This window comes from Ambystoma mexicanum, chromosome 13, assembly GCF_040938575.1.
Source record: "Ambystoma mexicanum isolate Mex_15411 chromosome 13, UKY_AmexF1_1, whole genome shotgun sequence".
NCBI lineage: Eukaryota > Metazoa > Chordata > Amphibia > Caudata > Ambystomatidae > Ambystoma > Ambystoma mexicanum.
Genome location: NC_090938.1, coordinates 246,385,946 through 246,530,124, shown reverse-complemented (window position 1 = coordinate 246,530,124; position 144,179 = coordinate 246,385,946). Strand labels below are relative to the sequence as shown.

The 144,179-nt window shown below is 48.1% G+C and overlaps 1 protein-coding gene across 5 annotated transcripts; it reads right to left on the bottom strand.

The window, feature by feature from the left end:
• Positions 1–73,673: 73,673 nt before the first annotated feature.
• Positions 73,674–137,807, bottom strand: LOC138521145 (heterogeneous nuclear ribonucleoprotein C-like). Of its 5 annotated transcripts, none has more exons than XM_069633720.1 (9): positions 137,408–137,807; positions 127,283–127,304; positions 125,303–125,575; positions 104,501–104,579; positions 104,060–104,107; positions 103,450–103,604; positions 91,917–92,030; positions 91,093–91,229; positions 73,674–73,953 (listed from the first exon to the last, which is right to left on the bottom strand). In XM_069633720.1, exons 3-9 carry the CDS (start codon positions 125,541–125,543, stop codon positions 73,882–73,884), a joined length of 846 nt encoding a protein of 281 aa, XP_069489821.1. In that variant the 5' UTR covers positions 125,544–125,575; positions 127,283–127,304; positions 137,408–137,807; the 3' UTR covers positions 73,674–73,881. The 5 variants fall into 5 exon arrangements, with proteins under 5 accessions (XP_069489821.1, XP_069489823.1, XP_069489824.1 ...); XM_069633722.1 differs by having other exon boundaries at positions 126,772–127,771; positions 137,408–137,787; XM_069633723.1 differs by having other exon boundaries at positions 103,456–103,604; positions 137,408–137,653.
• Between the last annotated feature and the right edge of the window lie 6,372 nt (positions 137,808–144,179).

The following is a 144,179-nucleotide window of genomic DNA, read 5'->3' as shown; positions in this document are numbered from 1 at the left end:
GTACTGGCCCCTAGGTTGATTTCCATTATCAGTAAATCGATCCACATATCGGGGCCTATCCTGATTACCATATATCATGGTGCTGGGATCAAATCTGCTCTGTGTCCCCAATGACTGGTAGGGACCATCATTTCTTTGATCTTGATTTTGTCTCTGGTTATTGGTCATACCTGCCATATCAGGCCGGTATCCTACCCGGGGTCTGTCCCCTAAATACCTAGGGCTGATGTAGCTCTCTATATTACTAGGATCATGTGATTGGAACATTGGTCCAGGAAATGGCGATCTTTGTTGATTACCCCTTTGTTCAGGTGTCACATTATTTTTACCTTGGCTTTGAGCAGACTCAAGGGACATTTTGGCTGACCTGATTTCCATTACTGTGGCTGAGGGTTCTTTAGATTTAGGTCTAGTATCTTTCATTTTATCACTTTCTCTTCCCTGACAATAGAGTACCTCATATAGTTTTGTGCTTTGATGTACAATCCATTCAAGGGACTTGTCACGGTCAAATTCATGGACCAATTGGGATATGATGTCTTTCTGTAGCCCATAGAAGAATGCAGTTTTAAACTCATTGGAATTTGAGTCAAAAGATACATCAAAGCGAGAAAATGCTCTTTTTAAGTCTTGTAAAAATTGGCGAGGGGATATATTAGGTCCAGCAGTAATTGTGTAAGCCACTTTCTTTGCCTCCTGCAATGACTGAAAAGGAGAAAAATGACGCCTAATTTCTTTTTCAAACTCCAGCCATGTCATATTCTGCTGTTCATTTAATCCCCTTATGATGCTGGCCGTCGGGGCATCTAAAGTTAAATGAAAATATTGTCTGTACTGTTCCTTAGGTATCTGGAGTGCTTTAAAAATGTCATGCACCGCTTCTAAGTGATCCTCAATGCAGCATTCACCTCCCTTTTTAAATGGTTTGATCAGGGCTTTAATGGATTTCATTATTTTTATGGGGCTACTTGTTGCAATGCATGGAATTGCACTATTTTGTGATTCAATCCTGTTTTCAGGTGTATGAGATTGGTGGCTGCCCCCAATGGGAGTATCAAATCCCCCAAGGGCGCTGCAACCAAGTTCAGTCACCGGCCCAGTCACTGGAGCACTAGCTCTTTGGGCAGAGCTAGAATTCACCTCCACTCCATTGAATGTGGTACCCTGCCGCCTCTCCTGGGACCTGGGAATGCACATTTGCTGTTCTAAGTCCTTACACTTTTTAAGGAGTCTGTTGGCTTCATCTTGCAAATAGTTGTTTTCACCATTCATCTTATTAATCACCTCCTGCATGTCGCACATTTGCATTTGGCATTCATTGAACTCTTTATTTCTCTTGTCTCTTTCTTGAATCATTTTAATCATTTCTTGTTCTGCACTCTGGAGATCACCTTCTTTTTCACAATGTTCTTTTTGTAAAATCTGCATTTCTGAAACAACCTCATCTTTATCCTGCCTAATGTGATCCACTAAGGCTTTTAAGTGTGCCAATTCTTGCTCACTATCTTCAAATTGTTTCTTGCTTTTGGATAACTGAGTATCAAAGTCTCTGCATTTTAATTGCATGTCTTTTTGGCATACATCCAATTCTGCTCTCAACATTTCCTGATTTTTACTTGCCCCCTCTAATTCAGTCTTTAACCTGTTAATTAGCTGAGTATCATTCTCTTGCATTCGCAGGGACTTGTTTAAAATAAACCATATTTTGCTGCATAGCCGTATTAAACAGTCTTTCTCTGCACTTTTATCGGCTGCATTCAATAATCTTGTAAGGCAGACCTGAATTATGCTGCCTTCTGCAAAAATATTGTCTAGTTTTTCTTTCTGCACCTCACCCTGAATGCGGTTACTCCATTCTAACGTGCTATTCGACGACCAATTCCCATGTGCAAACAACTTTGCCTCGAAATATTGCACTAGATCTGAGAATGTGGTTTCCCTTTGTGACATTCTGAAATTCGTTTTTAGTGGCACACTGCTATTATAAAATGGGTTCCCTTTAATGTGCAAATGGCAGTGTGAGACACGCTTGCCACGCCCAGTAGGTACTCTATGATCACTTTCCCGGCCTGCAACGCACCATAAATATGTTGGGTATTTTGTGGAGATTCGGGGCCTGACGGTATTTTATTACCGCCGAAAAATAACTTAGCAATAATCACTCCTTGTATTCAGATTGGGCCATGTGCAACAATAATACAGTGGACATGCATTATTTCAGCACCCAGACGTGCATATTTGGTATGCGTGGTTGGTATGCGTGGTTGGTGGTATTTTGGTGAGCATAATTCCCTTGTTTTATTTGTGGCCCCAATGTCCAGAATCCCTTATCTTTGCTTAGATTTTTCGTGTAATCACTAGAGAGACCTCAGACCTACATTTCAGGAATACCACATTTTCAGTGTTAGTGTGCCACCATGGGCGATCTCACTGACTCATTTACGACAGAGAGCTATATGTGGTAATTTTGTGGTAATTTCCACTACCTTATATACGGTAGGGAACTATGTCCAGAGAGTCCCTCTTCCCGTTGGCTCATGTACCTCCAACGAGCTATGCTACAAACAGTCATTTACAACTGTCCATACTGAATATGGTCATGCACACATCTGTCTTAAAATGACAATTGCACTGTTTAAAAATCTCCCCTCATCATCAGCACTGTATTGGTAAATATAAAATACACCACCCGTCTGCTTTCAAATATTTTTCTGTATTATAAAAGTTGCATTTAAACACGATCTCACTCTTTACAGAAATAAATAAAATAGCACAGTAACAGCATTGTCTGTGATACACTGAAAAGAGAGTGGCGGAGAAAAGAACTCGATTTGCAACATTAACATGTGATTAAGGCACCGGAATCTCCTTTCCTACTCTGACTGAATATTCTCGTACACACTCAGCCCCCACACTTCTGTAATTACCTTATCTGTTCAGCCCGAGTTTTCTTCAGCTGTTCTCTTTCTGAATGTGGCTCCCTTGAAGATTAACCCCAGTGAAAAGGAGCGCCTTTCCTTCTCAAACCAGGGTCATTGCTTGGAACTCTCAGCTTTTTCAGCAGAAATGCTCCAACCAGGAAAAAATCGGGTCCTTCTCCTAGCTCTCCAAATCTCCACTGTCCCGTCTCTCTCCTCAAACTCCCCCCAGCAAAACCCTAATCACTGCTTCTAGCATGATACTTGCTATGACGCTGCTCCAATCAGAATCAATCATGCCATCTCCTCCCTCTCTACACAATGGCTCATTTTTATAGTAATACTTTGTAACCAACTGATTTCCTGTTCTTTCGAGCCCTTTTGCTTCCTGTAGTTATGTGGACAGAGCAGCAGAGAAAACGAGAAAAAAAATGAATGTGCGTTTAAAAGTTCACTTTCAGAGTAGGCCTATTTCTGCAGTGGAGACACATTTTTATTAGTGGGTTATGTTAAATTCAATTTTTATTAGTCAGGTTATTTATGAGTAATGTTAGTTATTAATTTTCAAATGTGTCTCTTGCACCATAGGCATTTCAGGTGAAAAATAGTGTGCATTTTTGAATGTGCACGTGTGCTTTTAAGTGTAAAAATAGATTTGCATCTTATATGTTAAAATCGTTTTTGACTGAATAGCCTGTCTTTCCTTGTTAATCTGGTAACACATATAGCAATGCACCGCACCCTTGTGGTGGTGCTGCATAAAAAAATTGCTACCTGTGCAGTAGTGCTGTACTCTGTGCTGTAACACGCCAAATATCCTTACAACACCCATCTTTTGTATTGTGGTCAGAGGAGATGTGCCATGTGGAAGGAGCAGGATGAGGAAGAAGAAAACTGTACAGGCTACGTTGTTGTAGTGTAGTGTTTTTGTTTTTTGTTTTTATGTTTATTTGGTTTTTAGCAGTTTGCCCCTGTTCAGAGTAATAATGAAGGAGTGCGCACCAAACAAAATATATTTCATTCTGAAATGTTTGAAGATGGCTTTAGGGGCAGTCGCAGCACTGCGTCTGGCAACATATGGTATGACGAAATGAGACGGGTGGGGCAAGAGAGGGCCAATGACAGAAGTTATGTGCGATCGCTATTCCACATGTTACAGGGGCACCCACGCACTTCCTCCCTCAAGAAGTGTCAGCAGATTAAGGGGGTGTCTGATGTTCACAAGGCCTTATATGACCGCTTTTTTGTATTATACATATTCCATTGTCTTGCTGTTCTTCCCTTGTTCCCTTCCCTTTGCCTTGTGCGTGCTTTGAAACACAACTTTCTTGATGTATAAGTCTCTTACAAATGTCCAATAAATAAATGAATAAATCTGTCATTGTATAAAACAAGGGGCTTATCTGTTACTATCCAATGTATAGATGAGGGGCATGAGGTATATACTGACAATGATATGCAACTTACAAGAAGGGTGAAAAAATAAGCCACAAAACACATATAAGAAAACATGACAGAAGGGGGTAGCAACTGTTCACAATCCACAGCAGATTAAAGTGTCATAATGAGACAGGGTGCAGTAGTCCATGGTGCCATGCAAGATAATTGATACAAATGGAAGGGGCAGTCTTCCATGATAGGGCATGGGAGGGGGGAATGTTACAATGTAGGGCAGAAGGTCTGGTAGGGTTTGATGAAGATGTAGTAAGCAAAATGAATGCCAGTTGCCTTAAGGTTTGTAATAAGCATGTTCCCTCTAACCTGGATAGAAGAGAAAAAGCAACCTATGCACATAAAGGAACTTGTACGCTTTCCCTTGTGTTTCAGATCCACTGGTTCAGTTTATTTGGGGACCAATAATGGATGCACCAAGGTGATGAGTATCCCGGCACTGAGGACCGGGACTGCAGTCATTATGGATGAATGGCGGGCTTGCGGAAACCAGCCATATGCCCAGCTCCCTCCAGATTGGGAAGGCACTTGTTCCCTCGTCACCCTACACATCCCTTCCCGGGTGGTGCCCCGCTCAGAACTCATTCCATTCAACAATCATCCTGCACCATTGAATAAAGATTTACACATTAATTATTGAGTAGGGGATGCATTCACGACCAGCATGATCTTTGAATTTTAAGAGAATTCATAGGGACAGTAATTATTGTTCCCAAAAGTAATCTGACAGACAGGCTGCCATTCCACATGCGTATTGACCTTTTTCAAAAGCATTAACATTCTTTTAATCCCTATTGCTTCCCGGTGTCGAAACAGCAGCCAACTCAAAGTGGCTGCAAATCACCCGATATGAAGTACTGCAATTGGCTAATTCAATGGAGAAAGGGCTGAACGCTGTGTGGGAAGAACTGAGAGCAGTCAGATTAGTTGCCCTCCCAGAATAGGTACATTTTGGACCTGTTAACAGCAATAGAGGGGGCATCTGCAAGAAGATCAGAAGCAGCTGTTCTACGTTCATACTTGCAAATGATGCAGCAAACAAAGCTATTTTGGAGCTAAATACATTCAACAAAACTATAATGAGGGAAATGAGCACAGTTTCACCAGACAACTTGCTCAACAATCTATTTGCCTGGGATCCAATGTGGCTGGCGAACATTTTCTAAGTAACTGTACCAATACCCGTTCTGCTGCTCATAACCTTTAGTGCATGGGTGCACAACATACGGCCCGCGGGCCAGTTGCGGCCCGCCATGCCGTTTTGTCCGGCCCGTGAGGCACAAAGACTTTCCTAATGGAGGGCGGCCCGCAAGCAGCATCGGCCGCCCTCCATTAGGAAAGTCTTTGTTGTCTTTCGGGCTGGACAACACACTGGCCCTCATTGGTTCAGTGCACACGAACGACGCAGCTCCTACGAGCCACTTAGTGCATGTGTGCTGCACAAATGGAGTGCCAGCACTACGGCTGGCGCGGCCAGTAAGGCTTGATCCCAGAAGGCATTTCAGCCGTAGTGCCAGAAGCCTCGCCAGCATTCCAGCAAGTCTGGGTAAGTACATGGTGGGGGGGGCCTGTATGTTTGTGTGTGTGTATCTGTCTCGGGTCCATCCTGACTGTGTTTTTTGTTTTTGTATGTATGTTGAGATGCGGAGGTGGGGGGGGGTTGTGTCGAGTCTGCTTGAATGTTTGTGTGCAAGTTCAGTGTGTGTTGAGATGCGGAGGGGGGTGTGTGTGTGTGTGTGTGTGTGTGTGTGTGCAAGTTCAGTGTATGTTGAGATGCGGGGGTGGGGTGTGTGTCGGGTCTGCTTGAATGTGTTTGTGTGCAAGTGCAGTGTGTGTTGAGATGCGGAGGGGGTGTGAGGGACGGGTCTGCCTGAATGTTTTTGTGTGCAAGTTCAGTGTATGTTGAGATGCGGAGGGGGTGTGGGGGTCAGGTCTGCCTGAATGTGTTTGTCTGCAAGTGAAGTGTATGTTGAGATGTGGGGGTGGGGTGTGTGTCGGGTCTGCCTGAATGTGTTTGTCTGCAAGTGAAGTGTATGTTGAGATGTGGGGGTGGGGGGTCCGAGTCTGTATGCGTGCATGCTTGTGAGTTTGTTTGGTGAGTTGGGGGGTGGAGGGTTCAGGTCTGTATGGATGCATGGTGTATGCATGTGAGTTTGTATGGTGAGTTGGGGGTTCAGGTCTGTATGGGTGCATGGTGTATGCTTGTGGGTCTGTATGGGTGCATGGTGTATGCTTGTGTGGTTTGTGTGCTGAGTTGGGGGTGGGGGGTTCGGGTATGTATGGGTGCATGGTGTATGCTTGTGGGTTTGTGTGCTGGGGTGGGGGTTCGGGTCTGTATGGGTGCATGGTGTATGCTTGTGGGTTTGTGTGCTGAGTTGGGGGTGGCGGGTTGGGGTCTGTATGGGTACATGGTGTATGCTTGTTAGTTTGTATGCAGGGGCGGGGGGGTTGGGGTCTGTATGAGTATGTATGCATGGTGCATGCTTGGTGGCATGGGGCATAGTGTTTGCTTGAGGGGGGGTGTCCTGGGCATAGTGTTTGCATGAGGGGGAGGGGTGTCATGGGGCATAGTGTTTGCTTGAGGGGGGGGTGTCCTGGGCATAGTGTTTGCATGAGGGGTGGGTGTCTTGGGGCATAGTGTTTGCATGAGGGGTGGGGGCTATGGGGCATAGTGTTTAATAAAAATTAGGGGTTGAAAAAGCCTCCTGCCACGCCACCCGCCCCACATTAGCCATCATGTAGTGTACTTTCGGCCCTCTGTCAAAACAGCTGTGCGCGCGCACACACACACACACACACACATACACACACACACCCCACCCCCCCCCCCCCCCCCCCCCCCCCCCCCCCATAATGGTGGGTTGTTGCATAGAGCAGGCACGGGTGAGGTTGTAAGATGCCCTGGGGTGGTATATATTAGGGGGATTCTTTAGTAAAATGTGAACAGTAGAGAAGCCATTTTTGTTATAAGCCCACGTTAAAGAGGCATTTCTCGCAGACAGCTCATAAAACAAGAGCTGAACGCCTGTGTGTGACAAGCAGAATGTATTTTTCAGAAAATTCAACAGAAACAGTGTGCTCAAATGTTGCATGTATGATTGTTACCAGGAGAATGCAGCCACAGCAAAGTTGTTTAAAAAGATACTTTCGAGGCCAACAAGCTAGGCACCCGAGTGCACGAGGTGAAGTGGCCGAGAACTAGAAACTAAATGTAGTTGATTAAACTCCAGCCACAGAGTGGGCAGACTACACTTGGCAGCAAGGTGTGAGAAGGAAGGTTGGGGGCCAGAGCATTGGGTTTGGGGCTATGGGAAATGGGGCAGGGAGCTAATCAACAGAGAGAGTTTTCGGTGTCCCTATGGTGCAACATTGTACAGTGCCATGGCTGATGTCAGCAGGGCACATTATCGGTCAGACTTGGTGTGAATATCTCATCTCTTGCCATCTCAAACTATTTTGTATATTTGACAGTGACAACCCATGGCAAATTAGTATTTTTCAATTGATCAGCACAATCACGTAATTAAGGGGTGGTGTGGGAAAGGTTGTGATATCACAAAGGGTGTTAGTGTAACGGTGGGCAAAGGTTTTAGCAACCAATTAGCATCATTCAATATATATTTGGATACAGGGGACGGGCGTAATCTTACCAATAAGCTCTTGTGAACAGTCTTAAAAATGTAACCAAAATGTTGTATGATAGTTTTACACATTTTGTATAAATGTATAGCCGTGGGCGGCGTTGATAGCTCATTTCATTCAGCTCAGTTCCACAGGGCTGTCTGAACCGTGCTTCCCTGTTGTTTGGGTCCAATAAATTTGCGTTACTTCTTGCTTGGTGTACGCTTCTTTTTTGGATTACTTTTTCTTTCCTTGGGTTACTTTTGACAAAGGTCCTGTCCCCTGGCACACTGGCCTAATCAATTAGCTGACCTCCTATAATGAAGATAGGCACAATTTTCAAAGCCTTCCATCACATTCATGAGGGCAACATTGACCTCCATCCTGGACAAACAACGCTCGCGCTGTGCCAATGGCTGATGCCTGCTCTGCTACGTTCAGAGCAGAAAAGTAAAACATATATATATATATATATATTCAGTGAAATAATTTTGTTAAAGGGACGTTATGGTTCAGTTGCCCTAATGCAAAACTATGACATTTAGTGCAAAAGCTTTTTTAAAGGAACATTACAGTTACTTTGCACTAATAACAACATATCCATATTATGGTTACTAGTAAAACCGAAAACCCCCAGAAATTCGCCAGTTATGGTAAGCTGAGCAACCATAACTCACACCACCACTGTGCACTGCAGGGACTACCACCCATGACATCAAAGTTGACATCACAAATGTCATTTACAACATCACTGATGACATCACATGTCTGGCTCCCTCTTTTTTTGTTCACTGACATATCTAGGCCAGGTACTTTTTCTTCACTGGCAGTCAGGAATTAAAAAAGTAAAAGGTACTATATTTGTAGACCATACCCTTCTCATATGTTCTTACACTACTTTTCTTAGGGTTCAGTCCAGTCACATCATATGATACATATACATAGGGGAAGAAGGCAGCCTGAAACACAGCAATCATTTCTGTGTATGAAGTTAATTAGTTAGGTTATGAACACTTTCTGGTAATACTGCAGTTTTTTTTGCTTAATTTCATTTCCCTGGATATGCTGGTATTTGTATGCATTGTGGTCTCTTTATGTTTTGTGTGTAGTAGTACAATTATGCAGTAAGTGATGCATGGTAGGTACTTATGTTTCTCAGTACGTAAACTCTGAAACTAAAGCATTCATCATTTTAATATCCAACATGGGAAGATTTTGAATATTGCACCTCTCTGGCGCATGCTGCAGACAATGCCTATGTTTGTACATGAGTTTGTTCATGTACTGGAAATAGCTCAGTAATGCAATGGTGTTTATAGCAATGCATTGCTTAATGAACTATTTGGCATATGATAGTTCTTCCAATGATCTCTGATACTTTTCTTCCAACATTATAATAACAATCCATTGTGGAGGCTGTGAATGAAAACTAAAAGCACATGGGATGTCATGAATGACATTTGTAATGTCAACTTTGATGTCATGGGTTTTAGTCCTTGCAGTGGACAGTGGTGGCGAGAGTTATGGTTGATTAGCTTACCATAATTGGCACATGTCTGGGGTTTTCCGGTTTTACTAGACACCATAATATGGATAGGTTGTTATTAGTGCAAAGTAACTGTAATGTTCCTTTAAAAAAGCTTTTGCACTGAATGTCATAGTTTTGTATTAGGGCAACTGAACCATAACATCCCTTTAACAATGTTTTTTCACTGAATGTGATATGGTTAAGTTCAGCTCCTAAAAACCTAACGTCTCTTTAGCAACATTTTTTTACTGAATTTCATAGGTTTTTACCAGGGTACCCTTAGTGTATATTGATGTACCATACAGCATACTGAACCCACTGGCTCCATGTTAATGGGCACAGTGGTCGCAGAGCATGCGTCTGTTCACGGACATCGGGTAGCATCAAACCTGCTCAGAAAGGCAGGGGTTCTCTTACATAGTGGTACCATGCAGCAGAGTCAACAGACGTGAATAGTTTCTTACCTGTAACTCCATTTCTCCAGCATTGGTATCTTTCATGGATTCACATGCTTAGAATATTCCCCGTCGTCAGACTGGGACCCCTCGGTACACATATATAGCCTTTTCCTATAGGAAAACTTCTGACACTTTTGTGTCCTATCTACGTCCTTTTAGGACCCGCCTACGAATGCTCCGTAGGCCGTCCCAGTATAAGAGGCCCGCCCCCGCGGCTCCCCTTCAGATTTCGGCCCCTCCAAAGTAGGAAGGGTTAAACTTATCAATCAAATACATTGCATTCCGGGGAGGTTGGCGGGCGCATGTGAATCCATGAAAGATACCAATGCTGGAGAAATGGAGTTACAGGTAAGAAACTATTCCCTTCTCCAGCATTGGATCTTTCATGGATTCACATGCTTAGAATTGATTGTATAGCAGTAACACCTGAGACGGCGGTGAGAATGTAATGGAATATACCCTCACCACACTACACAATGCATATGTACAGTAGGAATAAGTTAACTCATATAACCTTACCCACATAAAGTATACTGTCCTCAAAAAGGTAGAAAACAGATTCTCCACAGCGTGGAGCTTACCTTACTGAAACAGATGGCGCAGGACAGCTCTTCCCATCTGCACCTCGTCCGCAAGCTGCCTGGCAAGGCAGTAGTGGCGGGTAAACGTGTGGGGCACTGACCATGCCGCAGCCTGGCATATGTCCGTCAGCGGAATTCCTGCCCATAATGCTGCTGAGGAGGACGTTGATCTTGTAGAATGGGCTCTAGGATGTCCTTGCAGTGGCCTTCCGGCCTTGGAGTGACAAAACGGAATCGTCGATGAGACCCATCGAGCCAATCCCTGTTTAGAGATTGCTTTTCCTCTCGTCGACGGACCATATGCGATGAACAGTTGTCGAGTAGACCTGAGTTCCTGTGTACGATGTAGGTAAAATTTCAGAGCCCTCTTAACGTCCAGGGTATGAAGAGCTTTTTCTGCTGTCGATGATGGTGTCGCGAAGAAAGTAGGGAGAACAATGGACGAGTGTTTGTGATACACTGTCGGAACTTTTGGGACGAACGTAGGATTAGTTGCCAGGACCACTTTGTCCTTAAAGAATCTTAGGTATGGCGGGTCTACGACCAGCGCTTGCAGTTCCGAGATTCTCCTAGCTGATGTGATAGCAATCAAGAATGCCAACTTCCACGATATGAATTTTATGTCGGACGTGGCCATAGGCTCAAAAGGCGGTTTCATTAAGCCTGCCAACACTGTGTTGAGACTCCAAGTTGGAGGGAAACGTTTTACCGGGGGAAAAGTTCGAAATAAACCCCTCATGAAGTGTTTCACAAGTCTGTCGCTAAATAGAGGAGACGACTGCCTCTTCCTCGTGAACCTCGAGATGGCCGCCAGGTGCACCTTTATCGATGTGAAGGATAACCCCCTCTCCGACAAGAGGAGCAGGTAAGGTAGAACTTGTTCCGGCGTCACCAACAACGGTTGTAGGCCTTGTTGTCCTCGACACCATTCACAGAACTTCCGCCACTTATAGCAGTAAGATTTGTTTGTAGAAGGGGCTCGAGCCGCCTGCAGAATTTTTTGACAATCCTCCGAAACGTATAAAGCACCGAACTCCGAAAAGTCAGGAGCCAGGCTGTAAGGTTGAGACTGTCCGGGTCGTAATGCCACACCGTGCCTTTGTCCCGGGATAGTAGGTTCGGGACTCTCGGAAACGCTATAGGATATTCCAGCGACAGGTGAAGCAGGTCGGAGAACCACGGTTGCCTCAGCCAGTATGGTGCCACTAGAATTACCCGGCAATTGTATCTGCGTATCCACTGTATTGCCCTCCGTATGAGGGGGAACGGGGGAAAAGCATAAAGGAACATGTCCGTCCATGGGAAGGAGAATGCCTCCCCCATGGAACCCTCTTGAGGCCATCTGCTTGCGAACTGCTCGCATTTCTTGTTGTCTTTGGTCGCGAAGGCGTCCAGAGGGGGGTGCCCCATTTCTCGAACACTTTCATCAGGTGAACAGTGTCCATTTCCCACTCGTGTATCTGGGCCATGCTTCTGCTGAGGGAGTCTGCTTGCGAGTTCCTCACTCCAGGGAGGTGGTGAGCCACAATGGAAATTTCGTGCTTTAATGCCCAATGCCATGTGTACTGGGCCTCTATGGAAAGAGTTCTTGATCGCGTCCCTCCTTGTTTCCTCAGATAAAACATGGCAGTTGTACTGTCGGTCTCTTTAAAGACTTGTTGAGATCGCGTAAGTCTAAAATGGGACGCCATTTGCCGTTCGGCTTTTTTACGACGAAGTATCTTGAGTAGACTCCTTGACCTCTCTGTGATGTTGGAACTAATTCTATCACGCCCTTTGCTAACATGAGTGTTACCTCTTGTTGCAGTATCCTCAGATGGGAATGAGCGGTGAACGCAGGTGGAATGTGCGGGGGGCTGTGTTTGAATTGTAGAGAGTGTCCGTTTCTTATAGTGTCCAGCACCCATTGATCCGTCGTTATTCGTTCCCATTCGTCGACATATGCTGACACTCTTCCCCCCAGAACGGTGTGCGTTTGGGAAGCACGCCTGTATCCCTGGGAGGGGTAAGCCGACCTGCCGAAAGATCTGTCTCCAGACGCAGAGAATCTGGAATTACCTGAAGCCCCTCTAAAGGGACGAAAAGACTTGTAGCTTCGGCCACTCTGGAGGGCACCCAATGAACATGTTGTATGTCACTGCTGATCTTTATTTTGCTTGTCTCTCGACGACGACGGATAGGATGGTCTTTTCCTGGTCGTGTCCGAGTCCTCTTTCATTCCCTTTAGGGCTTCGTCCACCTTCTCACCGAATAGAAGGTCTCCCTCAAAAGGCATATCTAATACTTTGTATTGTACCTCTGGCCTGAAGTAGGTACACTTAAGCCATGACTGTCGTCGTAAAACGACCCCATTATTGACTTGCTTGAAGCCTGACTCAGCGAGGTCCACCGCGATGTTTATTGCGTGATTTGAGGCTTTCTCACCCTCCCGGACAAGTAACATCGCTGCCTTCCTATGCTCTTCCGGAAGATGATCAAGCAACGGAGCTAGCCTGTGCCACATCTCTCGGTCGTATCTGGCTACGATCGCCAGAGAGTTTGCGGCCTTTACTGTGGTTGCTCCCACGGATAGCACTTTTTTGCCAAAGGCATCCTGGCGTCTCGCTTCGTTTTCAGGCGGAGTCGTGCACTTGTGCTGGGCCTTCGCCTTTCTCGCCGCTGCTGCCGACACCACCGAGTCTGGCGTTGGTTGGGAGGATAAACACTTGGGGGTAGACTCTGGAGCCTTAAACTTTTTCTCGAGGCGTCCTTTCACTGCCGGCTCTGAAAAGGGGTGACGCATTGTCTCCAACCCCTCCTTCCACACGTGGTCTAGTATTGGTATTGAGAACACAGACCTTCTCTTACCCATGTGGTCGAACAAAAAACAATCCTTTTTCTGTTCTTCCTGGGACAAACCGAATTCTTTACACACCTTCTCCATCATAGAATGGAATGATGCAATGTCGTCCGGAGGGGACTGGTGAGCTGGGCTTCTAGGGGTTTCCAACTCCACCTCTGACTCCCAGGTTGGATCCTGGAGGGGGATGATGAGATATCCGACATGGCTCCCCCGTCAGACTCTGAATCTGGCAGCTCACCTTCCTCTTGTGCCAGTGCAGAGATTGGCGTGCGTAGGTGCGTCAGCGGACGGGACAGGCCCGGTTTGTCGACGGGTGACTGTGGCAGGTTTGCCTGAGGTACTCTCTGGTCCAACGACTGTAGCAAGGACTGAAGCGTGGACAGAATTTCCAGCGACAAAACAGATTGAGGATTGAGAAGAGGGGCAGATACCGGTACACCGGATCCCCTCGTCGACGACTTGTCGGCCACTCATAGCCCTAGGTCTGCTGGGCCAGCTATTCTCTCGCTCTCGTCCTCCGAGGACAGAACAGCCTGTTCTTGTAGTAAAGTATCCAGGGGGATCGGATCAAAAACTTCCGGCCTCCAGGCCTCCTGTAGAACCCCCGTCGACGAGGCCATCGTCGCCGCTGCTGTCGGTGAGACGGTGGATGCCACATGCGTCAGATGAAGATGGTTTTTTTTGATGAGGAGTCTCTAGCTGAGCGACTCCCAGATGACTCTTTTTCCGACGGTCGAGATTTCTTCGCCGGTGGTTCTGACGAGGTAGCGCGGCGTGATGTTTTTGCCGATTGTGTGGAGCCTACCTCCGAAGGGGGGTATGCCCCCGCTCCATCATTCAGCCATGCCACCAGCCGTCGACTCCGGTCTTTGAGGGTTTTTTGAGAAAACCCTTTGCATATGTCTCAGTTATCAGCCGAATGATGAGGGTGGAGGCAATATATACAATCCATATGTCCGTCCCCCTCGTAAACTTTTTTCAAGTCGCACGTCGCACACGGACGGAACAGCGCTTTTCCTGACATGGAGGACATTTTCTCTAACTCCAACTCCAGGTATACAACCTTGTACAAAATAGTAAGACAACGCGAGGAGATCCCACTACTTTGGAGACGGTTGAAATCTGAAGGGGAGCCGCGGGGGCGGGCCTCTTATACTGGGACGGCCTACGGAGCATACGTAGGCGGGTCCTAAAAGGACGTAGATAGGACACAAAAGTGTCAGAAGTTTTCCTATAGGAAAAGGCTATATATGTGTACCGAGGGGTCCCAGTCTGACGAGGGGAATATTCTAAGCATGAAAGATCCAATGCTGGAGAAATATACAAACAGCACCATGTACATAAATTGCAAGGGAAAATAGAGTAGGTCTCCCAACTCAGTATTTATAAAAGAAATAGAGCAAAGGCATAGGGTATACACCATAATGGAATGCACCAACAAGAGAAGTAACGTCTGCCTTGAACAATGTTATTGCAGTGCTGCTTTACATAGGAACGAAGAACAAACTGCCAGACTAAGGATTACAAAGTGCTGTGAGCAGAACGTGACTTCAACGTGGTAAGTACAGGGAAGTCGGTCTTATAATTGCACAGTGCTTGCAGTGTACAATAGTGGGAAAGCATGATGTATTTTTTTGTTTTATGCAGCAATTGCAAGCACCCTAGAGAGATGGAAGAGAATTTCCCTCATGACGAAATGAGTAATGACAGTAACACCATTGGTAGTCACTGCAGTGTGGAAAGTAAAACAAATAATATATTTATTTTATTTATTTATTACATTTGTTATACGCCCAGACCCTGAGGTATCACGGCATAGTTACAGTAAAAGTCAAATACAGTATTGGTAACGATCATTACAATGGTGCAATACAGATTTGGTTACATTTCTACATTGTATACATTAGTGTACATTTATATACAGTGAAGATGAGGAGTTGGTCTGGGAAGAAAGGTGTCTGGGATGGACTAAAACTGGTTGAAGAACCATGTTTTGAGTAATTTTTTTAACTGTGGGAAGGACGTTTCATTCTTAATGTTGCTGGGAGGGCGTTCCAGTGCTTCATGTACACCAAACACATTTTTTTTCTTTAACAGAACATACTGCGAAGGAAAGCAATTCACCACAAGAGGCACCTTATTTGCCAGACACAATCCGAGGCCCTCCACATTGGAAAAGTACTGTTTTTTGCAATGTATGGAGTGTAACTATGAAAGTGTTCCCATACAGAGATCCTACATTCTTCCCTTGAACATCTATTTTTTTTTGGGAAAGATTTAGGGCTGTTGCCCGGTTTCAAGTGCTGCAGAGCAGCCCTATAAAAGCGCCTTATTTGCTGGACATGATCCGAGCCCCTGCACATTGGAAAAGTACTTTTTTTTGCAATGTATGGAGTGTAACTATGAAAGTGCACCCGTACAGAGATCCTACACTCTGCCCTTGTACATCTAATTTTTTGGGGAAAGATTTAGGGCCACTGTCCAGTTTCAAGTGCTGCACAGCAGTCCTATAAAAGGCCACACCCCAGAGGTCAAGTTCACTGCATTCTGTGTTTGGCTTGCCAGAGCAGACCAGCGGTGCACATTGCTTCGTGTTCAAATTGCTTTGTGAGCAATTCTGCTCTGCTATATTACCTTTGCAACCACAAGCAAGCATGGCAGCTCCTGTTGCCTCCAACTCAGCAGCGCCCACATCCTCATCCTCATCCTCACCACCACCACCTCCTTCCGAAGGGCCTGGACAAGGGAACAGGTGTGGTAATGTAGATCGAAATCAAGAGGAGAACGAAGATAAAGTAGAGGACTTCCCCATTGCCAACAGCCAGCGTGAGTCGTGGGTGTGGAAACTATTTACCACCGTAGGAGACATGCCCACATCTCATGCAAACTAGGTGAGATGCACTGAGTGCAAGACAGTACTCAGTCACGGAAAACCTGGCTTTTACAGCTACGGCACCACCTCCATGCGACGGCACCTAAAAGCGAACCACAAGGCAGCAGTTTGGAGCATTGTCCCCTTCCAACAAGGCAGTAGGTTAAGTTTCTCTACAACATTCTCTGCATCTGCCCCTGCCACCACTAGGGACACTCCAGTGGGGCGGCGGATCACTATACCAGCCTTGCAGGCCATACGGAATGCAGCAGGCCCATACCTTTCAAAGGTCACTGTATTGTGCATGTACTGCGATGCGGTGCTCTGCAGGGGAGAGCAACTACAAAGTGCTTTCGAGGCTTCAGTCTGGTAGCATGAGAAGGAGTGCCCGCTACCTATGTAATGACCATCCAACATCTTCCTGTCTCTACTTGCCCTTTCTTGTCCCTGTGGTTGGTGCCCTTTCCCTAACCTCCCTTCCCTTTCCTTTCCTTTCCTTTCCTTTCCTTTCCTTTCGTGTTGTGTGTTGGAAGAACAGGATAATTGCAAAACAATGAAAAAGGGAGAAAAAAGGTTCTTTCCGGCGCAACTTTTCACAATTCAAAAATAGAATGCCAATGAAACGATGCATGTCACCACGCACACTATAAGCTCTTCGGGCAGCGTGACAAAATTTGCGAAGCATGGCTCCATCACAAAGATTCCATATATTCCCAAAAGTAAGTGGTGGCTCTTAAAAGAGCCTTTTTGTGCTGTTTGTGGGTGGAAGGTTTAAAGTAGTGAACACACCTACTGGGGAAATGTTTGGTGTACTTCTAAGAAGCACTGTACTGCATTTTGGATGTTACACAGAAATAGCTAGTTGCCAGCATCAGTAAGATGGACTCCATCTGAACGAAAAATGTTAGTACTACAAAACGTAATGTTTTCATTGTGGAATGAGAACATGCCAACGTCGCACAAAAAGGCGCAAATGGCCTTGTTCACATTGCGCCTCGCTTTCTCCATTTGTGGGCCAAATGAGGAAGAACGCAACCACACCTGTCTCTGGGTAATGCGAGAAAAAATTACTTGCTTCTTTGGAAACATTTCCATGACTTGCCTAAGTGTCTCCTTCATTGAAAACTACAGTGAGATGCCGGTGACATGTCCCAAACTATTCCCACTGCAATGAATAATAATGTCTGGATGATTCTGCGTCACCAAACTGACACAAAGAGGAGCCACATGCAGCCACTGCATCCCACGAACTCCGCCAGTGGACATCCACATTATGGAACACAAGGTGTGCAGCCACTCCACAGTGTTCTGCATACACTTTTACCCAATGTATCCATGAGTCGCCCAAAAGCCTATACACTGCCTACTGCACAGCACAGTCGTAACCATATCCATGTGCTCTCCTATTTGCAAACACACCTTCTGGCACAATCTAAACTTGCATGCCACATGCAGGAAACCTTATTGACCAATCCATAAGCCTGCTAAGTCCCATTTCCATGTCAACCAACCGTGAATAGACCCGCATATGGCACAAGCATACCTCCAAATGCTGTGGTGTCCTCGGATATATTGTCATTTGAGCGTGGGTACAGGAACACATGTGAAGCTGGATAGAGGATCCCCTCTTTATTGGTGGCTCTGAAAAAAAATCTTTGTTTTTTTTGTGAAAGTACTTCTAAACAAAACAAATGTTTCTATTTGTTGAGTATTGTTCTCTTCTTCTCCTCCTTACATTGTTACACAATCTTCTACAAAACAGCTTGTAGATTCTGCAACACAACAGCATTTTCCAATGTGGGACAAAAACAAATGAGCTCCACCAAAAAAACTCACATTAAAAGCACTAAGGTTCTCATGGGCAGAAAAGAACATCCCTGCGTCGAACTGAAAAGCTGACATGCCGCCGTTCACAAAACACCTTTCCATCTCTACCTCGGGAGAAAGTACATTCGGATTGTTACACACTGGTCTTGGTGGTATGCATGAGAAAGCAAAGTTGCAGTGGGAAAAAGGCGCATCACTGTTTTCAGCACCTCCCTCAGTTCATTGAGCAAACTTGCAGCCGTGTGAAAAGCCACATGCAGTGCTCCACAATTCAGAAATACTATGTCAACAATACTCTAAGTGGCCACATCTCTGCACTCTGGGTAGAGCCACACTGCGCCACAAAGCGTGCACTCCTTCCACACCAAAATGTACATGAACGCTGCTACCCCGGGTATGCTGCTACCCCGGGTATGTGTACAGGTCACCCACAAACGCATCGCCGCCGATGAGCAATTTCACTCTCTGCATCTCTGCCATGATCACGAGAAACAGCACAAAAACATTTTTTGCCACCACTTTCTAAAGACACCCTCAACAACTGAGTGGATAATCTGCAGTCCCTGCTAGGCCCTGAAGACCCTCCGCATATGGAAACTAAGGCACAATCACCATATACTAGTGATCCGACAGACACAAGGTTCGTTTTCCAAGTACTATGGTTTATTGCAAAAAATATGCTCAGTCGGCTGACTGAGGTCTAAAGTCTCACAGCATGTGTCACCCAGACCTCGTGAGACGCAAGAGAGCGAACATTATACAAACAGTTACATATATAGAAAAAACAAGCCTTCAAGGCACATCAGAACCGCCCATAATGTATCTTCTTCAGCTAGGGTTCAGTGATTGACAATTATGACAAATATGACATATTATGACAAGTTTCTAACTCAATCTATTATACTTAGCAGCAGTTGCAGACATAGTTCTTTGTTATTACAGAACCATAAAGCACTTGTTCGAGGGTATCGTGTTCTCTCGAGAGAGAGAGACATTCCACTGCACGTTATCTACCAGTTTCTATTCGTGAACTAGGGGTCAGCCTGTTCTAAGGAAGATCCGCGAAGGAGGACCGTTAGAAAAGTCTAAATCATGCTTTAACTGCCTGTTTCTTCAGCTGTAGGGAGACAGGCCGGCACCTGGGCCGCTGATTAAATGCCGTTTCTGCTTGCTTTCAAGGACTCAGTGAGGGAGGAAAACAATGTATTTCTGTACTGTTTGGCATTCCTGTCTGGGCTGATCTTTCAACATGCAAGCTGTGACCTCGTACCGTGTATGAGCTTTCAGAATATAATATGTTTTGCAAAGCATTTTAACAGAAAGGAAAAAAGCAAACGGCGGATGTTACACAAGATGGACGCCCTTTGGTTATACTGACGATTCTGTGTTTGCGATGTTGGTCATATGATGCGAATGGTTTTCGGCCAACATAATATACCCTCTACACTTGGTTAGGGTAGTTTCTGGACTTACAAACCCTCCTTTTGGCCGTAAGCCAAGAGCATCATCCATACATCTCATCTGACCATGTATCTAATTCTGAACTATGCATACTACTGTAATCGTCATCTTCAATATTAATTGACATGAATTCTTTCATAGTTTCCATTTCATGATTTATACCCTTATTCGACATGGGAGTCTGTTTTTCTGTCATTGTGTGTACACATTCATTCGTAACTTCAGAATACAAGATTGGCAGGCAGTGTATGCAACAACAGCAGAACATGAGTAATGTTACTAGAATTGCAATCAGTTTCCATCCTCATGAACGCAGCAGTTCCCAAAACCATGTGCTTATTGTCCAGATTCCAACCACCTGTCGGGGCATGAATGTCAGATCTCAGGTTGTGCAATTTCTTGATTGCTTCGAAAATCATAGGGGAGGAGTCATTTGCAAATGAGCAGCATGCTGACCCCACGATTTTACAGACACCCCCACGATAGGCCAAGATTATGTCAAGAGCCATTCTATTCTGAATTGTCATTAATCTCCACGATAGGCCAAGATTATGTCAAGAGCCATTCTATTCTGAATTGTCATTAATGTAACTGCCTTTTCTTCTAATGTCATGTTATATAATATATCGGTTGCTCCATTTATCCCCACCCTGGACAGTTTTCTTATATTCCATGAATGTATTGCTTGCCCCCAGAATGGTATAAATGATTTTGCTATGTCCTCTGCAATTAATCCTGTATCATCCTGCCGTGGCCTAGATCTGGATAATTTGGTTATGTCTGAAGTTTTGGAAAGGAATACACCAGGAAAATGGATCCTTAAGTAACATGTCTCTCTCCAATTTCTAGGTAACCAGGGATAAGCCTGCTCCCACATATAAAATAAACGGGATCATCTACATATATTGGTTCTTCTTTTTCAAGTACTGCAATATTCATGCATCTAGTAAATGTTCCTATCGAATAGGAACCCCTTTTTCGTAAGCAAAATGGGCCAGTACGTGGACTGTAATTGGTAGTATAGGAGGGAGGCAGAACATCCTTATTCCCTACTGGATTCATGTGGAATGTGATTACAGATGATTTATATGGTACACAGAGGCTATCTACTCGTTTTTCCATTGGTTTTATTATTCTTGCCTTGTTAAATATGGAACAACCTACTGGTTCCATTACCACTCTTTCGAACTCATCTAGGTTTGTGCCATCCAGCTGACCCATATCACTCTTATTCCATTTCCCATAAAATAGTGGACTTAATGATGCAGAGCATGCTGTATTAAGTGGTAATGGCTGCACGTACCAACTCATTCCTTTTCCGCCATGCTGGGGTAAATGAGAGCAGACCCAAAAATGTGTTCTATTCAGGATAGTGTGAGTCATATTCATAATCAAAAGCAATGTGTTATTGTCATACCCTTTTCTGTGTGTCTCTTCTAATGGAGGGAGAGCATAGGAGAGCACATGTACCGGACTGTTTGTGGCAGGAGCATTAGTAGCAGGCAGAAATTAGCTTAAAGGAAGCACAGTTTCCAAATACCAAAATATTGGAATCAGTGTAATCAGAATGAAAAGTAATGTCATAATTATTAACATAGGTTTCCAACAGCAAATTCTTCTATGTATTTTTTTAGTCTCTCTCTATATAATATCATCAGCGTTGGTGCAGGAGGAAACAGAAGTATAGGCATTGTCTGCAATCCTTATCTCAGCAATGTTCATGGTGAATAATTTCTTCACAGCAGCACACGTTAAACAGCAAAGCATCCAAAATAGCAGCAAAGAATTCTGACCAGTTCTCGTTAGCCTGCCTGATAAAGGAGTAGCAAGCTTATTGTGACTCTGCACAGTTCTCCAATAACGTTAGAGCAAGCATCAGTTGTGTTGGTACCATATGCCTCCCCGCTTGTCCACACGAGCTCGCATTGGCCATTCTCTTTCCAAATGTAGCACCGGGAAGCCACGTTTAAAAGCTTTCACTTTGATGCAGTTTGATACAGCTCCTACGCTCCACATCCATAGGCCTCCGATTCCCAATTCATCCGTGTTGGGATCAGAGGCAAAACAAACACGCAGGTCAGATCACTTCCGGTTTTGTGAAGCTAGGTTGTGCCTTATTGCTCCAGGTACTGTGTGATCAATGAATAATGAATTTTAATTTCCCGTAACAGGCTTAGTGTCAGCCTGTGATGCAATGAGTGATGATCCAACAGTGGTCAGGCAAGGCTGAGGCACCTTTGGTCCTTTGATCCCCGTTCCAATCTCCCTGGGCCCTTCCTCGGGTTTAGGAAGCACTTCTGGCAGAGAACTGGCAATGGTATCTTTGTAATTGAGTGCAGCTGTTTCTTTCTCTGCGTTTGGATCAGGCAGTTCTTTCAAAGGGAATGGAATTCTTTTTGTGTGCGTCGCATGGATCCATGCCTTGTGACCATCCACTCGGACTGCAGTCTGTGTTGCCAGGAGGACCTGGTAAGGTCCTTCCACCTCGGTACCAGTGCGGACTTCCGCTCGAAATTTTTAGTCAGCACCCAGTCTCTAGGCTGCAGACAATGCCCCGGGCCAGTATTTCTGACAGGAAGAGCCTCCTGCACCTGCTGATGAATCAAACGCAATGTCCCTCATTAGGACTCCGGCGGAAAACCATGGTGCTATTAGCACCATGGTCGATGCCGGAGTCCGCCATGGCGGAATGGGGAATTACCACCCCATTCCAAGGTTGGCGGGCAGTAATTCCCCATGCCACCATGGCCCTTCCTCATTCCCATTTTTGCCCCATAGGGCATAATGGGAATGGGGAAGATGGTAGGTATGGTACCGCAAATTGCGGTACCGTACTTACCTCGAGAGTCCCTTTGCGGGCCCCTACTTTAAAGGCTGGTCTAGACCAGCTGTTAAGGTCGGGTCCCGCAAAGGGACCTCGTTGTAAGGCGTTAAGGGTTTAACGGCGCTGACACCTTTTACAGCGCCATTAACCCCTTAACGCCTGGGTCCTAATGAGGCCCAATTTCTGAGTTAACAGTTTACAATAAGTGCTGAGCAAAAGGTATTCAATTTCATTCAGACGTTTAGGCTGTGGTGCGCTCCAAACATCATTTCTTTAGTGCATATGTGCGTGGGGTTGTGGGCCATAGTGACCATCGCTGTTATATAGGCATTTGGCAACATCCATTTTTTACTCTTTTTGTCCACCCAGCAACCCTCTATGTCTAGTTCTTCTGTACCCTCAGACCAAGCTTTTATTTTGTCTGCAGATGCTTCTGTTTGCATCTCTTTAACTGTGGCAATTCCATTTTCTATCATGCAGGGTACCTCTTTTGACCTCTCAATACACATTTTCGTATGTAAATCAGTGGCAGTTTGTTTCGCAATTTTGTCTGCAAATGCGTTTCCTTTTCCAACGTTACATGTTACCTTTTTATGCGCTTCGCATTTCATTATTGCTAATCGTTTAGGAAGTGCAAGAGCAGACAACAGTCTTACTATCAAAGTGCCATGTTGAATCTTTGTTCCATGTGATGTCAAGAAACCCCTCTCAGCCCATAGTCGACCAAAATCGTGTACCACCCCAAATGCGTACTGACTTTCAGTATATATGTTTACATTTAGGTTTTCAGAAATTTCACATGCTCTGGTTAACGCTTTTATCTCTGCAGCCTGTGCTGAATTGTATGGGATTCTTCTCCTCTCTACAATACTCTTTAGTGCTGTGATGGCATATGCAGCAGTCGATGTACCATCAGGTAATTTGAAACAAGAACCGTTACAAAACAGTTCTCCATCCGGCTCTTTCTGTGGGGTATCTGTTAGATAAATTCTTCCTTTTGTTTCTTGCTCAGTAACCATTAAACAATCATGGGGGAATTCTTTTTCACCCGTTCTTTCATTGGGAAGGGGCATTAACTCAGCCGGATTCAAAGCGCAACATCTCATAATGTGAATCTGCGGTGCAAATAGAACTATTTCATATCTCGTCAGCCTAGCTGGTGTAAGATGTTGCATCTGCGTTCTATTTAAAAGAACATCTACTGCGTGAGGAACCATTATGGTTAAGGCGTGACCCAAAGCCATCCCCTCAGTTTGTTTTACTGACGCAGCAGCAGCAACAGTTCGCATACAGTGCAGCAAAGCGCATGCAACAGGATCCAGCACGGAAGAAAAATAACCACATGGTCCATTTCTCCCTCCTTGTTCCTGTGTCAAGACAGCCAAAGCACAACCATTGTTCTCATGTACAAATAACTTAAAATTCCTTTCATAATTTGGTGTGCCCAAAACTGGAGCTGAGCACAATGCAGAATGCAACTTTGAGCAGATAAAATGCTTCTGGACATTCCATGCTCCATGGCAAAGACAGCACAACATCCTTTTTTGTCAATGCCGCCATTGGTTTCACAATCATGGCGAAGTTCGCAATCCACTGCCTACAATATGAAACCATGCCTATTATAGCTCTGACTTCCTTCTGCGTTTTTGGAATAGACATACCAGAGATACTTTCTATCCTTTCTGGTGTCAGTCTCCTTCCCTCCTTCGAAAGGAGGTAGCCCAAATAGGCCACTTCCTTTCGACAATACTGGAAATTATTTAATGAGGCTTTGTACCCATGTGCTGCTAAATGTGTCAGCAATGTAGCTGTGCCCTCCTTGCAAATGTCTTCTGTGTCTGCTGCAATTAATAAGTCATCAATGTACTGTAATAATACACAACCTTTGGGTAGCTCTAGCATGTCTAGTTGTTCTTTCAATGCTCTACTATAAATACTCAGGCTTTCAGTGTAACCTGGTAGAATTCGTGTAAATGTGAATGAACGTCCTCCTAGAGTAAAAGCTAATAAGTATCTGCTATTTGGATGTAGCGGAATGCTGAAAAATGCATTCTTGAAATCTAAAACACTAACATATGATGCAGATGCTGGAATCATAGTTAAAATGGAAGTCACATCTAGGACCAATGGAAATTGGGGATCAACTACTTTATTCAATCCACGCATATCAATTATGAAATGGTATGGTATATCGTTACCTCCTTTCTAATATACTGGAAGAATTGGACTATTGCAAGTGCTACCTGTTATCTCTTCAATCACGTTTCGTTTAATCAAATCAGAAACAATGCATTTCAATGCTTTCTCTCCTTCCACTGAAATCTTATATTGTGGAATGCATGGCAATGTAATTCCTTCCTTTAAAACAATTTTTACTGGCTCTACCTTCAAACAGCCAACATCATTATCATTTATCACCCATATACAAGTTGGTACTCTACTTAATTCAGTCGGTAATGGTCTAGACAAGAATTGTGATACTGGCGCTTTTTGTGGTGATATTGTCAAATACACTCCATCAGGAGAACAATGAATAACCGCACTCAATTTCTTCAACAAATTTAAACCCAATAAGTTTTCACCGCAATTTCTTGTCAAAAGAAATGGGTAAGACTCAGTGAATGGACCTAGTGTTATAGGTACTGACTGCGACACTGGACTAATTACTGGTGTACCTGCGAACCCTACTGAGACATTATTTTGCCCTGACAGTGGTATATCTGGAACGAGGTGGTCAATTGACCATTTCTGTGAACCTGTGTCCACTAGAAAAGTGTGCTCCCTATTCCCAAGCTTCATTTCTACGTAGGGTCCTTTCTGGTCTACGGGAATAGATACTGGTTCCAACCCCTGTCTTGGGCTGTCCTAATCAAACAATACATCATCAGATGTAACGTCGCCAGAGTAGTATGCATTTGCCCAATTATCGAAAACATTTCCATCTCCCGCACTATTCTGCTGTTGCTGGTTTTGGTTCTGATTCTGGTTTTGGTTCCCCTGATTATTCTGATTTTGTGGCACTCTTGGGTTTCTATTCTGTCCTTGTGCTCCCGGGCGACCTCCATTCTGTCTTCTCAGGAAATTCCCATTCTGATTTTGTATCTGCGGGCACTTTGCTCGCCAATGGCCTTCTTGTCTACAATAGGCACATTGATAAAGTCCAATTGGGCCACCGTGCATGTTTGAAAAATTAGACCTTGTTTTGTGTGTTCCCGCCCCCTTTGTTATTATTTGCTACTTGTTGCATCAATACTCTTGTTTTCAAATTTCCTTTTTCCCTTATTTCTTTCTCCTTCTCGGCATTTACTTTGTTTTCATAATATTTCATATATTTCATAATAGTTTTCATATAATCACTCTGTGATTTTGCTTGCCATGCACTTTCAGATGTCATTATTACATTTTGAATTTTCGGTAACAACCCTCGTACATACCATCAACAAACAACCTCTTCCCTAGTTCAGTACTCAAATCTTGACCACTGAAATCTGCAAATACTTCTTCAAATCGATTAAAATAATCTGTTGCAACCTCATCTTTACCCTGTATGCAAGCTGTTAACAATTCTTTTCTCAGGTATTAAAATTTTCAATTTCTGTACTATTCGCGCTGGTAAGGCTCGCATGACCGGCGGTGGTTTCTCGACAGCTTTCCTGTTTGCATCACTTATAATCAAATGTTGCCATGTATCACCCAAAATATCAATGTCATCTGTATTTCTAATCTGTTTCCATATGTCTGCAGGAAGAATCCCGGGAAATAATAGATCAATATCACTCATTGTAAAAACAGACAAATTCAAAACAGACTCAATTTCCTTATAAAATCACGCCAGATTTTTCCTAAAATCAGGGATTGTTTGCTTAATATGATTTACCTCCTGTCTAGAAAAAGGGACATGCACAAACTGTGCAGTATAATGGGCTTCTATTACCTGCGCTGGATTCCCACCAGCGGCAGCAATCTCTACTTTCGGGACAAACGTGGGGGACACTTCTCTCATAGGCAATTGTAAACTAGGCGTTTCCTCATTTGTTCACTTGCTAAGCAATAAAGCCAAATCGAGAGAGAAAGCAGCCCTTCCAGTTTCAGTCAAAAATGCTCTTTTGTATATGGTCATTAAATCAGGGGGGCAACATGAATTCTTTTTCAAACACTCATCTTGCAAATACTCAACCATTACCTGCAATACCTTCCTCTGCATCTCTAGTGTATACTGATTAAACGTATCATGCACTTCTATTGGGGTAACAGTGGCATCTGTAATCCATCTAAGCGCCTCCCGCGTACACATTTTCATTTCTTCACTAACAGGTTTTAACGGCTGCAAAAATCGCTGCTGAACATATAGCACTACCTGTTTCCCTTTTTTCATCTCTTTAGTCAAATGATCAAGATCACTTTCAAAACACAAATAGCCGGCCTACATGTTCTTGTACTTCCGACGCACCTTCCCGCATACGAGAAAAAACATTTAGATCTCGCAACTCCTGTGGTGCCAATGTACGAGTCAATTTTTTTACATTCCTCCACAAGATACTCCCCCAAGCATTCTAACAATACCTGTTGCTCGCCAAGCTTCTTATAGTCATACATGGAACTCTGCACGGATCCCTCATCATTGCCTTCAATGTACGTTTCTGCCCATTCTTTCAGCTGTTCTTTTCTCTCTTTGCTAACCGTACTACGAGTTACTCTGGTGCTCCCTTTCAGCACAGGCCCCACCTCTGCGGAACTGCCTCCTGCAGCAGCTGCTAACTCCTGCTCTGTCGGCAATGGAAAAAACTGTGGCACATGCACATGGCGAGATGGCACAGATGGAACAACGGGGGGGTGACAGCTGAGGTGGAGGAGCAATGGGAAGAGTGTCAAGACTACTTTGAGGACGTTCATTTCTTCGTTCATTCAAAATTGTGTTTATTAGCTCATCTGATGTATTCAACTCTTGTTGTAACTATAGTTTTTGTACGCCTATTTGAAAGGTCCTGTCCATTCTTCTTAGATCCTGTGTCACTTTAAGCTCATCAGGTTCTAGCGCTTTCTCTGTGTTTGATTTGTGTCTTCATGCATGTTTCTACCTACTTCTCAAACAGAGATTAGCATCCTTCCTCCAGTCTCACACGACATTGAATGCCGCTGGACGTGCCTTCTTTCGTAGCAATACTGACTCTAAGTGCTCTATACGTGCCAATTCAAAAGTCCCATCGTTAGACCACTGCAAGTCTGATACATGTCTGGTCTGCTTATGCCAAATAGCGTTAAACATTTTTGCCCCTATTCCATACTTCACACACGTTTCAAACGCTGGCAACCCTACGGGTGGTGCAACCTGGCCAGTTTCCAGAGATTGTCTACTGCAGTGGGAAAATCCCACTAGACAGGAAGACAATTTCCCAGGCATACTTGATCTTAACTCTTACCTTACCCTGGGCGTTTGATCTTGCAAGAGCAACACTCAATCAATATCACAGCGATTAAGAATCGGGGCACGACTCACCTGATCAATCAGTTCGTCACACAAGACGCAATTCGTCCATGTACAGACGCAACCAAGAACCGTCGTGGCTGTGTATCTGGCTCAATCTGCCTCGTTTCTGGACCCTCACCTCGATGCTCTCTGGCCTTCTAAGTAGAGGCGAGAAACCACGCTCAAACCTTAAAACTTACTGCAGAAAGTAATCCTGGAAGCTCTTGCAGACAGTGCAATGGCCCTGAAATGGAAATTGTTTATATTACTTTTAAATAGAATTAAACCACTTACAAAACTAATTGGTAAACTACAGCCAGTACTATGAAACCAATGCAATGTCAGCGTAGATACCATCGGTGCAGGTGAATGGAGTCACACCATCAGCACAGAGCCATACTTAAATGAAGAACCATACAAACAAGAGCCAACCAACCAAATTGCCATACATAGCAGTGGACAAGGGTATGAAAAGGTACAAAATACCATAATGGAAGCTGCTCTCACAAATATCCCCATCAAACTTAGATGCCACCGTCCATTCCACCAAACCAGTACGCCTCACGTACAAATGGCCTTGCACATCAATGTGTAACATTCGCCAATACTCTATCAAAGCTTTTCAGCAGGTTCTCAATCACTATGTGAAAGCCAACGACAAAGGAAAAATGAAAATACTACAAACTATGCACTCCTGTCCAGTGCGCAAACACACAGGACTACGAGGACTTCCTTAGCCTGTATTTCTGAACCTACTTGCAATTGCACCTTCCACCATATCAAAATGTTAGCAACACACCATTCCACTGTAAGAAATCTCGTTTACAAACTATACTATGCAAAAAGTCTAGCTTCAACACTTCAACCATTAAATAATATTCTCTTGCACGGTACTGCCAAAGACCTGCTCGAGGAAATGGAGCATGTCCAAAGGAAATATTTCGGAACTGAAGAGCACTTACAAACTCCAACACTTTCAGACAACAGTAGTAACAACTTTGTAGATTTCAACTTTCTATGCCACACGTACAAAAAAGAAATACGAAACTTCAATAGCACATCTGCTGAAGTGCCAAACCAAGTATTTGTATGTTGTCGCAGAACTTTCTATGGAAAGAGCACCAAAACAGTAGACATAATGCACAAAATAGAAGACAATGAAGAATACCAATGGTTTCAATTAGCTCTGTACCTTATAGCGGAAAACAAATACAACATTATTAACACCTCCATCCTGTGCACATACTGCACTGCAAAACTTGACAGTAACCAAATGCCTTCACAGGCAATCAGTAATAATTTGGAATTATTTCCGCTGTCAAAGGCACTTCAGCAGCTTAATTTGTATGATAGCATTATAATCCAAACAGTGCACCCATTTCAAGCAATAGTACAAGAACTGCAAAATTGCCTCCCACCGAATTACTAAGAGCCATTCATGGAAAAGTAGTTTATTTACCATTAGATCTGAAACAAAATGTAGACACTCTACGAGTGCAAAGGCCATTAGAACAATCTTTGATTATCCTGGTAAATAGTGTACCTACAAAAGATTTAAAAAAATGGGCAGCAACTAGTGTACTTAAACAAAGTTAGGAAAGCCTTGCAGTACCTTAAAGAAAACAATGAATACTACAAACAAATAAATGTTGATGAAAACCTAAGAGTAATTCAGGACTCCTCTACAACTGGCCAATTTGAACTTCCAGATCCTACTGCAGCCTCCAATATTTTATATCACTACACAATTCACCCACTGCACTCCAAAGACACCGTAGACGATGCACTAGAAACATATTAAATGTGGCAAGCCAAGGGATTGCTAAATATTATATGGAAAAAAGTGTAGCAGCACAAGCCTTCTCTCTACTCTTCCCAACTGGAAAAGGTTGGCGATACGATGAAAGATGCACACAAATAACAGCATCAGAATACTGCTCTTTACAAATGTATTGTGAAGACCCCAGATTTAGACAAAACGTGGAATACATTTTTCACCTCCTTTTTGAAAGTGAACTAGCAATGCTATGTCATGGAGTTGCACACACATTGAAAACCGGTTCCCATTTCAAAACATTTCTGCTACACAGCTACTTGAAAAGGTGCAAGACAAGGACAAAGTTTTACAGTCAAGTATTACAAATCTCTTGGCAAACATGCATGGTACAAAAGAGTACTGGTTCCGACGGCACGCAGATGTACGGTGTATGCTACGCAACCTTGGCCCACCCACATGGTTTGTCACTAAGTTGTGCAGAGTATGCATGGGAAGACTTGAACACTTTCCTACACGTAGAAAACCAAAACAAAACAGGTGTAGACATTAAAACACCAGGAGAACTGCTCTCTGGATTCTGTAAATGTATCAAGGTACTTCCATTATCGCTTCATTGCCATGCTGCACTTCATTTGCAATAAAGCACGTCCTCCCTTCGGAGAAGTGGAACACTTCTTTTGGAGGAAACGAATATCAAGCCAGAGGAGCACCACACAACAACACATAAAACATGCTTTTGTGGATTAAAAATGCTCCTACATTTGATGAGGACAGTGATGCAACTGTTTTGCAGTTCATTCACAAATATGTTACTTGCGAAATCCCTTCAGAAAGTACACATAGTGCCCTACATTCACAAATTTTGCAGTTTCAAAGACACAAGTATGGCAAGTATTGTCGGTGCAAGTACAAGAACCAAGGCAAATACTACACCAAATACTGCTTTGGTTTCCCTAGACCAGTTTCAGCAACAGGGCAAGTGAACAGCTTCATATGTTCGGTTCGGCACAGTGTGAAAGGGAAATCTCCTAAGAACACATGCTGCATAAAAATAACTGAAGCATCAAAGTACATCAACGATTACAATACAATAATTGCCCCCCTTTGGAATGCAAATATAGATGTACAGTAAATTGCAGACAATTCCACTGCAGTTGCACGATATGTCACACCCTACTTAACCAAAGCAGAGAAAACAGAGCTGAAAGACCTCTGGGATGACATATCATCTGACAAAACACTGGCACAGAAATTGTACAGCTTTGGCATAAATGCTGTCCCATAGACAATGTGGCAGCTACGAAGCAGCAGACCGTTTAACCGGCACCACCTTACATGGAAAATCTGAAAACATAGTGTGGCTATGCCTTGGTCCTGCTGCATCCAGAAAAAGAGTTCTGAAATCGTACGAGGATACAGAAAGAATAGCCAAAAACGATTCCAACAGCAAGGACATTGTCAGGGCTGGGGAAGTTGGGGCAGTGGAAAGGGCAGTGGGGCAAGTAACTGTCCCTGTAAGGGCCATTGGGGGAATGGGTGAAGTCTTGAGACACCCAACCAGCTTTCCCAGGCATGTTCTTCACCCCTTTTGCAGGACCAGGGCCCAGGGATGGAGAACCGCCTGGAAACTACACTTCCCAGCAGGCCGTGTGCTACAAGGGCCTGCTGGAAGGGAGAAGACCATGCCCGCACGACAGCGCATGCACGAGCCGCGCCCAGGGATCGCAGCTCGCAATTCGGACTGCCGGAGGGAGAAGACGTGCATTTCGCGAGCTCCAGGAGGCACTCCTACGCGGGGCACTAGCCCGCCTGCATTCTCACCCCAGGCCCTGCGCACAACTACAGATAAGTAGCAGCCCTATTATAATCTTGAACACCTGATTTCCCCGCCACACTGAGGGAAAAGCGCCTTGGGAGAACCCTAAGTACTAACCGCCCAGACCCGCAAACCCCACCAGCAGACACGCTTGAACAACACCTGTTACCTCTGCATGCTATGCATGCCTAACTGCCTTTTGAGTTCTGTTATGTAAACGGTGGTGAAAGTAACCGCACCAGTATTTACTCTTAGAGCGTTCTTAGGAACGAAGCCTACGCACACATGTACTGACTCTGATTTGCTAATTTCAGCATGTTATGAAACTGAGTGACTGCGCATCGGTCCACCAACACGAAAAGGCCAGAAGGACCTTGAATTTGCACAAGAAAACAAAGCTAAGTGTATTTTGCTTTCTGAGTGCATATTGGTGCATATTTTTTCTATCCTCGCTTTGGGTGATGTGGGGAACCCGTTAACTCTGCAACTGCGGGAACCTGCCTACATGATGTAATGTGGGTTACGGGTGTGAACAGCACACAACTGTCATAGTACTTCCTGGTTAGGGACTCCAGTACAAAGGTCCCCAATTATAAAGGGCACAAGGATGATTGCGGAGTGAGTGTGCAAGGGCATAGTCATTATCTACTGGACCCGGAGCAGGAGCCGAGGAGCATGTTTCCCTAAGAACGCCTACCCATCCAATTCATCTCCCTAAACCTGTTTGCGGTTTCCCTGAACTACCCCTACCTATCCACTCAATGGACCCTAACCCTCTTTCCCCGGGGGGTTGCGGTGGCCTGCGGTAACAACTTCCCAGGTGCCAAGACCCGAGGGGGAAGTAGGCGTTTGTGCTGCCTCTGCGCCAGTCAAGAGGACCAAGGACCTGACAGACATTTTGAAAAACAACTCATTAGACACATACTACCCAAACAGGAGTGTTACTTTAGGGCATTTGATAGAGGGCATTTGACAACTTTGATTAAAAAAACTAAAAAACTATGGAGAAATAATACAAACTGGATTCCTTTCAACAAACTAGCACGCTGAGGGCGCAATCCGACAGGTTTTCGTCTTTTTCTTTGAAAAAAGATTATCTATTGAATACAGAAGTTAAAAGAATAGATCGCAATACAGCGCAATTCCATCTTTTCAAAGGCATGCATGTACGCAGAGTACAGTTTTCTCTGTCACTAGGTTATGCAGTGACTATTCATAAATCACAAGGTCTAACAATTGATATTGGCAGCACAGTCTTTAAAGAAGGCATGAGTTACGTAGCACTGTCCCGCCTACGTACACTTGAAGGCCTATATCTAGTCCATTTTGATGCAAGTGCAGTCAGCGCTGACATTCCTTGCATCATAGAGTACAATAGACTGCGTGCAGTGAACACACCCCATCTCAAAATGTACCCTGTTCCTCAACAAAGGAAAGGTTCCAAAAGAAAATTCATGCAATCAGAAGTTCTAAATGATTTGCCAACAGTACCACCAAAGAAATTAAAATCAGCTCATACTGCATCAACTACCAAAAACACACAAAAAAGGACTTACAAGGACAACACATACCCAACTCTGCACACAAAGAAAAGTACCTCTGCAAAGGAAGCATGTGCAAATCCATCTAAGTACTCAGACACAGAACTACCTTGTCCCTTCAAATTTTCCATTACAACTGGTGTAAATTGCTATGCTAATGTAGCAATAAATGTTCTCTTCCAGATGCCACCAAATGTTGAAAACATTTATTTAAATGGCTCTGACCAGCTGTGTTTACAAATGCTAATCCTTCACAGAAATACAGCAAATAATCCTGACAACACACAGTGTCTCAGTAGTAAGGCAGGAATTGGACTACTGTGCTGGAATGGTGAAATTCACGTTAAACAGACAAGACGATCCACAGGAATTTCTAATGTACTTGCTACAAATCCTGGAAAGCAAAAACATACCCATGAATGACATTTTTCAGATTTCATACATGTGGAAATATACATGCACTCTCTGCAACCATGTCATTCAGGATCAAGTCCCCAACGAGTGCATTGTCTATGTATCAATACCAAACTGTGAATCCATTCCATTTCACCAACTGGTGCAAAATGCAAACCATAGCATATTGTGTACTTCTTGCAACTCTGATAGTCGTTCGATGTTACATATACAATCACAGTCAATATGTAATATTAATGCTTTTAAGGTACAAAGCAGATGGAACCAAAAATAACTGCAAACGTACTACCTTCCCACATGGGCAAGTATCACTTGGCAAGAAAAACTTCACAGCAGTAGCTATAATCTACTACAAAGGTGACAACCAGTGCAGACCACTATACTGCATACATTAGGAAGCAATGGTCATGGTAGGAATGCAATGATACTTCCATTATTCCAAAGCAGAGATTATCTGCAAATCTTGCAAATGCCTACTTAATATTCCTAAAGCCAAAATTTATGCATTGATATTCAAAATTGGAATACCCTACTCCCCAACACCCACCAGTACCTACGTAATTGCACAAAAACAGGAATTATCTTCTACACTGTGGAACTAGAACAACTTAGCATACAATAAGTATGCAGCAATTACATGAACATGTCTGTTCAATTATGAACCCAATGATTACACACTTAGAAACAATAAGTGTACAAATACGACACTAATATTGTTTCCTACATGATACGTAAAAGGGAAAACTACTATGTATAAGGGTTCAAAACTATCCTCAGTAACCTCAGAAACCACCAAGTACGCAACTGCATCACCACCTGTCTAACAATGCCCATACAAATTTAATTTTAGATACAAGCATCAGTGCGTAAACCCACAGTGGTGCACCACCACTTCCTAATGTGGAAAGATGTCAAACTACCATCAGGAGTGCACAACCTTCCAAACGTACCCTATACAAACAGGACACTGTAAACAGTTAGAATACGCCAACTGGTATCTAATTGCACCCAGAATACTGCAATATTACTTACAGCACAGGTCAACTCAACCTTCACCAACTACAGTGCTACAAACATATCCTTAAGCACTTTCAAAGTATGAACAGTTACAGTACGGCAACAGGTACGTCACTGCCCTCACAATTCTACAGTAGCACAGTGCAATAGCACAAAACTTGGAAAGCATCAGCAGCAACCAAACACAAAGAACCAGTGCTAACAAAAGGAAGCAGGTAAACAGTTCCAATACACCAACTGCCATACAACTGCAACCATACTAGGAACACCACTGTGATTCCTCATACTACAACAGTGCACCTTAAACAGTCCTATAATGTGTGCAAACGGTACTGTAATGGACTGTGCAAGGTAATAGCAAATACATTTGCTTGTTTTTTTAAAATCCAGCATGGATGTTTTTTTTCCCCACAGACCCAATGATAATGCAAAGATCACAGGAACAGGTCCAAAAAGTCTAAAAATGTCTGCAATGTAATGAACTGCAAAATGATGACATACCTGCTCTAACATGTTATATTCTCTTTTTCTACAGATAATAAAGGAACGATTACTACAACATGTCACATCCCATACATAAAAAACTGCACACACTCCACAATAGAAACTAAGTATGAAATTATAGGTGTCATACCTCTTCATAATCCGCGAAGGGTAATGTGTCCACATATTTCTACAAACCCCATACAAATGCCACAATTTTCAATGTAGAACTACATTGACACTTGTTCTACTGGCCTACACACTTCAGTACACAATGTAAAGTGTAGAGGCTCCAGCCATGCAGTCAACTAGCACTGCACTGTACAACCATGCGTGCAAACATGTATGCACTCACCACAAACCCACCACTTAACACAGCCACCTACTCCTTACCCACTTTAGTTCACATTGTATTTGATTACTTCCACACAATGGACAACCTGTTTCCTGAATATCCTCTTCACCTAAGCCTGTAATAAGTGGACACATTCAATGCAGTATAGTACAGTAACCTACCCAATAATGTGAATATGCACAACAACCCAAACAGAAAAATGCATCCATATGTGTTATGCAACTGTCCCATGTGCTATAAGATTTCCCTCCTCGCATGTCACTAGCATCGTTTACGGCATTAGTTCATCTTTCTTGTCATGCACACCATTTCTCTCGAACGTATAGAACACAGAATACAGTGCAGCACATGGTGCAGAAGGTGTCCGGACATTTCATCGAAAAAAATGTGTCGACAGGACATTTGGTCGACGTAATTTCGCCGAAAACCAAATGGTGGAATTTTTTTTAGGTTGTAGTTTAGGGAAAAAAAGGGTTTTCCCCTCCCCAAAAAAAAGAAAAAGGGGTAAAAATAAAAAAACAAAAAAAATTCGACCATTTGGTTTTCGACCAAATTGGTTCGACCATTTGTCCAGTCGACCAATTTTTTTCGATCAAATGTCTGGTGACCGGTGCAGAACTCGGCAACCATATTGTAAATTGTGCGGTACTCCTCAAAATTTCAAACTTCTGATTCTCTTTTTTAATGTGGATTGGAGACAGAATTTTAAACCCACACCCCCATTACAATGTTTGAAGAAGGTGTTAAATAATTCCTTTTCTTTGATGAACGCGAGGCCCAAATATCTTCATGCAGCAAGACACCAAACTGCGTAAAATGGCCCTCCCACTGGCCTATGTGCACCCATCTCACACACAGGCCCTCATTAGGACCCTGGCGTTAAGGGGTTAAACCAGGCGTTAAAGTAGGGGCCCGCAAAGGGACTCTCGAGGTAAGTACGGTACTGCAATTTGCAGTATCATACTTACCGCCTTCCCCATTCCCATTATGCCCTAATGGGCAAGAATGAGGAAGGGCCATGGTGGCATGGGGAATTACCGCCCCGCCAACCTTGGAATGGGGTCCTAATGAGGGCCACAGTCTGCCATCATACACCATTGCTTCGTAAAACACTACACATATAAATAGTACATAGAGGGGCTCATTACACGGTAGGAGGTAACCATGGTGCTATTAGTGCCATGGCTACCCCCTACCGCCTTCTGGGTCTGGCTAGGCGGTATGGGGAGTTACCGGGTCATTCCGACCCTGGAAGACCCGGTAAATCCCCATGCCAATTACCATTCCCCATTCGAGCCCCCATAGGGCTCAATGGGAATGGGGAAGGAGCTAATAACGGTACCGCTATTACTCGCCCTACTACGAGGACCCGCTGAGGGACCTCGTAGTAGGGCGGTAAGGGATTACCGGCACTGGTGCCCTTAACGGTGCCGGTAATCCCTTACCGCCTTCCGTGTAATGAGGCCCAGGGCCTCTTACTTTACATTTATGTATTTTGTCATCTGTACATTCAGTTCAGTAGGAGTAAAATACCATCATCTCTCCATGTACGTCATACTAACTACAACGTAACCACACTACTACCATTCGGAAAAGCACAGAGAAATCGAAACCTGTTGCCGCCTGATTTTTGTTTTTCTTAGCTGCATGATCTCTGGAAAGCGAAACCTAACAGACCTCTCTATCAACAGGACAAATGCACATTGTAAAACAGCCTTGAGTGGGACACATGGTTTGCTCCAAGGACAGACATTGAAAGAAATGTGAAAGAAAAATCATAGATAACGTACAGTATAGTGGCCGTGCACATGTTCCGCAAATGTACTTTTCAACTGTTGAATACGCCGCACAGAACAACTACCCATCGACAAAGTATAAATATGGAGTTGGCAGAAGTTATGCAAGTACAACTTTACGATACATGTGTTGTGGGATTACAATCTAGTAGGACACAGTTCACTATGCATAATGATGAAGTTACCAGACCGTAGAGTTTGTATGTGTACACTGCACGTGGGTTTGTAAAAGCATTGGTCACGCTGCTTTACAGTGCCATGTCGCCACCATTCTGCGTAAAAGGAAGATATGAATGTTCTTCGTTTACTTGACACAGTTCTCCAGCCCATGCAAAAGTATGATATGAAAGGTTATTTATAACACATTTAATACCCAGAGGTTTCTAAGTGCGTACCCGGGGATCAAACCTGTGTTGCTCCGTGTCATCTTGCTTCCAAGGCAAGCACGTTGCCCCCAAGTTATCCTCCCGATACAAGCATACATGAAATGCTACACTGACAGTGAACGCAACTTGTGCACTGAAACAGCACACTATATCATCAATCCTGTGCTGCTACATTGCTTGTATTGTCCGTACAATCACCTTTCAAACACTTAAGAGTTGTACACTGCTTTATTGTATTGAAATTAATAACCACCAGAGGTCCATATAGCAGACGACCGACACACAAACGTCGACAGGTGATATTGTAGTGTTGCATGTTTTTGCAAAACAGCTCCTGCATAGTGCTACAATCGGGGTGGGCCCCGGTGAAGATTTCTTTTTTTAATGTTTCTTTGGAAACACACAGAGAAAATGTGCTGTGTTTCTGACAACACTCCCTTCCACTGACATTTTTTGCGAAAAGCAAACATATAAAAGGAGCAGGTATTAACAATGCTTGAAAGACGCAGGTGTGTAACCGTACAATAAGAGTGGCACCTACAAAACGGAGAGGAAGGCAGTGGGTGACCATATGACGCTACTCTAATACACACAGTATGCCGCCCAAAGGTCCATGACCCAGCCACCTAGTGGCCATTTACGACCTCCTTCATGCAGAACCTTGTTCTTTACGCTACCACTGAGAATGGCTACTTAAATGTGTTCTTGTACCCGTTTCTTCGCAGATGCATTGCACCTTACTGCCCGTGTCACCCCTTTCACCTCCCAACAGACGGGTGGTGGAGGAAGCATTGCAAGATTACCATAAGCAGTGTGTTTTTGCTCATTGTTATCTGGGACGACCGCAATGGCCCTGTATGTCCATTTGCATTTCCGGCAATTAGAAGCAACCTGCCAACCTTTACGATGTAACGCAAAGAAACAGGTGGTTCCTTTTCTAAATTACATAAAAATTGTATTCTTCCACACGAACCACCAAGAACCACAAAGTAATCCTTTTACTACTTTGCCAGATGACAAAAGAAGTGCAGGAAGACACAGACGGCATTCTACGCTGGAATTTATCCGCAAAATGAAGAAAGCAGTGGTTGCAAGCATCTTACACTTTCTTGTGAACGTTGTATAAAGAATAAAACACCTTCCAACAGTACATAGGTGTGTGTAAATTATTCAAATGTCTCTGACCAACTACTGTATACAAGAACACTGCGACCACATGCTATGTGTGCACATGTCTGCTATAGCTTCTCTTAATGTACCACGTTTTTGGACCTACCTCCTCACATGACAGGTTCAGCAACGCTGGGCATGTACATTATGAAAATACCTGGAGTACATTCTTTCAGCAACTCCTGTCAACAACTAATGTCAGCTACAAAGGTCACTGTGCGGATGTTGTGGCATGCCCACACGTAAAGTTAGTGCAACGCATGCACACATAATAGCACAAAATTGCAGCGACGACCGCGTTCTTTGTGCATCTCAAAAAGTACACAAAATAAAGCCAATATTAACTCATACTTGCCAACACTACCGATTCCTATGGATTTTGCTATCCAAACCTACCCATTTATGGCTGCAGCACAGCTGCCGCCTGAGGCCCAGTGGGAAGGAGCAGCATCCTCCAGTGGACGATGGGCGTGTTAAATGGCCCATTAATTTGAGTGATGAGCCGTTTGCCCTTCCATGACCCAAGAAACTGACACATCGTCTCTGCACTGAGCACAGTGAGGTAAAGTGTGCCTGCGGTTTGCAGAGCTGGGGAAAAGATGTCACTGTAAATCAGTGTTGTAAGTGAGCAGTAGCGGTTGGGAGCGGTGCTCCACTAGTTTTGTAAATTACATTTTACTGTTCCTATACTTTTATTTGAAAAATAAACTTTTCCAGAATGGTTTTGTTTTAACATAAAAGTGTAGGAAGAACTTGAAACATGCACTTTCTGTGCACTGCACTGAACTTTCCCTTAAACAACTGGTGCATGTGTTTTGGGGTTTGTATTGTGTGGGAGAGGGGGTGTGTTGATGTGGTTTGTGGGGAATCGGTGCAGGCCAGCAGGGAACATACTTCCACTGCTTCTTTTTGTGCACTTCGCCCACTGCTTCAAGTGTGCCAGTCTGTAGTCAGTCTGCAAAATGGCATTGCTTTTGCTACTTGCTTACTTACATACAATTAAATGTATGCACAAGTAGATAAACAGCACAGTCTTCAGATCTGTAAGAATGTCAGTGGTGGTTTGAAAGGTACTACGGCCACATGGGGCTACCTGAATAATTATCTTCTTACTCCAAGTAACAAACCTGCATATCTCGTTGTTTGAAGCAATCTTATATTTCAGAATGTAGTCATCTCCGTGAATGCTGGAGCTATGGCAAATGGCATGCCAGCATGTGACCATACTTGCGTTCGATCCACATATTGCTATATGGTGTGTTGTAGTGTTTGTTCACTGTCACTCTCACTATTGTGATGCTTTCTGTGAAACTTTTCCCCATGCACTGTCCTGGTGAGTTGCTCAGCAGGTAAGGGTGTGTACATGAGGGCGACATTACAGTGCACATGTTTGGTTTCCCTTTAAAAAAAACAGACCACAAAAGTAAAATGACAACGGCAAACCAACAAAGGCTTTTTCCAATAGAGTGCAGCATATTCCAGTCCACACATTTCTGGTCACCTCTGGTGCTCTGCGAAGTCTAAAATGTCCTCCACAACCATTCTGTAATAGTGACCACCGATCGGAGAGATGCATATTTGAAAGGGTGTACAAGGGAGCAACATATGCTTATAAGCGCTGACCGAAACCAGCAAAGGAAAGAAAATGCACTCCATAAACCGATTAGTGAAATCCATATATCAGTTTGACAGTGTTGGCATGCATCGTCTTCTTACACCTAAACAAATATATCATATGACCCGTTTTTCACTTCCCACCACCAGATGCCGCAAACCATGCTTTCCAGGACCTTTCGGTTCCGCAGTATCCTCTAATACAACACGGCAACGTTTCCCTAATTTGTGACGCCCATCACACTTCCCTCCAGCCCACAAGCGGCCGCGTCCAATGTTCCCCGACATCACGCCACACACCAGGCCAATGAGACTTTGAACCGCAGAGCGAACAGGGAAATAGGAACGCGGAGCGGAGCCAGATATCACTATTTTTTAGATGCGTACATTTTAGCTGTTTTTTTTTTTAAGTACTGGACGGATTTTCCCCAAATTTACAAAAGCACGCTTTCGGGAACAAGGCACCGCTCCTGCCGCAAATTTGGTGAAAATCCGTCCAGCCGTTTGCCATGTAGGCCTGCGCAGAGTTTTTCTCCTGGAATATATGTTTTGGGACCCCCCACTATAACTTTTCCCCCCTCCACGAAACCTCACCCAACTTTGCAAAAAGGAGGAGTGAAGTTGTAAGGTGGCCAAAAAGTGGTCTTCATATGAGATGAGCAACTTAACCATAACTACACAGCCACTACCGCGGCCCGTGTAATATATATATACACACTAAAAACACAAGCCCTTAAAGAGCAGCATGAGTGATTGAAAGCTCAATGCAATAAAAAGTGAACCATTTGTATGAAAAGTTTTATGAAACTACGAAACACGATTGAACCAAAAATATAATACAAATGTGCACAACTTGTATACAAATCAAATAAACAGTCGCGTTTGTAACATTGCAAAGCATTGCAATGAAACAACCACAGAATTTAGGACAGGGACAAATGGGCCCTCATTCCGTGGGTAGAAGCTTTGCACTTTACTTTACATGGCCCTCTGTTATCTCTGAAGCAGTCTCCTGAAGGCGTGTACCTACTTGTGGCAGTAAATTGTCACCTACACCGCCCGCCTACTGCTTTATCAGTGCTCCAGTTGCCGTGGCCTCAATTCCCGTACCTCACCTACAAGACAAAGGCTAAAGTGAAGACTGGCTGTACAGTAACAGTACCAAATAGGAACAAAAACATAGGGGAACGAATATTGTGTTTCCCAGGGGGATGCCTTACTTACGTTCAGCTCGGTACCCCTTACGCTACCTTTCTGGCTGACCAGACATTCTTCTAGGTGCCCTGCTTCCACCACGACGCGAGCTTCCTCATGAGTTCAGCATTTGAGTTTTGAGCTCCTACAAACATCTTTCGCTTTTCAACCATACGCCCTGAATATATTGCAGTTGAAGACGGGAACTTCTGGTTTTTAGTTCGGCTAGTAGGTGGGAGTGCCACCTATACGCCTAAACTACTGCATAAGAGTACATGCAGGAAGTAACAGAATATGAGGATGGACACAATGCTTGGAGGTGTTTGGTAATTTGTATTATATTGTACTTGCCCTTTTACCATTATTATAGTCCCAATGCGCTGTTAGTGGGAAAGTCCGAAGTCCAGACTGTTGGAGGTCACCCATTGATTGCCATTGGCCATGCCAATCCCCATGGCCATTCCCATTCAGTTCCGGCCCCTCCCTGCCCAAAACACCCCCTCACAGAAACTCTTTCAGCTCACTTTAATCAATCCTTACCATCAAACTTTGCACTCGAAGTGCCTGCCAGTGTTTTTCCAAATCTGTATTCTCAAAATGAATGACTTAATTGGGGTTGTAAGCACGCTACTGGTGTAATAAATATGTCTAAACCTGGTCTGCCTTCAGCCACTCGATTTATAAGCACTATGCATGGCCTTCACTGGAGGCCTGCTAAAAATTAGCATTGAATAAGCCAACTGTTTTGTCTTGTGGATAGGTATTAGGCATTTGCCAGGCACTGCTATTAGATGTCCAGGTATTCACACCATTTTGCACCTGCAACCATCAATGGCCAGTTGATACCACTATGGCAGTGCCCGGCAAATGCCTTTCCCATGCCCACACAAGAGCCCAAACTGTTGGCATTGTCGATGCTTGTTAAGTCATGTGGATGAACTGCACCGTTTGTAAGTCTGTAAGTCTGATTTCGAGCAGCATAATGGAATCACATTGAATGTTGAGCTCTTTGAGAGTTTAGTGGCATACTAGCGCAGTAAGCTGCAGAGGTTCTTGTAATAGTGCCCTGGCTATCGGACACTGTCACCATTGATCCTTTGACATCAACCATGTGAAGCTAATGTGGTTCATATGTATGGGACAGTTTGCCAGCAGGGGTGTCAGAAACGCACCAATACTGCATCATCCAGCGGCAGCTGGTAATCATGTAAACCTCTTCTGCAGTTTTCTTTCTCGTTCCCTTTCCTTTTCTCTTCCTGAACCACCACGTCATCTATCACACCTAGTATTCGGCTTCCGTGCTCCAGGGTGAGAACTCTGGGACATCTTTGGAATAAAGCTTCTGCCGGGGCCACCCCGGTGGAGCTGTAGTTCGATATTTGAGTGGAAGTTGGTAAAGGGCCCTCTTCACACAGCCTTGCCCATGCACTATTCTGAAAACCTTAAGGGTCTGCGTGAACCTTTCACCCTATCCATTATCTCTGGCCCATACTGGGGTAATTCTCCTGTGACGCACTCCTTGGGCATGCACAAATTGACGGATTCCCTCACCCTTACTCTGGAATGGAGGGCCGCTATCAGAGCACACCTCAATGGAAGTCCGTAGGTGGCAAACATCTTCTTCATGACAGGAATAACGTCATAGAGGGCTGTCAGCGTGACCACTTGTCAACCATAACCAGAAAGTGAGTTTCTCCGTTTGTGGTCCCAAAGTCCATGTGTATGCTTTTCCAGGCATTATGACTTCTGACCAATGACTCAATGTGTGGCTTTTTCTGTTTTGGAACTGCTGCCTGGCACCATACACAGACTTTAACAAAGTTATCGACTTGCTCCTCCAGGCGGGGGAACCACAATTTCAATCGCAGTCAAGCTTTTGTCTTAGCCGTTCCTTGGTGGCCATGGTGTGCTAGTTCCAGCACCTTTGGTATCAGTTTGGTGTGGGCCACCATTTTCGATTCTCGCAGCAGTAGGCCATCCTCTGGGAATGTGAGTTCACTCTTGACCTGCCACAATTGCTCCAGTGCCATTTTGATGTCGCTTGTTCTCTTGTCAAGGTTTACTAGGACCCCCTCCACTCGGCGCTGGTCCCTGCTTCTTGCAATATTTGAAAACATTAATTATGGAAGCCTTCCTTAATTCTTCCACAGACATTGAGTCGGGAATCGCGGCCTCCATAACCATTAGAACAAATGCTTCTGTGCTCTCCTCATCACTCAGTGACTTTTCGACACAAGTGGTGGGTTGCCGTGACAGGTAGTCAGTTGCGTTGTCGCTCCCCAGGGGATATGTCACTGATTTATTCCGGAAGAGCCAGCATCTACTTTTCAATGCATGCAGGGGGTTTAGACGATTAGCCCACAAGTATGCGGATTAGAGGCTTGTGGTCCGTGACCACTTGCACTGGTTTGCCATATTTGTATAGGTGAAAAGGCATGCCCACAGCACAGCTAATGCTTTGCGTTCTATTTGTGAGTAGTGTTGTTCAGTCAAAGATAGCGCCCTGCTGGCGTATACCACCGGCCTCACCTCCCACCTGTGATTGCACTGGGGGGGTACTGCACCCATGCCGAACACACTGGCGTCCACAATTATCTGTTTTTTCTAGGATAGAAGAAAGCCATTGTGCAGTCTGCCGTCCTGCCATGAGCACTCTTTCTGGCCTAGACTCTGAAGGGCTTCAGACATGGTCGCAAAGTCCCTGATAAACCTGCCACAGTATGTGACCATACCTAGGAAACTCCTAACTTGAGACACATTGTCTGATGGTTTGGCACTTTGGATGTCCTTCACTTGCGCTCAGTCTGCTGATATACCCCCTTCCTGGAAGATGAGTCCTAAGAACAATTATTTTCCAAAGGAATTCACACTTCTCTTCATGCAGCGTCAGCCCCAGGGACCGAATTCTCTCCAGGACTCTTTCCAGGCAATCCAGATGTTACGTTTCTGAACTGGTGAAACAGCAGGACATTGTCACTGATATTGAGCACACCATGAATACCATCTAACGCCCCTCTAACAGAATTTTTGAACACCTCAGCCTCAGAGGATATTCCAAAGTTTAGTTTTATATCTGTAGAGTCCTTTGTGGGTGGTGAAGGTCGTGATATATCCTGGTGAAGGACCAGCTGTTGATGACCTGCTCGTAGGTCTAATTTTGGAAAATTGCTCCATGAAGATAAGCTACAATGTCATCTATGGTGGGGGTGATGTGCCTCTCCCTCTTTATCGCCTTCTTGCAGAGGCGCATGGCAACGCAGATGCACAGTCGGGCTGTTTGGGCTTACTTGCTATTACAATCGGGGAAAGCCACAGGTGGGGCCTTTGACCGGTTCAATGATGTTGAGTTGAACACGTTTGTCGAGTTCCTGCTCTACTGTGTCTCTTAGGTGGAAAGGTATTTGTCAGTGTTTGAGGGCCACCGGTTGGACAGTGTCATTGATGTGCAGGTGAATTGGCTCGTCTTTCATCTTGCCGATTCCTGAGAACACGTCCTTGAAACTCTCGATCAGTGACTGCACGTTTTTGATGTACACCCCAAATGTGAAGTTGACACTTTCGCAGGCTTCCACCGCTGCAGATACTAGCAGCATTTGCTCACTTGCTTTTGTGTCAAAGAATCTGGTTTTAATTTTTGACCCTTCATGTTGCACTGGTGCAACAAACAAACCCTGAAGAGGCAGAGTTGTCTTCCCTCCAAAGCTGTAGATTCATACATGTGTGCAGTCGAGTGCTGTAGGTTCTCGTTGGACTTTGCTGGGAGTCGGGCATAACTTTAACCAACACGCCTCCATCAATCAGCACTGGGCTGTCTGTGTTGTTGATGCATACAACACATTTAGGTTGACATTTTCTTTTGCCTCTTAACTCCATCACACTCGAGATGCAGAAAACATCTTCCACATCTTCTTTTGTTGGCTGCTCATCTTCTTTCTCTGTTGGCTCCATTTGTACCACTTTTTGAGTCGGTTTCTGGAATGGCTGCCTTCCCCGTTCTTTGCCTCTTGGGTGTGTGGTGGGCACTGTTGTGACTTGACTCATGTAGGCAGAAGAAACCTCCGTCCCCAATTGTCGCACAGAGAGAACCCAAGTCACTCCCTGTGCAACCTTTGAGGCCACAGGTGGGAGATGTTTCTCCAGAACCACAAACCTCTGGAGACCCCAAGCCGCATAAAAGGGAGAGAGATGGCGCTGCGGACCCTTTTAGGACCCAGTTAGGAGTGTGGTAATCAGGCCCACCCGATTACGGGATCCAGATCCAGGTAACTGTGGAGGGTTGACAAGAGGGCCAAAGAGAACAAAGTGCCGAGAGGAAGTCCAAGAGCAATCCAAGAAACAGTCCATGGTCAATCAACAAAGTTCATCCAAGACGCCACTAGCCAATGAGTATTTCCAAAAGAAGTCCTTGTTCCAAAACCGAGGTCGAGTTCCAAAAATCCAAAATGATCACATTCGAGACGCCAAACAGAGTCGTAGTGAACAGCTGTGAAGCAGTGAGTATCCGGACGACTGTTTAAATGCTCGCGCTACCGGAACTACTTCCTTGTCACGTGATGCGCGACCGCATCACGTGGACGGGTTCTTGAGTCATGCGAGGCGCTAGACACGTGACGTGGAAGTGAACTGCAGCGTAGTCGGTCTCTACGGCGCCAGGGGATATGCCAATGGAACGGGCGCAATCGAGAGTGCATCCCATTGTGGATGAACCGTGCTGGCACACGAGAAGCTGGGGGCTGCACATGTGAGTCCCGGAACCTCAGAGGAATGTGATGGGGTTGAGGGACAAGGGCGAACCCAGGGGAGTTCAGGGTTGCTGGCAGATGTGTGCATGACAGGGAGGTGGTCAGGGTTGCTAGTAGATGCGTGCGCGACAGGCGCCAGAGCCAGACAGATCCTTGCAAAATGGTTTGAGATGCCACATCTCCCAAAAGTGTCTTCTGGTTGGACAGTCCCCTGAGTGTTGCAGGTCATATCCACAATGTGGGCATGCAGATGTGGGCTCAGTCCATGCGTCCTTATTTTATCAGTTCAAGTTACGGGACTTGTTTAACAGCAGCTTGTCCACTGTACACACCCCTTTTCCAGCTTTACTATCCACCTCGGATGCTCCGATGTCTGCTAGCTCACACGACCAGCCAAGTTCTAGTTTCTGAGCCAATGTGATACCTGGCTTTTGTAGGACCCCTCTCTTCAGGCAGCCCTGGATCAGCTGTTGTTGAACCTCCTTTTCCTTGTTGGTCAACGCACATGTGAAGGCCAGCTGGCGTAGTCTTCTATGGAACGCATCAAGACTCTCTCTCTCTCTGTTTCGCCAATCTCATCATGAATCTTTCATTGTCAATATTGACCATCAGCGTGAAGTACTCCCTCAGTGCTGCCATGGCAGCAGCGTATGAATTGTCAGCTGGCCACAGGGTCTTCAACACCTTATGGATAGCAGAATACAGTAGAGTGGATTTCCTGGCATGATCATTTAGTGGCATCAAAATACATCTCAAGCCTTTTCGATAGAGGTTTCAGCACAGACCCAGACTTGACAGGGAACCCGAAATGTCAAATTCAGTTAGTTGGGCAAGAGATCCTTGTTGTCGTGGTAGTCTGCCAGCACCCAGGGCAATTTCATCTTCGTCTGCCCGGTCTTTGGTTGCACAGCAGGTGGCGAGTGCCACCACGCAGGTATTTTCCTAGGGAGACTTTGCCTTGTTTGTCTCGTGGGTATTGCTCTTAGACACCAGTTCCCCGGTGAGCATTCCCAGAATGTTTGGGAGTGCTCCCCTTGAGTTGCACAAACACCTTTGCACAGCTTACTCTAATTGCTGGTGACAGGACTGCGTACAGGAGAAGGACTGGCTAAGGACAGTCTACGGCAGAGTGGAGAACGCAGGAGCTGCCTTTCTTTCCTGTGTTTTCCTTTCCTTGGATACAAGTTGTGAGCACGCTCTTGCGCCTTTAATAAAACAGTAGGTGTGTATACTTAAGTTGCCGGTGGCGTGAAGGACTGGCTAAGGACAGTCTACTTGTAAACTAGAGGGTAGATCCCTACGCTGTCTGGGACTGGGATTAAGAACACAATCAGACACGTAAGTGTGTCTCAGCAGGAAAAAATGTGAACTCTAACAGTAAAGTGATTCACTGTGTGCTGTCTCAATATACAATGGCTGAAAAGGGATCACTCTTGGCTAGGTGCATCTATTTACTACCTAGTGTGGTGTACTTGTGATGGCTTTCTACTCAACGGGGAGCCATCATTATGCGTTATTAAATAACACATACTAGTATGTCCTCCTGGCGGCTCTCAAATGTATCGGAGCAAAAACACTCTATAAAGGACACTCAGCATATATATGGGTTAAAATTTCACGTTGTTTATTTCTTTAGCTAACAAAATTAAACAAATTAAAGAGTGACAATTTCTAGATACAAACAAATGTTAAGTAGGCAATAGTAAATCAAGAAGCCTGAAGTCAAAATCAGTAATAGAAAGAAGTAAAGATGAAGGAAAAGGAAATTGGAAAGGTCTAAAATAAATACAATTGGTATTTTAGAACCATGCATTATTTTAAGTACATCAACAAGCAAATTACAGGACAAACATTACATGAATTAAGCAAAGCATCATGACCAAAATCTAGTCATTGATTAATCAGTTTCTCGTAGCATGTACAACAATTATACATATAGTTTTGGAGAAATTGTGCTGATAGTTATATCATACTACTAATAAGTAGAGCTCAATGTCTTTCGAGTCTACGTGTGGTTCCTGCATGGTTCTTGAAAGGCGCACCACTCATGCGTAACTGAATGTTGACGCAGGGGTGGGCTACGTTTCGGCGTGTTGATGGAATATCCGCCTTCCTCAGGACCAGAGTCAGATGTGCAGTGAGGGGACCCCTGAGGAAAAAAAGAGAAAAGGAGGAGCGGTCTGGTCAGGAATATAGCAACTATCAAGTTAGTATGCGCCCAAAGGACGCAAGTGGATAGGCTGGAAAGAGTCCAACCTAGGAGAGTGATAGGTTGCAGGACCGGTACAGGACGTTAAAGGTAAAGGAGGCTGCCAGAGCATGCATGTGAATTAAAAATAGACAAGGGTTAAAAACAAATGGTGGAGGCAGAGATTGTATTGAACAAGGCAAGGAGAAGAGGTGCACAGATATGAGAAGAGGTGCACCAGTTCCCGTGGGTCCTACATAAAGACAATGCACAGGGTAAAGTGCATGCTCACCAAAAAGTGGAAGTGTGTCACATGCAGAGTGTTCATATTTAGAGTCAGAACTCACAATTTTGTGAGTATTGGGAGGGTCAGGTAGGCTGGAAGGTATACTGGTCCCTGACTGGCAAATGGGGTGTGGTAGACAATTGCTCAGTGTATCCAATACTGTAGCATCCCAACGGTATAGAGAGGACATGGGGACAGAAGGGGGAAACACACTGTAAGCCCTCATTAACTGAAGAGTGCAAAGTCTTTGTTCTTTTTTTCATGGAATGTTTGATTGCCACCGTTTTTTTCTTTTCTTCCTGGATTTAATGCATCGACCTCTGTATTTTCCTGAGAATTCTCGCAGAAGCTAATGTTGCCTACAATATGTCCGTGCCTTTCTGTCCAAGTGAGTTATATTTGTTGTTTTCATGCTTTTTGTCCAAGACATATCATGACATTTTTATTTCTTGGTCTCGTTTGCACTGCTTGAGGGTGCATAGAGCTTCTTTCGCTACTTCTGCGAGTAATCACTTATCCTCAGCATTGTTCTTTAGTTGTTCTTTTAGGAGACTCATTGTTGTATCTGCCTTTGGGATTTCCTTTGAGATGTGTGATTTTAAAATGGCAAGTTCACGTTCCAAGTTAACATTCCAAGGTAACCAACTTGGAGTTCATCAAGGCGCTAAGCGTGATTTGATCCTTAAGATTGTCATTTAAATGCTCATACATTTTAAGAAATGGGGAAACCGTTAAAGTAATGGTGGATATGATGTTAGGGATGAGGTCTTTTGCCATCCTGTCGAGCTGTATCTTTATCTGCTCACTTATTCCATTTAGTGCAAGGTTTTGGCCTGTTTGAGCCGTTTGCATTTTTGGGTACATTTGTTCCTCGCTCAAGCTGGTTTCATCATGTTTACGTTGTTTGGTCCGTCCCTTTCTGGTATTTTCTTTTGATGTTTGAGGTCTTTCAGTATGGCCGGTGATTCACTCAGGTCCACTCTTCAGCATTTGTGTGGGTGTTTGCTGATGTTGGTGTTAATTTTGAACACGTCGTCCTGTGTTGGACAATTATCCAGCCACAAAAGGTCATCCACTTTGGAGGGGTTGTTGAGCGTTGCACTATAGCTCAATTTGTTGTTTATCTGAGTCAAATCTCTCAGTAGTTTATCAGCAACGGCTAATGAGTTTGGACGTACATTTAAGGATGCGTTTTCTTGAATATAGTTGATGTCCGGACTTGATGACAATGACGGCACCACCACTTCTAAGTGTTGTCGAGCTTGCTTGGATGTTTAATTAGGTTTAAGTTGCACTTGTGGCGTGCCGGTTACAAGGTTCTGGCTAGAGAATGTTTCTTCACTGTTAACACTTACTTGAGTCCACGCTACATTCAATCATATGTGGTTAAGCCTATAGTTGTTCTCAATGCAGTCCTGTGAAGCGTCCATTGGTTTTGATTATTTGTGCATTCAGCATGGTATAGGGGGTTTGTGTATTGAGGACTTTTGCACTGCTTCTCGGTGTGAATAACATGCTCCAGCCAAGACACTAAGTTCACATAAGGAGAATAAAGCTTTGCACTGCTCCTCCTAGTGTTGTTTAGCAACGTTCGACTCTGCTAATAAATCAGATGTGACAGTCTGCTGTAAGTTATTGTCAAGCCGGGGTTCCATGGTAATAGCGTAGCTTTGAGCGACTTTGCATTGCGCCGTCTCATTTTGTTCGCCTTATGTTTTTTCATGCATTTGCTGGTCTTGATTAAGGCAGCACGCAACCTCCGCCCCTACCACCATTACTTAACATGGGGATTGAGACACCTAGAGTAGCACTCATCTCTTCTTCTCTGTTCACTTGAATTCCACTGGTTGTCTCGATTTGCACATTATTTTCAACTGGCTCTTCGTTGTTCAGTTTGATTTGCAGCAATAGCTTTGCCGAGAGCCAGGTGCCCCGCATATAGCGAGTGGGGAGCGGATTGGGATGCTTGGGGGGAGCTTGTAAGGACTTTGGGGCAGAGACATGAGTTCAACAAAGGGGAACCCACTGCAGTGTGTTTTTAACAGAATGGTGTTTTAACTGTTTTATCGCACGTTTCTTCCCACTTCCCTCATTGCCAACACAATCAGCACTTACTCGATTGCTACTCGCCGTGTTCACAAGATCACGGCGTGATGCAACTGGAAGTGCTGATTTACAATGCCGCATCTGAAGTCTCGTCTGAGGAGGCAATGAAGGAGTGGGCTGTGAACGCTGCTCTTGTTTTTGTTCTTCCATAGGCACCGAGTTCGGGTTCGATGGTAGAATTCTATGGCAAGATCTATCATAAATGCTTCCCTCTCTTCCGGTACCTTTCCAGACGCATTCAAATTGGCGCACGTCAAACCCCTGATTAAAAAACCCTCGCTCGATCCGCTTGAGCCCAAAAACTACCGCCCCATATCAAACACCAGGTTCCTCGCCAAACTCATTGATCGAACCGCCTACTCTCAACTTAACGCCTTTGTTGAAGCCAACAAACTCCTAGACCCCGCCCAATCAGGCTTCAGAATTGTCACGGAACTGAAACCACCCTAACCTCTATCTGGGACGACCTTAAAATGACTGCTGACTCTGCGGGATGCGCCGCACTAATCCTTCTTGACCTATCAGCCGCCTTTGACACGATCAATCACTCAATACTCCTTGATCGCCTCCACTCCCTAGGAATACGTGGAACCGCCCTCAAATGGATAGCCTCATTCCTCAAGGACAGGCACCAAATAACGACACTCTCCAACTTTACCTCCCAAGCCCGACCAGTCGACACAGGAGTCCCACAAGGAGCGTGTCTATCTGCCCTCCTCTTCAATCTCTACCTGACCACCCTCCCACCGATAATTCGTGCACACAACATCCTATGTTACAATTACGCCGATGACACACAACTAATTCTAAAATTCTTGAACACGAATCCTAACTCACGACCAGACCTGGCATCCTGCCTCCTTAACATTGAACGCTGGATGACCCAAAACCACCTCCTGTTAAACCCCTCCAAAACAGAAATCATGGTGTGCGGCAACCCAGATCTTCTCCCGCACCCTCTACCCTGGCCAACCGCCATGGGCAACTCACCGATACCCTCCAACACAGTGAAAAATCTTGGATGCACCCTAGACTCTGACCTAACACTCTCGCGCCAAGTCAACAATGTCTCAAAGTCCTGCCACTACCACCTCAAAAACATTAGGCGCGTCTTTCCATATCTATCATTTCCTAACAGAGTCTCTGCGGTACAATCAATCGTCATCTCACGGCTGGACTACGGCAACCCCCTATACCTCGGAATCCATGCCTACCAAATGAACAAACTTCAAAGAGCACAAAACGCAGCGGCCAAAGTGTTACTTGCGCTTGGTCCAAGAGACCACGTATCCCCAGCCCTCAAGACACTGCACTGGCTTCCAGTAGCCCGTAGGGTAGCTTTCAAAACCCTATGCCTCACCCATCGAGCAGTAGATAAAACTGGACCGCAATATCTTCAAGAAAAACTAATAGCTTATCACCCCACTCGCACCCTCAGATCAAGCACAGCCGGCCTCCTAGTAATTCCTAAGACTAACTCAGTCAGGTTAGGCGGAGCATCATTCTCAGCCCTAGCCCCAACCCTGTGGAACTCTCTCCCACCCCACATCAGGCTAACCGAGGAGCTAACAGCTTTCCGCAAACTACTGAAAACCTGGCTCTTTCCCTAAAACCAACCGGTTCCGTTCTAGCATCATCAAAATAACACCGACCCAGCGAAGCACCTAAAGCAATACCAAAAGCAAAAAAAAAAAAAAAAACACAGATTGTATCAAATGTTCACAAATGAAATTAAAACGAGTAATGTAGATCTAAACAGTGAAGTCAATAACACGAATTGATCACTGGGCAAAAGAAAAATAGAGCGTGGACGAGCTTGGAAAGCCGATCAGTGTGGGAGTGAGAAGGGCGAATGAATAAAGATGATTCTAGACAAGTATAAATGAATGTGGAGGATGAAAGCGGTTGACAAGTGCGTCTGGAAGACGGTTGGGTCTGGAGACCCGATGAATAATACGAGCAAAATCAATGGGGGTGACGGATGAGTGTGTAAACCAATTGACTGTAGAAAGCGGTCCGAGTATGCAGAGCGGCTATGTGTAGAAAGTGGAGGAAGGTGGAGAATGGAAGAGCATGCAGAGCGAAGGAGCTTGTTGAGCGAAGAGAGCATACAGAGCAGAACGTGGAGAGCAGATGCGCGTAATGAGTAGAGAAAAGTATCAGCGACTGAATGGGGGAGCGACAGGGTGTGGAGAGCGGAAGAATGTGGAAAGCGGAGGAATGTGGAGGGTGGGAGACCGACTGAGTACCGACGAGTGGAATGCGCGTGGAAGATGAACGCTGCTGACAGATTGTGAAGGGCGGATGACGGCGGAGGGCGGATGACTGCGGGGGGCGGATGACTGCGGGGGGCGGATGACTGCGGGGGGCGGATGACTGCGGGGGGCGGATGACTGGGGGGCGGATGACTGGAGGACGAATGACTGGGCAGGGCGGTTGACTGTGGAGGGTGTATGCCTGTGGAGGGTGTATGCCTGTGGAGGGCGGACGACTGGGCAGGGCGGATGCCTGTGGAAGATGACGGTGGAGAGCGGATGACGGTGGAGAGCGGATGACGGTGGAGAGCGGATGACGGTGGAGAGCGGATGACGGTGGAGAGCGGATGACGGTGGAGGGCGGATGACCGTGGAGGGCGGATGACCGTGGAGGGCGGATGACCGTGGAGGGCGGATGACCGTGGAGGGCGGATGACCGTGGCAGGCAGATGACTGTGCAGGGCGGACGACTGTGGAAGGCGGATGACCGTGGAGGGCGGATGACCGTGGAGGGCGGATGACCGTGGAGGGCGGATGACCGTGGAGGGCGGATGACTGCGGAGGATTGCGGAGGGCAGATGACTGCGGAGGGCGGATGACTGCGGAGGGCGGATGCCTGTGGAAGATGACTGTGGAAGGCGGATGACCGTGGAGGGCGGATGACCGTGGAGGGCGGATGACCGTGGAGGGCGGATGACCGTGGAGGGCGGATGACCGTGGAGGGCGGATGACCGTGGAGGGCGGATGACTGCGGAGGGCGGATGACTGCGGAGGATTGCGGAGGGCGGATGATTGCGGAGGGCGGATAACTGCGGAGGGCGGATGCCTGTGGAAGATGACTGTGGAAGGCGGATGACCGCGGAGGGCGGATGACTGTGGAGGGCGGATGACTGTGGAAGATGAGTGTGGAAGACGGATGACCGCGGAGGGCGGATGACTGCGGAGGGCGGATGACTGCGGAGGATTGCGGAGGGCGGATGACTGCGGAGGGCGGATGACTGCGGAGGGCGGATGACTGCGGAGGGCGGATGACTGCGGAGGGCGGATGATTGCGGAGGGCGGATGACTGTGGAGGGCGGTGAGCGTACAGAGCGAACGAATATGAAGAGCCAATAAATGTGGTGGACAGATGAATGTGGAGAACACATGAGTGTAGAATGCGGCTGAATGAATATGGAGAGCACATGAATGTAGAAAACGGTTGAGTGTAACGAGGGGAAGAACATGGACCGCGGAGGAGCTTAGGGAACGGCTGAGTACAGCTATCGGCTGAATCTGGCGAGCGACGGAATGTAGCGAGCGGCTGAGTATGGCAAGCAGCTGAGTATGTCGGGCAACCGAGTGTAGTAAGCGGCTGAGTATGGCGAGAGAACGGGTATGCGTCGAACGAACAATAAGAGCGAGAAAACGAGTGTACACAAAACAGATAAGTACATTGTACGGAAGAGTGAACGGAGCTGATGAATGCAGAACTGACAAGTGGCGGATGAGCATCTGATGCGAATGAGTGCGTAACAGATGAGCCTGGGGAGCGGGTGAACGCACGAAACAAATGAATGAATGGACCAGAGCGCATGATTATGCTAGATGGAGGAGTACGCTATACGGATGAATTCGCTGACCTGATGAATAGTGCATAAGAGCAGATGAGAAACAAAACACATTGCACGGACCGGACCCCTCTGAATTGCGTAATGTGCAGACTTTGATGTGGAACGCAAGGAACCGTTGTAAGAGCATACTTCATTTCACACCCCACGCTTACTCTCTCCTTACACCACCACTCAAGTAGAACACAGAGATACTATGACACCATTCGGTATAACTGTTCTCATATCAACATCCGCCGCTCACTCCCCATCACTCTAAGTAAACATTGCTGGTTTCTCACCCCCAGCCAAGCGTTCTCGTCAGGCCTAACGCTGCCTCACTCGGACTGGATAACTCCTGCCAGACCGAACACATACTCCTGATTCCTCAACCACCACACCTATGTGGTTGGTCGTCATCCAGTGGTCCATGGCAGAAAGGCACAATGACAGGTACGTGCTGCCAGAGCCTTCGGAATTAGTGCTTTTGAGGACAATCTGGGCATCGTCTGCATAGTTGTAGCAGGTAAGGTTGTACGAGCAGATTGCAGAAATGGGTTGCATGGAGTAGATGAAAATTAAGGGTGATGTAGATGCTCCTTGGGGGAACACCTTTACATACTGGTCGTGATATGGATGTGAACTGGTCATGGTGCATGATTTGCAACCGATTAGAGATAAAGGAGGAGATCCACGAAAGGATGCGCTTTTGATTCCTAATGTTTATAGTACAACTAATAGAATCAAGTGATCAATGGTATCGAAGGCTGTGGAGAGGTCTAACAGGATGAGAACCGCACAGCCGTCTGCAATTCCTGTTCTTTTAAGGTCATCCCAGATAGAGACTAGCAAAGATTCTGCTTCCCCCCCCCCCCCCGAATGGTCAGCAGCCTGATTGCGCTGGGTCTGGGAGGTTGTTGGCTTCAGCAAATAGGCCAAGCTGTTTGTATGCTGCGCAATCCATCAGTTTGGCAATGAAACGAGTGTTGGAGATAGGGCGGTAGTTTTGGGGGAAGTGGGGGTGAGTGGGTCGAGAGAAGGTTTTTTGAGAATGGTTTGATGCATGATGTTTTTAGGGCTTTGGGGAAAGATTCTGATGTGAGTGATTAAGGACCACTGTGTTAAGGTTTGAACTTCGAAAGTGTGCCCTATTAGCGTCACTGTTTTAAGGTTTGAACTTAGAAGGTATTCCCAGCATCATTGAGTGTGCCCTAATAGCGTCACTGTGTTAAAGTTGAATCTAAGTGTCACTAATGTCACTAGAAAGTGTCACTAATATCGTCATCTGTGGTGCAGATCGAGACAACACCCGTTCTCCAGAAGGATGAAAAGGATGGAGCGGATGAAACAGATGGAAAAAGTGGATGGAAAGGATAGAGTGAATGGAAGGAAAGGACAGAGTGAATGGAATGGCTATATCTCTGTATGTCCTATATACACTATGTATATGCTATGTACCAGTATCCCCATGTTATCTGTATCACACATTTACCCTATCCATCCTGTCGCTTTATATACGCAAGTTGCTATGTACGCCCCCTGTCCTGCTCTCGTGCTTGGTCACAGACGCTTTACTGATAACCACCATATAACACTACTACACTTGCTCTTCCTTATACATCATCATTCAACTAGAGCACAGCTATACTAGGACACATTTGGTCTAGCTGTTCTCATGCTAACAGGACCCCATCAACACCTCATCATCCTAATAAAACACAGCTAGCTGAGCACATACCGGCTAGCTTAGGCGTCTCCTCAGGCCTAACGCAGCCAGAACTAAGTCTGGGTGTCCACCCTCCAGACTGAACACATGCAACTGATTTCCTCAGCACCACATCTACCGCTAAGAAGCGGCCATCATGCAACAACCACACCAGCTGCACACATATCCGGTGCGCCCACGCACAATACGACACTCTACTGATGAACTACGGTTCTTTAGGGCCTTCAACCTACCAGCGCATTAAGGTCATACCAATGATACATAAGGCGTTAATGTCAATTAACATAACATTGCGTGTGCAATGTTGCCTGCACAGGTGGCAGTTAGTATTTTAGGCATTGAGGGTGGGCACAGGTCTTCAGGGGAGCCCGATGGGCAGATGGCTGCTACAAGCAAGAGGAATTCTTGGTGTGTGATGGGAGAGAATGAATAAAGAGAATGTGACTGTGGGTAGTTTTGGGCAGAGGTCTCTGGTCGAGTGGGAGGTGGTGGTAAGAGTTTTAGTTTAGCGATGATGGCGTTGTGTCTTTCGTTGGCAGCATTGTGGAAGTGGAGCAAGCGGATGTCGCATGAGGCTTGGGAGCTTAAAGAGGGCAAGCGCGAGCATGAGGGGGATTTGAATTATGCTATGATTCTATGTGGTTCCTTACTCTGGTTGTGAGCATTTTGGATTCTGTTCACTTAAAACAATTTCTTGCTTTTTTTGATTTCCGATTTGTAAATTCTGGTTGTCCTTGCTAGGGTGGATTTGTTCTGGGATGACAGGTCGGCTCTCGAAGTCTGTTCAAGGCGGTGATTGATAGTTATTAGTGGTTTGAGATTGGGGGTAAACCACCTAGGCATTGGTCCAGATCTCAGCGAGGTACGTTTTGACAGGGTGAGGGGCGTGAGGGCATTTGTAAACCAGCAGTTGAAGGATTCTATTGCTGGTGGTCGTTCTTGGAGGAAAAGTGAGTTGAGGGAGGTGCTGAGTGAGAGTTCAAGATCTGGGGTGATTACCACTTTGTTCCATAGTGGGACAACAGAAGTGTGGGTTGGTGGTGGTTGTGACTGGCCTTGACTGCTGACTCTGTGCTCAGAGGTATGGAGAAGCACAGTGTTGAGTGATCGGTCCATGGCAGGGGGGCACGGTAGATATGTTTGCGATGCTGAATATTGCGTAGAGGGTGTGACTGGAGGAGTGGTGTTTCAGATTGAGTGGTTCTAGATTCTCTGTGAATGATCTGGTCAGAGATTGACGTGGAGTCGAACCATATGTTATCTCCTCCAGACTCGAAAACAAATCAGAGGTTTCAGGTTCCTGCTGGAGAATCTTCTTCAGGAGCAAAGGACCAAAGCCAGCACCAGACTGCCACGGCACCTCCTCGAACGGCAACAGACCACTCTCGGTCCACAGTGGAACTGCAGAACTCCAAGGTCCCACAATCGATGAAACCACTGTCGTCGAGGCAGTCATCAACATAGTTCCCAACAAGTCCATGGCCCCAGCCGTAGTCAAGGTGGTTGCAGGGATCGGTGACTTAAACACTTGATGCACCACCATCAACGCACTTGTCTGCGGCATTCAGACGGGGGCTGGGACTTAGTGAAGATGACCGCTTGGAAGCAGAGCAGGAATGGTGTTTCAAAGATTCCTTCTGACGGCGAATGTCGCCTGCCCTTGGACGACTTCGTTGACGAGGAGGAATGTGACTGCAACTTCTCCTTGTCCTTGGACAAGGGCCTCCATGATGGATCCACAGACCTCTCCGGCTGGCCACACAAATTCTTCGACTTCTCAGCTTGCCTGAAGCGGGGTCACTTGACCCAGAGTCTGCGGCATTGCTCTGACCGCCCGAAGCCCTTTGTGCTCCGGGGCGTGGTTTCTTGGGCGCTGGCTCCGCCAACAGCACCCTCTGGCACAGAGACGGCCTCTGCACCGCAGCCTTGCACCCCAGGCTGAACCAACCTCTGATCCCAGATAGGCCCCTTCATTCAACCAGCAAACGAGCCGCCGGTTACAGTCTTTGCGCTTCTGGGAGAACCCCATGTAAATCTCGCAGTTATCCAGGGAGAGGTTGGGGTACAGGCAATACAGTCTGCATGCCCGTCCCCTTTGTAGACTTTCTTGGGACCACAGGTCTTGCATGGCCGGAACTACTACTTCTGGCCCACAGCAGACATGATGGTCCCGGAACACATCGAAGCAATGAAGCCATGGAACTCAATTCAAAAAACAATTTCTCAAGAGAGAACACAAGGTGATCCCAACAGTTTGGCGACGGTTGAAATCTGAAGGGAAGCCGTGGGGGCGGGTCTATTTATACAGGAGGTCCTATTGGTGCAACCTAAAGGTCCCAAATAGGACAACGTTTTCCATAGGAAAACTGCCATGTTAAAAAGGTACCAAGGTTTCCCAGCCCGACAGGAAATATTCACAGCATGTGAATCCATGGAAGATCCAATGCTGGAGAATCACAGTATAAACCCGGTGTTGGTATATTTGCTATGTGGCATGACTTCGAGGGTAAAGTGATTTCTCCATTTACCACCCAGGCCACTCCTACCTTACTAGCAGCCGACGGTTGACAGCTGGCCACTGGCTTCCCCTGTTGACACCGACACTGCCTGGATTAGCCCTTTGCCTAGGGCCCTTCACCGCACGGGCCGAGGGGTGCAGGGGAGAGGGAGGGCTAGGAAGCGGGAGGTGGGACTCAAGGGAAAGCAAAACGGGTCTGGGGAGGAAGGTGGGAGCGGGGCTGCAGGCGGGCTGGGAAAACCTTTTCCAAAAATGTGAACAGGCCCAAAATGGTCTGGGGAACCTTACCACTCACCTGTGGGTCTCAGGAGGCCAGATGCAAGAGTTTACATATTCACAAGCATGTGAATCTATGCCAGACCCCATGCTGGAGAAGTTGAAAACACCTGAAACATTGTATACAGTTGCCATTGTAATTTCACCACTCCCATTCCATAGTAGACCGATTAAGCACAATACTTGTCAAACTTCTCCCCCCCCCTCATTCCTTCCAGAGCCATGCTGGACTGTTCGATTTCTTCCTCCCCTCCCCCCCAACCGGTTTTGTTGCATGGGGGACAAATCATGCAAACATAGCAAGGGGGAGTTGCAATGCACAGTTCAATCTTTGGTTGTGTGTACTTTGGCTTGCATGATTGCAGCTTTGCTGACTGCTATTAAAGACACTTACCAACTTATAGTGCATTACGATTGTTGGGCTACACCATTCTTGGACTTTTGGCACAGATGTGATCAAGTCAACCACCCTCCTTTCATAATAAGCCCACTCTCACCCCATCTAGGAGTCCCAGATCCACATGTTTAGATCTGCCATTTTGTGAAACATAGGCCTCTCTCCCACTATCTAAGAGCCTCAAATACAAATGTGCTTTAGATGCCATTCTGTGAAACGGGCATCTCTCCCACTATGAATCTCAATTACAGGTGCATTCAGATCTGCCATTCTGTGAAACATAGGTCCCTCCAGCTGTCTAGGAATCTAGTCGAATTGCGTAGTTCTCATCTGCCACGCTGTGAAGCCTAATGCTTCTCCAACTCTAGAAATCACGAATATAGGTGCATTACGATTACTACCTACATCCTGTGGGGCTTAGACCTCTAGATACACCATCTGGGATCCATAACTCCAAAGGCATTATCCCTCTATAAACCGACCTGAACACTAAGTTTTCCTGTCAACACCCTCTCCACCTGCCATAGAACATTAAACACCCAGATCTAGTGCTGTACTGCAGGGGAGGTGCACCACTACTCAGACACATCTCTGACGCGTTCCTCCACAGTAGACCGACATCATGCCACACACTGGTCAGAGCAGCACGCTACCAGTAGGCCCAATAAGAAATTATAAGTTACTCACCGTAGTGACCAAGGTACTCTTAGTCCATAGTCCCCTTTCCTCCATACTGTATGGGCGTCCCACGCGAGGGACAGGAGACAGAACCTTTTTCACCAGAAAAATCTTTCCCTCTAAAATTTAGAGGCGCGGCTCTAGGAGCATGCGCTGGCCTGACTCCGCCCAACACCACACCCCAAAAGACATGTCGACAGCAGGTTTTACCATTGCCTAATGACGCTAGAATATTAAGGGGTGGGAGGATGGCGGGACGTATGGAGGAAAGGGGACTATGGATTAAGAGTACGTTAGTCACTACAGTGAGTAACTTATAATTAGTCTTATGTCCCGTCCGCTTTCCTCCATACTGCATGGGCGAGTACCACTGAATGTAGCCCCAGGGTAGAGAGGAGACCCTGCTTAAGCAAACCGGTTTCAGAGAACGGCCTGCCCGAACGCCACATCTGATCTGGAGCTGGCGTCCGAACAGTAATGTTTGCAGAAGGCCGAGGAGTGGCCCATGCAGCTGCCCTGCTGATGACCTGCCATGGGACATGGCGCTGAAAGGAGATGGCCGTTGCCTTGGCCCCGACTGGGCGTGCATGTTCGCAGGGCGGGGTTATGCTGGCCCTCATACGCTTCCTTGGTGGCCGAGACCGCCCAGCAGGAGAAGGAGGCTTGATATCCTAGCCTGGCGCCTCCAAAGGTGCATTGGAATACAGCTTCTTAAGTATGCCTCCAAGGTTTTCTCCTCCTTACCTACCAGCACCGTAGATGACGAAGATGAGGACTGAGGCTTGGAGTTTAGTGATGCCGTGGCTAGCACCAAGGAGTGCGGCTGAGGATGGGTGGAGAACAAGCGTGTATCCACCGCCATCTGCCTGTACTTGGCGTCCAGGCAGCAGTTGACTGGCTGGACAGAGTGTGGTTTGAGCCAACCCTTCTTGGCGAGGGAGACTACATCGGTATGCAGTGAAATTTCTGTTCTGCTGGAAGGGTGCCTTGTAAGGCCTTCAGCGAGGTCCCCCTCTGCCGGCTATTCGACCTGTGGCTGTGGGAGGCCCAGGTATTCCGCCAGACCCGCAATGCGCTCATGGAAGGCCCTGGCTGATGATGGCGTGTCGGGGGTCCTCCTCCTACTCAGTATCCTGAGGGTCTGGGGGATCCTGTGGAGGAGTATCCGGAGCTGAAGGCTGGGGCACAGGGGCCACTCCCGGAGGAAGTAGCAGAGGCTGGTACGGAACCGCCTGTAGAATCAGCTGAGGGGCCGGCAGAGGAGACAGCGCCGGGGGTGTCGGCAGAGGTGCCGCTAGCATAGCGGGGAGGACTTCTCTGACAGAGTCTTTGATGACATTCTCCATATCAGGAGATTTCATGTGGCAGAGGAACCTCTCAAAGATCTGGTCCTCGCTGACCGAGGAGGAGGGCCTGAAGAGGTTACTAGAGGCAACTGAGGCCGCTGCCAACCCGGTATATACAGGCGCAATGGGAAGCAGTCCTGCACATAAGGGTAGGCCGTAGGCCACGTACCTTGTTGATGCCAGTCCCACTTCGATACTCGTTGTTCACCGAAGTCCTGCGGAGGCGAACGGGCATCCTTATCTGGCCTGTCCACCATTTTGTTGAGCTGCCTACCACGTGGCTGCGGCGCGTTTCTCAGCTCGTCGCTGCTACCCTCAGCCAAGTCTCTTATGTGAAGCGCATGACATGTTTTGCTGCTCGGGCACCCACCCGGTAGGTGAAATAAACTCAACCAGGGGGTCGTTCGAGCTGCGTACAGGCGCCCCCCTCGGACAGACTGCCAGTAACAGGGCGTAGGCCCTCGGCCATGATGCTGGTGCAAGGGTGGAGCCCCTCTGGGACAAGCCCAATATAAGAGGGTAGCGGCCCCTTATCCCTGGCACCGGGAGGATCTGAGGACCCCTCAGCCCGGTAGCCATGACAGCGCCCAAGTTGGTAAAAGAACCCGAGCGCTCCCTCCCGCATAGGAGAGTCCCTGGGAAGGAGTCTCCCTTGCGGGGTGCAGGTGAAAATATAGGCCCTACCTCTGGCCTGGAACGTTTCACGAAACTCTTAGGTCCTCCGGAGATCGCTGGAAGAGCTCCCGCCACCTGGCTAGTCTGTTCTTCAGCGCTTTCGTGGACAGCCAGGCACACGCCGAACAGGCTTGCCAACTGTGGTCTGGGGCAAGGCAACGTAGGCAGAGGGCGTGGGGGTCTGAAGTTGGGAAAGGCCCGTGCATGATGGGCACCTGCTGAACCCTGTCAAAGTAGACATGCGCCAGGGAGGAGCTGTGGCGTCTGAGGAGCGACTTGCTCCCCTCCCCCCGAGCACTTTAAAACACTTGTGTATAGGCACTTCATAAGACATGCATTACTTACTGTAATAGCATTTGATGATTGTATCTGCTTAGATTCACATGCTGTGCATATAGTCCAACATCTAGTGGTAACTGCAGAGTGTTGCATCTTGTCTGAGGATCAAAAATGGACGTTGCCATGGGCGTGGCCTGTAACACTATCCCTAAAGTGACGTGTAGTGTACCCAAAATCTCACGCGCCATGGTCCCTCCGATTGTATTTTTTCTGCCGTGAGGGAGCCTTACGAGTACAGAAAGAGTAGTAAGAGGTCCATGTTCCTTCCATCCAAGCGGGGAGTAAGGGTGGGCGCATGTGAATCTAAGCAGATACAATCATCTGAAATGCTATTACATTATGTAATGCATGTCTTCTGATGCTTGTGAATCTGCTTAGAATCAAATGCTGTGCATAGACTAGCAAGCAGTAGGTGGGGGGATGTGAGAAGAAATAGTAGTGAAAATATGTCTTCGTACTGCTTGTCCAACCTGAGAATCAGACCTAGACTGAGTGTCTAGGCAATAGTTTTGTAAAGATGTTAATGTAAAAGTATTTGTACCGCGCACTGTCACCAACAGAGTTGGTCCCCAGGCACTCTGGCGGATCTGCAAATGAGCAGGTGGGATGGGTTAGTAGGTGAAGCGGGAGTAGGACAGTGGTGTTCTGTTGGCAGCTTCAACTCTGTATAAACCGGGTGCTGAGCTTCGGTGTGAGTATTGGATCGATATCAGTCCTCCTGGTGTTGCTTGTGTGTTGTTGCGGTGTTGTGAAGTGCATGCGGGTTGTTGTGCGAGAGATTGTTGTGAGATAAGTGCAGAAATTGAGTTTTTTTGTTAGTCAGTTGTATGAAGGTTAACAGAATTTCAGAAACCTGTCCAAGCGTGGCGCTCGCCAATCCTCCCAATTTCATCAGGGAAGGCAAAAGGGCAACGCCTGTCAGGGTTTGGTTTGTGTGGGACGCTCCCTGTGCTGCTGTAACGTGCTTTGTAAGTGTTCCAACTGCTCCTCGCTGTTCTATTCTAGCCAGCTCTGTAGGTGTTCTAATGCTGATGGATTGATTAATGTGGGTTGGGTGTCTATTCTCCTTGGGTGCTGGGGCTGGTGTAGCAGACTCCTCAAAGTTTCTATCAAATGCGTCTGCCGGTTTGGTTATGGTACATCCGGGGGAGTGGGGGAGTCATTTAGGGCTTTCGTCTGGGTCAGAGTATGTGATCAGTCTCTGGAGGACTCCTTTTGTGGCTATTTCCCATGATATCTTATGGTCTGTCGTGTGGTCGGTTCTTTGGGTTTAGCGTTTGTCCATTTGAGAGTGGCCAAGATTGGTGTTATTTTCGTTGTTTTAATGGGGTGGGCAGTCTAGTGCGTCGCTGTTGTGGTTACACTGAAGAGCCATGATTTGAGGAATTTCCTGAATGCTAGGTGGTTTGTTGTGTTCCGTATATTCTTAGGTAGGTCATTCCAGGTTTTCGGTGCCTGGTGAGAGAAAGAGGATCCTCCAAGTTATCTTCTGTTATAGGGTTTTGGTTCCAGGCAGATGTCGGTGCTTGATCTCAGTGTTCTTGTCGGTTGATGTAGGCGTAGTTTATCGCTTAGGAATTCTGCACCTTCTTTGTGTATTGCTTGGTGTGCGTACAGAACTCCAGGTTGCGGCTTTGCATGACTCGAGAAGAACATTTGCAATCAATGCTATGGAAACCCCAGTGCCTAGAGTAGAATGTGCTCTAGGCTTGAAGGGCAGATCTCTCTTGGCAAGAGAATAGCAGAGTGATGCAATTGACAATCCACCTTGTGATGGCTGATTTAGAGACAGGATCCCCTTCTCTACCACCCGACACTGAAACAAAAAAACTGTTTTTCTTAGTAGTTTAGTTAAATAGGGGGATTAATTCTTTTAACCCCTTCCACGAAAGCTTTAATTACTGGGATCTTACACCACAACACTTTACGCTGGGACGTGGTATAGGCTGAGAGTACAGCTAAGTGAACCTTCAGGGAATTAAAAAGTAGACCCGAGTCTAGTAGGCGAGTCAGGTATAATACAATACGAGTAGGAGCGCAGTCAATGGGATTGATGCTCTTAGAATTGCACCAGATGACGAAACGTATTTATTGGAGTAGTGATGTCTGGTGTTAGGCTATCTTGCTTCTCTAAATATATCCATGCATTTGAGGAAGTTGGAGATGCCCAAACTCTAGGACCTCATGAGCCAGGCTGCTAAGTTGAGCGTCTGCGGGCATGGATAGTATTTCCCCCTTGACCTGAGCAAGCATGTTGTATGGGCAAGGTGGTTTCATCGGAGGAGAGCGACACATCTCCATCAGATGGGAGAACCAAAGTTTGCTGGCCCATATCAGGGCCACCAATACCAGTGACTAGTTCCTAGTGCATCTTGTGGAGTAGGGGATTCAGGGGGAGGAAGTGTCAGCACATTTCCCTGCCCATGTTATCCAGAGACCATTCCCCTTGGATCGGTTCCAAGGGTACTTGGAGGCGTAATCTGGGCATTGAGAGTTCTCCAGAGTTGCGAACAAGTCGATCTCTAGGAAGCCGCATTCTGTGAAAATGTTGGAGACTATGCCTTTGTGTAGTCACCATTCGTACTCCAAGGGCAGTGGGAAGTCTCTGCTGAGCACGTCTGCCAGAAGATTTGAGTTCCCCTGGAATGTGTTGAGAAAATAGAAACATCCTGTGTTTGAGAGCACATTTCCAAATGTTCCTAGACAGTTTGGACAGCCCTGGAGAGTGCCCCCTTGATTGTACAGGTAGTACATGGCCCTGGTGCTGTCCTTGAGGATCAGTACTGTCTTTCCCTGCAACTGTCTTTGAACACCGCTAACAGCTCCAACAGGGTTATGTGGTTGGATACTACTGCTAGAGACCAAACTGTGCGCTGTCTGCTGAAGGGGAGGCGCGCCCCCCATGAGAGATGCGTCCATCGCGAGAGTGGCTTCTACTGCGGGGGTGGTGAAGGTTTTCCCCTTCAAGAGGTTTTCCCTCAACCACCAGTGCAGAGACAACGAGGGCTGCCGAGACAACCACTAGATCATTCTATTATCCGCTGGCCTGACACCACTGGCTGTTGAGCCACTCTTGCATGGGGCACATGCGCAAACATACGCGAGGAACCAAGTAAATGCAGGATGCCATAATTCCCAACAGTCGCATGGCTTGCGTACCATCACTCTCAACAGACTACATACTGAGGGATTTTAAACAGCATGTTTTGAACCCTCTCGTTAGAAGGGAAGACAAGGCTGTCTTCTGTCCAAATTAGAGCCCCCAGAAATTGCTCGACTCGGACGGGGGTAGAGGCTGGATTACTTCTAGTTTATGGAGAATCCCAGACTGATGACTAGGTCTATTGTCCTTTGGGTGTTTGACAGGCAAGTTCCGTAGAGTCCTGTTCTGTGCCAGTCGTCGAGGTAAGAATAAACCGGGATGGATTGCCTGTTCAGGTGAGCTGCAGCAACTGCCAGCACCTTTGTAAATACTCTTGGGGCTGATGCAATGCCGAAGGGAAGGACCTTTAACTGATAGCGTTTGTCCTCTATCATGAACCTTCGGTATTTCCTGTGTGCGGGCAACATTGAAATATGACAGTATGCATCTTTCATGTCCAATGTTGCCATGTAATCCCCCTGCGTTAGAGGGATTACACTTCTTGCAGCATTACCATATGAAACTTTTGGGGTTTGACAAATTTGTTCGCTGGGCGGAAGTCTAGCACTGGGTGCATGGGGAGATCTTTTTTGGGTATAAGAAAGTACACTGAATATCAGTTTATCTGTAGACTGGGGATGACTCCAATTGCACCCTTTTCCTGCAGGATCTTCCTCTTGCAGCAGGATCTTCAGGTGTTCCTGTGTTCAACGCCTGGACTTGGGAGGTCTGAATGAAGGTGGACGGCTGAACTCTATGCAATAACTGGGAGTGACTGTCTTGAGCATACACTGATCTGTGGTAATCCCCTCCCATGCATGTAAAAAGTGTTATTCATCCCTCGACCGGGGAGGCATGGGAGGGGACCTGGATCTGTAAGTCATTTCTGACTTGAGGCTGGGGAGCCTCTAGGGGTGGCAAAGCAACACCTTCCTTTCCCACAGCGCGGTCCTCAGTGGATACGGATTGGAGTCAGCAGACCCTTGACCTGAAGACCAAGTGTTACCCGTTCCACATTGGTTATGTGGGGAACGCTAGGACTGCAGGCGAAAGAAGCAGCAAGAACTCCCACCTGGCTGCTGAAAGGGCCTTTTTCAGTAATCTGATTTAACAATTTCAAAGTCTGATGCTTTTTTTTTTTCGGTTTCCAGTGCCTCATCTACAGCTTTGTTGAACAGGCTGGACTCCTCCACCGGTTTGTTAAGGACACTTGTGTCTCGGGTTTGAACCCTGCCTTTTCTTTTAGCCAGGCGAGTCTTTTAAAGGGCACCCTGGGCCACAGTCCTCCCTGCAGCATCTAAGGTGTTTTTAAGGATATTGATTAACTTGTCTACCCTCTGACACCACCAAGAGCAGATGTTAACGGACTGGTTCGGGGACTTCCAGCAGGCCCTCTTGTAACAGGTTCCATGGCACATCACAATAACTGGCCAACAGCGTTGTATTGTTGGCAATCCTGGTGGAATACGCTGCAGCAGGGCATAGTTTGTTGCAGTCTTTGTCCGGTGGTACCCCCACTCTGTCGTAGTGACCACGAGAGAATCCGGGGTTGCAGGTCCCTGAATATAGAGTGGGTCTGTAGGGGAGGGACAAAAAAGTTTCTCCACCCATGGGAAATACAAACTCCAGGTTGGCATTTTGCAAATTAACCCCCAGAGTAGAGTATGATCTAGGCTTGAAGGGCAGTTCTCTCTTCGCAAGAACATAACAGTGCGATGCATTGGACAATCCACCTTGAGATAGCTGATTTAGAGACAGGATCCCCTTCTCTACCAGCTGCCACTGAAACAAAACTGGTTCGTTTTCCTCAGTGGTTTAGTTCTTTCCAGATAGAACATGACTGCCCTGCGCACATCTAGTGTGTGTAGGCTCCTTTTGGCCAGGCTAGTGGGATTCTGGAAAAAGGTAGGTAATTCGATCGATTGGTTCACATGGAACTTCGAGATGAATTTATCTGGGATGAGTGCGCAGAACTAGCTTATCCCTGTGGACTGTCACAAAAGGGTCTAGAACAGAAAGGGCCTGTAGTTCACTAACCCTTCTAAGTTATATTCTATTCACCAACCCTTCTAATAGAGGTTATAGCCACTAGGAAGGTCGTGTTGTAAGATCTTTTAGACTTGCTTTATGCATTGACTCAGAGGGAGATCCCACGAGTCTGGTTAAAACCACATTTAGATGCCATCCAGGAGCTGGGTGAGAAATGGGAGGATAAATCCTCTTAACCCCTTCCATAAAAGCTTAAATCACCGGTATTTTCCACCACAACACCTTTTGTTGTGACGTGGTGTATGCTGAAAGAGCAGCCAGATTAACTTTTAGGGAATTGAAGACCAACCGTGTAACAAATGGTTCCGGTACAGCACAATGTGAGTGGGTGAGCAATCAATGGGATTGACACCCTTGGTATTACACCTGATGACAAACCGTTTACACTTGCAATAGCGGGTGTTAGGTTTTTTAGCTTCCTTGAGAATATCCATGCATCTGAGGGAGTTGAAGGTGTCCAAACTATGACCTCAGGAGCCAGGCCGCCAAGTTCAGAGTTTGTGGGCATGGGTGTAGGGTCTCCGTGTCCTGAGAACATGTTGTACAGGCAGGGCAGTTTCACTGGTGGGGAGAGGGACATTTCCATTAGATGAGCGAACCAGGGTTGGCGGACCCACATGGGGGCTACCAATATCATGGTGACTGTTCCTGGTGTATCTTGTGCACTATCTTGAGTGGGGGAGTCGGGGGGGAGGGGCTACATAAACAAATTTCCCTGACCATGTTATCCAGAGACCGTACCCCTTGGAGCAATTCTGGGGGTACCTGGAGGCGTAGTCTTGGCACTGGGCGTTCTCCTGAGTAGCCAACAGGTCCATCTTTGGGAAGCCCCATTCTGTGAAGACGTTGGACACTGTCTTCGTGCAGACGCCATTCATATTCTACGGGCAGTGGGAAATCTCTGCTGAGCACATCCCCTAGAAGATTAAGTTCTCCTGGAACGTGTTGCGACAGTAGGAACATCTTGTGTTTGAGAGTCCACATAAAAATGTTCTGGCTGGGACAGCTTGGATAGCCCTGGAGTGTGCCCCCCTAGTTTGTTCAGGTAATCCATGTCTGTGGTGCTGTTAGAAACCGTCTTCCCTTGTAGCCGTGTGTGAAAGGCTTTCAATGCCTTCAACACTGCTAATCGCTCCAGTAGATTTATATGGTTGGATGCTACGTGTGGCGACCACACTTCATGCGCTGTGTGCTGTAGCAGGTGAGAGGGGGCCCCCCCCTCCACCCCCATGAGAGGAGTGTGGCTTCCACTGCAGGGGTGGTGAAGGCTTTCCCCTTCAAGAGGTTTTCCCTTGACCACCACTGTAGAGAAAGAACTAGGGCTGGCGAGACAACTAGCAGATCTTCCCATTGTCCGCTGGCCTGACACCACTGGTTGTTGAGCCACTCTTGCATGGGACGCATGTGCAGCCGCGCGTGGGGAACCAAGTATATGCATGTCGCCATCATCTCTAGCAAACACATAGTTTTGCGTACAGTCACCTCCCGACTGGCTACATATTGAGGGATCTGAAGAAGCATGTTCTGAACCCTCTCGGAGGGGAAAACAAGGCCGTCCTTTGTCCAGATAAGAGCCCCCAGAAATTGTTTACTTGACTGGGGACCAGACTGGACTTTCTCATTGGAGTATCCCAGACTGAACAGGTCTACAGTCTTCTGGGTGTTCAAAAAGCATGTATCAGAAGTCCCCTGTTATGAGCTAGTCGTCATGGTATGGGTAAACTGGGACGGACAGTGTCCACAGGTGTGCTGCTGCTACTGCCAGGACCTTTGTAAATACCCTTGGCGCTGAGGCGATGCTGAAGGGGAGCACTTTGAATTGGTAATGCCTGTCCTCCATCATGAACCTTAGATATTTCCTGTGTGCTGGCAACATTGAAATATGAAAGTATGCATCTTTCATGTCCAATGTTGCCATGTGGTCCCCGTTTCAACAGTGGGATCACCTCCTGTAGCGTTACCATACGAAACAAGGTTTTATAAATGTGTTCGCTGGGCGCAGGTCTAGAACAGGGCGCATGGTGAGGTCCTTTTTGGGTTCAAAAAAGTACACCGAATAAATACCCTTGTTTACCTGAATAGGGATGGCTTCTATGGCGTCCTTTCCCAGCAGCGCTTCCACCTCGATTTAGGATCTGTAGATGGTCCGGTGAGCAGCGCCGTGGTCTGAACTGTGGTGGTCGGGCAAATTCCATGCAGTACCCGTGGGTGACCATCTTTATAACCCACTGGTCTGAAGTTATACCTTCCCATGCCGAGAGGAGATGTTAAACACCCGCCTTATGGGGTGACATGGGAGGGGACCTGATCTGATGGTCATTCCTGACCAGAGGCTACAGCTCCTCTGGGATTAGGGCCTCTACCTCTGCCGCGTCGCTGACCACTTGGTGGGTAGTAGGCAGGGCTTCCTGATATTTGTCCAGAGTTTAGTTTCCCGCGCTGTAGTTCCGATTTGCACGGGACTGCCCTCGAAAGGACTGACGAGAACCACCTTGCCTTTGGGTAGGACGGTAGTTAACTGTTGCAATGACTTAAGAGTCTTGTGCTCTTTCTTGGCCGTCTTCAGGGCATTATCGACCGCTTTCCCCAAGAGGTTGGTCTCTTCGATGGGTTTGTTGATAAGCGCGGCCGGTGTTTCAGGCTTGAATCCCGAATTACAGAGCCAAGCATGCCACTTGAGTAAAGTGCCCCGGGCCAGAGACCTGCCGTCTCAGCAGTGCCCAGCATGTTTTTGGTGACATTCTGGTTTACCTGCCTACCTTCGGCCACAATGGTAAGAAGCCTGGACCTGACTGGTTCAGGAACCTCCCGAGCCCTTCCTGTACCAGGTTCCATTGAGCGTCTTCATAACTCACGAGCAGCATGGTGTTATTCGCTATAGTGTGGTGTATGCAGCTGCCAAGGTAACACGCTTACCTAGGGCGTACAACCTCTTGGATTCTTTATCCAGAGGTGCCTCCCCTGTAGCACGGGGTACTCCTTCCCGGGTGTAGTCACTACCAGGGAGTCGGGGGTGGCGTGGCCTTTAATATGAGGGTCCAAAGGAGCTGGCCGAAATAGCTTCTCTACTCTTGGGTTCACTGCACTGGTTTGAACTGGCGTTAACAGGGAGGGGGTCAATCTTTTGACAGAATTAAGGAGAGGAATTGCTTTGGGGGGGGGCTTCCCCACAAAGTCTCCAATGTCCTCCACAAAGTCTCGCTCAAGTACAGAGTAGTGATCTGAAAATGATCTGCTGCCTTCCTTAAGATGGCATTGAAGGCCATTTGGTCGTCTACAGGCAAAGCCTGGTGAGCCGGGGCGGACAGAGGAGAATCCTGATCTTGAAATGGGGAGCGTCCATGGTTCCGTTTCCACTTGCTGGGTTTCCTCCCAGTTGTCCATGGCATTCGCCAGGTCCTCATTGTAGTCTTGCAGGAAGGGTCTTTCACTAAAGTGTCCATCTGGACAACGTCCTCATGATGGACAGGGACCGAGGGCTGAGAGTCCAAATTTTCTGGATACATGGAGCTGATCTAATAGGAGATCTCTTAAGGCAGGGGTGCACAACTGATTTTGACAGAGGGCCGAAAGTACCTTACATGAGGGCTATAGTGGGCCGAAAAGTAAATGTGGGCGGGAGGCTTTTTAAAACCCCAATTTGTATTAAACACATGGAAAAAGAATGTTTTTGAGGGGTAACGATTTTTATTTGCATTTCAAACTTACATTTTGTACTACACATTTTCCATTGTTATAATTTATTTCTATTTAGTTATTGTAGCTCGTCTGTTTAACATATATATTTTATTGACCCTAGATTGGACATTCCGTTATTTTGGACTGCTATAGTTTGCTGTTTGGGTTGCCCAAGAGGAGTATGCCCTTCGTTGAGTCAGGTTGCCTCAAAAAGCAAATGTACATCTCCCAACTGTGCCTGTTTTAGCTTTATTATTGGGTTCACTCTTGGGAGTGCAACACTATGCCCCATGGCGCCCCCGCCCCCAACCAAACACTATGCCCCATGGCCCCCACCCCTCAACCAAACACTATGCCCCATGGTGCCCCCACCCCTCAACCAAACGCTATGCCCCATGGCACCCTCAACACCCAACCAAACACTATGACAGTTGGACCCCCCAACTCAGCACACACAAATATGCACCCATACAGACCCGACCCCACCACCCTCCAAATCAGCATACAAACTAGCAAGCATGCACACATACAGACCCTGCATCTCAACATACACTGCACTTATACTCCAAAACAAACATTCATACACATCCGACACCCCCCCCCTACCACCGCATCTCAACATTCACAACAAACATCCAAAACCAAACATTCATACACATCCGACACCCCCGCATCCAACATACACACAAACCTACAGCAAAACAGACCACTTACCGGAGACGTGCTGGAAAGCAGGTAAGCTGGAAGTTGCTGGAATCTTACTACGGTTGGCGTGGCCCAAGGCTGAAATGCCTTCCGGCATCAAGCCTTATGGACCACGCCAGCAGTAGTGCTGGCCCTCCATTGAAGCGCACACGCACTACGTGGCTCGTAGGAGCGACGTGGTGCGTGTGTGCTGAGCCAATGAGGGCCAGTGTTTTGTCCGGCCCGGAAGACAACTAAGACTTTCCTAATGGAGGGCGGCCGATGCTGCTTGCGGGCTGCCCTCCAAGTCTTTGTGCCTTGCGGGCCGGACAAAAGAGCATGGCGGGCCGCAACTGGCCCGCGGGCCGTATGTTGTGCACCCATGTCTTAAGGGAAGGATGTTCAGAAAAGGACAAGCCTTTCAAGACGATCCATACACCCTTCAAATTTCTCCCTTGTCCACAGGAACCAGAAGGGCCCACGGGTGGAAGAAAAAAAAAGTAATCTTCCGCCCCTTGGCGTCGAAATTGGTCTCCCAGGGGGTTGGAAAGAGGCAACTGTCCTTTTGCGAGAATCGGGGCACCATGGCACGTCTTTCAACTTGTCCGCACCCTGCCCCATGCGTTTCAACGTGGTAGGTACCAAGCCAACCGCCAAAGTTATTCTCGCAACACTGTGTTCAATCTCTGCTGATTCGGCGTGAGTTAACGGTCCAAAAGGTCTATCGGTAGATCTACTGTGGCGTTAGAGGGCCTAGCGGGAGATTTCTCGGTTGGAGGCCTAGTAGTAGGAAACAATGTCTCTTATGTAAGAGCTCGCTATAGGGCGACCAGTTATCTGGGCAGGAAAAAACAATCCGAGGGACCTCGGCGCGTGGGGGATTTTGGGTTCACTACATGTCACAATAGGGATAGTGTTACAAACACGCTTATGCCGACGTCCCCCTTCAGTCCCCAAAAGACAAGTTGCAATGCAATACTCTGCGGTTACCACTGGATGTCGGACCATATGCACAGCATGTGATTCCAAGTAGTTTACCAAACATCAGAAACCTGTCTCACTGGATGGCTCTTGGGTCAGTCTAGGACATTCTTTAAAATGAAAGTAGCAGCTGTTTGCTCAGCAGTCAGTTGCTGTAAACTTCCTCCTCTAACCCCAGGGATCGAGACTGACAAGCCACTTCAGTCTGTAGTTAGGTGGCGGTTTCGACCACCCCACCCCATTGATTCCACTGCAGGGAGGGCTGCGCTTCTTTATTCTGGCACTTTGAAGGTTTAACCTGGACAGTGGTAGGATAGTGACACAACCACTGTTCTAGGGTGATGGCAAAGGCTGCCTAGTTGAGGAACTAACCTAAACTGCATGCATGAATGATCCAATGCTGGAAAACTTTCATATAAATAATCTGATGTGCAACAAAAGGAAGTGTACATTGATCTCACCACGCACAAAAAACATGAATTGTGCAGAAAATTAGATGCACCTCCCAGAACTGGAACTGGCGTGTGGTTGCATGCACTCAGGAGTCAAACTAGCTTTTATGCAAAATGGACGCTCCTCCCCCTGAAGACAAAAAAAGACCATCTTAAAAACCATACATCCTTTATTAAGTCTGAAAGAGGTATCAAAATGAAGACAGTGGACTAGGACAAACTAACACAGGTAACTACTAGACAAGACAAAGGAAAGCAAGGGAGCTGTGCAAAGTGTGACAGGATGGCAGATACCAGTCAAGTGCTGGGGCGCGGACGAACAAGGATAAAAAGGGAAGTGACCAGCAGTGGAAAGCGATTTTAAGATTCATCGTCGTTGACACTATCATCTTCACCTTCTTCCGTCTCCTTTTCGTCTTTAGGCAGATCACCCTATACAAGCAAGAAAAAAAAAAGTAAAACTGAGTTGATAACCATGCTAGAATATTCGAACAGTATTCTAACAGGACAACAGCCGCATACAATTGTGCAATGGGATTCACTGCTTGAAATTTAAATGCCATTTATACTCTAGCACATTATACAAATTCACAAGAATGAAACTAGTCTGTAGAATCTGGTATCAAGTTACTGTAAACTGGGGTACAGTGTACAGTTTATTACATACATGGAATATGATGGGGATAATTACGCCAGTCACATGCGCTGCCTAGAAAGCAATATTCAGTACTGACACCTGGCAGAATGTGGTGCAATAGGACGAGAAAGAATGTATAGAACTTAAAACATTTTTTAAACCAATGCCCTGCTGGTATAACACCTTTCAGCAAAGGTTTATTGGCAAAAAGACTACAAACCACCATGCTTTAGGAATATTGTAGTTTACCTTCACCCTGTCTGCAGAAACACCCGCCCTCTTCCAAGTGCTGTTACCCCTCCAAATCCAGTAAATTGTCCCAATCTTGCATTCCATGCCAGTTACAATTGCTTCACCAACCAACAGCAAAGAAGTTACTTGCCTGTAACTTTTCTCCAGCATGGGTCTGGCATGGATTCACAAGCTCCTGAATCAAGACTACATAGATATGACAATGCATTACTTACCGTAAAAGCATTTCTGATGGTTGCATCTGCTTAGATTCACATGCTGTGCATAGGTCCGACATCCAGTGGTCACTGCGGAGTATTGCATTTTGTTTTTCGTAGTCTAAAAAGGGGACGTCGACAAGGCGTTGTCTGTAACACTATCCCTATAGTGACGTGCATTGTACCCACAATCCCTCACGCGTCAAGGTCCCTCTGTTTGTATTTTTCTGCCCTGAGGGAGCCTTCTAGACGTGAGTACAGAAAAGAGAAATATAGAAAAAGATGTCTATGTTCCTTCCATCCGAGCGGGGAGGAAGGGTGGGCGCATGTGAATCTAAGCAGATACAACCATCAGAAATGCTTTTACGGTAAGTAATGCATTGTCTTCTGATGTTTGTTAATCTGCTTAGAATCACATGCTGTGCATAGACTACCGAGCAGTACCTGGAGTTGGCGGTGGGTTATGAGAAGGAACAGTAGAGAAAAGATGTCTTAATACTGCCTGTCCCACCTGGGAGTCAGATCTAGACAGTGTTTTGTAAAGGTGTGCACAGAACTCCAGGTAGCCGCTTTGCAGATGGACTCAAGGGGAACATTTGCAATGAACGCTATGGAAGCCCCAGTGCCTCGAGTGGAATGTGCTCTTGGCTTGAAGGGTAGTTCTCTCTTAGCAAGAGTCTAACAGAGAGTGATGCATTGAACAATCCATCTAGATATAGTGGACTTTGAAATTGCATCTCCTTCTCTTCCTGCTGCCACAGAGACAAAGAACTGATTAGTCTTTCTCAGTGGTCTGGTTCTTTCCATGTAGAACATGACAGCTCTGCGTACATCTAGTGTATGCAGACTTTTTTCTCCCAAGCTGGAAGGGTTTTGAAAGAACGTTGGTAGTTCTATTGACTGGTTTACATGAAATTTCGAGATGAATTTTGGTGCAAACCTTTGGTGTGTGTGCGTAGAACCACCTTATCCTTGTGAACTGTTACGAAGGGGTCTAGTACAGAAAGAGCCTGTAGTTCACTTACTCTCCTAATGGAGGTGATAGCTATTAGGAAAGCAGTCTTAAGAGTGAGGTCTTTAAGAGTTGCCTTGTGCATGGGTTCGAAAGGAGGGCCCATGAGTCTAGAAGAACAAGTTACTTTCTTACCTGGTAACGTTCTTTCGATGGGATGGTCCGACGACGTATTCCATATCTATGACAGTAATCACCACAGCTGTGCTGCTTCGGAAACTTTTTCGGCGTCTGCGTCCTGCGTCGATGACGTCGATGCGCCGCCGTCGAGGACCTCCTCCGACGTCCGACGTCATCCGATGTGATAAGTAGGACGCACGACGCCAGTAGCCTCAGTTGTAGTTTTTTCCCCCCAGAACGTGTGACATTAGTCAACTGCCAGTCCGACACAAAGCCTTGCGGAACGTAAGCTGCAATCGCAACAGAAATTCTGCAGCGGGGAAGGCAGGGCGGGAGCGATATGGAATACGTCGTCGGACCATCCCATCGAAAGAACGTTACCAGGTAAGAAAGTAACTTGTTCTTCGAGGGGATTGGGTCCTCCGACGTATTCCATATCTATGACAGACTCCCAAAGCAGTACCAAATCAAGGAGGAGGGAAAGAATTTAGAAACAAAATTTAGAATAGCCAATCAAATAGCAGAGCAAAGGACCGCCTTGCCAAAGGCCAGATCCTGCCCTCTGATGGAATCGAGGGAATAATGCCGCACAAATGTATGCACTGAAGCCCAGGTGGCAGCATCACAGATGTTGCGAATAGGAACACCCCTCTGCAGGGCAGTAGATGCAGCCAAGCCCCTGGTAGAATGGGCCCGCAAGCCAGCCGGTGGGTCCTTGCCCGCCAAGCGGTAACACTCCGAGATGGCCAAAATAATCCAGCGGGACAAAGTCTGTTTCGTCACAGCTTGCCCCAAGCGCTTACCAGCGTAACCAATAAAGAGTTGATCGTCCACTCTGACCCGGGACATGCGAGAAACATAAAAGCTCAAAGCTCTCCTAGGATCAAGCCTATGGAGCCTCTCCTCTTCCTTACCAGGATGCGGAGGAGGATAGAATGCCGGAAGAACAATCTTCTGGGCCAAATGAAATTCCGTCCTACCTTTGGAAGAAAAGAAGGACGAACTCGAAGGACAACCCTGTCCTTGTGAAATACAGTGAAGGGTGGCTTAACAGAAAGTGCCTGTAACTCACTCACTCTGCGAGCGGAAGTAACCGCAACTAAAAACACAGTTTTCAAAGTCAACAGCCTCAAAGGGCAAGAATGTAAAGGCTCAAACGGAGCACCCATAAGAAACCTAAGAACAAGGTTCAAATCCCAACCGGGCACCAGGAAAGGCGACGGAGGGAACACATTAGTGAGCCCTTTCAGAAACTGTGAAATTAAAGGGATTTTAAAGTAAGAACATTCTTCAGATGAGCGCTTAAAGATGGACAGCGCCGCCAGGTAACCCTTGACGGTACCCACTTGCAAGCCCCTGTGGGCCAAAGAAAGCAAAAAGGACAGAACCATGGGGATGTCACATGCAAAAGGATCCACATTCTGAACTCTGCACCAGTCGCAGAACTTACGCCAACGGCAACGGTACAGAGACTTAGTTGCGGGCCTTCGGGCCGAAAGCAACACCTCCATCACGTCTTCAGGGAGGTCCCAATCCTTATACCTCAACCTTTCAGAAGCCAAGCGTGAAGGTTGAGGGATCCGACCTCTGGATGGAGAACCTGACCCCCCTCCCGTGAGAGCAGATCGTCTCGGTAGGGAAGACGACGTGGAGGGCAGATGGACAAGTCGAGAAGGTCCGGGTACCACGTCCTCCGAGCCCACGCCGGAGCAATGAGGATCATCCGGGAACCGAACTTCCGTAACCTCCGCAGCACTTGCGGGATGACGGGGACTGGAGGAAACGCGTACAGCAGCGGGAACGACCACTCCACCACGAACGCGTCTCCTAAGGCTCCTTTTGGAGGAAATTCCCGCGAGCAAAACCTCTCGCACTTCCGGTTGACACTGGAGGCAAAGAGATCCACTTGAGGGGTCCCCCAAAGGGCGAAGATCTCCAGGAGAATCTCCTGAGCCAACTCCCACTCGTGAGAGATCGTGCTCTGCCTGCTCAGAGCGTCCGCCGTCACATTCTCGACTCCGGCCAGATGAACTGCCGAGATCGAAACTTCCTGCTGGATGGCCCAGAACTCGAGCTGCATCGCCTCCCTGCACAGAGGAAGTGACCCTGCCCCCCCCTTTTTGTTGAGGTAGTGCATGGCCACTGTGTTGTCCGTCAGGATCAGGACATTCTTTCCTCGCACAGTCGGCAGAAAAGCCCTCAGGGCTAGCCTGACGGCCCTCAGCTCCAACAGATTGATATGGAGTCTGGACTCCGACGGAGACCAACGACCGCTGACTGTCAGCCCGTTGGCATGAGCTCCCCATCCCGTGAGGGATGCATCCGACACAATCGTCACCTCCGGCCAGGGAAGCCAAAACGGAGCCCCCTTCATCAAGTTGCCTTCGACGGCCCACCACAGAAGGTCCCGGGCGACCGAGGGCAGCACCTGAATCGGGTCCGACATCCTGCCGGAGGACTGCGACCATTGCATCTTGAGAGCCCACTGCAAAGATCTCATTCGCAGGCGAGCCTCTGGCACCAGAAGAATGCAGGATGCCATGAGGCCGAGCAACCTCAAGAACTCGAACGCTGGGAGCGTCTGGGCATGCTGAAACTTGCGCACCATCTGCTGAATGTGAAGAGCCCTCACCAGGGGAGGAAAACACTGCCCCAGGGAAGTGTCGAGCACTGCTCCGATGTACTGGAGCCTCTGCGTTGGCGTCAAATGGGACTTCTTTAAATTGAGGGAGAAGCCCAGCCTGTGAAGGGAGTGGCAGGCGACGGACAGATGATCCAGGACCTGCTCGGGAGAGCTCCCCCTGATCAACCAATCGTCCAGGTAGGGGTAGACGTGAATCCCCCCTTGCCGGAGATGCGCTGCCACCACCACCATGAGCTTGGTGAAAACCCTCGGGGCGGAGGTCAAACCGAACGGCAGGACCCGAAACTGAAAGTGCGAGTCGCCAACCGCGAACCTCAGGTACTTCTTGTGCGTGGGATGGATCGGCACATGGAAGTAAGCATCCTTGAGGTCGAGTGACACCAACCAGTCCTGAAGCCGAAGGGCCTGGAGGACTTGAGAGAGAGTAACCATCTTGAACTTGTCCTTCCTGAGGAGTTTGTTCAAACCGCGCAAGTCCATGATGGGTCTCAATCCCCCGTCTTTCTTGGAAATCAAAAAATAAGGGGAATACCATCCCTTGTTCCTCTCCGCTACAGGCACCAGTTCTATGGCGCCTTTCTCCAGCAGGGCTTGAATTTCCTGCGCAAGGAGCGGATCCGGACACTTCAAAGAGAGGTTCCCCGGTGGATTGTCGCGAGGCCTGTGCCGAAAGGGAAGACAGTAGCCGTGGGTTATGATCTCCAGAACCCACACATCTGAAGTAATGGCACGCCACTCTACAAGATGCTGCGCCAGCCTTCCCCCAACCGGCGAACCATGGGACATGGCCTCATGACTGAGTAGGAGCGGCTGCGGCGTTACCTGAGGGCAAAGAGGCAACTGCCCGAGCGGCCTTGGCACCACGGGTACCTTGTCGTCCACCTCTGGTACCCCTGCGTTGGCCCCTTTGACTGCCAGCTCCTCTCGCTCTACCAAAGGACGAGTAATAGCGAAAGGAGCCACCCCTCCACTGCTGTCCCCTAGGACGAAAAGGCGGAGGTTGGCGAACTGCAGCGCCCAACGACTTCGCTGCAGCTTTTGAGGTCTGCAACCTCTCAAGGCTCTCGTCAGCCTTGCTGCCAAAAAGATGCCAAAAAGATGTTCACCATCAAAGGGCATGTTGAGGAGCCGGGACTGCACATCAGGAGCAAACCCCGACTTCCGCAACCACGCAAACCTGCGTATCACGGTGCTCGCCGCCATGGACCTACTGACGCATTCAGCTAAGTCCAAACCCGACTGAACGGACTCACACATGGCATCCTTACCATCCTGGACCAAAGCAAGGAAACCATCCCGTTCGTCCCCTTCGGGAATATGTTCAGCCGCTAACGCAACACAGTTCCAGAGTGTGCGTGAAACGTGACAAGGCACAAATGGAGTTGGCCGCCTGAAGCGCCATACCACCAGAAGAAAACACCTTCGCCCAGCCATCAAAACGTTTGTCGTCCCTATCAGGAGGGATGGTAGGGTACGACGCCTGCTTTGCCGGGGCCGTGGCCGCCTGCACCACCAAACTTTCCGGAGTGGGGTGCCTGGTCAAGTAGCAGGGGTCGCCACTGGCTGGACGGTATTTCCGCGACAAGGATCTGCCCACTGCCGGGAGACTCTCCGGAGCAGTCCAAGCCGCCGCCACCCTACGCTGTAAAGCCATATGGAATGGCAGTACCGGGTCAGTTGGGGGACCAACATCAAGGATGTCCGTCAGATCATCCTGCACAAACTCCCCTGGGGGAGCAGACCATCCCAGATACTCAGACACCCTAGCCATAAGGCGCCGGTATGAGGAATCGGCATGGGAGCCAGGCTCAGGCCGACCAAATTCCACCTCCGGAGAGGTGTCCAGACCACTAGCATCATGCAGCGACTGCCTCAAATCGTCAAATTGACTATGGCCCGAGACAATGTCATCCGGCACCTGATCAGGAACCGAATCCTCATCCGCCTCCGAAATATAATCCAAGTGGTGGAAAGGCACCTGAGAGTGCCTGCTCTTAGCCAGAGCCTTCCTAGGGGGTACACCCGAGACACGGGGCACCTCCGACACGAAAGGCGTCGATGGCGTCGAGCGAATCGGCGCCGCCGTCGAGAAAACCGGCAACGGCGCCGTGAGGATCGGCGTCGACGAAATCGGCGTCGACGTCGAGGAAATCGGCGTCGACGTCAGACGCAGCGCCTCCAATATCGGCGGCGTCGACACAGCCCTCGAAGCCGGAGCCCCGAGCGTGTCCCTCGACGACCTGAACGTCGACGGCTTCGACGACTTCCTCGGAGCCGGAGCTTCGAGAAAGCCTGTCGACGCCCTCGACGCCTCAGACGTCGATGTCTTCCTCGAAGACATCACAGGTGCACACGGTCTCGATCGCGTCGAGGACCGGGACCTGGAACGGGTACGGCGAGAACGAGCCTCCTTGTCCGAACGGGACCACTCCCGTGACTCGTGCCGACCACTCTTGCGAGCGGCGTCTCTCGACCTCACACGGCCGACCCCACTCGGGGGCGCGGACGGTTGAGTACCCTGCGACTCAAGAATCGTCAACATTTTCTTCCCGAAGGAAGCCCATTCCTCCGGCGTCGCACGGCTGGTGGGATAACCGACGTGCCGGGCAGAGTCCTCGGAAGAGGACCTGGAAGGCGACCGGTGACGGCGCTTCCGAGAACGCCTCGAAGAGGCAGAGGAGTGGCGAGACCGACTCCTAGAAGAAGACCGACGAGACTTCCGACGATGACGCGGAGAGTCACCCCTCGAATCATCCGTCGAAAGCCCCGCCGACTTCGACTTCCGGGGCTTGGACACCCGACCTACCGACAATTTCTTCTTACGTTCGCGTAAGGCCTTGGAAGTGAGCGACAGGCAGTCGACACAGTCATCCGTGTCGTGGGCCTCCCCGAGGCACCAGAGGCAGGCGTCGTGCGAGTCAGTCACCGACATCTTGGACCCACACACCCCGCACTTCTTGAAGCCCGGACGCGGGGTTGAAGACGAAGTGGAAGACATCGCTGCGAAGGAATATTCACAAACGAACAGGTTCGAAGAACCAGAAAGAACAGAACTCCAAAGAGTCGAGGCTAGAACCGAGAAACACGAAGCAACACGTTCGCGGAAAAAACGGAACTGAGGCTACTGGCGTCGTGCGTCCTACTTATCACATCGGATGACGTCGGAGGAGGTCCTCGACGGCGGCGCATCGACGTCATCGACGCAGGACGCAGACGCCGAAAAAGTTTCCGAAGCAGCACAGCTGTGGTGATTACTGTCATAGATATGGAATACGTCGGAGGACCCAATCCCCTCGAAAGTACCACATTTAAGTCCCATCCGGGAGCTGGGTTAGCTATCGGAGGGTGTATTCTCTTTACCCCCTCCATGAAGGCCTTGATAACTGGTATCTTCCACAACACTAAGTTGGGAAGTGGTGTATGCAGAAAGTGCCGCTAGGTGGACTTTAATGGAATTGAAGACTAGACCTGAATCCAGTAAATGGGTCAAGTACAGAACAATGTTAGTGGGAGAGCAGTCAACCGGGTTGATGCTCTTACCTCTACACCAGATGACAAATCTTTTCCACTTGCTAGAATAGCAGTGGCGAGTATTAGGTTGTCTGGCTTCCCTCAGGATGTCCATACATCTCTGCGGGAGTTGTAAATGTCCAAATTCTATGATCTCAGGAGCCAGGCTGCTAAGTTCATGGTCTGAGGGCATGGATGCAGTGTCCTGCCCTTGTCCTGTGACAGCATGTTGTACGGGCAGGGAAGTTTCACTGGGGGAGATAGGGACATCTCCATCAAGTGAGCGAACCATTGCTGCCGGGCCCACATTGGGGCCACTAGTATCATGGTAACCTGCTCCTGGTGCATCTTGTGCACCACTTTGTTGAGAAGGGGAGTCGGGGGAAAGGCGTAAACAAATTTCCCTGACCATTGAATCGACAGACCGTTCCCCTTGGACTGGTTCTGGGGGTACCTGGAGGCGTAACTTTGGCATTGTGAGTTCTCCAGAGTTGCGAACAGGTCTATTTCTGGGAACCCCCATTGCGTGAAGACGTCTAAGACGATGTCTTCGTGCAATTGCCATTCGTACTCTTCGGGCAGGGGGAAGTGTCTGCTGAGTTTGTCTGCTAGCAGATTGAGTTCCCCTGGTACATGTTGTGAAAGTAGGAACATGTTGTGTTTGAGAGCCCACTTCCATATATTCTTGGACAGTCCTGGAGAGTGAGTGCCCCCTTGCTTGTTGAGGTAGTACATGGCTGTGGTGCTGTCTGTGAGGACCATCACTGTCTTTCCTTGTAGGTGTTCCTGAAAGGCTTTCAGTGCTTTGAACACCGCTAGTAGTTCCAGCAGGTTTATATGCTTGGATGCTAAGCTCGGAGTCCACGCTCCGTGAGCAGTCTGATGGGATAGGTGAGCCCCCCATCCTGTAAGGGATGAGTCTGTGGTTAGAGTGGCTTCCACTGCGGGTGTGGCAAAAGTTTTCCCTAATAACAGGTTTTCTTTTGTCCACCACCGTAGCGAGAGAACCAAGGCCTGCGAGACCACCACTAGATCGTCCCATTGTCCGCTGGCCTGACACCACTGGCTGTAGAGCCACTCTTGCATTGGGCGCAGGTGCGCGTGAGGTACCAAATAAATACATGACGCCATCATCCCTAGCAAGCGCATTGCTTTGCGTACCGTCACCTCTCGACCTGCCACATAATGGGGGATCTGAAACAGCATGTTTTGGACCCTCTTGTTGGAGGGGAAGACAAGGCCGTCCTTTGTTCGAATTAGAGCCCCTAGGAATCGTTTGATTTGGCTGGGGTCTAAGCTGGACTTCTTTTCATTGATGGAGAAGCCCAGTTGGGGCAAAAGGTCTACGGTCTTTTGGGTATTGGAGAAGCATGTTTCGTAAGAATCCCCTGTTATGAGCCAGTCGTCGAGGTAAGGGATGGATAACCTGCGCAGGTGGCCCGCTGCCACTGCCAGTACTTTCATGAATACCCTTGGTGCAGATGCTATCCCGAAGGGTAGTACTCTGAACTGGCAGTGTTTGTTCTCCATCTTGAACCTGAGGTATTTTCTGTGCGCTGGCAACATTAAAATATGAAAGTATGCATCTTTCATGTCTAGTGTTGTCATGTAATCCCCTTGTGATAACAGTGGGATTACTTCCTGCAAGGTCACCATACGAAACATTTGGGGTTTGACAAACTTGTTCGCTGGGCGCAGATCTAATACAGGGCGCATGGTTAAGTCCTTTTTGGGTACAAGGAAGTACACTGAATAAATACCTTCTGTTACCTGAGATAGGGAGGACAGCCTCTATAGCTTTTTTTCAGTAGCTCTTCTACTTCTTGAATAGTGAGGTGTTCCGGTGTCATGCGTCAGTTCCGTGGGGGTCTGTACTTCGGGGAACCGTTGAATTCGATGCAGTATCCCTGGGCTATGGTGGATAATACCCAGCGGTCTGACGATATTCCCTCCCATGCTGAAAGGAACGATGTTAGCCGGCCCCCGAACGGTGATGCATGGGAGGGGACCCGAATCTTCGGGTCATTTGTTGGTATTGGGCGTGGAACCTTTGGGGCTGGAGCCGCGACCTCTTCCTTTGCCACGGCGTTGGCTCTTTGGCTGAACTGAGTGTTGTTGCCCTGGTTAGAGGGCCAGTTGGTAGCAGAGTAAAATTGTTGTTGGTTTTGCTGCTGCCGTTGGCCACGAAAGGAGCGTCTATTGCCATAGCTGCGTCTGTTAGGGGGCCTAGAAATTTGGTCAAGAGTCTTGATGGTATCAAACTCTTTCTTCGCATGTTCTAGGGCCTCATCAACTGCTTTCCCAAACAGATGTGTTTGTTCTATGGGCTTATTTATCAGGGAAGCCTGGGTTTCCGGCTTAAATCCCGAATTGCGCAGCCAGACATGGCGTTTGAGAAGTATTCCCTGAACCAGGGAACGGCCAGCCGTCTCTGCGGCATCTAAGGAGTTCTTTACGATGCCCTGGTTTACAAGAGTTCCCTCCGAGATTATAGCTAACAGGCGTGAAAGCAGGGGTTCTGGTGCGTCCTCTGCTTCGCTGCGCAGCTTGCTCCACTGTGCATCTGCGTAGCTAGCTAGTAGGGAATTGTTATTTGCAATCCTAGTTGAGAAGGCGGCAGAGGTCGTGATTCTCTTCCCAAGTGCATAGAGCTTCTTGCCCTCTTTGTCAGGTGGTGCCTCACTAGTGGATAGTGGTACCCCCGCTCTTTTTCTTGTATTAGTAACTACGAGGGAGTCCGGAATAGAATGTCCTCTGATGTACAAAGGGTCAGAGGACGAAGGGCTGAAGAGCTTTTCTATCCGAGGGTTGACCCCTCTGACTAAGGCCGGATTGGAAAGGGAAGGAGTTATTCTTCTCTTTATAGAAGCCAGGAGCGGAATAGACTGACTAACAGGGGCTTTTTCTTTAATAACTTTCTCTAAAAAGTCTATGTCAGGAAGAGTCTCCCCTGTGTCTATTTCAAAATGCGCTGCTGCCTTGCGCAATAGTGCATTAAGTGAAGGTTGGTCATCTATGGGAGAGGTGTTTCCAATAGGTGAATCCTTGGGAGGAGGAGGGTGAAAGATATCAGGGTCTGAGTGCACTGATGGGGATTGCCAAGGCTGCACTGATGGTGATTGCCAGGGCTGCGAGGTAGCTGTATCATCTTCAAAAGCTCCTGCACTAGTGTAAGGATCTTCTTCAAACCCTTCTTCCTCATGTTCTTCCTCTCCACCCAAACACTCCTCATCTTCCTGGAGGTTTTGCTCCTCTCCAGTGAGGTCATATGCGTCTGTAGAAGGGGCAAACAGCCTAGGAATCTTGACCCTAGGGTCATCCTGGGGCCATTCTCTTGGTCTTTTGGGTGTGGGTGGGTTTTGGCTTCCCAAAAACCTTTCCATTTTCTCCATACAAGAATGGAGTCTTTCAAGGGTCTCATGGGGGACCCCTGAATAGTCTAGAGGGGGGAAATCAGTGTCTTCACCTTCAAAACGCTTAGAACGCTCCCACAACGTCGGTTTCCGTTGCCCTCTGAAAAGCCCTCCGGTAGTTCAGAAGTGCCCTTAGATGAAGGGGGCAGTTCCTGGCTACTCTTGCGCTTTTTCGGCGTTTCCATAGCTATATGTGCGGTATTCGACGTTCGTTTCGTCGTCCGCTTACGTTTGTCTTCGGAAACAATTCTCGCCAGGCTCTCGACAACGAGATTGTCAGTAGAGGGCTCTGGTGTCGACGTTGCCTGTGTTACGCGTTGTTCCGCGACGACCGCTCTATGGAGCGTTACGTCGGATGATTGAGGTAGCGCCCGTATTTGATGAAAGCCCAATCGCTGGTCGCGGCTGCGTTTGCGGGTGGGGCTTGAGACCCTTACGGTCTGAGGTAGACGCCGGAGTGCCCTGCGTCCCCTTCGGCGCTGATGGATCCTTCGTCTTCGACGAAGAGCCGTGGGTTGTGTGCTTAGGCCTATGGGGTCTATGTGCGTCCTTGTCGCCGGGGTGTTCATCCCCATAAGCAGGGCGTGAGCCGAGCCCGTCGGGGACGGACGTCGAGGAGCGCGAGCGCTCCTTCTGGGGGTTAATGACTTCCGTAACGGACGTCGAGTTATCACCCTCCTCGTCACTTTCTGTAACAGCGGCAGCGGGTGAGGAAACGGACTTCGACATAGCGTAGTCCGCCCACCTCTTAACTTTCCGTTCTTTAAGAGTTCTTGGTTTCAAGAGCTTACAGGCCGCGCGCAACTGTCCGCCTTATGATCGAGGGGCAAGCAACGATTACAGAGCTTGTTTGTGTCCTTCCAAGTGTATTTGCCCCTACAGCGTGGGCAAAACTTAAAAGGTGTCCTCTCCATAGCTGAGGCAATAATAACTGGTGATAACAACCCCAAGGGAAAGATAGGAGAGAAAGAAAGACATTCTCAAAGAGAAGATTTGCAATGTCTCTCTAGGAGCTCCGCGTAAGGCGACCAGAAGCTGGGCTGAAAAAAACAATCTGAGGGACCTCGACACGTGAGGGATTGTGGGTACAACGCACGTCACTATAGGGATAGTGTTACAGACACGCCTTGTCGACGTCCCCTTTTTCGACTACGAAAAACAAAATGCAATACTCCGCAGTGACCACTGGATGTCGGACCTATGCACAGCATGTGATTTTAAGCAGAACAAACATCAGAAACAACATTTACACAACCACGAGAGGTGGCAAGGCTCAACAGAAGCAATACTCTTACCTGCAGCAGACAGGTAACGCAGCACTGCTTGGCTGACCCTGGACTCCTCGCTAGAATCTGTAGACGCAGAATCTTGTGAAGATGTGAGTTGACTCCCACCTAGCACCCAGATGTTCAGCAGGGGCACACCAGACAGGAACGCCGTCACATTGATCACTCTGGTAGAATGGGCTCCGAGGCATGAGCCACCTTCGATCAGGCCTTCCCATGCTTCACAGGACCAAAGTTCACAATAGGTTGAGATGTCTTACGGAAACTTTGTGCAAGCCACATAGAACTTCAGAGCAAAGTCCTTTCAGCCAGCGATGAAAAAAAAACAGGCAACACCAAAGGCACTTCGAGATGGAATTCTGACGGCACCTTTGGCATGAAGGAGGGGGTGCATCTGCAGCACCACCCTTGTACCGTGCAAAGTCAGATAAATTCACTTGCAGGACAGGGCCTGGATTTCATCTACTCTCCTGGCAGAGGTGATGGCCACGAGGAAGGCGGTCTTCCACGAAACAAACGAGAGGGGCTTGATGCATGTGGAGCTCTCACACCGAGGTGGGCACCTTCACCGGCGGGAATGTTTGGAACAGTACTATAAGGAACTCCTTGACTGGACGGTGTGACCAAAAAGAAGACTGTCCCGTAGACCTTGTGTCGCAGGAGATAGCCACCAGATGCACTTTGATGAGGCTTGCGCCCACCTTGGCCAAGGACAACTAGTACAGAAGGATCTTCTGCGTCAGGCAACACATTGCGTAACCCTTCCACTTGTGCCCGTAGCACCGACTCTGGATCTGGCAAGGACATCCCTGCTGTCCTCCGGAAGCTCGTACCCACTGAACTCCAAAGCTGCTGGAGCCAAGCCTTCAGGTTCAGAGATCCCGGGTTGTGATGTAGGAGCTCATACCCACTGAACTCCAAAGCTGCTGGAGCCAAGCCTTCAGGTTCAGAGATCCCGGGTTGTGATGTAGGATTGGGCTTCCTACTCTGGTGAGCATATCCGCTAACACTGGCAGCTTGACTGGCGATGAAATCAACAGGCTGAGAAGGTCCGGGTACCAAATTTGCCTCAGCCACGCCAAGGCAAAGGATTATCCTACATCGTTTGAGTGTTTGCAGCAGGAGGGGCAACGGAGGAAATCGTGTAACAGGCCTTCCCACGCAACCCCCATGCTCTTAAGGTTGGTGGAACCTGCTAGCGAATCTGGCATTTGGAGTTTGCCGCCGTAACAGTCGATCCGGGGTTTGCCCCACTTGAGGAAGAGACTGTCCACTTGATCCTGGCGGAGTTCCCACTCGTGGCAGGAGGGCCTTGTCCTGGAGGGACGGAACGAACAACTTGAGGGCCCAGACAACTCGCAGTTCCAGAACTTTGAAATGGAGACCCTTCTCCCCGGTAGCCACAGGCTACTGGCCTGGAGACGTCCAGTGTGCTCCTCATCCTTCCAGGGAAGCGGCCGTGCCGACAGTCTCCCGGTATGGGAGACTCTGGAAATTCAGGCCTCCGACGATGTTGGAGCGCACGCCCCACCACATTATCACTCGACTGAACTCTACAAGAACAACCTTGTCTGCGAAGCTTCCAGAAGGGAACCTGCAGAGCCTGATCAGGTAGATACACAACATGCCGAGCAGCGACTTGATGGTCCTCACTCTGGCGATCTTCAGTGTTAACAGCTGTCACACCTTGCCCAGGATCGACGCTATCGCAGGAGACCAGGTTGAGCCTGGAGCCAGGAACAGAGCGTCTTGCGATGGAATCTAGCAGGACTTCGGATAGTTTATGGAGAAACCCAGATACGTCAGCAGCCGAACGGTCCTCTGTTGTCGACAATCTACCTTGACTTGGCACGGTTGAGCCAGCCACAGAGGTATGGGTACACATCATGTATCCCTTGTAGGTGCAGATGCGCCGCCACTGGTGCCAGGCACTTCGTAAATATCCTGGGTGCCGACTTCAGTTCGAAGGGAAGGGCCTTGAACTGGTGCTGCTTTCCCTGAAAGATGAAGCGTAAGAAATGTTTCTCATGAATGGGGACATGGAAGTAAGTGTCCTCCAGGTCCAGCAACAATGGACATCTCCCTCTAGTTGCCAGAGCACGTGAATTTTTGGGACTGGATGTGAGTCGCCGCAGGTCGTGTTGTTCATGCTGGGCCAATTCGGGCAAGAGCGCCCAGCACCCATCAATCGGGGGAGATGTTTTGCAACATGCTGACGAAGCCTGCCAGCCGGCCTCCCGCTGGGGTGGGGGCCCAATGTATTGGTCGGTTTAATCCTACTTGGGGGCCTGCGTGCTGCATTGGGAGTAACATTAGCTACCTCCAAAGGCATTGGAACGGCCCCTGTAGGCCTCCTGGGTCATGGAACGGGAGGGTTGGCGGTACCAGGATGATCTTCCGCCGAAACTTTGATGACCTGCCCGATTTCCCTCTGAGGCACGAGTTGTTGCAGCATGCCCAGGCCACATGCTGCCATGGCGTCCAACTTCTTCCCCTCACTTTCTGGGGGAATGGATGCTGAAGATGAGGGATTAGAAGACTTCTTCCTTGCAGCTGCAGAGACCAGAGTCTGGAGAGTGCTGCAACCGTTCGGCACCTGGGTGCGGCCTCTGGTACTTTCCAGCCTGTCCCTCTACGCCGAGGCGGTGGTCTGGTTTCCTATCAGCACCAGGCCCTGATCCCAAACGTCATCTAGGAGAGGCACCGAGGGGTCACATCGTTGGTAAAGGAAACCACCTCTTGGTCTCTTCTGGCACTAGCTGGAAGATATGACGTGCGGGGGATATGGCGTGGAACGAACCCACTTCGTCCGGGGAGCAGCTCTCGGAGGCAGGAAACAACCGCCCTTCTCCCATATCCCTAGGGGGAGTGCAGGTGCGGCGGTTAATGAGGCAGCGCAGGGAGTTTACTCTTCATCCCCAGGCCCGTTGTGTGTGGAGAGTTGAATGGATGTCCAGCGCAACCACCATGTGCAGTGTGGGCGATTCCGCCGCCGCGTCCACCCCCTTCTGCATTTCCAATGTTGTTGCCGGCCCTCAGCATTTCTGCCATCATCCCCCTTGCCATTTCCACCATCCTTCCCCATGTCATCGGGACACCAGGTCCTCCTGCGTCCTGAGAGGTCGGGCTTAGGGATGGCATCCTCTTCTCCAGCGTTTCTCCACTGGCTTGGCCAAGGCCTCCCGCCTCAGAGGGAGGGCCACTCTGGGCACCGTTGGGGTCCCCTGGACCGCGTCAGCCCCCTTCACCTTAGAGAGGGCAGCCGCCACCAGCTCGATCGTCGAGGAAAACCTCACCTGGGCCAGGTCAGACATCTTTCCTGTGCCTTGGTCTTCTGCAGCTTTCCTGGGTTAGCCGATTTCCTCTTCGAGATGGAGCTGAAGCGATGACTGGAGATGGAGCTGAAGCAATGACTGGAGATTAGCATGTTGTGGGACCCGCTTGCGCGGCCGACTTACACTTTCGGTGCTTGTCCTGGAGGGGAGGGGGAGGTGGGGATGGAGGTGGGGGGGTACAGAGGGAGCACCCTCAAAGGATTTAGCAGCTTGCTCCTCAGACTGGTCAGTCCTGGGTGAGGCATGCCCTTGCTTGCCGTACAAGGTAGAGGCCTTGGTGTTGAGTCACAACAAACCTACTGTGACGATGCGCTTGAAGAAACCAAAGCAGATTTCACAATCTGCTTCCGTGTGTTCTGGATGGAGACAGAGGCACTGGGAGTATTTGCCATCCACAAGCGTGTTCCTCAATCCGGAGCTGGAGCAGAGTTTAAAGAGTGCGCCTCCCTCCTCCGACATGGTTCGGCATGCAGTGTAGGCCCAATGGCCTCGGAAAAATCCTTGATGATTCTTGCCCTTGAGGGGCGTTGAAAGAGAAAAGGATCCCCGTTTGCCGGGCAAAGGAGTGCGCACGGGCTCGAATCGAAAGTGCAAAAACTTAGAAAACTCTTTTAGCAAAACACAAGGACTCCCAACACTTGAATGTGTGGTAAAGATCTGAAGATGGATGCCAGAGGAGGGGCTTATGGAGAGGGCAGTCATTGGCTGGGGGCAGTATGACCGAACTCAGTGATTGGTTTAGAGGAGAAAGACTAAGTGAAACTGTTTTTTCTTTTACAGAGGATTTCCGATTGACTGGGAATATTCATGAGCATGTAAATCCATGCTAGACCCCATGCTGGAGAACATTTTATTGCAGGTAGTCATTTCATGATCCTGAAATCACCATTAGATGGAAAGAACTGAAAAGGAGCCAATCAGGAAGCAGAAAAGCAGCATTGTAACATCCAGTTTTCAATCACAGTGAAAGACTGACACTGCCTGCAAGGGTGTCATAGATCACCCCTTTTCTAAATGACTGCCTAGTGCTGGACTAAGCTGCCTACACCATACTTCATTTGCAAATAAAACTTTAATGAACATCTGTTGCATTTAACACATCTAGAATCCACATAAAAAGCTTAGCATAACTCAGTGTTCAAACCGCAACGTTCCAGTTTCTTACCGATGCCTCTTGATGTTCATTTTCTTCTTCATCCAGCAGATCCCCTTCATCAGCAGAGTCACCACCCTCTGACTGCATGGTCACATTGGTTTCTTCTTTCTTACCAGGGGTGCCTTGCTCATCCTCTGCTTTAATCTCTAAGAAAGAAAAAGCAGGAACAAGAGTATGATCAAACTGAAAGACTAGAGTTGGAAGCGGCAAATGGTGGTATTAAAGAGATTGAACCAGAAAACCCAGCCTATTAGGAATAAAGACCTCCCTCCCTCCCTCAGGACATGTGCAGTCATAACCCGAGCAGGGAAGGGTGAGGTCAGGCTCCTCCAGACTGCCTCTTCCAACCGAGTGGGGGTGCCAAGGAACCAAGCAAAGAGGGGACACCATTAATGCTGCAAATGTGTGCATTTGTCTTAGGTTTCTATGACGTGTGGTTGGCTCCCCTCTGCCACACTTGGCAGGTAAAGGAGATTTGGACGTGGAAAAATATGACTGCACAGCCAGTAGGACTGTTCTTACAGTGCCAAATACTAGCATTTTTTGGACACACCCAGCAGTGTTTGCAGTAGCAATACATGCATTGTGCACATGGTGAGCACAGGCATCAGAAACGGATGTGCACGTGACCTGGCAGACTGGATGTTATGTGTTACCACACAGAACCAGGGTAAGAGTGCACCATAGAATACCAATGTTAAACATTTTCCCCAAATGTCCACTAGTTGGGCTTCACATGATAGGTTCTGGCAAAGTTGAGCAGTCACTTACAGAGAGCCAAACATACTGAATTATCTCTTGGAAGGAAGGGAAAGTAGGCAGGGCAAACTTACCAGCCTGTTTAGTTTGCTCTTTCTCAATCCTCTCCAGGCTCTCGAGCAAAGAGTCCACCTTCTGTTTGATTTGGCTAAGCTCTTTTTTGATGGATTGGAGATCATCCCCTTTTACTGAAAGTAAAAACTCAGCAATTAAACTAGTTTGTAGACTAGTCACATCCAACACAAGCCACAAACGCCAAACCATAGTTATCCTGTCATAGAACGCAACTCTTGCAAAGTGCAATAATGCTAGCACAAGCAGCCATAGAGTTAGTTCAGCCCAGAGCCTCTCTGCAACATTAGTAGCAGATTAATTTGTACATTAAGGTAGTCTTGTATTGCAATGCTTGCCACTAAGCAGCCAGTAAGCACTCCACTGAATTGTTCTCTACATATAATCAACAGTGGGCAGACAGCATGGATACTGACAGGCAACTTACATTACAGGAAAAAAGGTTTTTAAAGTTACTCACCGTAATGACTAAAACACTTTTCCATAGGGCTTGTGGTTTAGTTGGGTAGGGGTCTCAAACAGAAAAGGCCAATTGGTGATTTGGAAGTGGAGTCCAGCAATGACAGATCTGATGCAAGCGCAGATAGAAACTTTGCATACCAGTTTCAGGGGCGAAGCTGGTAAGTAATTTTGATTAAGAAAATCTATTGGTGGCAACCAAAGGCTTTGGAGTACCAAAATGCACAGGCTCAAATGACCCATATCTGCGGGTAAGGGCTCCAAGTAAATTGTGACATAGGGCTATTAGATGGCTGAACCATATACTGGTCCTGAAGCAAGACAATGGTGAGCGCAAGACTGCTTTTTAAGCTGGGAGACCTCTATAGGACCATGCGCCTACGCTCGGTCGCCCCCACTATTTCAGAAAAAGAACACTGAAAAATCACATGCAACTAACCTTTGATCACTGTCTGACACCAAAAACTACTTTGTGACTGCATGGCTATCGCTGACTGATGCTATTGTGTCAAAGTCCACACACCATCACTTTAATATACTGCTTTGGGTGAGGTTGTTGACTTTTGGCTCACCGGCCCACTCGGTGACCAAAAGTTAATGCTTCAGCCCCACATTCAAAAAGGTTGGACAAGCCTGCTGTAGTGGCACAGTATCCTAGTATATAGTGGATGCATAGCAATCAAGAAATATTCCGTCAAGCTGGGTAGGAGCTAGTTAGTGTGTGTTAAAAACCATCTTTTATCACACTGGAAGAGGGTGCCAGGGTAGAATAATAAAATTTAAGTTTGTGAATGCGCAATGCAGTGACCGCATATCTTGACTATTTACGTTGCTAGAGGGCAGCATAGGTGTCTGTGCCAGTTACTGGCAGCCTTTTCCCCATGACTCCCTCACCAATCCAGATGCTTCCTACAGGGAGACCACTTGAAAAGCATTCTTATGGGCTGGCCGATGTCCAGTGAGTAGTTTTACATGGATTTCAATCCGTTTTTGGCCTGCTTTAGGTGCCTTTGTGGAGGGATGTGTGCGCATTTTGCAATAGTTTTCTGCCTAGTGTGTGGTTTCCCCGGGCTGGTCTGCATCTAGGGTATGCAGGCATGTGGTGTAGTCATAGTTTTATTTCAGGTCTTTTTACTCTACCCCGCCGGTTGCAATTGGCTGAGACAGTCAGGTGGAAAGGCCCCTGGCCAAACAATATCCCGATAGACCTCTAACAAACCTGCAATCTGGATGTCGATATGGATCAGTCCTTGCCACTGGCGTGATGTGATGCCAGATACGTGGAAGGGTGCAGTAATTGTCCCAATAAAGGGGAAAGGGCTGTGCCATCAAATTACCGCCCGATTACCCTTCTTGATGCCGAAAGCACCTTGAAGCACCTCCAGGCATGGGTGGACGGAACACACCACTAAACCATCTCCAAGCAGGCTTCCAGGCAGGCATAAGTAAGGTGGAGAGTTTTAGGCTACAGGGTTCAGAAACAATACTAAGACCCGGTTGTATGCAGCGTTTGTGGGACCCGATAATGGCCTTAGACAGCGCAGGCTGGGAGCATCCCAGAAAACATTTTGATGCCCATATCACTGAATTCTAACAATTCTGCAGTCATTCGATGGAGTCTAGAGGGAATTGGAACTAAGCTCTTGGGAATCGACAGGGGGAGGGTTGGGGTGCCAAGGATGTGTCCAGGCCCCTCCTGCTATTTTGCATTTACATAGATTCCATCATTGATGCTCTCCTTGCAGCCAATTTGGATCCACCCAAGCTTGGGGGTTGATAGGATGCCTGCACTTTTTTTTTTTTACGGACAATGCTGTATCATCTACGTCCCCGATGGGGCTACAGTAGGTGTAGTGACCTTGGGCTGGACATCAACATTAAGACCAATCAATGGTCTTTGCCCAAAGGAACCTCAAGAGTCAGGGGTCTGAATGTTACTGTGGGATGTACGGCATTGTGCAATGGTATTAATACCTGGGAACTCGTTTCTCTTCAGGGGCGGGCGGCTGGCACAGCTCACAAAGGGCAAGATTACGTTGGAAAAACGAGATGCTTTGAAGTTATTTTAGGCATGGTGGAGGAGCAATCAAGTTCTATTAGTGTACCATGCACAAGCTAAAGTTTCCACAATTTGTGGGTCCGAGGTCTGGGATTTGCAAACTTTGCCCACTTAAGTGTTAAAGAACACATTTCTTAATATATTTTATTTTTTCCACAAAGCACAGCAGCAGTAAGGATGAAATGTAGGTCCTAGAGATGAAGCAGCAGAAAAGACGCCTGTATGGGAACTTCGGGCTTGGCCAAAATGCTCTTGCCCATGTGATGTCTGAGATGGTTAGGTAAGATTTCCACAGAGCTGGTAAATCTTCCTTTCCTGGTTCAACTCCAGAACTTTATGCTTTTCTAGTGGGATATTTTTCATTAATACCTCAGTGAGTGGGAACCTTTTTCCACACTCACCTGTCTTAACTTTTCATGGGTGTAATTTTTAAGACTCTCCATAGTGTCTTTTTAAAGTTATCATGTCAAATAACTTATTGGCAATAAGTGCCTGTTGTTGCTGGGTTGCCTTAGGGGCTCCCCATTTAACTTTCTTGTGCTAACCTTGAGTGAACTACAGTTCCCAAGGGTAGAAAGGATCTTTGGATCCCTTTTACATTTTATTCTGTGAAACCAGCACACCCGACCTTATGTGGAGTGCTGGGGAGATACAATGTATCCCCTTTTACATTAAAACTAACAATTCTGTTAGTGACAAGCTTACCTTTAATGGCTGGTGGCAGTGAAGGGTGCTCATTTTACCAAAATGGCCCCGTCTTTCTGCCATTTTAGTGTTTCTTGTTCCTTCCCTGACATCCTGGGCGGGAAATGTCTTTGAGTTGTCTTTGGCGGGAGTCCCCTGGACACCCCACCCAGGCTCCAGTCAGTCTAAGCACAGGGAGTGGGGTACAAGTCCAAAACTTCCCCCTCCTTTGTCTTACGCCTTCCTTCCACTGGGACAAATCCCAGTGGGGGGTTGGCTGTCCTGATTGGACAGCCAAACGCCCCTTTCTCGTAAAATGCGGGGAGAGAATGCAGAAGTTGTGCTGTAGTTCCTGATAAATACTGGAAACCTGGAAGCTGAAGTCATGTAGACCCACTGGAACAGAAAGCCGAAGAGGACGAAGGAAAAGCGGCGGGAATGATTTCCAGCGACCGGGGAGCCTGCTGCAGCCCTTCCTTCCACTCGACCTGGGTTCTCCGAAAACGACCCGAACCAGAGCCTGTTGAGACCCACTAGACTCAAGCCGACCTGCATTTTGAGCCATCCCACGGGTTGCTGCGACCATGCGTTCTTGCAATACCCCAATACCCTGGGACCTCTAGCCACTGTATGGTGCGCGGTCTTCCGAATCTTGCTGAAACTTCGTGGGCATCCTGGTGTATCTCCAGAGACACGAATCAAGTCCGAAAAAGTCCCCTCACAAGACTACTGGACCTTTGTAACAACGAGAATTCAACCGCAATTTTCTGTCTTCTGTGCTCCTTGAAAAGGCACCAAACCCGCAAACCGCATTCACCCACGAGACACATCTTGCCTAGAGCCTTCTTCATCGATCCCTGCTGCAAAGTCCCTTCTGAGGTCTTGTGTTCAGTCTCCAGGACAAGGAATCCAGTGACCGGGTTATTTGGCTGCAGTCCCTGAAGTTCTCCTGCTGCAATCTCTTCTTCATTGCTGAGGTACTGCGTTGGCTTGGGTAAATACTTACCTTAAGCCTGTTGGGATTTCTGTGCATCTTTGGGGTGTCTTCTGTGATTGGGAGGTCCTTCATCCAGTGCACCCAGTCCTACTGCTAGAATACAGCTGGGGTATCTTCTAGGGTTAGAATAGGGTCCAGGGGCTTCACAGAAGTAAAGTGCTCACCTGTTTGCCCAATTTTCCTAAGGAACTGACTTTTTCTAACACTGCCTGTTGGTCACTAGTCCTAGTGACCCCCCCCCCCTCTGCCACTGAGAACACCCGTGCCCTAAGGGAAAGACTGAAGGGATTGGGACTTCTGCCTAGAAAAGAAATCAAGTGTTTACTTGTAAAGAGTTGGTGGGTAACTAATTCTCAGAGTGAACAGTTAAAGTTCTTACTGATCTTGAATGTGTGATGCACTATTCTTAAAAGTATGGTTAACATCTTTTCTTCCTTAGCCACTGTTTTACCAGTCTAAACGAAAGTAGGTATTTTACTCTCCTGTGATTAGGTTGTGCCTCTTTACAAAGTAATGTGTTAGGTCTCACCATATTATTCATGTAGGGTAATTGTATGAGTGTCCTCCAACTGTTGGTATCACCAGGTTAGTCCTGTTAGGATAACTGTATGAGTGTCCCCCAACTGGGTCTTGCTTCCCCTGACTTGCTGCTAGCCTGTTCTTAATAAGTCTACATTAGGTTGTTGCCTACCTAGAATAACTATTCAGTAAAGTGTGACATTGGGTTTTACTTTCCCCTTCATTGTGAAGTTAAAGTATGTGGGTTTTACTTACCTTGTGTTAGCTGTGTGCCATCCAAAACAAGTTACCAGAGTTATTGCTTACCTCAATCTGGGGTTCCCTGATTTCCAAAGCATCTGTAATTGTATATTACATCCTTAGGTTTTACTCACCTGGTATAACTTGACAAAAGTAATTGGTTTTTACTGCACCTAGAATAAGTTTCACTATTCACCAAAAGTATTTGTCCAGTTGACCGTTTGTGATTTGTTCCAAGAGTCACTGTACAACTGGAAGGGCCTACTGTCCTTGTATTACCAAAAGTAATCTAAAATTAACCATTGGCCTTTTACTCCCAAAGAATAGGCTTGGCCTCTACGAAATGTGTATAGCAAGGTTTTGACTTCCCTAGAACTACTGTTCGGTGCTCCAAATAGGGTTTATACTTGGGTCTGTGTACAAGGATAGTGTTATATAATGTGTTAGTACTTAACCCCTAGATTTATCTGGGCCTACCTGTATTTAAATAAATCCTTTATTTTTACAATACATAGTGTTCGTGTTTCTTTGGATCATTTGTATTACAATTTCATTTGTACTGTATCTACTGCCCCCTCTCCATCCTAAGATAAGCCTGGCTGCTCTGTCTACGCTACCCCGAACTCAGGTGGTACAGCCTTATACTAAGATTGGAGTCTTGTACTGCCTCAGTAGAATGGTTTTGCTAGGCCCTTAACTGGACTTCAGAAAAACTGTCCTAACAGATGCTCCTACAAAGAGCCGCGGCTGAGCAATGCGAGTTTATGGTGGTGTTGGGCTTAAGTACATTTTGGGAAAATCCACAAAATATGCCCTTGAATTCCAAATTACTGGTAAAGGCGGCCTATCAAAGATACTGCTGGCTAGTGGATTGGAGTATATGAGCTACAAACCACCCTCGGGCTATGAGGACTACTTGGATGTCATAGTTCCATCTTTTACTGGGGCATTGTACATCAGGTTGTGTAAACAGAACTGAAGCTGCCAACAGCACATCACAGCTCTTGTGCTTTTTCCCTGCTCAATCCTACTAACGTACCCTTTTAGATTACCCTACCCTCTTGCTTTGCAGATCCCCATAGTGCCAGGGGAAAACTATTGTGGTGACAGTGCGCGGTATAAACATCCTTTAACATTCATGGCTGTGCAGTGTGCGTTTGAAAAAGGACAGGTGACCCTGTATTGTTCAAGCAGCTTAAGGTGTACAAGTCTGCTGGTTGGTGCCAGTGGGATAGAGCAAGGCAGGATGAAAGTCACTTGAATTGAGCACCAAGTGATACTTGGTCATCAGGATCACTCATAAGGTATTTGCTTCCATGTGGGGAAAGGGTTCCAAGCCTTGTAAACCAAATGCACACAAGACCACATTACCTTGAAGAAACTGCTCAAAACCTGACTATTCAGTAAACTGTGACCACTTCGAAGGGACACGAGCAACACCACGCCAACATCCTCTTCTGTATCTCAAGTGTATGGAGGGTGTGCAGAAAGTTCAGCAAAAGATCCCTGGGTGGCAGCTGCGGTGTAGGGACAGAGGCGTCTGGGATGGAGGATCAGGTTCCGGGGTCTCGCCCAGTGGCCCGTCACCTTCCTCAGCGGTATCTTCGTTGTAGTCGCCTGCATCATTGCCCTTGTCGTAGGGCGTGATCGACATTTCCCTAGTCACCGACCCCCGGGAAGGTCTGGAGGTAGACCAGTTCCTCCTCCGCAGAGATATCTGTGCCTTGGAGAACTTCAACTCCCCCCCCCCCCACCCTTTGTTCGCATCCAGAGGGGAGGGTCTCTGGGAGATGACCGGCATCTTCTCCGGGGTCTTCTCAATGGGTTGGAATTAAGACTCCCTCCTGGCAGGGAGGGACACTTTCCTTCAGAAGGGCACCCTGCGGGTCCGCCTACGCAGCCTTCGAAAGGGACGCTACCACCTCGATGGAGGGAGCTACCATCATCTGGTGCACCTGGGCCTTTGCGGTCACACCAGGACCCATGTCCTGCTTGGCCTTCGTGGTCGCTCCAAACACCTTGTCCTGCTTGGCCTGGTTTTGGGGGCCTTTTCGGACATGGGTAGGCTGGACACTGTATCCTGCTTGGTCTTGGCCACCTTCAGCTTGCCCGGGTGATCTGACCTCTTGGATGACGATCCGGAGAGTTGACTGGCAACCATTGCAGCCGGCAATGAAGGACGCACCCTGGCCACCGAGGAGCTCGCCACAACGGCACTCCCAGTGGTTGCACTCGCTGTGCTTGGCCTTTTGTTGGACCCCCGTGGGAGTGGCGCCCTCAAATGACTTGAAGCCCACCCAGCTTTCCTAGAAACAGGAGAGGCATGCTCTTGGAACCCACCCAGTGCAGATGCATTGGTCTGTAGCCACTCATTCAATCGCTTACGCTGATCCTTCAACGTGCGTGTCGTTCACGGCAAAATGCACAATCTTCCTTGTGCGATGGATATTTGTCGTCCATGAAAACATTCCACAACCCGCAGTTGGTGCAAAGCTTGAAGAGGGGGGAAATCCTAGTCCGACAACGCTGCGTAGGCCTGAAGAATCTTCTGGAAGCATCCACGAAGAAACTCTAAATCCGCCCTTGAGCGGCGCTGAAGAATACAAAAAACAGGTCCCCGTTAATCGGAAGGATCATCGATGGAGCACAAGGCTCGATTGACCGAAAAATAGAGTAAAACTCCCCAAAAGCGAAAAACGCTCAAGAGCTAAGCAGGACTCCCAACATTTGAACATGCGGTAAAAATCTGAAGATGACTACCAGAGGAGGGGCTTAATTAAAGGGCAGTCATTGGCTGGGGGCAGTATGACCCAGAGCAAAGTAATTGGTTAGGAGAAAGTTCAGAAATTCTACCGAGGATTCCCAGCCTGACAACAGGAATATTCATGAGCCTGTGAACCCATGCCAGACCCCATGCTGGAGAATCTTCACCATTGACTCTGAATTCCTTATAGACACTAACCAGTGAGCACAACCAAATCCACAAACCAAACACACCAACACTCCCCACCCATGCAGACATAGAATCTTTGATACAATGCATGAGCCCTCTCGCACAAACTACCTCATGCAAAACACTACCTGGTTCTGAACCTATCCTCTCACCATATCCCGACTAACCTCTTGCAGAGTCACGAGCACCTGGAGACTGCCCCCTGGGTGGTAGTGGTGTGCGGTATAAACACATTTCCTAGCTTATTTTTTTCTAGGAGCTTGGTGTGTTCCTTTAGGTGCATAACCATTACCAGAAAGGCTGTTATTAGTTCTAGCCGTATAGGAAAATGTCTTCACTGGGTTTAGGTGGGAATTCTGGCACATGTCCTGTTGCAGGGCGTATAGGTCAGATGCCCCCAACCTTTTGTAGGCAAAACGCCAAATGAGGGCATAAAATGTATCATACTTTGATGGAACATAACCTTAGTTGGTGACAAACCGATTCAGAACACATTTGAACTTTAAAGTAATAAGACTGTCCTGCGTTCACTGCCTCAGCAACGCCACTTAGACCCCACAGCGTAGAGGTAAGCCACCCCAGACCCTTTGCTGATCCACCATTGTTTTTGGGCAATTTTAATTTGCCGGCTAAATTTGTTGGGAGGGCTGTGCACATTGCTTTGAGGCGCCTTGACCGCTTCCTTGTACCTCCTGCAGCACCCCCAGGTCCCTATTGGCTTTCTTGGCCTACTTCGAAAACTCCCACAGTGCAGCCCACGGCAAAGGGCAGCTTCAGAAGCAGCTGCAGGAAGTGTCTGCAGTGTCAACCAGCAGCGACAGCGTAGGTGTGGTGGAGACAAGGGGCACAGCAATCGCTGCGCCCCACTAAACTTGCCTCTATCTTACCCTCCCCACCACCCATTAGCTTGAAGCCTGCATGATGTACCACTCTTTAGCAACGGTTAACGCCCATATATCCACTAAGCGGTCGACTGTATTGCCTAGCCACGGCTCACATCTAGATGAACTGTACCCTAACTGTGCTAGCCACTCCAGAAGCGCACTGAGCATTAGTTTGTGTCACATCTAGACAGGATTGTGAATGTTAGCAGGAGCCACATCGCATGCACCACTTCTAGAGAGCAAGCCACCAACCAACCCACTAAAAATCTAAACCTTCTGCATACACCTCTCAAACGCAACCACACCAAACCGCACAAACTTCACTATACCGGAACAAAACAAATCCTACATTGCCTCGCACAACAGAACACGACGCTTTACCAACTGAAAACCACACCCAAGCTCAGGGAACTGTCAACCCAAGCGGCCAGAAGCACATCACTGCTCTCTTGAAGTTTTCCCGCTCGGTCCTACCAACTCACCCCACCCACTTTCCTTTTCAGATCCACCGGAGCAACAGGGGCCCACCATGGGGGAGAAAGTGCGCGGTACAAATGTCCATTAACATTTCGAGCACAGTCCTTTACATTAGTTAGGAATAACATTCACGTAATTGGGATCTTTATCCCTGTGGTAAAACTACAGGTCCCACTGGCACAATGGGTAGCAGCATAAGCTACCCAGTCCCTTGTAGCCCCTTAACCTACTCTATAGTTGGTGCTTAACTAATATTCCATGTCTGTCAAAGCAGATTGGCTATAAAGTGCAACCCCAGCCTGCACAGCCATTGCTATGTAATCTGTGCAGTGCCCCTCCTTGCCCCAGCCCGCCCCACAAACCATGGCCCAGAGGAACCAGAAAAAAACCTTTTAGAGCATTGGGTCGCGGTTCATTGGTATTGGCTGAGCTTGTTCTTTGCCTTGTGTAGTCTCGCTTCTCGGTGTCAAATGGTCAAAGTCAGACATGCTGGGCTCCATTTGCACTCATCTCAGTGGTTTTACATAATTTACAAAGCTTGGAAGACAGGAGCCTTGGATTTGCTACTCAATAAGTCAGCACAATGGTTACTCACTGCGTTAGATGGGAGCCTGGAAGGTGCAGCTGTAAAGTGTTCAGCAGAACTCTACACTCGCCACTGGCTAGTAATGGACTTTGGGCAATGGCACGTTTTGTGGCGCTGCTATCAATCACTAGTAGCTTGCAACCGGACATTTTTTCCCATGGGTCCATGCAGGGCGCCCTCTCAAGCCTGTTCTTTAGCAAGTTAAGACCATCATCCCAAGTTTCAACAAGAATGTGTAGCAACTGTGGAATTTGAGCGGAATCAGGCGCCAAAGTGCAGGCAGCCAGCCAAATGTTACTTTCAATTGCTTCTTCCCAGACTCGACAGACTTCATTGGATTTTGCAGGGTGTGCCCAGCCGGGATAAGCTCGAAAGAACAGGCTACACACCGTACAATAAACATCACCAACCAGATACATGATGCATGTCTTCCCTCAGGAGGAGTGGTACCTCAGGTGTACAACAGTAAAAGTCTTACAGGGCAATAGTGGGACTCCACAAAAGGACTGTTGAATAAGTCTGAAAAGTAGAAAGAACACGTGCAAAGAACCACTGTGGCACGAACAAACAAAAGTTTGAATTCTTTAAATGGAGGTAAGCTAGGACAATGTAAATATTGCACCTTTCTCTGAGAAATTGAAGAGGGGCAGTTGCAGTGGTCTGAAGGCCTCCTTTCCCCTTCTTATCAGCATAATTGACCTCTAATGGCCACTAGTCCCATTGGAATCTGAAAACTGGGAGACAAATTGGCAGGAGCGTATGTCCAGGGTTCAATACAGACTGGACTAAGGCATCTGGCTCTGTTAGTCGGAAGGTTAAAGGAACTCCATTTATTGAATACTGCCTTAATCTGAGTTTGTGCTACAATTTAACAAGGATTAGAATCCCTGAAAGCACACACAAGTCGGTGGGTAGATTTTGGGGCTGGTAGGCAAATACTGGAAAACTTGGAAGATTACAAGTGCTACACTTGACTGAAAAGAAGCCATTGCTGCAGAAATCAGAGTGTGCGTTCTTCAATGCAGTTTGATGTCGAAGGCCACCGGTTACACCTGACAAAATGCTTGGTTTGTTCACAGGATTATAGGCAAATTTAGCAGACTCCTGACACCAGACATTGTTGGTTGATGGATTTAGTGTTTGTAATCAGGTTGCAGGCTCGAACCAAACTCCAGCAAGGGACGTTGATCATTAGTTTGAGTCTTAGCCTGGGGTTATTTCAGACCCTCAATGCATACAGAAAGCGTGCACCAACTACAAAGTAGTTTTGCTCAACGATGTCTTTATCGCAGGTGCGTGCATGAATAAAACTTGGGGTGGAAGTTGATAAAATAGCATTAATGTAGGAAGCACCCCTCCATTTCAAAAGCTAAGTGCCACTTAGTCAAATGTTTTACTAGCCCCAGGAGCACTGGAAGTTGAAGGGAGAACCGAGAATGGAGAGCAGAACCCATTACTGATCGCCAGGCCATTACTTTATGATCCTCAAACATTCCAGATTAATACGCAACAAGGATTCAATTTTCTTTAAAAGACAGACCTATGCTGTGATAGAAGTGGTCTAGTCTTGGTAGGGAAGAACACACTTCGTACATGGGGGAGGGGGAGTTACTATTCTTGGGAATCTTACCTATGGCAACATGTTTAACAATCACCCCCACCCTCCAAAAAACGTACATTTACCAGACTTGGAGGAAGACCCACGCTGTCCGCTCTTGGAGTTGAATCCACTCTTACCCCGGCGAGAGGTGTTTCCTGACACTCGCTGTCGTTTCGATGGTACTACGGCCCTGGCAATAGGTGGTGGTGGAGGCACTCGTGCAGCCGGGTAGCTGTAGATCCACAATGCAGAAACAAGTGAAGGATGTAGGGGGAAAAAAAGCTTCATCAATACTAGGAACCTTACCCTAAGCACAAACCAATGCTGCACAATGCCTACAACAGATGTTCCGAGATGACTTTTACAGCACGATCATATTTTCTCACACTGGCATTTTCTCTTCCCTAGGGCAAGTTATAAATTGCTATTCAGCAGAAGAATGCAAATTGTTGCATAAAGGGATTTAGGAATGTGTAAACCCTCAGAGGCCCACCAAGTAGACATCGAGAGTCAAGCATCAACTGAATTTGTTTAAAGCTGTGAAATAAGACCAGGGCCACCTATAGCAAAGGCATAGAGTTGCATCATGGTACACTTAGTCCATTGTAGAAACCTGGAGGTCTGAAGACTAACCAACACCCATAGACTAGCTCTTTGACCAACAAATAAAAAGATCAAAGACTATACCTTTCGTAGTACTCTCGCTGTATGTCGTAGTCTAGGTCAAAAGAGGATCTGCAAGGGGGGTAAAAAACATGAAGATTTAAGTATAGAGTGGCACACCTTGGTTATCATCAGTTTGAAGTTACAGAAATAGAAAAAAGGGGGTAGCCAAGTGTCAGTGGTGTGAAATATACCCTGAAGGGCAAGCGTGAACCCCTGTTCAGGCAGGCAACCTCACCTCATTGCGGAAATTGTAATAAATGCTTAAGACTGAGGCCATGCTTGGCAGCACTTGGGAGGGCCCAGTGTAGTCAAGAAAAGGGAATGCTAAGGAATTTAGGTGAACCACTTTACTAGAGGACTTCCAGAAGCCAGGCAGTGGGCAAACTAGAGGTTGTGCCATTCTGGAATATCTATACTTACAACCCCCACCTCCTGTGGCAATTCGGTGGTTATGATACTGACCCATACATATCTGCAGCGGTCCTCTTCACGGCAGTGCCCTTTCCTCGATTTAGCTTTGGCTCTGCTGCCAGATTGATATCTGTAAATTAATTATAACTATCAGTGGAATCCTAGTTACAGGGAAGAAATGCAGTCAGTACAAAGAACAAAGGTTAACATGGAACGGTGGCACAGAAAGCAGCATTGTGCGTGTGTGTTGGAAGTCTCACAGGGAATTGCACAGTTAATGCTAGGTTAATGTTAAAGGATATTTGTACTGCACGCTATCGCCACCAGAGTGGTCCCCTGGCGCTCTGAAAAGGGAAGGAGTTGAGTTAGTGGGAACGAGCGGGAAAAGTGCAAGAGAGCAGTGATGTGCCATTGGCAGCCTCAGGGTTAACAACGTTCGCTGGGCTTAGGGTGCTTTCTGGTCGGTATCCATCGGCTACTCTTGTGCGAGTATGTGTGGTTTGTTTTGTTGTGGTATAGGGTTGTGTTTGGTTAGATTTTCTGAGGTCAATGTGGAGGGATGAAATTGTTAGTGTGTTGGTTATTGGCATCAGTGTCTAGAAGTGATGTTAATGTTAAAGGATATTTGTACCCCGCATCACCATCGGAGTAGTCCCCTGGCGGCTCTGAAAAAGGGAGAAGGGGGCGAGTTAGTGGGAATAAGCTGGAGAAGTGCAAGATAGCAGTGATGTGCTGTTGGCAGTCTCAGCCGATTTGTCCGTTGACTGGGCTTGGGGTGTTTTACGGTCGGAAGTCGTGTGCTGTTGTGCAAGTTATGTGCGGTTTGTTTTGTTGGTGGAGTGAAGTTTGTGCGGTTTACTGCGTTAAGGCTTGTGGTTGGTTCGAGTTTGAGAGGTGTATGCAGAGGAGTGGAGTTGTTTGTGGATTTATTGATTCATGATTCCACGCTAGGTCCAGGCTAGGCAGGAGCGTAATATATGAGTCATTGAATTGCCTATGTGTGCACATGCTAGGCTAAAGAATTCCCTCTATGTGTGCACATGCTAACATTCACAATTCCATCTAGATGTGGTGCATGCTAACATTTGCAATTCGACCAGATGTGCCAAAATTCCACATTCTTTCTAGATGTGGCACGTGAATATCTCTGCATTTTTATCTAGATCCGGTATTGGCTAATATTCACAATCCTTTCTATGTATGACGTCCACAAACTGTCCAAATGTGGCACTGGCCCACTTTCAAAAATCCTTGTCTATGTGAAGCAGGCTCGTATTCACAGTTCTATCTTAAGTCTGGCCTGGATAGTAATCCCAATGCAATCTAGACGTGGCACTGGCGAACAATCGTTATTCTATCTAGATGCGGCACTGGTCGACATTCACAATCCTATCTAGTTGTGACGCAGGCTATTGTTCACAATCTTATCCAAGTGTGGCACATGCTAACAAACTTAATTCTGTCTAAGTGTGGTACTTGATATCATGCACAATTCTGTCTGCGTCTGGCGGACGCTATTGTTCACAATTCTTTCTAAATGTGGTACTTGCTAGCCTTCCGAATTCTGAGTGTGGCACTTGCCAACATTCACTACTCCATTGGAAGGAGGGGAGTAAGGGGGGGTGGGAGACCAGTGCACACCAAACATGAGGCCATGGGCAATCTTAAGAGACACAGATGGGGGTCCAGCATGACTCATGGTTAGCACTAGGATCAACTACATCTTAGAATTGCGCTTCATGTACAGAGATGGACAGAGTACACAACACTTGGCTAATGCACCACTTAGTCTTCGATACCTACATTTCTACCACAAATCACCAAATTTTGAAGAATATTAAAACAGATTAACTGGTGGGCAGGAGCCAACACTAGCACATAATGAAATATACCTGTGCAGTCCATATTGTATTGAACATTTTACATAACTACAGATATTAAGGGGACCATAACATTTTCCAGAGTTGGACTTTCAAAGAATCGCATGCAGTGGCAAGCTGGGAATTCACCAAGTAAGAATATGGAAGCACTCCTAAACCAACCAACGAAATTCAGGATATTTGGAGTGTGCCCAATTAGGTGCCAGGCCGTAGTTTAGCCTCAGATGCCAAAGCCAGAAAATAGTAAGCAGAACCTCCAGAGGGCGGGCTGCACGTGAATCTTAAAATTGGACTATAGTTGCTGCAATTTCCCTCTGGCAGTGCCCCCGCCCCCATGTGTCTTCCTTGTAGCACCACAGTACAAGCAGTGATCCATTTGGCAGGATCCTTACGAGATGGTTTAGCTGAGAAGCCATCTCATAAAAGGTGACAAATATAACAATGTGCTTTTTACCGCGTGCTAACAGTATGCGTGAGTAAAGCAGTCAGCCCAAAAATGTAGGGCTGATAGGAATGGCCAGAGGGGGTGGGTGTTTGAATGGCTTGTCTTGCAAAGCCTTGATATTGACCATGGAAGCACCCATCTCTCAAAGCCCATGACCTTCGCCAACGTTTAGCTGCAGTGATCGAGAAAAACTCGCTGGCAGAAACAAAGTGTTTTCATTAGTTTGGATCTATTGCAAATCTGAAGAATGCAACCAGCTGTAGCCATACAGAGGCAAGAGATCTAGGTTTCCTCAACTACAGCAGGTGCAGTAACAACTGTTGCACGAGTATGAACAGTCCAAAACTCAGCTTATTGCACACATGGCTTTGAAAGGAACTTCGATGTTTCCCAAAATCCTGCGAGCACTAAATTAGCCAATCCTGTAAAGTCAGGATGCATGCTTTCAGGTACTGAATTTTGGTTGCAATTACTTCTGCCTGTGATACTGAGGGGACCTATCCGCTGGCCCACGAAGGGGCAAAAGAGAGCAAACAATATGGCCAGCACAAGCAAGCGGCTGCATTTTATTGAATGACAAACCTGCCTTCCTGGATTGCCCATCTCAAGAGCTGGTGTCTCCAGGCTGCGCCATGGTCATATTTATCATGTTCTGGGGGTTGGGCAAGAAAGACTACTCGGCTCAATGTTACATGGAAGTATTTCAATGGCCAGACCTTGAAAACACTTCACAGAAAAGGGAATAACCATCTTCCACCACAATAGGGAATTCCTTATTTAAGTGCATCCTGCACTCATGAATCAGATACATGCTGTGTTGTTAACGCCTGCGAATATAAATAGTAACAAACAAGTTACTTACCTGTAACTGTTCTCCAGCATGCGTCTGTCATGGATTCACATGCTCATGATTAAAGAATACATAGCATACACACATGCACAACCACGGGAGCAGGCAAGGTTCAACAGTAGCATCTCTTACCTCCTGACCAGGCTCACCTTCAATCTAACAGGTTGCACAGCACTGCGTGGCCGACTCTGTACTCCTCCCTAGTCCTCTTAGCCGGCGACGAAGGAGAAGGGAAGAAAACGGGTAACACCAAGAACTCGTTGAGATGGAAGTCTGACGGCACCTTGGGCATGAAAGAGGGGTGCATCCGCAGCACGACCCTAGTAGCGTGGAATGTCAAGTAAGGTGGTTTACAAGAGGGCCTGAATCTCTCCCACTCGTCGTGCAGAGGTGATGGCCACAAGAAACGCCACCTTCCACGATAAAAACTTCAGAGGTGCAGAATGCATAGGCTTGAACGCCCCCCCCACCCCCCAGCACCACATTGCACTCCCACGGCGGGGCCTTCACCAGCAGGAACAAAAACGTTTTTTTTTAATGATTCCTTGACCAGGCGGTGAGACCACAACGACCGCCTCAGAGTCCTGGTTTTACGGGCGAGAAACCCGCCAGATGAACCTTTATGGAAGCATGGCCCAATCCTGCCTTGGCCAGTGGCGGCAAATACGGCAGCACCTACGGGGCCGTAATCCATAGAGGGTCGAGTTTCTGCTCACGGCACCAGACGGCGAACCTCTTCCACTTACGGCTGTAGCATTTCAGTGTAGACGAAGCCCTGGCCTTGGCAAGCACCTCCTTGCAGTCCGCCGGGAGATCGTATCCACCAAACTCTAGCACCGCAGGTGCCAGGCCTGCAAGTTCAGCAACCCTGGGTCATGGTGCAGAATTGTGACTCCTTCCCTGGCGAGAAGATCTGTGTCCGCGGTACCATATCTGCCTCAGCCACGCCAGTGCGGCGAGAATCATCCTGCACCGGGACCATCTGAGTTGACTGATGAGTCGCAGAAGCAACGGGGGAAACGCATAGAGGAACAGGCCGTGCCAGGGGGAGGAGAATGCATTCCACATGCTCCCCGGCTGGGGAAACCTGCTGGTGAACCCCCTGCACTTGGCGTTCGTCGCAAACAGATACATCTGGGGATTGCCCCATCGTCAAAACAGTAGGTCCACCAGATCTTGCTTCAGCTCCCACTCGTGGCAAGAGCGCAGCTCCCTGCTGAGTGAGTCGGCGACAGCGTTCTTCACGCCTGCCAGATGAAAGGGTAGATTATGCACTCCCTTGGAGAGGGCCTTTATCCTGTCCTCATACAGCGAAGCCAGGCGCAACACTGTTTAGCCTGGACCCCAGAAACCAAGTGCCCTGCAATGGCACCAAGTAGGACTTTGCATAGTTTAGAGAATCCCAGTTCCGGGAGCAGGCGGACAGTCCTTGCTGCGCTCAATTGCGAGTTCCCTTGACTTCGCTCGGATGAGCCAATCGTCCAGGTAGGGGTAGACGTGGACCCCCCTGCAGGCGCAGCCGCGCTGCCACCGCCGCCAGGCACTTGGCAAAGACCCTTGGGGCCGACTTCAAACCGAAGGGAAGGGCCTTGAATGGACAGTGCTGCCCCGAAGCGTAGAAACTTTGATGCCCCTTGTTGATGGGGATGTGAAAATAAGCATCTTCCAGGTCCAGCAACGACAGGAAATCCCCCTCCTCTAGTTGTCCCAGCATGTGCTAAGGGGTAACCATCCAAAACTTCTGGGACTTGATTTATTTGTTGAGGCAGCAGAGATCCAGGATGGGCCGCCAACTGCCGGTCTTCTTCCTGATGAGAAGTACTGGGAGTACACTCCGGAGCCTCTTTGGGACGAGTTCTAGTGCGCCCTTTTTTCAGCATCGCTCCTACCTCTAGAAGCAGTTGTGGGACGTGGTTCTCTTGCCTGGCCACTGGTGGGACGCGCAGACACTTTTGAAATTCCAGGGTGTCCCCGTGGGCTAGGGTGTCCAGCACCCAATTGTCGGTGGAGATGGACTTCGCCAGCCGGCCTCCCACTGGGGTGCTCGCGTGGGGGGCCCAGACATGGTTGGTTCAGTCCTGCTTCATCGTGGATGACCTACCTTGGGAGCCTTGGCAATGACAATTTCCTCCGGCTTTGCTGGAGTCCCTGTAGGCTTCCTGGGCCGAGGAGCGGGGTGGTTGACGGTACAAAGAAATTTCCAGTGAATCCTTTGGAGGCACCCTGGGACTTGCCTCCAGAGGCCCGAAAGAACGGCCGTCGCTGTTGGTGTGCCCAAGGCACACTCCGTCTCGTATCTGCCTTGATGGCCTGCAGAGATTCTATTGATGTGGCAATGTTTTAACTGTTTTTACGGTAATCTTATGCTGAAATAACAAAGTTACTCACCGTAGTGACTACCTTACTCCTACTCCACATTCCCCTTTCCTCCATACTTGTGGGACATTCCATCCTTCGGGACGGAATCGGAGCACTTAAAAAGCATCCAAAATAAAATGTTTGTCCATTTATTTTTACGCGGTGCCACTGCACATGGCCGTAACTCGCCCTCATGCGCTCCAGTACTTTTCTATCGCCAGGTCGAAGACCATTTAAGCAACAAGAGATACTTTAGAGGGGACGCCAGGCGGGTGTATGGAGAAAAGGGGACTATAGGCTAGCACCAAGGTAGTCACTACGAGCAACTTTGTTATACTCCTACTTCCCGTCCCCTTACCTCCATACTTGTGGGATATTCCCAAGCACAACCATAGGTAGTACGCGGGTGGATGGAGAATCCCTTCACTGAAAAACGTTTGAGGACAGCCTGGCCAAATTGGGCATCAGCCCTGGAGCTCAGGTCTAAGCAGTAATGCTTGCAGAAAGCCGATGAGAAGACCCACGTAGCCACCTTTGCTATGGACTCCCAAGGAACATACTTTTGGAAGGCAACAGCGGCCGCTTTGCCACGGACTAGATGAGCATGGATGCACTTTGGTGGTTGAAGGCCTTGGATCTTATAGGCCTCCGAAATACACGAGGCAATCCAGCGGGAGCTAGATGCTTTCGAAGCTGGTTTCCCTTTAGGGTCACCGAAAGGGACAGTTGGAGCCGAGTTCACTCAGTCTATCGAGGTAAACTCCAGGGCTCGCCTGACGTCCAAACTTCACAGAACTCTCTGCATCAGATGCCATGTTCGGGAAGAAACTGGTAAGGAGATAGATTGGTTCAAAAGAAAATCAGTAACCACCTTAGGAAGGAGGAGTGCGACGCATAACCGTATCCTTGTGTAAAGAGAGGAACAGATGTTCCACGGAGAGAGCTTGGACGACGCTTACTCACCATGCCGATATTATTGCGATCAGAAAAGCAACTTTCTAAGAGAGGTACTTCTGATCGGTAGTGGCCATAGGTTCAAACGGCTTGTGACATAACGCAGCAAGGACCACATTTAGCTCCTATTTGGGATGAGGAGTCTTCACCGGCAGGAAGAGATTAAGGCCCATGAAATGCCTTTTGAGAAAAGGAAAGGTTGGCCGCAATGACGGATAGGTAAGTCCTGCATGACAGAACATGGATGCCAAAAGCTGCCAGGTGAGAGACCAAGGATAGTTGTGTCAACCGTAGCGAGCCTTGGATCGAGCTGAGTACCAGTGGCAAAAACAGCCATTTGCTCTTTACTGGGCCCTCGTAGAAGGTTTCCTGGCCGCTTGAATAATGCGCATACTGTAAGATCTGAACTTAGGCACCAGGCCGCTAAGCTGAAAGATTGTGGGGAGGGGTGCCACAGCTGGTGAAGGTTGGGACTCTGCCGCAATCTGATCGGTGGGAAGAACCAACAGATGCTGTAGTTCCGAAAACTAGAATCTGGCTAGCCACCAAGGAGCCATGAACAGGAGTACAATTCCATGAGGTCCTGAGCTGGCAGGGTGACCGATGAATCGGTGGCAATGAAAGGAAAGTGTAAGCCTTCATGTCGCCCAGAATCTCGAGGGAGTACCCCAGGGAGGACGATCTGAGCCTGTCCCTGGACGCAAATAGGAAGTTCTTGTTTGAGGAAGTTGCAAAGAGGTCCACTTCTGGAGTGCCCACAACATTGCTGTTCATTTCCCACTCGTAACTGGCTGCCGACTGACTGCTGAGAGAATCTGCAGCCACATTGATGTGAACCGGAATGTGTACAGCCAGCAGTCAAACATCGTGCTGGATGGCCCAGTCCCAAATTTGTATGGCAAGATCCACAAGGAGAGGCGACTTGGTGCCACCCTGCTCATTGATGTAAAACAGTGCCATAGAACTGTCCGTGCGAATACGGATCACCATGTCAGTGATAGTCAGTTGAGCGCCAGGAGTTCCAGGTAATTCATAGGAAACAGCCTGTGTCCTGCAGAGTCCACAAGTCGAACACTTCGAGGTGACGCAGCGTCACTCCCCACCCCAGAAGGGAGGAGTCTGATGCGACCGGTTGTGGGCTCAGCTCCTGGAAGGAGGCCCCCATTGAAAGGTCGGCAGACTACCACCATTGTAGATCAGCCATCATGCATGATGGAACTGGAATCATCTTGGAATCCGGATCCAAAGACTGGGACCAACAGCTCCGAAGAGCTAGCCAAGTGCATCTCATAGACGTGCTAGAGCCAACGCACAAAAGCCCATGAGAGCCAGAAGTCACTGGAACCAGGCTGCGAGGACTGGAGGAAGAGCAGACACGTGGTTGACAGGTCTGCAATCCGATCCGTTGTTAGGAACACCTTGGTAACGACTTCCAATGGAAACACAGCAAGATCAGGTCGAGAGACCACCATGGACAATTCCCGCCAAGTCACAGAGAGCCCAAGATGTAACAGGAGCTGAAGGATTGACAGAAGATTTGACCAGGCCCCTGGACAAGGGCTGCGCATGAGCCAATAATCCCCTGTAGTTTGAGGAATGCGGCAATGTCCGTCACCTTCGTAAAGACACACGGTGCCGAGCTAAGACCAGAATGGAGTACACGAAACTGGAAGTCTTTTGCTCCCATGGAGAACAGCAGATATATTCTATGCAGACTCAGAATGTGCATGCAAGTATCCAGGAGGTCTACCACACTGAGCCAGTCACCCTTCCAGAGAGAGGACTATCTGGCACGGCGTGAGCATCTTGAATTTCTGTTGGGGGAGAGAAAGATTGAACTGGGAAAGATAGATAGTGCGCAGGCCAGCGAATGGAGCCATGCTTGGCGGGAGATGTGGACCCAGACCATGATGGTACAAGCAGAAGTGTGCACGTGGTGTGCTGCAGCCTCCAGTAGATCCTCTGTCAGCACTCTGGCATCCGACAAACTGGTTAGTTTCCTCCATAGCTTGACATTTGCCACCGCCAGGATACGGTCAGTGTTAGCCTGGCGAAGCTGGTGCACCTAATTGCAAAAGACTCACCAATGGAGTCAAGAAGCTAGTCCTCCTTGGACTGGAGGGTGGCTACTGCTATCCCCGTCGAAGGGAACGGACAAGCCGACAGATACGTCCTCAGAGGTATGAAGATTATAGCAAGCGTCAATCCTCTTGTTGAGATGCTGCCAGGAATTAGGTTTTTTCCCCAGACCTTACAGGCCTCAGCCAAAAGGTCCTTCTGGAGGAACAGGCCATTGCGCTTTTGAGGCGACAAAGAGTGAAGGCTCCAGAAAGCACCCCCTCCAGCAGAGCAGGGGCCTCAGGCACGGAATGTCAAGCAGTGCCATCATGTCCAGCACACTGTAGTGAAATGCTCTAATAAAGCAGTGCGGCTCATCGCTGTCCTGATCTGCCTGATCACCGTCCAGTGAAGCAGGAGCCTGATTTGCTGCACCTATTGCCTCAGGATCTAAAGTGTAAGGCCGCTCAACCGGGGAAAGAGGAAGTGGTGGAGAAGGTCCGACTGGTAGAGGTGGAGGCACCACCAGTACCTGCTGGAGAAGGAGGCGGTACAGGAGGCCTAGTATACATTTCCCTTAAGAGATCCTTAAAGTACACCTTCATGGGCTCAGAATGCAACAGCGTCTCGGACAAAGGTCTAGGTGCTGGAGGGCAGAGGCTGCTCTGAAAGGGCATACCCCCATGAACGCAATGGGAGAATGGTTGCCAGGGTGAACCCCCACATAGATCAGGCATGCAGGAGGGAGCAAGACTGTACGAGGCAGCAGTGTCCACTGATGTAGGTTTTCCAGTGTGAGAAAGGCTGCTCTTCCCCAAAAGGAGGCCCACCAGCATCAGCCGTAGTGAACGTTGGTGTAAGAGGTATTCAAAATGGCTGCTGTGGTCCGCCCTTTTTTTCAACACCCAAGTCGAACTGCGTCACAAGAGAAAGTGAGGCAATAGTCTCCTCGGGGGCCTTGTGTGCCATTTTAGCCTTGAAGCAAGGAACCTCGACAAGGCTGTTACAGGCAGGTCTAGGGTGTTTACTGACACCTTGGGGACGGTCCCAGAATTAGCCTCCAGTGGAGGAACCTCGGTAGAGTCTGTACTTGGAAGGCCTGTGGTAGCTCCCTCCCCACACTCTTCCCCCCCCCCCCCCCCCCTGACAGAATTGGCAACACCACGGCTGTGAGCGCAGGAAGGCTGAGGGAGGTACCTCGCAGATGGTCCCTCGATTTTGACAGTATTCGTTTTAGCCTAAATAAAGGGACCCTCAGGTTGGACCCCGGTGCGTTTAGCTCCCTCGAGAGGGGTCTTGAACCGAGACTCGGTACGGGGGTTCGAGATGTGGAAACCTCAGGGCAAACCCTGGTACCCAGAGCCACAGAACTGGGTCCAACCTTAGCCCCCCAAAAGGGGAACCTCAGAAGATCCGGTTTTGTCAGGTCCACTGCAGGGACCCTCGAAGCAAGCTCTGGTGCGCCTTTAGGCCAATTGAAGGACCCTGCTAGAATAGCTACTTTAGCCCCTCCCGGTCCTGGAAGACCTCGAAGGATGAAGTGTCCCACAAGTATGGAGGAAAGGGGACATGAGTGTATTAAGTATTAACAAACTTAATGCCCCTTTTCCAACCTTCATTAATAGTCTTATTTGCAAGCATGGTCTAGTGATCTAGTTTTCAAGTTGTGCCATTTGCATGACACTATTTGCTTTTAGGCACCAAATAGGGGGTGTTTTGAGAGAGGTTGACTGGCTGTTTTGATATCTGAACCATGTTCACTTGCTCTACTTCCGTCTTGCTTCATGGTGTTGGTATGGGTAACCTTACCGTTGCCTACTCTACAGGGAAATTTGATGTCTACCCTTGTGAGCTGGGGTTGGAGAAACATTTGCGCCTGTATTCTGTGGGTGGCCGGCTCCTTTGCGACTGCATCACATTAAATGGCAGTGCTTTGTATGGTGGGCCTTCGTGTTTCAGGTTTAAGAGTTTGCATTCCACACACTTATCCTCATGATCCCTCTGTAGACAACTATTGCACACTGTCTATCCAAGGAAACGTATGGTTACAGGATACACACAATTTGAACCAAGTTCTATGAGCCCTGAGGCAATTGAGGGTGCCAATCAATGTATGTATCTGGGGAAATATCTAGAATACCATGGATTGTGTTTAGCCACTATGCACTACCTACCCTCTCCATACAGTGCTATTCGCACTGTAGTACATGGCGCAGAGGGTAAAATATGTAAATATGTTCACCCCTTTGGCTGTCCACTTGTTCCTGAGGGTAAAGGATGCCCATCTAAAACAAACTCCACACCATATTAAAATGTGATGGTAACTAACGCTGTAAAATTGCTACAATTTATTGAAATTTTCGCCGTGATACCCACAGGTCTGGGCGAGTAACAAATATAATAAATAAAAACCATGGGCAGGTCCCTATCCACCTCTCCTCCCATGCCACACCATCCCCTATTTTTCACCAACAGGCCTTCCTTTAAATCACAGCAGCTGCAGTCAGCCCTTAAAAGACACAATTGTGTTACCTCTGTAATGTCTTCAAGTCAAAATACAGTACCTTTATGGGCCTGTCCCCCACTCTTGGGCAGTGTGGAACTCGACCCTGCTCTGCCATGGGTGGTTGACTAGATATTCCTCAGTGGTAGTTAGGACAAGGGAAGCCCAACTTTCCTGTCACAGTGCTTCTATTTATTGTTGGGGCTAAACAGTCCACATTTCCTGTGGTAACCCACTTCTGCAGCTGTTTTTTTGTGGGTGGTGCTGACCCAGGCAGGAAAGTGTGAGCAAGACCCTCAGCCCAGATTCCACCTACCCATCACACTCCTCCACTGTGCCCCAGCTGCATCCGACTTAGCGCGCATGGGCAGGCCCAGCTTGACTCGCCTGCCTGGACTTAAAGGAGGTGGTGGTGGTCACTCGGCAATATTCCTCACGCCCCAGTAGTGGTGGGGCCGAGGGTTTTAATATATCCGCCTGCTAACCCGGTATGGCAGAGTATCCAACATGGGCCCACACTGTGCAGCTGGCATACAAAGCATAACTGCATCATGGGAGGTCGCTTAAGATCACAGCCCCTCCCATTGCCCTATCTTCGTCTCAACTTTCAATCTTTTTTTTCCAAAATCCCATTCTCGATTAATCAGTCCTGTCCAAATCCAGTCTCAAGTCTCTATAGACACTCCATGGTAGGGAACTTAGTACACAAGATAGTATTTTAAAGAAACTGTACACCCCGTGTTTTCCCCCCCTTTCCTCTTCCTCAGACCTATTATGCAGAAGGTCCATTTGTGCCAGGGTGAAATTTCGGTATAGTTGCCATCGAGATGTCAGTCATGTGAAACAATCTGCGCAGTTATCTGAAACCAAGTGCTTGATGCCGCCCAGCATAACTAAATTGCTCGCTTCCAACCAGAGAGTAGGAAAAGAAAAAAGGAGGATGACAATGCGTGAAGGAGCATGGGTAGCTGAACCACTAGGTCAACGCGGTCAAGGAGTTGGCCAACCCTGCTGCAGTCTCAACCCCTCCTGTCCCCTGCCAGGCCCTCTGCACGGCACTGGCCTCTCACTTCATTTCAAAAAGCCAGGACATCCTGTCCTCACTTCTCCCATCACCTCCCCCCCCTCTATTTCCTACTCTTCCTCTGCAGCCACCCCTCCTCCTTCCTCTGCCTTTCCCCTTTTTTCTGCTGACGAGGTTTCCAGAAAAGTCTGATCTATGAAAGTCGTCAAAACAGGTCCACCCCTGTTCCTCCAAAACCATCAAGGACCACATAGACTCCCTGGCTCCTGCCTTGGCTGACTTCTGCAATCACTCCTTCGCCTCTGGAGTCTTCCCATCCCCTCCCCCCCTTAAGCACTCCCTTGTGCACTCTCTTCTTAAGAAACCCTCTTGCGACCCCTCCTGCCCGGCTAACTACCGCCCAATCTCCATCACTCCCTTCCTGGGCAAACTCCTGGAGAAACTGGCCATCTCCCAGCTTAATCTCCATGCTGAATCTGTTGGTAGTCTTCATGGATTCGGAGCTGCCAGAAGCAGGGAAACTGCTCTCCTGAACATCCGTGAGGACCTGCTCTCGAACCTTGACTAACATTTTGTGTGCTCACATTTTGCTCGATCTCTCTTCTGCCTTTGATACTGTCAACCATGCCATCCTGCACAACCGTCCCAGTGATAACCTGGGTATCACTGGTCAGGCTCTGGCGTGGCTGACCTCTTTCCTCTCCAATCGACCCTCCCAGGTCCAATTGGGGTCCCTCCTCTCAGACATCTTTTTCTCTACCTGTGGTGTCCCCCAGGGATCTAACCTCTCTCCCTGGCTGTCACTCCTTGCCCACCGCATCGCCACTCTCTGCCCTAACTTTCAGTGCTATGCGGATGATAACCAGCTCATTTTCAGGCTACCCTCGGCCTTCACTTCTCCTTCCCTCATCTCAGACTGTTTCTGCTATCCAGGAATGGTGCGCCGCCAATGACCTTTGCCTTAATGCCAGTAGGACTGAGATTTTACTCAGCACACCTACTCCCTCCTTCCCTGCAGCTCTCTGGCCGGCCTCGCTTGGCCCTCTTCCTGCGAGGCAAAAAACCTCGGGGTCATCTTCGACTCCACTCTCTCCTTCTCTCCTCACATATCCGACGTCTCTAAGAAGTCACTACCAGTGCACCTCCTCAGAGGTATCCTTCCTTTCCTCTCCTTCCCCCAGAAGCTCACTGTCTCCAGAGCCCTGGTTCTCTCGAAGCTGGACTACTGCAACAGCCTCTATCTAAATCTGCCTGCCTCAACTCTCCGCCCTCTGCAACTCATCCAGAACAGGACTGCGAGACTTGTCCTTGGCTTCAAGCCCAGGGACCGTATCTCTCCAGGACTGCAATCGCTACACTGGCTCCCAGTGGCTGCAAGGATTAAGTTCAAAACCCTCTGCATTGTCCACAAGGCCTTCTGGGGCCAAAATACCTTCAACTCTCTCTTGCTAAATATCTTCCTTCTCGAGCTCTTTGCTCATCCGCCTCCAACTCCCTCAGGGTCAGCCGCTTCTCCAAGCAACGAGTTGGGGGTAGATCTCTGTCCGCAGCAGGGGCCTCCCTCTGGAACAACCTTCCTGCCGCCCTGAAATTTGAGAACCATCTCTGGAAGCACCTCAAAACCTTCCTCTTTGCTTCGGCTTTCTCTCCCCCGCTAATTTACTGAAACTGCACTGAATCCGCAACTGGACCACTCACCGATCTTGGTCCTTGGCCCAGCCACTCTCCCCTGCATTGCCTCCCTGGCAACCCCTGCACTGCAGGACGATCTCTGTATCCCCACAGCCCCCCTTCCCAGCACTTGTCTGCACTTACCTTGCACTTGCCACCAGCTGGCCCTTATTTTATCTTGTATTCTACTATGTACTGCACTTCCTCTCTCCCTTTCCCCCTTGCACTTCTCCCTTCCCCTCTACCCATGCACTTGCCCGATCTGACACCTGGCCCAGTAGGATCTTTGTCTCCCCTTGCCCCGCCCCCCGCCTCATGGCGCCTTGAAACACTTGTGTATAGGCGCGTTGCAAATGCCATATATCACCATTTTCGAATTCATGCACGACACAGCAAGCATGAACATGTTTTATACACCAGTATATTTTGTGGGGAAAGACATGAAATCCTGTCCAAAAAGTGTCCTCAAGACGTACAGCTCCTCCACAACACTGGCTTTTTGCCCAATTATTCACTTAAAGTACAGTAAAATGCACCATTTAAAAATGCAATTGGGGTGGGGCGGCGGCAGACCGAGAGATTCCTCCACAAACCAGTTTGTTTGCTTCAGGCTCCCTCGCAGAGTTAGCTGCAGCCACATATTAAGCACACACATTCACGCCCTCCATTTACAAAATTCACCTGCCCCCCAACTTCAAAAATGCTTCACATGTAATGCATGGGTCTGGCATGGATTCACATGCTCATGAATTTTCCCCGTCAGGCGAAGAATCCTTGGTATAGAAAAAAAATCAGTAAAAGTTTCGTTTCTGATCTGTCTCTGTAGTAACCAATCACTGGTCTCTGGGTCATACTGCCCCCAGCCAATGACTGCCCTCTCCCTAAGCCCCGCCCCCGGCAGCCATCCTCAGATTTGGTAGCACGTGAAGTGGCAGTATGACCAATTGAAGAGCCGCAGAGGGGTAGGGGGGAGGGTTCGCATGTGAATCCATGCCAAACCCATGCTGGAGAACAACAGTTACAGATAAGTAACTTGTTCCTTCTCCAGCACGGGGTCTGGCATGGATTCACATGCTCATGAATATAATATATAGCAGTATACACATGCACAACCACGGGAGGTGGCAAAAGGCTCAATATCAAGCAATACAACAACTCAACATTAAGTAACTCTTACCTCCTCATCAAGCTCACCTTAGGCGAACAGGTTGCGCAGCACTGCCTGGCCGACTCTGGACTCCTCCCTGGAATCCCGGTCGACGCAGTAGAATCTTGTGAAGGTGTGCGTCGACCTCCACGTAGCAGCCCTGCAGATGTCGAGCAGGGGCACACCAGACAGGAACGCCATAGTAGCAGCGATCGCTCTGATCGAATGGGCTCTCGGACGGCCTGGCAACGGTCGGTTTGCCAACCGGTGACAGTGCATGATGCAGCCGGAGAGCCATCTGGAAATGGAAGTCTTCAAGAGAGCCTTCCCTTGATTCACAGGTCCAAAGTTCAAACAGCTGTGATGTCTTCCGAAAACTCTTTGCGCGGTCCACATAGAACTTCAGCGCTCTAGCTACATCCAGCTAGTGCAGAGTCCTCTCAGCCGGCGACGGGAAGAAAACTGGCAACATCAAGGGCTCGTTGAGGTGGAAGTCCGACGGCACCTTGGGCATGGAGGGGTGCGTCCTTAGCACCATCCTCGTGTCGTGAAAAGTCAGTATGGAGGCATGCAAGACAGGGCCTGGATCTCTCCCACTCGTCGTGCAGAGGTGATGGCCACGAGGAATGCTGTCTTCCACGACAAACTTCAACAGCACTGAATGCATAGGCTCGAATGGGCCCCCCCCATGAGCCTAGTCAGCACCACGTTGAGCTCCCACGCCGGGGCAGGGGCCTTCACCGGCGGGAATGATCGGAACAGTCCTTTCATAAATTCCTTCACCAGTCGATGAGACCACAAGGACGCCCGTCCTGTAGTTCTGGTGTGACGTGAGACGGCAGCCAGATGTACCTTGATGGAAGCGTGAGACAGGCCAGCCTTGGCCAAGGACAATAGGTACGGCAATACTTGAGGGGCCGTAATCCGCAGAGGGTAAATAATCTGTGCACGGCACCAGACAGAGAACCTCTTCCATTTGTGTTCGCAGCACTTTAGAGTTGAGGATGCCCTGGCCTCCGCAAGAACCTCTGCAGTCGGCCGGGATGTCGTATCCTCCAAACTCTAGTGCTGCAGGAGCCAGGCCTGCAAGTTCAGCGACTGGTTCGTGATGAAGAATGGCGCCTCCTTCTCTGGAGAGAATATCCACGTCCGTCGGCAGCTTCACTGGTGTGGACGCTGACAAGTCCAGAAGGTCCAGGAACCAGATCTGCCTCGGCCACGCTGGTGGGACGAGGATCATCCTGCACCGGGACCTCTTGAGCTGGTTGACGAGCCGGAGTAGCAACGGCAGGAACGCATAGAGAAACAGGCCGTCCCAAGGGAACGAGAAAGCATCGCCCATGCTCCTCGGTTGGGGAAACCTGCTGGCGAACCTCCGGCACTTGGAGTTCGCCGCCGTCGCGAAGAGATCGATCTGGGGTTCGCCCCATCGTCGGAAGTGTCGGTCCACTTGATCCTGGCGCAGTTCCCACTCGTGGCACGAGCGCAGCTCTCTGCTGAGAGCGTCGGCGATGGTGTTTATCCCTGCCAGATGAAAGGGTACCAGAAACATCCTTTGGGCGACGGCCCAATGCCACAGATCCTGGGCTTCCTTGGATAGGGCAGGGGATCTGGTTCCGCACTGCTTTCGAATGTAAAACATCGTGATGGTGTTGTCGGTGAAGATCCTCACCACCTTGCCCTTGAGGGACGGAAGGAAGGACCTGAGGGCCCAGAACACTGCACGAGCTCCAAAATGTTGATGTGGAGAGTTCTCCTCCGGGAGCCAAAGGCCTCTCGAGTGGAGACCCCCGTGTGCGCTCCCCAACCTTCCAGGGAGGCATCCGTCGTCAGTCACCTGGTGGGCCGGGGCTAGGAAACCTGTTCCCGCCGTCAGATGAGAGCAGACACCCCACCATCGTATCGCCTGACGGAACGCTTCGTCGAGCGGGATCCTGCCCTCGAAGCTGCCCATCTGGATCCAGTGGGCGTCGAGGAATTCTTAAAAGGGCTGCATCCGAAGTCTGCAGTGGCGCACCAGATAAATGCAGGACGACATTCCGAGGAGGGACTTGATAGACCTCACTCTGACCACGTCCGTGGCCAGCAGACGTTGCACCTTTCCCAGGATGATTTTTATCCTTTCCTCCGACGGTGAGGCCCGCCGCGCCACTGTGCCGAGCTGTGCTCCCAGAAACAGGGCGACTAGTGATGGGACCAGGTGGGATTTTGGAAAGTTGATGGAGAACTCGGTGTATCTTTAGAGTAGGGATGTGGAAGTATGCATCCTTTAAGTCCAACGACAACAGGAATTCGCCCTCCTCCAGCTGTCCCAGCACATGCTGGAGGGTGACCATCCGGAACTTCTGTGCATTGATGTATTTGTTCAGTCGTCGCAGGTCCAGGATGGGACGCCATTCTCCCGTCTTCTTTACGAGGAAGTATCTTGAGTATACTCTGGAGCCCCGAAGCCTCTTTGGAATGAGCTCGATGGCACCTTTCCTGAGCATCGCCCTTACTTCCAACAGCACTTGAGGGACGTGATTTTCCTTCCTGGCCACGGGAGGAATGCGGGGCACCTCTTGTGGAACTCGAGGGCGTGCCCCAGGGCCAGGGCGTCCAGCACCCAACGGTCAGTGGAGATGGACTCCCACACGCCGACAAACCGTCAGCCGGCCTCCCACCGGGGTGCTTCGGCGGGAGCCCGACCCGACGGTCGGTTAAATCGTGCTTGGAGGCCGCTTTGCCTCATTGACCACCTTGGCAACGACGGCGGGATCCACCTGACTTGCCGCGTCCCCTGTAGGCCTCCCGTGACGAGGATCTTGCCGCTTGACGGTACGTAGAGGAACTGTTGCCGGCTCCCTTGGAGGCACCCCGTCACCCTCCAGAGCTCCGAAAGGACGGCCGTCGCTGTTGGAGCACACCCAGTGCACAGGCCTTCTCTGTGTCCGCCTTGATCGCCTGAAGGGACTCATCAAAAAGGTTGTTCCCATCGAAGGGCATGTCCAAAACCTTGGTCTGTACGTCCTGGCGGAAATCCGTCGCCTTGAGCCACCCTCATCGTCTCAGGCAAATGCCGTTGCCCAACTGACGGAAACCAGTGTCGGCGATGTCCGTAGCCCCCGTAATGGCGTGGTCCGAGGCAATCTCACCTTCCTGTAAGATTTCCAGGGCCTCAGTCCTCTGCGTCCGGAAGGAAATCCAATAGAGGGGCGATCTTGAACCATAACTCCCTGTCGTAGCGGGCTACGATGGCCAGGGCGTTGGCCGCCTTGATGGTCATCGCTGCAGATGAGATGACCCGTCGTCCCATCGCATCCAGCTTCCTACCCTCGCCGTCGGCGGGGAGCTTGAAGTCGAGGCCGATGCCCCCCCCGCTTTCTTCTTGGCCGCCGCCGAAACGACCGAATCCGGGGTAGGTTGCGCCCTAAAGCACAAGGGGGCAGCGTCGGGGACCCAGTACTTCTTCTCGTACCGGTCCCTCTTCGCAGGAGCCGTGGCAGGGTTCTTGAGGGCGAGCCCCTCATCCCAGATGTCATCAAGAAGCGGTACGGCGAGGACCGTCTTCCTTTTAGACACACGCTGTTGGTAAAGGAACCCTTCCTTCTTTTCTTCGGGGCAGAGCTGGAAGAGCTCGGATGCCCTGGAAATCATAGCATGGAAGGATCCAATCTAGTCGGGCGGGGATGTCCGGGCAGGGGGCGACACGTCCCGTCGTCACCTCCGTCGTCACCCGTACCCGCCGTAGTCGTGTCCATGCCTGTATCATCCCCGTGGGTAGTGGACCAGGGGGAAGGCAGAGAAGGCCGCAGGATGCGTCCCCCTCCTCTTAAGTGGTGGGCTCTCTGAAGGTCCTGGCTCCGGTTCCTCCGTTGGGTCTGGCGCAGGTACCTCCGTCGGGGGGAGGGACAACCTAGTCCTCATCTCTGAGCATAAGGACTGGATGGCTGACAAAATGGCCGCCGAGGTGTCCTGCAGCGCCGGAAACAACGGCTCTTGAGGAGCCTCGCCTGCGTCACAGTCGCCCTCGTCGGGATCCCTCCCGATGGGCTAGGCCTCCTCCACGACTTGGATGAGCTCTTCAGGAGGTCGTGTCTGTATCCACGACGGCCACCAACCCCTCCCCCACTTTTTCCAACAAGGACTTTGTGGGGGTCTTCTCGATGGGCCTGAAAGACTCTCCGCGGTGGCAGGGAGACTCGGTACCTGAGGGCGCCTCCACTGGTGTAGCCTCCACAGGCTGAGCCAGGGCCGTGGCGACATCCTCAATCCAGGTCTTAGCAGGGTGAATTAAGGCCAACGTCACCTTCTGTACGCCTGGGGCCTTCACCTTGGGGTGGGTCCGAGCTCGCCCCCCCTCTGCCGGAATCTTCGAGATCGACCGGGGCCTCTCCAGAAGCTTCGCCGGGTTCTCGGACTTCCTCTTACTCGAGCCAGAGCGTTGGCTCGTGGTCAATGGCGCCGGGGAGGATGCGCCCTGCCTGGCAGCCAAGGAGCCCGACCGTTCGGCGCTCCCGGTGCCCGCTGACTCGCGGTGCTTAGCCTTTTGTTGGGCCCCCGTCTTCTCGCCTGGCAGGCTCTTACCTTCCAACCAGTTGGCGAGACGGAGGTGGCGATCCTTCATGGTCCGCTCCGACATGTTCCCACAAAACGTGCAGTCCTTTTCCTTGTGCGTCTTGTCCTCATGGAGACAGTAGAGGCATAACGAATGCTCGTCCTCCTTGAAAACGTTCTGAAGCTGGCATCCAGGGCAGGTCCTGAACAGCTTCCCGGGCGTCGAGCTCCCTTTCTCCTGGTCCATGTCCAGGGTAGGCCTCGGAACTTGTGGAATCCTCCAAAAGCGTAACTCGACGAAATCTTCACCCTTGAGGGGCGCAGAAACTCCAAAACGGATCCCCGGTGATCGGAAGTAGAAACGGTGGAGCTTGACGCTCTATGTAATCGAAAAAATGAGAAAATCTGAAAAAAGCGCGAAAACGCAGCATAAGCTCGAGAGCTACAGCACGAGGACTCCCAACACTTGAACGTGCGGTAAAATGGCTGCCGGGGGCAGGGCTTAGGGAGAGGGCAGTCATTGGCTGGGGGCAGTATGACCCAGAGACCAGTGATTGGTTACTACTGAGAAAGACAGATCAGAAACGAAACTGATACTAATTTTTTCTATACCGAGGATTCCCGGCCTGACGGGGAATATTCATACTAATTTTTTCTATACCGAGGATTCCCGGCCTGACGGGGAATATTCATGAGCATGTGAATCCATGCCAGACCCCATGCTGGAGAAAGTAAAGAATCAGATGAAGGCCTCGGGATTGGCCACCATATTAGCCACATTGCAAGTGACTCATAATGAGGTGTATAAGTTGCATAGTCTGCTGCAGTTTTAATTTACCCAGCAGTCCAGATTGAATGGGAATAGCTGAAGTGTGTGAATCTACAACAGATCCAATGATGGGGCAGATGCATTACTACATTGTTTAACTAGGTCGGCTTAGGTTATAACAAGCTAGATTTGCTCAGGGTGATAGATATTTTATTGGTATTACGCTCATAGAAAAGTGTTTCAGAGCACGACGAGGCAGGGGAGGGGCACATGGGAAAACAAAAACAACAATCTTACTAGGCCCAGTGACATTGACGTTCAACTCAAGGCTCATGTGCCCCAAGATTGGCCTATCTCCCCCACCCCCTGTGGTTAAGTTTTAAGCAAGCACAGACTCACTTGGTTGAGTCAATTTATAAAAAATGGGGATAACTCACTCGACCTTACACTGAGCCAACACCCACCAAACAATTTTGGTATCCATCCAGAAAATATTTGGAAATGGGAGTTTACCATACAATTCTCCTTTAAATCAAGTGTCTACAGGTTCATCCAACTCAGCAATCAACCGCACTCGGAAATGTCATCTACCAGTTTAATAGTGCAAATGTGTTGGATACATGGTTTGCTGAATCTCAAACAGATCCAGGATACTCACCAAGAACCTGCCCAGCAATCATTCGCCCATCCTCGCCAGCTACTGCGGTGCGTGCATTGCGCTCGTTGAGGTACTGGACAAATGCAAATCCCTTATGCACGGAACAGCCAACAATTTTGCCGTACTTCGAGAAGATGGCCTCCACATCACTCTTCTTCACCACTAGCGTGTTCAGGTTCCCAATAAAGACACGCGAGTTAAGCGAGCGAGGGTCCGTCTTGTTAGTGACGTTGCTCGCCATCAGGTTTCTCACCGGGGACGCAATTTTCAGACCTGAAACAAATTGACAAAGCTATGTGTGCAAGCATGCAAAGGAAATGAGAGTTGACATGCTATACCAAAAGAGGGCCCCCAATTATTCCAGACTGCTTGAGGAGACAATGCTTATGACCTCTTATTCTGCCAGGCATTCAATGCAATCCGAATTTGCACGGAAGCCAATTGCAGGCTTCCATAAAACCCAAATTGCCAGACCCACCCCGCCCGACAACCAACCCCAAACACGATGCTTTTGGTAGTTTTAAGCAAACAGCTAGACTAGGCGCGGCATAGGGTCCACCATGCCACACTGGGACCCATTTATTATCCAAGCAGCCTGGGAGACCTGAAGAGAGCAGACCACCAACATTGCATCAACATACACCATCTATGCTTTAGGATGGAAAAAGAATAGTCTCCTATACAAGCATTCTTTGTCTTCCCCTAAATAACTGCCTTGTAAGCATCTGGGGGGTCGAGGATACACCCCGGCAGGACAAGGATACATGTACATAGCCAGCCAATGTGACTAAACCAAAACCTGTTTAATGCAAGCTTATGTGATGATCCTCCATTTGGATTACTTTAATGTGTAATAAGGGCCAGGAGGCTAGTCGGGGGATGTTTCTCTAGGAAGCAAGACAACGCAGAGCAACACAGGGTTGAATCCCGGCCCATGCATAGAGACTTATCTGTAGTTTACGCATTTAATAAAAGATTGAGGGACACAGCAGTCACCCAAACACCCATTACAGCTGAGAACAAAACGTGTATCTCTACTAGTTTATAGTATGATAGTTCTGCATGGAAGTCCTTAATTTACACGTATCAATACGTTTTGAAACAGGAAGCCATACAAAATGACCATACCTTGGGATATCAGTGAATGAAGGTGCAGGGCTGGCATTTAAAGCAGCCGTGAACATGCAGGTTGGTGAGAAGATACTGCAAATTAGGATGTTGGTGCATACTTGTTTAATAATCTGGAAAGATTACAAATGACCTACACCAACAGATATGGCTGCAATGCTGTGCTACTTGGAAAACCAGACACTAATGGCACCTCAAAGCAACACAGGACAGCCTTCACCTGCGTCAAGACAGTACAAGATTCCCCAGGGCAAATACTCTTCCCACACTCACCCAGCATACAGTAATGCATCACCACTCCATATCTTCAAAAGGGTCACAATACAAGCATGTCCTCTTACCATCACTCAGGCGACGACTCTTGCTGGCCAGGCTTCGTGTTTGCTTGCAGTCAGGTGACCATGGTAGCAAGGACAGGGGAGATGGGAGAAGAGGGGCTCCTAAGGCCAGGGGCTAAGTCTGGGAGGGACATCCTATGAAGGTATTTAGGGACTGACAGTAGCAATACCAGCTGAGCACATTCAAAAAACAAAAATATACATCTAGAGAAAAATAAAAATAGACTAACATTCTAAAGGCAGAAACGTAAAAAACAGAAAAACAAAAGCTAGTTCATGTTTTGGTCGGTGTACTGGAGGGGGTGGGGGAAATGGTAAACTTCATTTTAACTTAAAAATTAACCCCACCTACTTCAGCAACAGCAGGTTACTGTACCCAAGTCAGAAAAATAGGGCCTGTAAAAAAGTCAGTCATTGAGAGACACCAGCAAACAACAAACAGCCATAAAAAGGAATTGGAAAGGCAGGAAAAATAGTTGTAAAAAAAAATTGTAAAAATAAAAGGGAGACTTACTGTAGTTGACGATCAAAAAACACTGTAAAAAAAGAAAAAATAAAAATATTCTACATTAGAAAAAAGGACCGTGACAAAAAATATTTGCAAAACTCATCAAATCTAACATTTGTTCTCCCTAGAGTGGAGTTTCCATCACCCCCAAAAACAGGGGGCGTGGAAGGATTGAGGCTACAGTTATGCACATTAACACCAGAAAGCAGGTGAGGACTTGCAGTAAAACGGGCTTCTCAACCCCCTCTGTGGAAAAAAAAAGTTAAAAATAAAAATAAAAATCCATTTTAAAAACAAAATTCAAACATTTAGATTGTGAAAACTGTAAAAACACCAAACTAGGTGGGCTCTGGGGCGCAGCACGTGTGCTTCATGGCGGCCTAGAGTTGTGTACTATAACCGCATCATGGGAATGGGTGGAAGGGGTCAAGGGGTGGGAAGGGTGCTTCAGCATAGCTCCACTGAGCAGGATTCGGGGCCGGTCACCTGGATGCCCTGTAAAAGGAGAAGGGGAAGATTTTGAGTCAAGATTATGCCTTAGACCACCAAAATCTGTCCAACGACAGATCGAGGGACCTTCACATATCACCTCATAACCGAAGGAGCCCACTTTAGATACAATTAACTGTATACCGAGGCAAAACAATAGGTGAAAGAAAACGGTAATGAAAAGGACTGGAGCAAGAGCTCTTAAGAGCAGCCCCAAATTATCACCCAGCAAGCCAGAACAACCTCTGGGGTAGAGGAGCAACCACACTTGTGTTTCAAACTTAAATTCCTCGCAAGATGCAACCGGATTCTCATTTATACAGTCCTTAAGAGTTGCTTACTCACTAGGTTATGTTTGAGCAGCTCATTATGCGCCCGGGGAGTCAAAATCTGCTCAGATTCGCAAGACTCCCGGGGTGCAGGAGCTGAAAACCTCCCAACCAATGAAGTCTGCCCCAACACTAACAAAGAACCATCACAATACTTAGACAAGTAAAGAGACTTCCCACAAACTACCATTCATTACCACCCAAGACAATCTTCCAGGGCATGTGCAGCACTAATAACCAAGATAAGTGGCAGAAACTGGGCACACTAAAAAGCAGCCAATCCGTCTAGTGAATGAAGGTTAGAGAAAACTGTCCCAATGCAAGAGGGCCCTTAGAAGCCAGCCAAAAACACCGTAGAAGAGATCAATTTAATAAAGTTAAGAAAACAAATGTCGTTCATTGAAAACCGCTCAGTTTTAAACATGTTTTAGCACAGCGTACTGAGAAAAGTTAATTACCCAATTAGACCCTCGCTCACCGTTTAGAAAAGCATTGTAGTGTACAGTCACAGTACATTTTGTGCGGCCCTCAACACCCTCTACCAGACACGTAACCCAATAGGAGCTTTTATCAGGTAAAAGGGACATGCTGCCATATGGACTTCTGACACTGCGGGGATACGAAAAAACGCCACATAATGGCCAAAACAAACTTCATTGAAGAAAAAAAAAGTCAATTCGGATGCAACACCTGGATGTCCAAGCAGTGTCCCGCAGCAGCAAACAGTTTAGCCTCTGCAGAACGTAAAGCCCATTTTTTATCCTCGTTCCGGACTGTGTCAGGAACTGTTACAAGCAGGTTCCCACGAGACTTTGAAAGGCATGCCAGATCACAAGAGAACTGGATGGGAAGGAGAGTACTTCGAAACTGCGTGTTAGAAGCAAAACAGCCACCAGAAAGGGGGCAATGGGCCAGATGACAGTTTTGACCAGACCTCAAATGGAAGCCCAATGATGGCATTTTAGAGCAGAGATGCTACGGCCATGAGACCCGGCCATTTCGTTTTGGATGATCTGGAGATGGCCAAGTGCATGCCATGGGAGGCCAATAAAAAAGCTGTTACAAAAATCCATCAAGACCATAGTTCAGTGCTGTTTGGATAGTTAAGAGGGACGGTTAGTGTAGTGGCTAGCTCGCAAACCTATGGCAATATACATTTTTGGAGGGAGAATTTATCAGCACGATTGAGATGTCTGCTTCACAGGCTGCTCTGGATTGTAAAAGCATGTGGCATTTTTACTGATCTAACTGAGCATACCTTTGAAAAGCACACTTACCCCTCTGTCCCTCCACCGTCATCACTTGCCAATCCCAACTTCCTATTCCGAAAACTGTTTAAACTCTGCCCCATTTCAAAATTGGGCAGGGACTGCGCAGGAACCCTAAGCAGATCACTTGGCACAATCCTTCAGTGTCAAAATGAAATTGCCATCTTGTAGAAATTATGTATCCCAAGGGCCACACAAGAGCTAGAATGATCCAATATTGTATTTAGTCATTCTAAAAAGTTGTTGGGAGTAATGGATGACTCCTGCCCAAACCACCCCAGGATCCTTGAGGAAGGTCTTAACTGCACACGTTACAAGAGATGTTTTTATGGCTGTGTTTTCTAGGGTGCACATTTACAACTGTTTGGTTCAGAGGATGTAAAATGGCAAAAGCAACAAAGGCAACCCTCCAGAAATGCATCGAAACGTTTACACACAGGTTATACAAGTCGCACTGGAGGTAACCATTCAGCACACAGTAAAATCACTAGAATGTGGATAATACATTCCAGTTTCACTGAACTACTTGCTAAAGCTGTACCTCCTACACAAAATTCCATCAAAAGATTTGCAACCAATTCTGTACACTCACTCCACCAACGCATCCAAATTCCATTCCCCACCAGCCCACTGATACTACCATTAAACTAACCTGTGGGAATCTGATTGGAATTTACAAGTCACTCAAGAAATGTGGACTAAAATACGGCTACAATGCTTTTCCACTTCTGTTCCAGCAAATCTCTCACAATCACACTACTTAATGTTAACAGAGCCAATCTCACGCCACAAAGTGTTGCCAAATGTCTAACTCCAGTCATAGTGTATGCGGTCCTGCCAATCTTCTGCAGATCGCATTCAATCTAACTGCAATTTCGTTTTTACTCTTTGGACTCCATTTGGAAATGGGTCAATGGCACCTCTCACATGATCATAGCCAATTCCGATACGTCACATATTACTCCACCCGATTTGCAGGTTGGTCAGTTTCCTGCGTGCCACTATATCGGTGGAGCTTAGCCGCCAGGTGCACTACTTGTGACTGCTTTGCAGGTTATACACATGTAGCCTTTAACAATATCCTGGCCTGGACGGGAAGCCAATGTAGATCACCTAGGACTAATTCAGAACAGTACCAGAGAATCCCATCCAATCAGCGAGGAGAGGATGCAGTGATAACTGGTGTAGAATAAAGCTGTGAGGTTAAGGAGCACAAGGAGGCAGGAGTCACTGTACCCCCAAGTTTGTATTGAGCACCTATTCAAGGCAAGCGACAAGCTCGAAGTGTATCATGGGGAGAAGGTTTTGTCTTTAGCACTGCAGGTATTAAGGGGGTGGGGTGCTCATCCGTGTCCAGTTACCATAGCAGAGTGGTTGAACAATTCCATGTGGTGGGCAGTGCACCAGATAAGATTTTGGAGGTGGGACTATTTTACTCCCATTTAGTGTAAATGTGATTTCAGGGGAATACAAAAATTAGCTCCACAAGAGTAGGTGCTGCTCAGGTTTCCACTCACAGAAAAGGGAAATCAGGACAACATCAATGCAAACAATCATGGAGTTAACCCATGCAAGGCAAAGCAAGGGTACCCAACATAGAACAGATAATGAAAGGATACTAACTGTTGAGGGACTTTTTTGGTAGAGACCTTCAGAAGTGATACCTCGCGACCTGTTGTGGGTGGATGTATTTAGGTTTTGATCATATCTGTGATATGTGTATATTTAGATCAGTCGTCGCATCAAAGCAAGCTTCTACAGAGACCCTCCACTCGTTTGTTAAAAATGATACTGGATGGGTGAGCTTACAGTACGCCGTAAAGTTATGAAATGAAAACGTGAGCAAATTGCTTAAAGTTCTTTTAATTGAAGTTTTTTTTAGTGTTGTAGCCATATTGGATGAACTGTTTCGGCAAGGAAAAAAATTGCCCTTTTCAAATGTCCAGAGGGCGACCAGAGGACATTTTGCATGAGGTGGGATTGAACCCATGACTTACAATCTCTTTGTATTAAGCTGTCATCTGCGGAAATGAATATGGCCTGGATTTGAAAAAGGCAATTCTTCCCTTGCCGAAATACGTGTCACCCAATAAGGCTACAACACTGCTCACAACGTTTTCATTTAATTTCTTCAAGGCGCACCGACAACTAAACTCACCCGTCCAATATCAGATGATGAAAGGATCCTGCTACCAGGTGCCTAATGGTGGCAGTGGGGGTGTTGGATTGTGCGGTCTGTACAGGAGGATCTCCTGCATGTCACCCTAACGGGACAGACTAGGCAAGCGTAGGCGGCCCTGCATGGATGCACGTCACGCCTACATCGCCCTGCTGCGGGGCACCCAGATGCACCGGTGGGTGGTGTGCAGCAAATTCCAGGAGACAAAAAACGTGAAACAGATAGGGCAGCAATGCAGAACAGATTCGTGGTAGTTGACATGAACCTAGACGACATTGATATGATATGGCATTTGTAACGCGCCTAAGTGTTTCAAGGCGCGACGAGGCAGGGAGGGGGGAACAAGGGGAGACAGACAACGATCCTACTAGGCCAGGTGTCATCCAGATTGCGCAAGTGCATGGGTAGGGGGACGGGAAAAGTGCGAGGGGGAAAAAGGGAGAGGGGAAAGTGCAGTACAGGGTTAGTAACGAACAAGAGCAATAGTAAGGGCCAGCTGGTGGCAAGTGCAAGGTAAGTGCAGACAAGTGCTGGGAAGGGGGGCTGTAGGGATACAGAGACAGTCCCGCAGGGGAGAGTGGCTGAGCCAAGGACCGAGATTGGCGAGTGGCCCAGTTGCTGATTCAGTACAGTTTCAGTGATTTAGCAGGGGAGAGGGGGAGAGAAAGCAGAAGCAAAGAGGAAGGTTGTGAGGTGCTTCCGGAACCGGAGATGGTTCTCAAGTTTCAGGGAGGCAGGAAGGCTGTTCCAGAGGGAGGCCCCTACTGCAGAGAGAGATCTCCCCCCAACTCGTTGCTTGGAGAAGCGGCTGACCCTGAGGGAGTTGGAGGCGGATGAGCGAAGTGCTCAAGAAGGAAGATATTTAGAAGGGAGAGTTGAAGGTATTTTGGCCCCAGGCCCCACAAGGCCTTGTGGACAATGCAGAGGGTTTTGAACTTAATCCTCGCAGCCACAGGGAGCCAGTGTAGCGATTTCAGTCCTGGAGAGATACGGTCCCTGGACTTGAGGCCAAGGACAAGTCTGGCAGTCCTGTTTAGAGGGCAGAGAGTAGAGGCAGGAAGATTTAGATTGGGCGAGAAGTGCCAGATACTGGGGGTGGCGCATGGACAATTTGTTGCCGCTCAGGGGGAATTGGTATAAAAGGTTTAAAGACCACTATTGTAAATAGGTGTAGTACTAAACTTGAAAACGAACTGAACAGTCAAAATAGTACAGCAAAGACATACAAGTAACATCTTACTCACAATGCGTATGGACACACCACAGATGCAGCTTCATCGTTATGGGCGTCGATAAAGCAACTTCATTTGGGTGATGAATGTAATGTAAATATGTTCCATTTGCAGCGTCTTGGCAAAGGCCCTATTTAAATATCATTGCCATTGATACATGCACAAAAAACAGGAACTCTGAAAAATACTGGTGCAATGCAAGTAGACATTCACTAAAAAGCATGCTTTTTAAATACTTCCCAGAAGTTGCTATAATCCTAAAATGCTAGGAAATAAATATACATGCATTAAGAGAGCATCTACAGACCCAAAACAGACGTTGAACAAAATCATTCCTCTCGCTGTGTGCCGTTTAACAGGCCTGGTGCATTCAGCACAGAAAAAAGTATGAGCTGCTTTCACCCATGCAGAGTTCAGGCTTCCATCAAGTCACTTGCCCTTCCCATTTCACTCTGCTCTCAAATAGTGCATAAATGGTACTCATAGAAAGATAACAAGGTGTTGTATTTACAAGATTTGAATGTGTAAAAAAGGCCCAGTACAAGAACTGGAGGACTGGTGATGGGGGAAGTGTGCACAGTTGTGTCTAGCACATTGACTGGGAAGGGTTTGAAGGAGCAATGCCGAATGAGGGGGCTGTTAGTGTGACCGTTGTGGGATGCAGTAAGGCGGGTGATCCACGGGGGGACGGCAGCATGGTCAGTTGAGTCGGGATATGGTATGCGCATGTGATGCGGGAGGATACATCGAGGGTGCTGCCTTTGGGTGTAGGGGGAAGAGTACCATTTAAGGTCCATCGATACAGTTCGTGCGAAAAGCATGCTTTGAGTGTGGTTGTCGGCATGAGAACGGAAGACGTTAAAAAGACAGCTAATTTGGCAGAAAGCAAGTTGGATGTCAGCAACAAGTCACTCATGTGTGGTTCTCTGTAGATCGGGTAAAGGTGAAGATTTCGTCTGAGAAGGGCAGGCGAGCGATTTGAACAAGCTAGTTATGAGAAGGGGGTGATGGATCATGACCTCATGTGGGCAACTGCCACCCTACCCGAGAAACCCCCCCCCACTGGCCGGTCATGTCGCACGCAGGACTTCAAATATAGGAAATTGTGCTACTCGTTCTACGGCGAATGTTTAAATAAAAAGGTTAAATTTACAATCAGACATCCGATTCAAAAGAGAAGATTCAGAGTACCGGGTGCGCAAACTGGACAAGAACTGCCAGGGTTAACAGAATGTACATGCAGTAATATAGGACTGAGCTCATGAATGTGAAAGCCTTGGCACCTACGCATCTGTGCTGATAAATATGTCGGGCAGTACAAGCTTTTCCCCAATTTTTGCGAAGCCCCATATCAATACCAGGAGTGCAGTGGTCCACCAACATTACTCTCATAAAGGCCTAAGTTTGTGATGATGGAATTCTTAAGTATAGTGCTATGGGCCCATGCTGCTACAAGTGCACAGACGTACAGTGGGCACCAGGATCCAATGGCAGTGGATCTACAACAGTGCCTGCAAACTGTCTCGACTGTGCCCTTCCCGAGAATACCAGACAAGTAGAGGACAAAAATGGCATGGATCAGCTGCCATTTGTGGGTGTCAACGTTTAGAGTTGACGAATCAATTGCACTGAACACATTCGGACACAGATATCATGAGCAACTCAAACGATTCAGTAACTACAACAGCACCATCAAGGCTCGCAGCTGTTTATTCATCCAACCTAATTTTCCTCAGTTTTAACAGACGTTCAACAGTATACTACTAGCCAAACTAAGATTTCCATATTCTGTTAAATATGCCAAAATGCGTCACAACTAAAACAAAATTGCCCAGGTGACTTAGCACGCATCGTTTCCGATTTAGGGCACAGGGTACTAAGAAGGTAAGCCTTAATAAATCACAAATGTCGGACTTACAATGTTGTCAACAAATACACATTTTTGACCTTACACCTGAGAATATTTACCAACAGCAATATCTCCCACTATAAAGGCCATATGAACAGTGAGAATATTACATATGGTATTGTTCACATCCACGCCAGTATTACAAAACCACTATATTGACAAACTGAGGGGAGTTGAAGCAGCAGGTCCAATTGTCACTTTACTGGCCTTAAATCTATTGGGTCTTGTAATGTCTTTAAAATTACTCTAAGCCTGCAGGTTGAGTCCCTTCGTGTACATACTTGGCCCATGAGAACTAAAAGTGCGTTCTGTAAAATTGTGCACTTTATGGTACAATACTGCTACACAAAGGCTAACCATGTGCAGTGAAGCAATAGCCACTCACCGCAACCAAACATCTCGCCCTTTCACCGTGGGCTAGTAGATTTTGCAAGCCCTGCACATCTTCTCAGTGCCAAACGTTCAGTACCAAATATTGAAGAACCAACTTCAGCTGTGTATATTTTATGGGGCAAGAATTTAAAAAGAGTTGGCAGCAGGAAGGAGCTAAAGGCATCCAACACCACCCAATAAGCAGGAACTACCTCTGGGTAACTCGGAGCTGTCATAATCAGAGGTTAACGTTTCAAACTAGTAGTCCTGTGTACACCATTCATTATGCTTTAAAACGTATACTATAGATCTCTAATGGTTTGTTATATACAAAGTGAATGCCACATAGGTATATTTGTATGGCAGCCGTTTGCCTCGGAAGCCATAAGTAGTGCATGATAGGGTTTGTGTCAAGCTAAACAGCTATACATTTTCGTTCATTACAAAGAACCAATGCTGCATCAAAGGTCTTTTTTTTCCCTAGTTTTCATTTATACAAACCACCAAAAGCACACATTGTCACATAGGTATGTTTGACTCGCCCACCACTAATTAACAACGCTTGCAAACAAGAGACACGGTCACCGGTGGGGCTCCTTTCATAGATCTAAATTGAATCATTGCATCTCGAAACCTGTGGTCAACGTACGTTTGGTTAACAAAAAGACCAAGTTTACAAAAACATGCGATTTGCCGCGTGTGAACAAAAACAAAAAAAACATGCTTTGAACATCTGGGTAATTCGAAGCTGGGGAGGGGGTATTGGTGTACAAGAGTAGTCGCTGGTGGGAAGGGACCACGGCTCGAGCAATGTTTTCCCGGATGAAGGGCTAGATTCTCCACAGGAAAGTTGGTACCAAGTAGTTGTGTCTTCCTGGCCATGTCCTGTTTGAAGGTGTGTGGTGTCTTGTCAATGTAGAACCCACATGATTTGGAACAGATGGCCGACTGGGGTGTGAAGACCGTGCAATTATAGCAATACCAGGCCTGGATGCTTAGGTTATTTGTTTTTGTTGGTCAGCGGTAGGAATTCAGTCTTGAGTGGGTTGAGCTTCAGGTAAGCACTTGACATCCATGACTGGATGAATGTGAGGCAGACGTTGAGCCAGCGGATGGGTTTCTTGAGACTGGGCCATTTTTAAACCGTGCACCTCAACTGTGTGCTAGTTTAAAAACCCATTTGAGCGTACAGACCGATACATTTGTTTTCCAATGAAGATATCTATAAACTGCATTTTTTCATATTTCAAGTGAAAGGAAAAACAGCTCATCCTTGGGTCTTAGTCTAAAAACGCTTGTTTCTTGCAGAGTTGAACTGGGACTTGTGTTTTTATAACAATAGCGTGAGTGGTTTTCAGAGTGACGTTACCAGGTGTCTAGGGACAGACCGGGACGAAACCTCTGCTCAGCAACAAAGTGTGTGATCACGGGCAAATAGTTTGATCGCACTCGGGTGCCTCATTAGTAGAGAGTCAGCTTGCGGCTTATAGTAAGCATTGCCCATTACTAGCGGTACTTTGATAAAACATACATACCCAAATACCGTTTGCATGTGTCGGCATATTAGGCCGGCAACACCCCAGGACAGTACGCGTAACGACGCACGTTTGAACTTTTTACGTTTGTGGTATTTTTTTACTGCCCTTTGGCTTGTCGGCACTCATTACGGATACGTTGCCGGGACTTGTCCGACCAGGATATTTTACAAAAGACGCAACAGAAAAGGTTCGGTGCGCGCGGTTCGATAGGGCAATAGTGGCAGATGGTAGTTACTACGGCATTAAAGGATATACAGATTACGACGAACAACAAATCCTTAACGTCCTGTAAATGAGAAGGACACAACCGATCACTGCAGCAACAAAGTAAAAAATTTACGGCAAACGTGAATGTACAAATGACGGGCCCACAACCCGCCAAATCCACTGAATAGGCTACCCCGAATGGCAGGTGCAGGCCCATTTACGAAATTACGTCTTATTAAGAGGCGGAGACGTTCTCTTTTCCAATTGGCAGGGCCCTCTTACCAGTCGGTTTGTTACGGACCTTACAGTGTCATCGCGTAACGTTAAGCTTGCAGATAAAGCAGGTGTTCGCCAACTGTACAACTAACATTTTAGTTAAAATAAGAGTCAAATACAGTCCAAATAAGCTATTTCACCCGGAAACCTGCTGCGAATTGAATAATTGAAGTACAAGGAGCCCTTAGCCCCTCCACAGATTTGCTCTATGTCGAGTAGCACCAACAAGCAGCACCTCGCACCAACCCGGAGCCAGTTCACTCCCACAGGATCTATAACTACAACACAACTGCATTCGATAGATGTCTCGCTATTGCTCAGCTGCTCCTCACCGGGGTAAGCCTTCCGGCTGCGCTTCGACTCAACAGAGTTGGGCCTTGTCGCTGACTGTGTCCCTCTTTAGGTCTTGCGGTGCGGCTCTCGCAGACTTTTCAAGACCGTCTGTGCTCTTGTCTTCTGCGTCACAAAATGGCCGCTAGTGCTTTTCTCCCTGACTATTCTCGTCTTCCTCGACCTGCCCCTTTCCCGGTATTACAACTGTCATTGGTGGTGAGCTATGTCGCTCTATACCTGTCCCCAATCGACGTAGAGGATAAGTGCGCGGGACAGGGAAGAGGCGGGACTCCGCGTTTTACTCTACAACCAATCTTGGACGTCTGTTGATAGATATATAACCATTACGTTCTGATAGGTTGGCTGCTGAGCTTACCCCAGCGGGGGATCGTAACCGATGACTTTCACTGCTTTGCGACGCTTATTGGTCCTCTGCCTACGCCAAACACGCGTTGTTGATGTGTCACTGGCTGGGCATAGACCGCTGGGTGTGCTTTTCATTCTTTGGAACTGTACGACTTTCCGGTTCGGTTAAAACCCGCGACAGCTGACACTGTCCGCCATTTTGTCAGCTTGCCATTTCTATTCGCTTTCAAACAGCGCATATATCATATATTTTATTAATCTGTGAGGGCGTACGTGCACATCTTTACATGCCGTAATTTACTCTTTCAATGACTGTCCTCTCTCTTGGAACACGACTTTTCCTGGCTTGCGAGACATTGTAATAACTAGCTTTATGAACATGCGAGAATGCCACCCTACAAAGAAACTAGACATGTTTGTAATCTGGCAGTTGGCAACCAGTAGGATTGGACTGATTGCTAGTGTCAGTTTATCTTTGCTGATAAATTGCACTGCCCAGCGCCATTTTGCTACTGACTATGCGCCATTTTGTGTGGGATGGTTAATGTGTAATCCACATTACTCATAGTCCCATTCTTCCTCTTCACAGTACTTACCATGGAAGCAGTAGTGTGATACAGACTGTGTTCAAGACACTTGTAAATACAGCTGTCTATGCTCCTCTCGTCTCGGAAGGATAGCTCAGCAGCAACGTGCTCACCATGGAAGCAAGACGACACGGAGCACCACAGGTTCGATCCCCAAACTTGATGCAAACTGGACCTTCAGTTGATATGGATACTTGACAGCTGCTAAAGACATTTGTACACAAAAGTGTTCCTCCATGCAAGCATATAAACAGTAGTTTTCAAGACATTTCTACAAACAACTGTCCCTCCATAGAAACCTGACACATGTTGTGACAACCATGAACATAGCTCTCAACCTTTTTTGTCAGCAAGGCGGGTGAAAACACCCGATTTTCTTTTTGGCTGGTGAGAGGCCCATAGAAGTGAATGGGCGTATGAAGGACTTGGCAGGTGATTCATCTACTTTCAAGGCGGGTGACACCCGCCAAAAGCGGGTGAGTTGAGAGCTATGCATGAACTGGGGTAGCCACCCAGGAACTGTATAAGGGCTTGCTATGAGAAAGTGTTGGGACGTCACGTGATCGTGGTCTCGCGAGATCTCGGCAGAACAAGATCTTGTGGACCCGCGCTCCGTGGCAGAACGTGGGCGGAGTGCCAGACGAGCGGTCTGGGCACAGCGCTGCTCCGATCGAGGAGACAACATAACTGGGGCCATTAGGAGGCCATGCAGCCTAACTTCCAGGGCGTAAGTCCAATGCCATAGGAGGCCTCACGGGGGCCCTGGAAGCCTACAGCGTGCCATCCATGTGTACACCCTGCATCCAGTGAAGTAACTGGGAGGCCCAGACTGCAACTGTGACTACTTGCTCCTGCCCCACACTGGGACATTTGACATCCACCTGTGTATCCTTTGAATAAAGGTAGTTAGAAGCATTTCAGCCGTCCTGTCGTCCTTCGAGGCACCACATAATTGGCGACAGGCCCACCATGCAAGGCACCATACCACCCCCTGCGTTCCTCCTCTCACCGGGGACCCCCGCTATTCCGTGGATGCTATAGGAGCCCCTTTTCTCCACGTATCTGGAGGCTGTAGGTGACACGGGATATGCCCCCGCCAGGAACAAGGCGATGCTGCTGAACGCAATGGGGGTTGAAGGGCAGCGCATCTTTGCCAGCTTCACTGCCATACCAGTGGACGATGACGATGACGACGACATCTACAAGGAGGCTACCCGTCACATTGTGAAGAGGTTCACAAATAAGGAGAACGTGGTGCTACACAGGCTGAGGTTCTACACCCGTAAACAAGAAGGGAGCGAGCCCGTGGACGACTACATCACCAGGATGAGGGAGCTGGCATCCCTATGCGCTTTCGGTGAAAACGCAGAACAAGTCATCAGCGACATGCTGGTCGTTCACACAAACTCCAGGAAAGTGCAGGACAAGTTCATCCAAGAAAAGGAAGTGACCCTCGACAAGGCCATCCAAATTGCCAGGGCGGAGGAAGAAACCTCCAGCAGGCGCAAAGAGGCGGGAAGTCACCTGCCGGTGCCCAAATTCACGGCTATGCAATGGAGAGGGCCAGAGACAAGCAGTCCCGTGACAGCCCCAGAGGCAAAGGCCCCAGGCAAAGGGATGCGCTGAAATGCTAAAGATGTGCCAGCACCAAACACATGGCAAAAGATCGTAACTGCCCCGCCAGGAACAAGGAGTGCTCCAAGTGCGGACGCATCGGTCACGTGGTCCTGGCATCCACGCGGTGGGAAAAAACCATCTCCCGCGTCGGTGGCGACCGCGCTTCAAGCGAAGATGATGAGTTACAGGACAGACCCATGGTCATCATGGTCAACGCCCTCCACGCCAGGAGGGAAAAAGCACGAGTGGAAATCAGAACTACCAGGCAAAAACCGACAATTTTCAGTGCAACCGTCAACCTACTCGGATACATTAAAGCCCAAATTGAATTCAAAGACCGGTCTACCACCACCAAGGTGTACTTCTCGTCCAAAGGCCCAGCCGTGCTCGGATAGGACGATCAACACAGACTCAGTATAAAACTGGACCCCAGCACTCCGGAATAGGTACTCATGATCTCCTCAGGAGCAGCGCAAAATTTCAAGGAGATTTTTCCAAGCCTGTTTTCCGAGAACCCAGGGAAAGTGAGAAACTACATCCACAAGATTCCTTTGAAACCCAATGCAGTGCCTGTGAAACATGAAGTCAGACCAGTAGCTGCCACAGCGACACCTGCGTTAGATACCCACCTTTGGAAGATGGTCGCTGAAGGAACCATCGAGACAGTGGAATCCTGAGAGTGGCTGAGTCCAGTGGTCCTAGTTAAGAAGAAATCCAACAACGACCTCAGAATATGCATCGACCTGAGAAGTCTGAATCTAGAGATTGTTACCGATAGCTTTCTGCTCCCCAGCATCAGCAAAATTGTCCTCATGATGAAACAAGCGGCAATCTTCTCAGAGCTGGAAATGCGTGATGCCTATCACCAGATTCCACTGCACACATCTTCGCGCCCCCTTACGGCGTGCGTCACTCCCTTAGGCAAATTTCAATACACCCGCATGCCGTTTGGGTTGTCTTCGGCAGCGTCCGCATTCCAGAGGATGATGAATTCCCTACTCAAAGGACTCACAAATCTTTCATTCTTTCAGGACGACATCCTCGTGTATGCCAAGGACAACGAGACCCATGACAAGGCACTCAGGGCAGTCCTGAGTAAGCTTCAAGAGGCAGGCGTTCATCTACGCCACAAGAAGTGTGTTTTTGGAGTGAGCGAGGTAGAATACCTTGGGTAATCTCAAGTGAATGGGTGAGCCCCAAGAAGAACCTTATGGAGGCCATAACAGACGCCCAGGCCCGATGTCCAGAGAAGAACTACCCTTGTTCCTGGGTCTAGCGGAGTACTACGCAAAATTTGTCCCAAGGTTCTCCGAAACCACGTCCCCCATGAGAGAACTATTGAAAAGGGGGCAACCTATGCCTGGGGGCCAGAGCAAGATGAAGCCTTCACTGAAATCAAAAGTAGGATTCTACACGCACCAAGCCTAAAACCGTACAACCCTGAATGGGACACCTGCATCACCACGAACGCCAGCGCGTACAGGCTGGGGACGACTCTGACCCAGAAGAAGGGTGACACAGAAAACATTGTGGCATTTGCATCAAAAGCCCTATCATCAGCGGAGAAGAATTACTCCACCGTAGAGAAAGAAATGTTGACATGTGCCTGGGCCGTCGACTACTTCAGATCTTACGTTTGGGGCACAAAATTTAGATTGGTCACCGACCACAAACCCCTTATTCGCATGTTGAGCCCGGGCGGCACCAGAACTGTCACCCCGAGACTGGCCAGGATCGCCGCAAAACTTCAAGAGTACACATACGAGATAGACCGCATTGCCGGCTGGAAAAACGTGCAAGCGGACTGCATGTCCAGGCTCATGACCCAAAACGCCCCTGGGACCACATTCTTTGAAGATGAGTGTGTTGTAGCCTCTATAAGTGACTTGAGAAATGGCGAGTTGTTAGGCGGAATCCTGTGCAGTTCCCTCTGGGACCACTGCAAAAGATTTAGGACTACAGGTGTTTGGCAGTAAACCCACTTGGTAGCAGTCTGTACCACACAGATTCACTTGGTAGCTGTAGCTGAGCAGTCAGACTTCCCTCAAGAAGAGTTAGGCAGTATGTGGAGTATACAACATAGGGCAATTCTACACAGTAAGACAAGCAAACACGCAACAAGGCTTCAGTGTAAAGATATAAAGGTATTTATTTATAACGACACATCTATAGAAAACACTCTGGCACTATTACGGCAAACACTTCAATTACAATTACTCTACGAAGAAAAAGATCAATCCCCCTAACAATAGTTCAACAAGTCTAGAAGAGGTGTATGCTTCAATCTTGATGGCACTCGAGTATTCGTTAGGACGGGAGAGAAAAATAAGCAGGTTACGAAATCAACACGGTTCCAATACTTCACGGACAAATGCAAGGCAAGAAGACAAGAACCACAGTAGATCATAAAGTTCAGAGGCCAGGCCCACTCGGAGAGAGGCAAGGCGATATGTCCCAAAAAGTATCTTAGTGGAAATGCGTTCGAGTCTTTGTAGCAAATTGTTATCGGAAGATTGGACCAGTTCAGAACAACACGCTAGAGAAAGCTTGGAGGCGACCCTATGGAGAGGCGAGGATTAAGACACCTCACTCTATCCGGCAACAAGGGAAGCCAGGCGGACACAGTACCTTGATTGTGGAGAGACAGCTCCGGCGGGGGCAGTTGTTCCTGGTGGTGGATGCACGTCCAGTCTTTGCCAAGAGAAGAGATGATCTCGTTGTCGAAGGAAAGTTGAAGATCGTTGCGCCACCAGGGAAGAGACCAGCCGCGGAGTGCTCCGTCACAAGGCACCACCTTTTGGTCGCGGTACAGGGGTAGTGGCTATCCGGTTGCCGAGGTGCTCTGCACGGGCAATTCGACCACTGCGTCCTGAGGCGAAGAAAAAGCAAAAGGGGACTGGTTGTTCCCACCAGTCAGGGGAAGAGACTCTCCGGCAGGGAGATCTCCTCTGTCGTCGGGAAGTGGTGAGTCGGTTCAGCAGGGCTCCACCGGAGGTGTCGTCGTTGCAGGTCGGCTCAGCTTTACCCTCGTCGGATTCTTGGGTCCTGTGGCGACCTCTGAAGATCCAGTCCCAAAAGCCCTGCTTTTATGCAGAAAACCCCTATTCATTCAGCCTAGCTGTCAATCAACACACGCTAAGTGGTGAGCGGGGAGGCTCACCACTTGGGCCAATTATACCAGAGTGCGACCGGAGTTGGCAAGGCAACTCGGTCCAGGGTGCCTAAACCCCCTCCCACACCCCTGTGGTAACCCAGACAGAATGGCACCACTTTGGAGGGTCTCTGTACAGAAGCCCGCCAAAAGTGGAACAAAGGGCTCGACCTTTGGTTTAGGAGTCACAGAGACGAACACAGACGCCATTTTAAAAAGCCGAGTTCTGGCAGAAAATACCATCCGATAGACTTATTTAAGATAAGTAGACCGGTGGTATGTTAGAGACTAACGAGAAAAAGTATCAATCTCCAACAATGGGAAGAATCCCATAGGGTTATATTCGGGGTCGAATATAACAAGTAGTTTCCACTGCCACCAGCCAAAACTCGACGAGGGGGGACGGGACAGTGCCCCCTCGAAAAACAGACCTAGGAGTAATCGAATTACCCCTACTAGTACGTCCACAATAGGGTGGTTTGTACTAGTTCTGTTAGTAAATTTAGGTCTAGTAAAGCCAATGGTGACTTTACATGCCCGGGGAGACAGTAGTCAGTCCCCGGGTATGGAGTCTATGATGGAGGTCCGCTAGGACGCCCCAGTGTTACGGCACGGAGGATGCGGTGTAACACACATAGCAAAACATATGAGACCCTATGGAGTAAAGGACCCCATAGCCCATAGAACACATTGACATTCAAAGGAATTACACACATTCATGTCCAAGAGTGGGAGAAAAAGAGTCTCACTCTCGGCAGGATGGAAAAAAACAAACTCCAGAAATCCAGCAAAGCTGCTGGGGGACTCACTAGGATAGGAAATTCCACCTAAACAGAGAATTCTCCCTAACATGAGTACATGGACCTGAGCGAGCGCCGCTGGCAGGAGGATTACGAGCTGGACGATGCCCTACGGCACGTAGCAGCCTGGATCCGTGAAGGGTGGCCTGATGAAAGAGCAATCCCTGAAGGCTTACGACCTTACTGGAACGTGAACGACGAAATCACCACCATGAACGGTCTCATTCTTAGAGGCGACCAAGTGATCCCG

Coding starts and splice junctions, on each gene's coding strand:
- LOC138521145 (XM_069633720.1), bottom strand. CDS start 125,543: ATGGCGAGCAACGTCACTAACAAGACGGACCCTCGCTCGCTTAACTCG. Junction 103,605..104,059: donor CAGCGAGAGTACTACGAAAG/GTATAGTCTTTG, acceptor GTGGATCTACAG/CTACCCGGCTGCACGAGTGC. Junction 73,954..91,092: donor ATGAACATCAAGAGGCATCG/GTAAGAAACTGG, acceptor TTGCTTGTATAG/GGTGATCTGCCTAAAGACGA.